A 121,974-nucleotide genomic window follows, 5' to 3' on the forward strand; every position below is an offset into this window, starting at 1 on the left:
CAAATGAGAGTGCCTTTATGAAAACAAACACCAACCCAGATGGTTTTAAAGAGTATTTCAACATAATACAAATGTATACAAATGTTTTTCATTATATATTTTACTGATTTATTTCTTGCTTTACAGAAATGTGATAAAGCTAAGATGAGAGTTAAAGTGAGACGTAACAGCATTTACAGCTTGTACTGAAGTGTACAATAGCTGACACAATGAATACCCTACCAGGTGCGATGACTTTAAAGGACTCTACAGCTGGGATTGCTAAATTCTGCTGAAGCTGTCCCAATTTTGCGAGTTGGGAAAACATTTGATTTTATTATAGGCAAAGTGTCAATGTTACCAAATAAAGCAATTATAAATGCATGCAGGAAATAAATCTGAGTCTGAACATAAGAATTGAAAGGCCAAATAAACAAAAATGTATTTATTAAAACATACCATCTTATGGCTTTGGAAAGCCTTTAAAAATGTATCAATATGTACTTCAAGGTCTCAATAGAGAAGAAGACACCGATTGAACGCTATAATTGGACACCGCTAACTAGCTAGCCATTTCACATCGGTTACACTCACCCCTCTGACCTCCACCTTCTCCGCAGCAATCCCAGCAGCTGGGGAAGCCAGAGAGGAAAAGGCGAAGAGAAAGGATTTACTCCGCCCAAAATCTGTCCTCATGAGATAAGCCATTTTTTGTATGGAGGTCTATGAGAGTGTCAAATGACATGAGGCTTATTTGATCTAATAGAAGTTTAGCAAATGTGGGCCTCCTTGAGTGGCGCAGAGGTCTAAGTCACTGTATCGTGGTGCTTGAGGTGTCACTATAGACCCGGGTTCTACCCTGGGTTGTGTCGGCACAGAATTGGCCCAGCATCGTCTGGGTTAGGGGAGGGTTTGGCCGTGGAGGCTTTACTTGGCTCATCACACTTTTGTGGTGGGCTGGGCGCCTGCAGGCTAACTTTGGTTGTCAGTTGAACAGTGTTTCCTTTCGATACATTGGTGAGGCTGGCTTTCGGGTTAAGCGGGCAGGTGTTTAGGAGTGTGTTTTGAAGGACGCATGAACCCATAGGGGAGTTGCAGCGATGAGACAGGATCTCAATTGGGGAGAAAAAGGGGGTAAAGAAACAAAATAAAATATGTTTAGTAATGTTTAGGCTGTTACAAATGTACTGATATAAGTGGATGCATGTGGCATTGTGGCAACTTTGAGAAAAATGACTTAGTTGTGCCTGTTGTTCACATGCGTATCTGCCCTCTCATTGGTTAGAATGGTCCCACTTGATCTCGCCTGCCTTTAAATCATAGAGCCCTACAGTGGAAGAGTCATAGTACCCATAAAACCTAGCGTTCAAATAGGGAAATGGTTCCAGTCGTTTTTCCACCATTAATTTTTCCCAAAGTGGATTTTAGAAACACTTAAAATAAGGGCTCAGTTTTGTGTAGGCTTACCCTGGCGTGACATTTTGATAACGATATAAATCTCTCTTGGAAAAGGTTACTTTTATTAATATATTCAGCTCTATTTACTCTCAGATTCAAAAATGCTAATTAGCACCAAAGTACACATCGTGCAAAACTACACATCCCTGCAAGTCATCTCTAGCTGATACCTTCGCTAACAGTTATTGTGTCAATTTAAAACTTGCACTAGACAGAATTGTGCATTTAAAGAAATGTAGCCAATTTATTAATTACTACATTTAGCTAACATTAGATAGTTAATCCAGAGATTCTTAACTTTGCCTAGATTTGGCAGTCTCGTCCAGATCATCATGGCATTTGTAGTTCGTTATGATAGCCACATTAGCAGCTAATTAGCATTTCATTATGGTGGGGTAAATACAGACGAATATATTGATAAAAGTCACCTTGTCCTAGAGAACTGTACATGGTTATCAAAATGTCACTCCGGGGAAAGCCTACACGAAACGCAGCCCTTATTTTAAGTTCTTCTAAAATCCCCTATGGGGGAAAATGAATGGTGGACAAATTATTGGAACCATTTCCGTTTGACCGCTAGGCTTCATGGGTATTATGACTCATACTGTGGACATGTATTTCCATTGTTAGAGTGGTCACTGGGTTATCTTGTCAATATAATAGATCATTTTTGGCAGAGCCCAACTAATTTATCCTGATCAACAGCATCAATATACATATTTGCTTCCATTCCTCAACCTGACCTCGAACCAGGAACCCTCGAAACACACAGATATCGGTCACCCACGAAGCATAGCTACCTCTCGCTTTACAAAAGCCAAGGCCCGTACGGAATTAAGGAAAACAACTACTTCAGTCTCAGAGCGAGTGACGTCGCCGATTAAACGCTACTAGCGTACACCGCTAACTAGCTAGACATTTCACATCGGTTATATTATGTAATTTCAACTAAAGGTTAAGCCAAATTTGTCAAATAAATGAGCTCATGCGCAGAGCATGAATTCCATTGCAGTAGGTGGTGATAGGTGGCTGGATGTTGAGGTTTAGAGTAGTGTTGTCAACAGCGTAGAAGGACTGGAAGAAACCGAGAACGCTCGCTCGAGCTCTTGCAAAAATAATGAATAGATAGCGGAAGAGAATCGAGGAGGAATTCTCAACTCATCAGGGTTGAAAAAGAGTAGATTAACGTTACATTCGTGCAGAATTTACTATAACTCACAAACAATGGCGACTAAAAGGACGGTAATAGTGACAGGTAAGTGATTTATGTAGCCTATACTGTCTTAGTTTGCTGTCAGTTCTCTATAAACTTTTGATTAAAATGAGTTGCCTAACTATTAAAGATTGGAATTACTTGTATATTGTGTCATCTTGAAAACGACATTGTTGCTCAACTACTATACAACTACTGACCGTCTACTGTACAGTATTGTGCATCTTCATCTTACATTCACAAAGCCTGTCTGTCAGGTTGAAATGTATGAATTGTAATGTTGAGGCAGACCAACCTATTACAGACAGGTCAAGTCAGAGGCGATAATGTAGCCATTTATGGATCGTTGTAGCCATTCAGCCATGTATGGGTACATGTTTGCCTTGTCGTGATACTATTGAGAATGATGCTGGCTAAATTCGTGCTGACAAGAAGCATATTAAACTTAATCTCCTCTTCTCCCCCGATATAACTTAAATGGAAATTGTAGTATAGTGTCATCTCATCTATAAAACCCATGCATTCATTTGCATATATTGTGTTACAATTGATTATAGATGTCAGCTGCTGTAATAGATAATATTTAACTTGAGATGTCCGTTAGACTTTCGAACTAAGATTATTGTGACTTTCATTTAGATAGGGGTAGAGTGATAAGCAGCTATAAAAATGTAATGTGGCATTGGTGTATACTGGTGTTACTAGGCGAGGACTTAAAAGGCTATCAATATCATCTATATTTTTTTAGGGTTTGAACCTTTTGGCGATCACACCGTGAATGCTAGCTGGGTGGCAGTGCAGGTAAGTGAGTTTGTTGCGTGTTCTGTATGGTGCATTATTAAGAGGTCTATTCTTATTGGCAACACCTTACATTGATTTCCACATGAGTAGTAACACAAAATTGTATCACATTACATGACATTTAAGAATAATTACTTCATTGCATAATAGGGACTAATGGATATAAGTGTTTCATGTTAATACACAAGTGGAAAAAGGAATGATCTGCTTTAGCACTTCTGTCTTAACGACAAATGCTTAATGACTTAATAATGAATAAGTAATCACTTTTCACTATTTATCAATGTATGAATGCAATGTTGTTACTGTAGTAATTAGTGTTATCACAACAGGTGTAAAGGCAACTGATTTTTACAACCTTGAGGCACAAACAAATGCCTCAAAAGGAACAATAAAGCTTTATCTAATTAAATAGGGTTTGTGGTTCCTTACACACTTCCTGTTTCCTCTGTGTACAGGAACTGGAGCGGTTGGGCTTGGGTCAGAGTGTGGACCTATATGTCTGTGAGGTGCCAGTGGAGTACCAGGCAGTTCAGAGTCTACTGCCATCTCTATGGAAACAGCATCAGCCACAGGTAGCCACAGGAAGTCACAGCAAATGTCAAGTGTTGTTCCTCACAATATATTTTTTTACTGCATGGTAAAAGGCATTAGTAATAGTGTTCGACAGGTGCACCCTTACTGTATGACATTTAGGCTACAGTTTGAAATATGATGTAGAGTCTCTATTGGTATAACAGTGGCTACATTTAACACACATTCTCTTCTCCGTGGGTCAACAGTTGGTGGTCCATGTCGGGGTCTCTGGGATAGCCACCACAGTCACCCTGGAGAAATGTGGCCACAACCACGGCTACAAGCGGGTGGACAACTGCAGCTTCTGTCCAGACTCTCAGTGTTGCATGGACGGTGGTCCTGACTGCATCGATTCAGTCATAGACATGGACCTAGTCTGCAAGAGGGTCAACTCCTCAAGGCTTGGCGTGGCAGTGTCAGTATCAAAGGATGCAGGCCGGTGAGTGATGTGCTTGACTCTACTCTCATTCAACCAGTCACATGCCACTATTTATGATCTCATACTTTTTTAAATGAAACTACATTAAAGGGAAAGTTCACACAAATTACAAATGTATCCTATCTATGATCTTTAATTGTAGCATACTTTCTAGGTAGTGATAAGATGTTATATAATAATGTGGGTGGTCTGCCCCTTTGTAATCTGAAGTTGCCACTTCAGAAATCTCATTTACCTAAATGGCAAATCCATTGATTCTGATAAAAGCTAATGTCTTCTGTTGTCTCTTTAACCCTAACTTAACCTTTGATCCGGTCAGATACCTGTGTGACTACACCTACTACACGTCGCTGTACCTGGGGAAGGGCAGGTCAGCGTTTGTGCACGTTCCTCCACTAGAGAAGCCGTACAGTGCCCAGGACCTAGGCAGAGCCTTGCAGGCCGTAGTGGGGGAGATGCTGGAGCTTGTGGGTCAGTCTGAGGATGATGACCATGACCACCACCACTGCAGCCACCAGCACCATCAGCATGCTCACTAAAGAATTACTTCCAGTGACCTCTGTCCTCAACTCACTGCTCCTGTCCCCAATGGACAGATAAAGCACTTAAAGCTGGAATCCTTAATTGAAACAATAACAAAGTTGTGACCCTGCCTCTGTTTTGGTCAAAACATGAGGGATGGGCCTGAAGAAATGTAACCACTTTCAAATTCATAGACAGAGCTATATTCACGGACTGACCATCCATGTTTTCAAAATGATAGTTTTAACCATGTTTTGAGGCTATACAGTGTTTGTTTACATTTAGTTTGCTTACAAACATTGGAGTACAACAAGCTTATATTATGGGTTCTGATGGGGTATGAAATTTGAACTAAGCTCATGAGGCATTCATACGTTATATTCGTCAAGAATTAATGGTTATATAGCACAAGTCCCAAAATTGATGTAGCATCTAAGGATTCTAACTTTAAGGACAGATACAACTGATACCCCACTAAGCAGTAGCTGAAGAGAGGGCTATCAGCACTCCCCCTGAACTAGAGAAAGGGAGAGTATATGAATGAGAATAGGCAGAGCAATGGATGTATTCATCCGGGTAGGCTGGTGGGAGGAGCTATAGGAGGACAGGCTCATTTTCATGGTTGGAATGGAATCAATTGAATGGTATCAAACACATCAAACACTTGGAAACAGCGTGTTTGACTCGTTCCATTGATTCCATTCCAGCCACTACAATGAGCCCATCCTCCTATGGCTCCTCACACCAGCCTCCTCTGGTATACACGTATATTATACCAATCACTCTGGGTATTGTTATTTGACTGTATTTCACAAAGAAACTGTTCAAAATTGTATTTAATCTTTATTTAACAAGGAAAGTCAGTTAAGAACAAATTGTTATTTACAATGACAGCCTACCAAATGACCTCCTGCGGAGAGGGGGATGGAATTAAAAATAAAATATAGGACAAAACACACATCACGTCAACGCTACATAAAAGAGAGGCCTAAAACAACAACATAGCATAGCAGCAACACAAGACGACACACTGTAATGGTCCAATAAATGATGCTGTAGATGAGAGAACCATTGGCTACGTTTTAAACTCATAAAAGACACACCCTAGTCCACTATCCTCACTTTATGCAATGCCCTTGGAGTAATCCCTGCGGCCATTTTGGTCGTCGGTCGAAATGATTAGCCAAAGTATGGGAAATTCGCAACGTAAATCCCTCAGCCCTCGTTTTGATAAGATTTTGCGAGTGTACAATTATGTTCACTTCGGGGCTTGAAACGCCCCATAATTCAATTCGCGTCACGTAAAAGTAATTATGTTTTTGTTTGGATAGCTTTTTGGAAATTGTATAAATAAAACATGTTCCAGCTAGGCAGGCTAACGTTAGTAAGCTAATTAATTTGCTAGCTATCATACAGTAAGCGTATATTAATAACTATATAGTTAATATAAGTAGACATGCAATCATAATTGACTGTAGAGCATATAAAGCACCCACAAGCTACCGGTGGCTAAAAACACAATATTCGTGGGACGAACGAGTGACAAATTTCGGGGCAAGGGCAGTCCATTTAAAATTCCTTCCTCCCTTGCCCTACAAGTGTAAACTCGTCAGACGTCATGGCACGTCATCAGAAGTTTGAGGGGAGAGGGTGTGTCTTTTAAGTGTTTGGAATGCAGCCATTTTTGGATATTCAGTACTTTTAAGCCACATCGTCCTGACAGCTGTATGACTGACTGCCTGCTTCTTTCTCACTATTTTAAATAGTTCCCTTTTTAGTTCCTTATTCCCCTCACAAATCACTCTCGCTTTGATATAATGGTCAACGTAGCGTGCCATTTATTTTACCATCTCTAGCCCCCCTCATCATGTGTTTAATATTTGTTGTGAAATTGTACAATATCAGTATATTGTATAGTGTACAATATAAGGACACAAACATTTTTTTGGATTAATGTACACATTTTTTTTGATTAATGTACTTCAACCATGTGTTATTATCTCAGGTAATTTATTGCATATACAATCAAATATTTGTAATGTGATGAATAATGATATGGAAATTTTTATTTTGTCTTTGGTATCTGTATTCTCTACTTCAGAATATGGTCTAATGCTGTGATTAAACCACTTAAAGAAACATTTAAGCCAATAAGCTTAAGCCATACCAAGTAAAATAACTATTGGTAAACCTGTAGTAGTATGTGGTCTTCTTCCTATGAATTCATCATGTACATCTATTGCAATTGGAAAGAATTTTAATGAATGTCATCTTACTTACATAATATTACCAGGAAAGGGTAAGCGGTTAAGAGTGTTGTGTTATTAACCAAAAGGTTGCTGGTTTGATTCCCTTAGCCAACGAGGTTAAAACAATCTGTCAGTGTGCCCCTTGAGCAAGGCATTCAACCCTACAGTAACTGCTCCTGTAAATTGCTCTGGATAACAGCATCTTCTAAATTACTGTACATGATAAACACATTCTGACTCTAGGCCTAATCAAGGATTGTGAAAAATATTCCCCTTTTGTGTGAACGTTATGCCAGGGACACTTTGAATGTGGTTATGGCTAGAAGGGATCCAGCTTTTGTCAAATTTGACGACCTTTGATGTGTTCTTTGCATTTTGTGCTGTGTGCAAGGTGTTACGTCATTACTTCGAGTGGGAGTTGAGGCTCACGAGACGGTGTGTTCTCAGTTTATTCATGTGCTTAGGTATTTCGATATTTGTTTAAGTTTAATTTTGGCAGGGATATCTACACTTTGTTTAGTTAGCGATTGAATTTAAAATATCATTCTGAAATATCACTGTTGGTGGAGAAAATGAGTGTTGAGGCGTACGGGCCGAGCTCGCAGACTCTCACGTTCCTGGACACTGAGGAAGCGGAGTTGCTTGGAGCAGATACCCAGGGTTCGGAGTATGAGTTCACGGATTTTACCCTGCCGAGCCAGACTCAAACAGGCCAAACGCAGAGTCAGTTGGAAAATCAGGTTCGTGTAATTGTTGTTGCCTGTATGGTTTCAAACTAGCAAATAAAAACTCGCTAACAAGCTAAAGGGTATTGTACATACGGAACCTTGGAGATAGCTAGCCAGTGTGCTAACTATATTAGCACAGCTAGCACGCTGGTAGCTAGCCGTATAGTTACAAAGAAAACACATGCATCTGTCTCAGAGGCCATGTAGCTGGCTAACCAGTTAACTTAGCCAGCATGTTTACATATAATTTAGCATGCTAGTATTAGCTAATTTGCTTGTACGCGTTGTGGGATGGACACCAAGATTGTCAAGCAGCCTGTCATTTTCTTGATAACGCCATGGCACTGAGTATAGCATTACTAAATTCATTATCTGCCCGCGTTACATAGCAGGCATGCTAGCTAACGGCTGTGAGCTTGCTACAAGTGCATTTGATAGCTAACTAACGTTAACGTTAGTTTACTAACTGTCTGTTGCACTTGTAGTTAAAACGTTATCTATGGTGGTGTCCAATTCCAGGTTATTTACATTATTTTGCCAGCCGCTATTGAAATGAAATTTCCATGTTTTCTCCAGGTGAATGGGCCTGATGGAGTACAGCAGAATGGGGATGACCCTGTTGTGAAAGCAAGTCAACTTCTTGCAGAGTTGAACTTTGAAGAAGACGAGGAAGACAGCTATTATACTAAAGACCTCCCAGTCCATGCATGCAGGTAATGTTCAGAAATATCTTTTGATTGATCTTTTGGTGCCGTCTTGCAGAGTTCATAATAAATATTTGTTTTCCTCCCTGTAAAGTTTTTACGGTTGTGACATTATCCTTGTTTTGCTTTCCCAAGTTACTGTGGCATTCACGATCCTGCTTGTGTGGTGTATTGCAACACCAGCAAGAAGTGGTTTTGCAATGGACGTGGCAATACATCTGGCAGGTAAGCTCCAAAGAACAACCAACTTAGCTAAATGTATTTGGCCTCTATGTGGAAGACTATACACACACACAAAGTAGAATGTGAGGCACATGAGTCCCAAAGGACATTTTATAAATGTCTATCAGAAATGTTGCTAAATCTGTTCATATTTTCCTCTCTCAGCCACATTGTGAACCACCTGGTTAGAGCCAAGTCCAAGGAGGTGACTCTGCACAAGGATGGTCCTTTGGGGGAGACGGTGCTGGAGTGCTACAACTGTGGCTGTCGCAACGTCTTCCTTCTGGGGTTCATCCCTGCCAAGGCAGACTCTGTGGTGGTACTGCTTTGCAGGTAAAGCCGGTCTATGGTGTTTACTAACCATTTTTGTTTCACAATGATCAGATGTCCTATTTTTCAAAATGTTCTTGGCCCTTTTTGGACCCATAATCCAATAGCTCTTATCATTGAATCAAAGTGATTTTGTAGTGGAGTGCATTGATGGACGTATTGTTTGTTTTTGGTAATACAGGCAGCCATGTGCCAGTCAGAGCAGTCTGAAAGACATCAACTGGGACAGCTCCCAGTGGCAGCCGCTGATCCAGGACCGCTGCTTCCTGTCCTGGCTGGTTAAGATCCCCTCTGAGCAGGAGCAGCTGCGGGCCCGCCAGATCACCGCCCAGCAGATAAACAAGCTTGAGGAGCTCTGGAAGGTTCATAAACTACCTTATGGTCCTGTGTGGCTCAGTTGATAGAGCATGGTGCTAGCAACGCCAGGGCTGTAGGTTCGATTCCCACGGGGGACCAGTACCGAAAAATATGAAAATATATGCACTCACTACTGTAAGTGGCTCTGGATAAGAGCGTCAGCTAAATTACATAAATGTAAATTTAGCGAGAGTTAACCCAGTGGTTTACTGTAGGCCAGTGGCCTTTTACTTTGGTCATGGAGAGCTACTGGCTTCTATTATGAATTTTATTTCTCAAATAAAGTAAGCAGCGCTCTTTTTCTGTGGCTGTTTGACTGGGTGTCTTCAGGAAAACCCCACAGCCACTCTGGAGGACCTGGAGAAGCCCGGCGTGGACGAGGAGCCTCAACACGTGTTGCTGCGCTACGAGGATGCCTACCAGTACCAGAACATCTTTGGCCCCCTGGTCAAACTGGAGGCTGACTACGATAAGAAACTCAAAGAGTCCCAGGTAAGTTCTACTGTTTTCTGCTGGAGTTTTCAGGCTAGCTCCTCCTGCTTTTGGATGTCACGGTAAAGACCGTTTGGTTTTAGATGGTTAATTAATTGCCGTCTCGTCTGTTTGTTTCACAGACCCAAGACAATATTACTGTCAGGTGGGACTTGGGACTCAATAAAAAGCGGATTGCTTATTTCAGCCTTCCCAAGACGGACTCAGGTGGTAATTCATTTTTTGTTCATCAACGTCAGTGTTCACGAGTGTTCCATGTCCATTCCATTCCGGCCACAACCTCCCTCACATTCTCACTGATGAGCATGCCGGAGTGTCTTCTAGTCTTGAGTCTTGTGTGTGTGTGTGTGTGTGTACGATTCTATGTTTGTATGACTAATGTCCTAAAGTCTATGGATTCTAAATTGTGCTTTTCATCAGCCAATTCCCTTGTCCTTGCTGTCCTTTTTCTACTATTCACTGTATTTCTGAAGACATGCGCCTGATGCAGGGAGATGAGATTTGCCTGAGGTACAAGGGAGACCTTGCCCCACTCTGGAAAGGCATTGGACATGTCATCAAAGTCCCAGACAGTATCCTTTGTTAAAAATCATTATGCTCTTATGTTACATTTGACTCTTCGTTACTAATTTGATTCAAATTCAAAAATTAGTTTGGGAATGATTGTCTCTCTGGCCACATGGATAGCATTAGTCTCTGGAAGGAATAGGTGTTATGTGGAGTGTAGTCCTTAATCCTGTGATAATAGACTATGGCGATGAGATAGCCATTGAGCTGAGGAGCAGTGCTGGGGCCCCCGTGGAAGTACCACACAACTTCCAGGTTGACTTTGTGTGGAAGTCCACCTCCTTTGACCGGTAGGAACCTCCTGACACCAATCCATATGAAACGCAACAAATGGGTTGAGCTAGGCCTCCTTTTGGCAATGGACTTAATATTACACATGGTTTCAAACTTTCCTCCAGGATGCAAAGTGCCCTGAAGACCTTTGCCGTGGACGAGACCTCTGTGTCCGGGTACATCTACCACAAGCTGCTGGGTCACGAGGTGGAGGATGTGGTCATCAAGTGTCAGCTGCCCAAACGCTTCACCGCCCAGGGCCTGCCTGACCTCAACCACTCACAGGTGGGTATTACGATATGCAGAAGTTATGAGTAGATTTGAGTTATCCCTTCTCAAATGATACTTGCTGACAGTTTGGCATTTTAAAATGTCATCACATAGGTATATGCTGTGAAGACTGTGCTGCAGCGTCCTCTCAGTCTCATCCAGGGGCCCCCTGGCACGGGGAAAACTGTCACCTCTGCCACGGTAGTGTACCACCTGGCCAGACAGGGCAACGGGTAAGATGTGTTCACTTAACCATATACAGTACTTATAAGTAAATAACTTTCACTATAAGAGTAACTACTCTTATAGTCTATCTAGTCTTGGCAGAGATCATATCATTGCAAAATATTTTTTTTTCTAAATTGACCAACCTAAAGGTTTTATAAGCGCACTTGTCCATCCCTAACACCAGTTGTGTGTGTCCTCAGGCCTGTGCTGGTGTGTGCTCCCAGTAACATTGCGGTGGACCAGCTGACTGAGAAGATCCACATGTCAGGTCTGAAGGTGGTGAGGCTGTCTGCCAAGAGCAGAGAGGCCATCGACTCCCCTGTGTCCTTCCTGGCTCTGCACAACCAGATCCGCAACATGGACAGGTAACCTGGGACTGCTATCGAGAGAGGAATATGGTGTCTTCATCTTATCAGGTGTCCTGCTAACTCAGGAGACAAAGGATCAATTCCACTTTTATTTTATTTTATTTGACTAGGCAAGTCAGTTAAGAACACATTCTTATTTACAATGACAGAAAGATAGAACCTTGTCAGCCCGGGAATTCTCCACACTAAAGAGTACTGGTTTCTCAGTTTGTGTTTTTTTTGTATCTGTATGCAGTATACCAGAGCTTCAGAAGCTCCAGCAGCTGAAGGACGAGACTGGGGAGCTGTCCTCCTCGGACGAGAAGCGATACAGGGCCCTGAAGCGCACCGCCGAGAGGGAACTACTTATGGTAACACCTTTTCCACACACTCCCTTAAAACAAAGTCCTAAAATGGCATAATTCCACTACTCCCTGAGGTTGATTATCACTGACCACGTCTCCCATCTCTGCTCCACAGAATGCTGATGTGATCTGCTGTACCTGTGTGGGGGCAGGAGACCCCCGCCTGGCCAAGATGCAGTTCCGCTCCATCCTCATTGATGAGAGCACCCAGGCCACTGAGCCAGAGTGTATGGTGCCTGTCATACTGGGGGCCAAGCAGGTATGTCTCAGGGCAATCTCTACGATAAATTATGTCCAGTCAGTTAGCTCCATGACAGGTCCCAACTTCTCTCTCGTTCTTATACAGAATCTTTATCCAAGGTTGTTGCTGAGGGAAAAGTGCAGTTACATTTACCACCTTTCTCCGGATGTTTGTGCTTGGTTGAATTTGACACTGAGACAGGCATTACTTTCTCTGAGTTGTGATATTTGTTTTTATTTCACCTTTATTTAACCAGGTAGGCTAGTTGAGAACAAGTTCTCATTTGCAACTGCGACCTGGCCAAGATAAAGCAAAGCAGTTCGACACATACAACACAGAGTTACACATGGAATAAACAAACATACAGTAGGAAAATCTATATAGAGCATGTGCAAATGAGGTAGGATAAGAGAGGTAAGGCAATAAATAGGTCATGGTGGCGAAGTAATTACAATATAGCAAATAAACACATGCAAATGCTATGCCCAATACTAGTTCCTACACCACACAACAATGGATTTGAATTGGAATAGCCTTTCTATTTGTACTAAATCTATGATTTCTCTCTAGCTGATCCTGGTGGGAGACCACTGCCAGCTGGGTCCAGTAGTGATGTGTAAGAAGGCTGCCAAGGCGGGCCTGTCCCAGTCCCTGTTTGAGCGTCTTGTGGTGCTGGGCATCAGGCCCATCCGTCTGCAGGTGCAGTACCGTATGCACCCGGCCCTCAGCGCTTTCCCCTCCAACATCTTCTACGAGGGCTCCCTGCAGAACGGAGTCACCGCAGGTAAGTTTGTGAGGAATGGAACTGGGCCAGTGTGTACACGGGTTGGTTGTTTAGCAACAAAACCGAGGCGTGCGCAACTATGGCGCAGAACAGACTGGGTTGGCATAGACTGTTGTAAACTATATTTAGTCTCCAAATGGTTATTGAAAACGTAAATGCATTTGCACAACGAGCACTTGTCTCTCAAATACATTGTTACAGTTGCAGGTTAGCTAACTAGTGAACCATACTAGCATAGACATGACATGAGTCAAGACATGGTATCGATAACAAGATCCAACGAGCTGACACGGGCCAACTATGATTTCTCACATGGCAAGCTATCTAACCGTTCAAAATCACCACACTGCCTACGCGCATCGTTTTTGGACGTTGTCAGCCATCCCGTCTATAGAATTCTCTTAAACATAGGTGAGGGTTAGCTTGTCCTCCTGATGTGCTTGTCCAGCAAGAGGGGAATGGGCTCCCTGTTGTCTACAAACTGGTTGGGTAGTTTAGATCATGTCTCTAAGGAACAAGAAAACAACAGAACAATCATGAATTGCCTTATAACAGCCATATTTACTCAGCTTGCACCAGATGTAAAACACCCATATAAAAAGGTAATACACGACATTGGCTTAATTTACACTTAAATCTGGATTAACCTAAATGTACATTTTATTAACTCCTTTTCTTGACCCATTTTTATTTGACTTACACAGCTGACCGCATCAAGAAAGGCTTTGACTTCCAGTGGCCACAACCAGACAAGCCCATGTTCTTCTATGTGACCCTGGGCCAGGAAGAAATTGCAAGCTCTGGAACCTCCTATCTTAACAGGTATTTGACAAACTGAAGCATTTGTCATTCCAGTGCTTTCGTACACTGACCATTTATGACTCCAGTCATAAAAAGGGTATGTTTTGTGAATAAGGTTTTCTTCACTCTCTCCCGCTGTACAGAACTGAGGCTTCCAACGTGGAGAAGATCACCACCAGGCTGCTAAAGGCTGGTGCCAAGCCTGACCAGATAGGCATCATCACCCCCTACGAGGGCCAGAGGTCCTACCTGGTGCAGTACATGCAGTTCAGTGGCTCCCTCCACACCAAGCTCTACCAGGTACAAAACACAGGCTTGGCTCTACAATATGTGACCAATCTTGTCCGCTGCAGCACTCCAGTCTGTCAGTCATATTCTCACTATAATGTAGCAGGTTTGAAATATAGTTATTGCTTGAAATGGGAGTGCATAAATCTAAATAAATCAGTTTACATTGGTTTAGTAATGTGCTCATGGAATCATTCATCCAGTTTGGCCTTCACTTAAAACATTCAAATGGATGGTGGAATGGTGCGTCTATGTTAGCTTATCTTTATTTTTTTTTATTTTATTTTATTTTTTTACCCCTTTTCTCCCGAATTTTGTGGTATCCAATTGTTGTAGTAGCTACTATCTTGTCTCATCGCTACAACTCCTGTACGGGCTCGGGAGAGACGAAGGTTGAAAGTCATGCGTCCTCCGATACACAACCCAACCAGCCGCACTGCTTCTTAACACTGCGCACATCCAACCCGGAAGCCAGCCGCACCAATGTGCCGGAAACCTTGGTTAGCGCGCACTGCGCCCGTCCTGCCACAGGAGTCGCTGGTGCGCGATGAGACAAGGGCATCCCTACCGACCAAGCCCTCCCTAACCCGGACGACGCTAGGCCAATTGTGCGTCGCCCCACGGACATCCCGTTCGCGGCCGGTTACGACAGAGCCTGGGCGCGAACCCAGAGTCTCTGATGGCACAGCTGGCGCTGCAGTACAGCGCCCTTAACCACTGCGCCACCTGGGATGCCCTATGTTAGCTTATCTAATTGCTTTCCTGTCGCTTGGCTGTCCTCAGGAGGTGGAGATAGCCAGCGTTGATGCGTTCCAGGGCAGAGAGAAGGACTTCATCATCCTGTCCTGTGTCAGAGCCAACGAGCACCAGGGCATTGGCTTCCTCAACGACCCACGCCGTCTCAACGTGGCTCTCACCAGGGCCAGGTAAACAACACATGAACCATTCTCTGTCTCCTGATGGTCAACAGATAACAAGAAAATCGTAGCATTATCCTGTCTTTCAAGTTTTGCAAGACTATTTTAATATTTGTATTTGGGATTATGTCAACAATTTCTAAGTCCTCAGAGCAAAATGTCATTACTCGGGCTGAAACACTGTCACACTGCAAAGAGAAATTATTTACATCATATTATTTTCTATATCTGTGAAGGAAGTGTTTGAAAGGAACTATGTCCTATTTGTGTGTGTGTATAGGTATGGGGTTATCATCGTGGGCAACCCCAAGGCCCTGTCCAAGCAGCCTCTGTGGAACCACCTGCTCAACTACTATAAGGAGCAGAAGGTTCTGGTGGAGGGACCACTCAACAACCTGAGGGAGAGCCTCATGCAGTTCAGCAAGCCCCGCAAACTGGTCAACGCCATCAACCCTGTGAGTCCCCCCCCCCCTAAACCCACGTGTGTTGGATTATGTACAACTTTATGTAGTGCGTGGTGTTTACTTTCATGATATTACTTTGCCAGTAGACCATTATAAAAATATGTGCATAGGCTACTGTGTGTGTGTGTGTGTGTGTTAGACTTACTGAAATGTTTGTTTCATGTGTGGGTTCTTCAGGGGGGCCGTTTCATGAGCACAGCCATGTATGATGCAAGGGAGGCTCTTATTCCTGGATCTGTGTATGACCGCAGCAGCACTGGTGAGAGACTATGTCAAACTGTAAACTTGTGTCAATTTACTTGTTTTGCCGTTGTTCAATATGTTTTCTTTTCTTCTAGGACGTTCATCCAACATGTACTTCCAGACCCACGACCAGATCGGCATGATTGGTCCGGGCCCCATGGCCTCCATGAACATTCCCTTCAACCTGGTCATGCCCCCCATGCCGCCGCCAGGCTACCTGGGCCAGGTCCACTGCCCGCCAGCAGGCCGTGGTGGAGGTATGAAGGGTAAGGCGGGCGGCGGAGGGGTGCGAGGTGGGCGCCAGCGGAGCCGTGGCATGGGGAACCACGGCGGAGGCAGCGGGCAGCACGGCCTCATGAGTGGCAGCCAGGCCAGCCAGGACCTGGGCTCCCAGCCCTTCTCCCAGGGACCCCTCACACAGGGCTACATCACCATGAGCCAGCCTTCCCAGATGAGCCAGCCTGGCCTCTCCCAGCCTGAGCTCTCTCAGGTAAAGCAGAAGAACATTTACATTTGTTTCTCATAGCAGACGTTCTTGCTCTGACAGACATGTACATGCAGGCTAAAAGCTTCTCCTTTGTTGTTTTTCTTACAGGACAGCTACCTTGGCGATGAGTTCAAGTCCCAGATTGACGTGGCCCTCTCCCAAGACTCCACCTACCAAGGGGAAAGAGCTTATCAACATGGTGTGACTGGACTGTCCCAGTACTAGAGTGTAAGAGACTACATTGGAACTTTTTGCTCTATATTCTATGAGCTAAGCCAACTGTTGCTGTAGTAATATCAGGTGGAGTAAATAGGATACCAGAAGCTGTTTTATATCTCGTCTTTGTCAGGGTATAAAAGTAATCTGTGTTTTATTTGACTCTTAGGTTGTGGGAAAAGGAGCTAGGCCTGTGCTGAGCTTAGTTCGTCGCCATTTTAATCTGGGTAATATCAAAAAAAGAACATATGGATACCCGTTTTCCACTGCTACAACTGAAGCACCACTGTGTGAAAGCAACAGGAGAGAGACCGAGAGAAACCAACCAATCACAAGAGTGAGAGCAAAATGGGGGTAGAGCTGGACAAGACAAGAGCGAGGAGGAGGGAGAGAGAGAAGGCGCTGCTCGCACACGGAGAAAAGGAGAAGCAGCATACGTTGGGGTAGCAGCGTCGGAGCGACAAGCCTTTTGATGATGAGTCGAGGGGTGAAAGGTCATGGATCCTCAATGGGGTCACAGGAGTCACATCCCTGCCACCTCTTCTCCCCCAGGGACCACAAGTTAGTTGGCTGAGGACATTGTTCTCGGAGCAGAGAGACTGAGAAGAGTTCTCACATAACCCTCCAACCTCACTCTACAAAACCGTCTCCTGCCAGCTAGAGGGGAAAAGGGGACGAAACTCTTGAAGCAGTCAGTCGATTTGGGAAAATTTTTAACCTCAAAGTTGATCCGTGCTCATGCTCTGCATTTGAACATGTTTGAGCGAGAGGCGAGAGGTTTTGGGCAGACCAAGAATGGTCTTGTTGAACGTCTCAAACGGAATCAAATGGTGCAGGAGTCGGGAGAATACTGACCATTTATCTTTTTCAACTTTGAGTTGGAAAGTTTTCTACATGAGATCTGTTGTTGCAGAGGTTTTGAAAGCTGGTGAATTTCACTGGCTTTCCACTCTGGTCTTTCTGAAGGATAAGTGGTGGAATGGCTCTTGAAACAAGTAAAGGAAACATTATTGTCTCGAGATCTGAAGTGGTGGACTTGAAAGATCTGTAGTTTGCGAGACAGGTTTTTGTTTTTTTCTTAAGTCTATCTGTAGTACAAAAAGGAGAGTAAAAAGAATACCATAACCAACTTATTGTAATCGAAAAAGCAGTCATCACTTGCTCTTTTAAAATGACCTCCAAATTATTACTTTAAAATTAGTCACAGCTTCACAGACATGAAATGCCACAAAGAAAGCACTTGTAGAATGCACATATCATTTGCATGGCTACATGGCTAATTCGTTAATCCACATTAAGCAGAGAAGTTATCCCTAGAGACCCAAGTTTAAACATGAAATTATGTATTAAATCATGTTTTACTTTGTTGTTCAACAACTCATAAGAGGTGTTGCAAGGGAACAAGAATTTATGTTCAGAGAGGTTATAGTAATGAAGTGTGTGAATACTACTGGGATAAGACTCCGCAGTATGCACAAGTGGAAGTCTGGACCTGACTACTGAGGAAGGTTAGAAGCCTCAGGCAACTGCTAATTGTAGGTATTCAGTACTGGCTGTCATTGGCCCATGTGAAAATGATAACTGAATGAAGGTTATGAACTCACTTAAAAATATAAATACATAATTTCTGACCATACCTTGATGAGTTTGTTGACCGAAGGGAGGCATTTCTGTCAGTATGTGGCAGAGGATGAGAATAAATATTTGTATATTGGTGTTGTAGACACAGTAGGTACTTTTATATTTAGTGCCCATGAAAGGTTATGGTGTAGATTTGTGTAGCCCCCACCACAGATCTAGTCTCAAACCTGACTCTAGGCAAACCAGTGGGTGCGTTCCTTTTCTGATGCAGGCCAGATCGTTATAGATATAGATATATATATAGATATAGATAGATATATAGATATATAGATAGCAATCTGGTCCCAGACGACATAGTCGAGGACGTGCCATGCAACCAATGGTTGATGCATGCAATGTCTGAGCAGGGGAACATGACTAGGGTCTGGTTTCAATGCTCGTGTTCCCCTGGTCAGACATTGCACGCATCAATCAGTGGTTGCGTGCCCTGTCATCAACTATGTCATTAACTGACAGATTGCTATAACATATGTGGTTAGCTGATACTTTAAATGCCATCAACGCCTGGGCACAGGAACGCCCCCAATGATGGACTCTTTTAGCATAGAGGAACTGTCACTACCAACACTATATTTCCAGCAGTATGTGGACACCGATTCAAATGAGTGGATTCGGCTATTTCAGACCCATCTGTTACTGATGGGTATATACAAGCGAGTACACAGCCATGCAATGTCCATAGACAAACATTGACAATAGAATGACCTTACTGAAATGCTAAGTGACTTTCAATGTGGCACTGTCATAGGATGCCACCTTTCCAACAAGTCAGTTTGTCAAATTCCTGCCCTGCTAGAGCTTCCCCAGTCAATTGTAAATGCTGTTATTGTGAAGTGGAAAAGTCTAGGAGCAACAACGGCTCAGCCGCAAAGTGGTAGGCCACACAAGCTCAAAGAACGGGACTGCTGAGTGCTGAAGGGCGTAGCTTGTAAAATTAGTCTGTCCTCGGTTGCAACACATAGTTCCAAACTACCCCTGGAAGCAACATCAGCACAAGAACTGTTCGTCGGGAGCTTAATGAAATGAGTTCCATGGCCGAGCAACCGCTCACAAGCCTAAGATCACCATGTGCAATGCCAAGCATTGGCTGGAGTGGTGTAAAGCTCGCCGTCATTGGACTCTGGAATGATGAATCACGCTTCACCATCTGGCAGTCCGACGGAAGAATCTGGGTTTGGCGAATGCCAGGAGAAAGCTACCTGCCCCAATGCATAGTGCCAACTGTAAAGTTTGGTAGAGGAAAAATAATGGTTGGGCTGTTTTTCATGGTTTCGACTAGGCCCCTTCGTTCCAGTGAAGGGAAATCTTAATGTTATGACATTCTAGATGATTCTGGACTTCCAACTTCATGGCAACGGCATGACAATTCCCCCGTGCACAAAGCGAGGTCCATTCAGAAATAGTTTGTCGATCAGTGTGGAAGAACTTGACTGGCCTGCACAGAGGCCTGACCTCAACCCCATCGAACACCTTTGGGATGGATTGGAACGCCAACTGCGAGCCAGGCCTAAACGCCCAACATCAGTGCCGGGCCTCACTATGCTGTTGTGGCTGAATGGAAGCAAGACCTCGCCCGCAGTAATGTTCCAAGGAAACCTTTCCAGAAGAGAGGAGGCGGTTATAGCAGCAAAGGGGGGGACCAACTCCATATTAATGCCCATGATTTTTGGAATGATGAGCAGGTGTCCACATACATTTGGTAATGTAGTGTAAGGGGGAAATATTTTCCAGGGACTCCCAACAAACAACGAGGCAGACATGCCAGAACGTTGCGATTCTAAACTAAAGTTTGTAGGCAAAACTTTTGCAGGGGTTTTATTGAAGGTAGTTTATGCAAACTAGCCACTTGCTAAATGCACTCATTAAAAATAACTTCTGTGATCTCTAGCTACTTTTTTGTATTTTATTTAAGCGGATAAAGTATTGACGTTGTTCCATTATGCCAAGAGTCCATACTTTAAACCAGACCCTAGTCACTGTGTTGCCTAGGGTTGTGTTTTCAAGCCTACCACACACCCCCACCCAGCCCGTTGGAGAAGAAAAAATGTATTTGGTAGATTGCGAGAATCCTTTTTTCCGGTTGAAGTTGAAATTTTACTTTCCCCTTTTGAATGTCCTTTTAATTTTCTAACTACCAATACATAAATCTTCAAACATGTAGTAGACCTACCCTGTCACACGGAGAATCATTGATGCACAGGGCCTTCAGAAGGTATTCACACCTCTCATTCCATTTTGTTGTATTTCTATTGTATTTATTTAGGATCCCCATCAGTTCCTGCCAAGGGAGAGGCTATTCTTCGTGGGGTCCAGAAACATTAAGGCAGTAATATACAATTTAAAATAGTACATAATACTTTTCACAACACATTAAGTGTGTGCCCTCAGGCCGCTACTCTACCATATATCTACAATACAACATCCATGTGTACAGTCCCCACTGTTCCATAAGGTGTATTTTTCTGTTTTTTAATATCTGATTCTACCGCTTGCATCAGTTACCTGATGTGGAATAGAGTTCCATGTAGTCATGGCTCTATGTAGTACTGTGGAATAGAGTTCCATGTAGTCATGGCTCTATGTAGTACTGTGGAATAGAGTTCCATGTAGTCATGGCTCTATGTAGTACTGTGGAATAGAGTTCCATGTAGTCATGGCTCTATGTAGTACTGTGGAATAGAGTTCCATGTAGTCATGGCTCTATGTAGTACTGTTGTGGTCTGTTCTGGATTTTGGGATTGTGAAGAGACATCTGGTTGCATGTCTTGTGGGATATGCATGGGTGTGCATTCAGCATGTCAATACTTCTTACAAAAACAAATATTGATTTAGTCAATCTTTCCAACTGCATGAGAGATAGACATGCATATTATTGTTAGCTCTCTGTGTACATTTAAGGGCCACCCATGCTGCGCTGTTTTGAGACAATTGTAAATCCTTCTTTGTGGCAGCTGACCACACGACTTGACAGTAGTCCAGGTGAGACACAACTAGGGTCTGTAGGACCTGCCTTGTTGATAGTTAAGAAGACAGACCTCTCCCCATCTTAGGTACCATTGCATCAACGTGTTTTGACCATGACAGTTTACCGTCCAGGGTTACTCCAAGCAGTTTAGTCTCCTCAACTTGCTAAAATTCCACATTATTCATTACAAGATTTAGTTGATGTTTAGTGTCCCAAATACAATGTTTTTAGTTTTAGAAATATTTAGGACTATCTTGAATTGTACAATATTTGTACATTTAAAATTCTCAACCTCTAGCAATGATCAACAACCAACTTGACAGACAGCCATTTTCAAGTCTTGCCATAGATTGTTAAGCTGAAGTCAAACATTCAATGTAATCTTGGTAAGCAAACCCCCGTGTATATTTGGCCTTGTATTTTAGGTTATTGTCCTGCTGAAAGGTGAATTAGACTCCCAGTGTCTGGTGTAAAGAAGACTGATCCAGGTTTTCCTCTTTGATTTTGCATGTTCTTAACTATATTGTAAATTATCCCCCCAAAAACTTCCCTAATCTTTGCTGATGACAAGCATACCCATAACATAATGCAGCCACCACCATGCTTGAACATATGGAGAGTGGTACTCAGTAATGTGTTGTATTGGATTTGCCCCAAACACAACGCTTTGTATTTGGGACAAAGTTAATTTCTTTAACACTTTTTTTTAACACACTTTGGTGCCTTATTGCAAACAGGAAGCATGTTTTGTGATTTTTAATTCTGTACAGGTAAAAAAAAAAATCACTGTCATTTAGGTTAGTATTGTGTGTAACTACAATGTTGAACTGAGGATGGATTTCACAGCCATTAAACTCTTAACTGTTTTAAAGTCACCATTGGTCTCACGTTGAAATCCCTGAATGGTTTCCTTCCTCTCCGGCATCTGAGTTCGGAAGGTCGCCTGCATCTTTGTAGTGACTGGGTGTATTGATACACCATCCAAAGCGTGTAATTATTAACTTCACCATGCTCAAATGGATATTCTATTTCTACTTATTACATTTTTTGACCCATCTACCAATAGTTGCCCTTTGCGAGGCATTGGAAAACCTCCCCTGATCTTTATGGTTGAATCGGCGCTTGAAATTCACTGCTCGACTGAGAGCCCTTACAATGACCTGTATGTGTGGGGTACAGAGATGATAAACACTATTATTGCACACAAAGATTTTTACTCCTGAACTTATTTAGTCTTGCCATAAAAAAAGGGTTGAATACTTATTTACTGAAGATATTTCAGCTTTTCATTTTTTATTATTTTTTTATTTAAAAAAAATGAAAAGTAAATCCACTTTGACATTATGGGGAATTGTATGTAGGCCAGTGGCACAATCTCAATTTTAATATATTTTCGATTCAGGCTCTAACACAACAAAATGTGGAAAAAGGCAAGCAGTGTGATTACTTTCTGAAGGCACTGTAATTTATATCATTGATGGTAAAATTTCTCACGTGTAAAGTAGTATTTTGTGATAATCCTACTTGTCACTTCCCTGCTGTGTTGAGGTCTGAAATCTTTCGTTCTGTAATTCTGAATTGTATGTAACCATCACTCATGATTCATTACGGTACTCTCCATTCCATGTGTGATAGTGTCATCTGACAAGTTTTGTCATTTTGCTGAGTCGTGTTAGGCTATGATTTTCAGAAGTCATTGTCATATGCTAATGTGGTTAAACATTTTCTGTTATGAACACCTGTGGAAAGACATTTTAAGATGTTACCCATTTCTGACTAAATGTGTTTGTACCTATCCATATCTTCTAGACATTAACCACATCCCTCCAAATACATTTTGAAAATGTGTTATTTCTGACAGCGTTCCCTATTTGACAACCTGTGCATGTGCTGTTCAATAGTACACCTCAATTATCAGGTTTCATCACTAAACATTCATGTATCTTTATGAAATTAGCCTGTTGTTTCAAAGGGGCAACTCCTGAAGAGAAAATAAACTGCTGCTGCAATACAACTAAATGGTTAGGGTATGAAATGAGTTCAAGTAGATTACATATTGGTCCACTACAAATGGTAACTGATCTTTGCTCATCTTCAAATACCGTTCAAACAAAACACCACTCTTGAGTGTCTCATGGGTTACAGGGATTTTTGAATGCCAAGAAACTTCAATTAGGACACAAAATAGTCTAGATGTGTCCTCTTTCTCCCCCCATAGCTGGTGTCATCCTAGTATCATTTATTTTCATTATTTGCTTCTGCAGGGTTTTACTTTGGAGTGAAGTGATGTTTCTTTCTTCTTGGAAATTGCTTGATTATGATTATCTAGTTATTTGGTCATCTGTTATTCTCTCACTGAAATGTCATCCTTGTAACATCTGAAAAAAATAAAGGTTTCTTTTCACTCATTTTAAGTGATGGACAATTGAACTTGTTTTTGATAAATGACAGGAATTATGATTAACTCGACTACTAGCACTGAGCTCAGACTTCACATCTGGGCTAGGCGGCCCTAATCTCATGTTTACATGGGGCTGCAGTATTGTGTCCTTGTGAGCCCAAGGAATTTGTTTTAATGTGAGGTATGTGAAAATTAAATACAGGTTAGTTAGTGTTTATTACGCCTAATCTATTTGCTAATGGTCAACCGTGAAGTAGACTCTAAACTACGGTAGTGAGTTTTATCGGTGTTAGATTTAAAGTAATTTGACCCACTACCAAACGGTAACCAGCAGGTGGTGGTGTATGTAGACGGGTTGAAACCCCAACGGTAGCAAATTGTAGCCATAGAGCGCTGCACCGCGCGCAGCTGGTGTTGTCTGGATATGAAATGTAACCAATAAAAAAAGTATCTCTTGCCAAGCGATACTTGGTAACCAGAGTAGAAGACTGCACGCTTTTCACTCACATATTGCACCTCAAGAGGAATACAACCTGAGCGTCGCGAGGAACTGCGTTACAACAAGGTTACTGAAGTGCAGTCAGAAAGAAAAACTGAGAAATCTACACACGATGGACTGCCGGACTGTGGCTAATGATACACATTGCTCCAGTTTCGTGGTGGCATCGATGTCCGACGTCGTGGCAAGCTTTTTCAAGTGAAGGGACAGAGCGCATATAATTTTATTGACAGCGAATGTCCACAGTATTCATAGCCAATTCTTGCCCTTTGCAGTGCAATTCCGGTGGTATACGGAAGCATCCCTATACTGACACAAATAAGAGGAAGGATTACAGCTCCAGTGTTCAACATAAAGGAGCCCACATTGCAGCTCGACCAATAGATCTTATTCATCTTTTACAACGAAATGGGGTGAGTGTCTCCAGTAACTCCATTCAACTCTCAGTGACTCATTGCATTGGACGCTGGTAAATGACTGTTGCTATGAGAGAGAAAAGTTGAGACTATTATTCTGCAGTCAGTCGGGACCATATCTCAAAAGGTCAGGACAATGCTTTTTAATATTGGGGTACCTTGTTCTTGAGGTAGGGTACCTGTACATTTCTGATGATACATTTAAAAGCAGCGAGGGCACCCTGAACACTTGGATCTATCGTAATTGTTATTTTCTAGTCCAGTTGTGTATTAATGTTAAAACATTTTTTTTGTATGAAAACATCTTGATGTATGCAGTCAGTGTGTGCTAATTTCTTTCTTCCATAGAAAGGATACCTTTGCTGCCTTATAAGATGTATCCTCAACATCGAGAAAGGTGAGTTGCTGTTATATTACACCCTGAGCACCTACTCAACAGCCCCTTCTATCTGTGTCCTTGTTTCAGTTGTGGCATATTGACCCAAAGCACCTACTTAATAGCCCCTTCTGTCTGTGTCCTTGTTTCAGTTGAGGCATATTGACTACATAGTCCAAATTAAGAGATCCATCCCAACATTTGACAGTTGGCAGTAAAAATCTTTGTGTAATGACCTTGGGATGCAAACAGGACCTCTTCTTTTACAGGACAAGAGACAGAATAAAAATGTGTGTGTGGGGAGGTTATATCTGTCCAATGGAAATGGACATATGGCCAATGGAAATGTTTTTTTTTCTGTTACATATCCCAACTCTCCCTGAGACACCCGCAAGGAGTGGGGTCACATCCAGTGTCACCATTGTCCAGGTCCCCTGGAGAAATTGAGGTTAATTTCTCAAGGGCACAGCAACAGGTTTTCACCTTTTCGGACGCAGGATTTGAACCAGCGACCTTTCAGTTACTGGCCCAATGTTCTAACCTCAAGACTATATTGGCCACCACATTCTTGACAGTAGTCTCTTGAGTCCTATGGATTGTTAGTGTAATAATAGTGTGTGGATGTTTGATCATTAAAGCAAGTACAGTTGAAGTCGGAAGTTTACATACCCCTAGCGAAATACATTTAAACCCAATTTTTCACAATTCCTGACATTTCATCCTTGTAAAAATTCCCTGTCTTAGGTCAGTTAGGATCACCACTTTATTTAAAAATTTGAAATGTCAGAATAATTGTACTAAGAATGATTTATTTCAGCTTTTATTTCTTTCTTCACATTCCCAGTGGGTCAGAAGTTTACATACACTCAATTAGTGTTGGGTAGCATTGCATTTAAATTGTTTAACTTGGATCAATTGTTTTGGGTAGCCTTCCATAAGCTTCCCACAATAAGTTGGATGGATTTTGGCACATTCCTCCTGACAGAGCTGGTGTAACTGAGTCAGGTTTGTAGGCCTCCTTCCTCGCACACACTTTTTTAGTTCTGCCCACACACGTTCTATAGGATTGAGGTCAGGGCTTTGTGATGGCCACTCCAATACCTTGACTTTGTTGTCCTTATGCCATTTTTCCACAACTTTGGAACTATGCTTGGGGTCATTGTCCATTTGGAAGACCCATTTGCGACCAAGCTTTAACTTCCTGACTGATGCCGTGAGCTGTTGCTTCAATATATCCACATAATTTTTCTCCCTCGTGATGCCATCTATTTTGTGAAGTGCACCAGTCCCTCCTGCAGCAAAGCATCCCCACAACATGATGCTGCCACCCCTGTGCTTCACGGTTGGGTTGGTGTTCTTCGGCTTGCAAGCCTCCCCCTTTTTCCTCCAAACAAAACAATGGTCATTATGGCCAAACAGTTACATTTTTGTTTCATCAGACCAGAGGACATTTCTCCAAAAAGTACGATCTTTGTGCCCATGTGCAGTTGCAAACTGTAGTCTGGCTTTTTTATGCCGGTTTTGGAGCAGTGGCTTCTTCCTTGCTAAACCGCCATTCAGGTTATGTCGATATAGGACTCGTTTTACTGTGGATATAGACCCTTTTGTACCTGTTTCCTCCAGCATCTTCACAAGGTCCTTTGCTGTTGTTCTGGGATTGATGTGCACTTTTCGCACCAAAGTACGCTCATCTCTAGGAGACAGAACGCTTCTCCTTCCTGAGCAGTATGACGGCTGCGTGATCCCATGATGTTTATACTTGCGTACTATTGCTTGTACAGATGAACATGATACCTTCAGGCGTTTGGAAATTGCTCTTAAGGGTGAGCCAGACTTGTGGAGGTCTACAATTTTTTTTCTGAGGTCTTGGCTGATTTCTTTTGATTTTTCCATGATGTCAAGCAAAGAGGCACTGAGTTTGAAGGTAGGCCTTGAAATACATCCACAGATACACCTCCAATTGACTCAAATGATGTCAATTAGCCTATCAGAAGCTTCTAAAGCCATGACATAATTTTCTGGAATTTTCCAAGCTGTTTAAAGGCACAGTCAACTTAGTGTATGTAAACTTCTGACCCACTGGAATTGTGATGCAGTAAATTATAAGTGAAATAATCTGTCTGTAAACAATTGTCGGAAAAATGACTTGTGTCACGCACAATGTAGATGTCCTGACCGACTTGCCAAAACTATAGTTTGTTAACAAGAAATGTGTGGAGTGGTTGAAAAAAGCGTTTTAATGACTCCAACCTAAGTGTAATTAAATATCCGACTGCATGTAGTAATGCTCTGGAGCTACATATCAATGTTTTGGAGTGATGTTGATTTGCATCTAATAACATTATCACACTAGCTATATTGTTTATTGATCTTATATTGATATTAAGTGGCTTCAAACTTGATTTTCAAAGTAAATCAGTTAGTTTTTGTGCTGTTCATCTGTTTATCCCACATGATGTTAGTGGTACTGCAGAGACCACAACTACCTTATTTGAGCAGTACATTTCTGAAATAACTCTGAGGCCCTGACCTATTATTGCTGTACTAAATCAAGGAGTGACGTTCTCCCAGCGCTGTGTGCCCCAGAATATCCTCTAGAAGAGCATCCATGTCAATTATTCTGTTTACAGCGTGTAGAACAATAAACTGTAATAACCCGTTAGAAATAGATAGTGTGAGTGATAACACTTCTACAATAGGGGTACATTAATTAACATGAATTAAAGCAGTTGTAAACCGTAATAGATTATTAGGTAATGCATTTATCGATAAAGCAGTGTTGTGGAATTTCCATTGCCAGAATATGTAGTAATTGACTTATCTGGAATGGGATCTTCTCGCTATGTCCTATCAAGGTGGAGTTCTGCGCACCTATTTAACTGCTGGAGCATTTACAGTATAATTAAACCAATCAATATTTTCAAACTGTGTGCAGGGTTAAAATTAGAGAGGCTGGGCACCCCATAACAAGGCCCTCTTATAATAATTGAAATATCAATGTGAGCCCCCCCCCCGCAAAATGGTCAAATATTTTCGACACCCCAAGAGTGGATGTATAATTGGAACCTGATCGTGTGTAGTATATGTACACACAACACCACATCCTACTAAGCCATGTCCATCTGTTTAACATGTTAACATGATCCGTTATCCTGTTAGCTTCCACAGAAAGACAATCATCTAAAACATGACACATTTCCTCAGGTCTCTCATGGCCTTTCTCTTTGAGGCCATACATGCCACTGTGTTTTGTTCCTATGAGAGGACATTCTGCGCTTTTCAATGATATCACGTAGTGGTGTGACCTGGATAACTTTTTCTAAACGGCTGCCAACATAATTAGCACATTTTACGGTAGGAGGTAAGTGTATAGTTGTGTATTCATAATTTGTGTGAGTTTCATCGTTCCATGATGAAAATAGCTTTACTGTAGAGAGAGGCATTTTAGTTTAACCTAACAATGTCAGTCAATTGCATCATATGTAAGCTAATGATTTGGGAAGCATTGGTGCCAAGTACCAACATGGTAGCTTTTACATTTTCATGTCTCAACTTGAGTCTGCCAAACTCTGTAGCCTATCTTGCTGACTCTGTTCCACAGTACTGCTCCCGTCCCCTGTCTGGCCAACCCTCTGTTCCACAGTACTGGTCCCGTCCCCTGTCTGGCCAACCCTCTGTTCCACAGTACTGGTCCCGTCCCCTGTCTGGCCAACCCTCTGTTCAACAGTACTGGTCCCGTCCCCTGTCTGGCCAACCCTCTGTTCCACAGTACTGCTCCCGTCCCCTGTCTGGCCAACCCTCTGTTCCACAGTACTGCTCCCGTCCCCTGTCTGGCCAACCCTCTGTTCCACAGTACTGCTCCCGTCCCCTGTCTGGCCAACCCTCTGTTCCACAGTACTGGTCCCGTCCCCTGTCTGGCCAACCCTCTGTTCAACAGTACTGCTCCCGTCCCCTGTCTGGCCAACCCTCTGTTCCACAGTACTGCTCCCGTCCCCTGTCTGGCCAACCCTCTGTTCCACAGTACTGCTCCCGTCCCCTGTCTGGCCAACCCTCTGTTCCACAGTACTGGTCCCGTCCCCTGTCTGGCCAACCCTCTGTTCCACAGTACTGTTCCAGTCCCCTGTCTGGCCAACCCTCTGTTCCACAGTACTGCTCCAGTCCCCTGTCTGGCCAACCCTCTGTTCCACAGTAATGCTCCCGTCCCCTGTCTGGCCAACCCTCTGTTCCACAGTACTGCTCCCGTCCCCTGTCTGGCCAACCCTGTGTTCCACAGTACTGCTCCCGTCCCCTGTCTGGCCAACCCTCTGTTCCACAGTACTGCTCCCGTCCCCTGTCTGGCCAACCCTCTGTTCCACAGTACTGCTCCGGTCCCCTGTCTGGCCAACCCTCTGTTCCACAGTACTGGTCCCGTCCCCTGTCTGGCCAACCCTCTGTTCAACAGTACTGCTCCCGTCCCCTGTCTGGCCAACCCTCTGTTCCACAGTACTGCTCCCGTCCCCTGTCTGGCCAACCCTCTGTTCCACAGTACTGCTCCCGTCCCCTGTCTGGCCAACCCTCTGTTCCACAGTACTGCTCCCGTCCCCTGTCTGGCCAACCCTCTGTTCCACAGTACTGCTCCCGTCCCCTGTCTGGCCAACCCTCTGTTCCACAGTACTGCTCCCGTCCCCTGTCTGGCCAACCCTTTGTTCCACAGTACTGGTCCCGTCCCCTGTCTGGCCAACCCTCTGTTCAACAGTACTGCTCCCGTCCCCTGTCTGGCCAACCCTCTGTTCCACAGTACTGCTCCCGTCCCCTGTCTGGCCAACCCTCTGTTCCACAGTACTGCTCGCATCCCCTGTCTGGCCAACCCTCTGTTCCACAGTACTGCTCGCGTCCCCTGTCTGGCCAACCCTGTGTTCCACAGTACTGCTCGCGTCCCCTGTCTGGCCAACCCTCTGTTCCACAGTACTGCTCGCGTCCCCTGTCTGGCCAACCTTCTGATCAGTGTCTGTCTGAGCCTGGGGGTTACTGCTTGCCATATAGAAGCTGGTTATTAAGCATGAGATCAGCTGACAAAAGGGGGATTACCATGTGATGAGACAGAAAATTCTGCTGTCTCCTTCAAGCCCATCGTGTGTTTGAGAGAGAGAGTGTGTCTGTGAGTCTTTGATGGTGATAGTTGTTATTTGCAGTTGGGTTAAAGTGACAAAGTCTTGACATGGAAGGTAAAAACACAGACTAGCTGGCAACCAATAGTTGTCATTGTAAACAAATTCTTGCAGTTAAAATGGTATACCAAAACTCCTGAGATTTAGAGATCCTGGCATATAGAATCAGAACAAGGATTAAATCCAATTAATTTAAATCCATCCTTCGAAGATATTGTATGATCGTGTGTGTGCTTACCTCCATCACTGGATTTGTGTGTCACTGAAGAGGTCAGAGTTGAGTTTCATTTGGATACAGCTTAATGTGCACTGTGACCTGGTATTTGCCATGTCATAAATCATCCATCAATGTTCTACTTGATTTTTGTGATAGATTTATTTGACTTATTAGCTTTCATCAGCCAATGAAATGGATAGGATCGTCACTACCATATGTTGTTATAATCATCCACTACTGCTAATCCATACGTAGTAAGCAGTCAGACACCTAAGACCATGTCATGTTGCTATGACATTTAGTGGGTTTCTTTATACCAACAACCCTCTAACTGCAGTGGATTTTCTGTCCTGCATAGCTTCTACAGATTTGAATTGAATATGATGAGGGTGAAAAGGGCAACAATCAATCTGTAGCATCAAGGTATAATCCTTTTGACTTTACTGTGTACGTAATCCAATGGCTTTTTGAATGACATTTTTTTATTTTACAGGTTACACTTAGGTAGGTTATGATCTATTGTCTGCTCCGTACAGTCACTGGACTTTAACTCTCCCTCTGTGTGAGGTCTTTCCACTGTTGTCATACGGATTTGGTTGGGTTGAAATTTTCCATGCCACAGTTGCCAAACCATACTAGAACACCATCTAGGATACTTAGCATGGTCACACTGGCAGAAGAAGGGATGGGGAGGGGACTTGGACAAAGGTTCAGAGCTTTTTAGTCAACAGTCTTATGCTAACCACAACCACGGGAAAATTAGGGTTGGATTGAGAGAGCTGCCAAAGGTGACACCAACATCTGTAGCATTATGGCAGCCAGTCGGGTATGGGAGCTGTGTCCCATTATGGGAGGATTAGGAGGTTGTTGTTCCTCCCCAAAAGCACAAAGAAATTGCAAATATTTCTTATTCATCAGAACATGAACAGTAAGTCTTGATTAGAATATAATGCGTTTGTACGAAAGTATGAATTGTCAATTTGTTTAGTGAACAGTGTTCAATATTTTAAACAATGGTAGAAATGTGTCAGTCTTCCACTGTACTAATAATAAAATAATTATTCAGAAAAATATTTATTTGTGAGTCAGAAACAAAGTTGTCTTTTCGTTAGTCTTCACATACTCGAATTTGCAGGGCTTTGTAGGGAATAGGAAACTCTTGGCCACCATTTGTCTTCACATGCTTAGCTCCATGTCCACACCTTTCCCCAGGGAGCAGCCAATCTTCAGCGCCAGGGCCCATGTGTTCCAGATCGACCCAAACACCAAGAGGAACTGGATCCCCGCCAGCAAGCATGCCGTCACCGTCTCCTTCTTCTACGACGGCAACAGGAACGTGTACCGCATCATCAGCGTGGGTGGTACGAAGGTGAGCCATGCAGCTGTACTGTGGTCGTCACTAGGTACCACAGCCACCTCACCTATTTTTACAATTTCTCTTCTTAAAATGTGATTGTAACGGCTCATAATAATGTCCAGAACGGCGCAAATGGAATGGCATCAAACACCTGGAAACCATGTGTTTGACGTATTTGATACCATTCCACTGATTCCTCTCCAGTCATTAACCACGAGCCCGTTCTCCCCAATTAAGTGTCACTAACTCAACCTTAACCCTAAACTTTTAACCACACAGCTAACCTTAAAATTAAGACCAAAAAACACATTTTCATTTTGATGAACTTTTACGATATAGACAATTTTGACTTTGTGTCTGCGGCAACTAGTGGAAACCCTGTACTGTGTAGTGGGTTGACTCTGGAACATGAATGCATGCCACGGTTGGATTGTGTGAATGTGTCTTGTTGAAAACTGTGATTTAAGGGAAAACATCTTTTTTGAGGGATTTTCACAGGATTGAGTGTGTTGGTTAAGAATATGGTCTCAAGTTCACAATTTTCTTCTTCTAGACAATATAACATAGTCCAGCTTGGATAAAGAGTAGCTAAATATGAGTCTGGAATATGTAACAGGTCAGCCTGGACCTGTTTAAGATTGTTTCTGTTCACTCTTACTTTCCCCTGTAAAGTTATTTATCCTTCCAGACCTTAGTTGTTTACGATGCTAGACAATTAAAGCAGTGGTTCTACACGTTTTATTAATTTAAAACCAATTAATCCATTGTTAAGTCAAGAAGAACTGGAATGTGAACAGAAAATCAATGTCACCTAACAGCTTTCACAAGATCAAGGCTCGTCTTCCTCACAAGCTTTGGATTTGGATCAACTCCCCATGCCACCCTGGAATCTATCTGATCTCCCCTTAACACCTCTGACCTGACCCACATTCCCCACTCCCTGCAGACCTTGTGATCAGCAGCCCAATTCCCCTTGTCTTGTGTCTGGCAACGTGGTAATCTTTTGTACCATGTCATGTGAAACATGTTGGCCCAGACTCTCGTAATCGTTTGTTAAAAAACCTCCTCTTCTTTAAGCTGCCCTTGCCCTCTGATTCTGGGTGTTTAAGTCAGTTATATTGTAGTAATTCTGTGGCTGACGCAAAAGGTTATAAATAGGTCTGCTTAATGTTTTTTCTCATGTGACCTGAAACAAAATGAGGGGCTGTAGCCATGTCTACGGCTGCCTGATGCAATGCTTGTTAATCTGTTGAAAGGGTAGGTCAGTCAAAGAAAGAGTCATTTCTGGGTTACATCTGAAAAATAATGCAAACTATAGATTGCCAATGCACCCACGGTCCAATCTGAAATATGGGTATGTCACATTATCACGTTATTAGGCTCAAAAGACCTTTCCAAAGGAGTTTTTTTAGACTCCAGATTTGTTTAAGTCATTTAGGTGCATTTGCAACCATCCGTTGGGATATTCTGAAAATACAAGCAAATGCTCCCGTAATGAGCCCAAATGTTTTACTTATTTTCTGAGAAAACAAGTCCTTGCTTTGGCATAAACATGAATCATTATTTGTATAGCATGATAGCTATTGATTTTCATCAGCTGAGGTGAGTAACTGCTACTGCAGTAGGTCATGATTTTGTCTGGAAAAATGCTGAAATTGTCCCTGACGCAACTCAAACATATCTAGCTACGACCTGGTCTGCTCTGAGAACAGTCTTGGTTTCCACTATTGCGATTCTGCTCTATCCGCAGGCCATCATCAACTGCACCATCACACCGAGCATGACGTTCACCAGGACCTCACAGAAGTTCGGCCAGTGGGCGGACAGCAGGGCCAACACGGTCTACGGCCTGGGCTTCGCTACAGAGCAGCAGCTGCACCAGGTGAAGATGTCAATTCACTCCACATTAAGGGTCTGGTGTCCTAAAATAATGTAGTTAATTATGGACAAGCATTTATCTCTTGTCCCTCCTCAGTTTTCTGAGCGGTTTAAGGAGGTGAAAGAGGCTGCCCGACTTGCACGTGAAAAGTCCCAGGATAAGATGGAGTTGGTCAACACTGCTCTCAGCATCGCTGCCCCACAGGTGAGCTCTGACATAAGCACAGTGCTTCAGTGCTAAAACGCCAGAGGTCTTTTAGAAACATTGGGGATATTGTTCAAAGTATAGTGCCCAGTTATTCCATGACTATTTAAACTGCTTTTAAGAGAAAAGCCACTGAGGAATCTTTTTGAGACAACCATGTCTGTGGAACGTTTGAGAGTCTGTGGAACTCCTGCTATCTGCTATCTCCCAGGTCTTTTTGCAGGCTGGGAAAGAGATGGGAAGGAAGCCGTAAGAAGGATGAACTGGGTCATTTGTCTCTAAAAGTGAAAGGAAAACTAGGGCGATGGTGAAATGATCCAATGCAGCCCAGTGCTCTGCCTGGCTGGCTGTGTCTGCTCACTGCAGAAGCCCCTGAAATGTTGAAAATGTAGTCTTGCTCGGGTCAATTGATCAATAGAGAACAATTATCCATCTGCCTGATCATGAGAAACTTGCCTAACCCTCCTCAATTTTGTGGCTGAGTCATTTTCAAGTGGTGTCTCTCATTCCTCATCCAGCTTAGTTAGTGTTGTAATGGCGATATTGAAAAACCAAACCCCTGGAAAGTTGTGAACTCGTCATTTAGATGTATTTCTACTATTTAGCACTCTCTTAAACATTTTAATTTCATTGATCACTAGACTATTATGTTTATGGCAGTCAGAGGTTAACAAAATGTTTTATATAAGCTGGGTGGTTCGAGCACTGAATGATGATTGCCCGACAGTTGTGGTATATCAGACCGTATACCACGGGTATGACAAAATGCTTATTTTTACTGCTCTAATTACATTGGTAACCAGTTTATAATAGCAATAAGGCACCTCTAGGGTTCGTGGAATATGGCCAATATACCACAGCTAAGGGCTGTGTCCAGGCACTCCTCGTTGCGATGTGCTTAAGAACAGCTCTTAGCCTTAGTATATTGGCCATATACCACACCTCCTCTGGCCTTATTGCTTTCAATACAGTGTGTTAAATTTATATTGGTGTGTTCTTTACTCTCTTGCTATCGGATGACTTGGGGTTTCTCCTCCAGTTCTCACAGGTGGGTCTCATGTTTGTTTGATAGCCATTTACGTCTAAGAATGGCCAATTGTGGTACCATTACTCTATGACAAAGAATAGTCCAGCAAATCAAACAAATCCAGGGTCTTTGTCTTCGTGAGGTTGAGTTTCTCAGAGTATGATGAACATTGCAGTAGAATGGACAATCCTCAAGACTTGGCATGCTGCTAAAATGAATGTCCTTGAAATACCTTCTGGTGACATCAGGCTCTCTGACACTCCTGTTGTGACAGAGGGCTACAGTGCCTGGGAAGGTGTCCACAGCGTGGACGCTCAGAGGAAAACAAGCTGTTCTTTATCTCAAAACAGCAAACACCTTCTCCGTCCTGACAGGGTAGATGTAATTCACTCCCCATGGCAAAACTAAACTACAGAGAAATTGAAATAGGTGATGTAAATAGTGATGTAACTGTGAAAGGATGACGTACTGTATAAACCACGACAGGTAGGGAATATTTTGCTAGATAGCGCCAGACTACAATAGTATGTTACTCATACTTTTCCCATCAAGGATGGTAAAGTCAGGACATTATATATATATTTTTTACCATCCTGTAGTGCCTTGTTCAGGGGCAGAACGACAGATTTGTACCTTGTCAGCTTGGGGATTTGAACTTGCAACCTTTCAGTTACTAGTCCAACACTCTAACCACTAGGCTACCCTATATAGTATTCAGACCCCTTCACTTTTTCCACATTGTGTTGTTACAGCATTATTTTTTTGTAAATCCCTCGTCAATCTACGTGCAATAACCCATAATGACAAAGCAAAAAAAGGTTTTTAGAAATGGCTAATTAAACAAAAAAAACGATCACATTTACATAAGTATTCAGACCCTTTACTCAGTGCTTTGTTGAAGCACCTTTGGCAGCAATTACAGCCTCAAGTCTTCTTGGGTATGATGCTACAAGCTTAGCACAGCTGTATTTGGGGAGTTTCTCCCATTCTTCTCTGCAGATCCTCTCAAGCTCTGTCAGGTTGAATGGAGGGCGTCGCTGCACAGCTATTTTCAAGTCTCTCCAGAGATGTTCAATCGGCTTCAAGTCTGGTCTCGAGCTGGGCTACTCAAGGACATTCAGAGACTTGTTCTGAAGCCACTCCTGCGTTGTTTTGGCTGTGTGCTTAAGGTCGTTGTCCTGTTGGAAGGTGAACCTTCGCCCCAGTCTGAGGCCCTGAGGGCTCTGGAGCAGGTTTTCATCAAGGATCTCTGATGATGCTTTCAACACCATTTTAAAAAAATGTAACCTTAATTTAACTAGGCAAGTCAGTTATGAACAAATTCTTCTTTACAATGACGGCCGGCAGGTAGCCTAGCGGTTAGAGAGTTGGGCGAGTAACCGAAAGGTTGCTAGATCGAATCCCCGAGCTGACAAGGTAAACATCTGTCGTTCTGCCCCTGAACAAGGCAGGTAACCCACTGCCCCAAGGCTAGTTAAATAAAATAAATAAATACCCCGGCCAAACCCGGACGACACTGGGCCAATTGTGCGCCGCCCTATGGTACTCCCAATCACAGCCGGATGTGATACAGACTGGATTCGAACCAGGGACTGTAGTGATGCCTCTTGCATTGAGATGCAGTGCCTAAGACCACTGCTCCACTCGGGACCATGCTTCACTGTAGGGATAGTGTCAGGTTTCCTCCATATGTGATGCTTGGGATTCAGACCAGAGAACCTTGTTTCTCATGGCCTGAGTCATTTAGGTGCCTTTTGGCAAACTCCAAGTAGGCTGTCATGTGCCTTTTACTGAGGAGTGGCTTCCGTCTGGCCTCTCCACCATAAAGGCCTGATTGGTGGTGCTACAGAGATGGTTGTCCTTCTGGATAATTCTCTCATCTCCACAGAGCTCTGGAGCTCTGTCAGAGTGACCATCGGGTTCTTGGTCACCTCCCTGACTCCCCACCTCCCCAATTTCTCAGCCGGGCGGCCAGCTATAAGGAAGAGTCTTGGTAGTTCCAAACTTCTTCCATTTAAGAATTTGTTTATTTTATTTATTTATTTTGTGAATTTCACCCCTTTTTCTCCCCAATTTCGTGGTATCCAATTGTTTTAGTAGCTACTATCTTCTCTCATCGCTACAACTCCCGTACGGGCTCGGGAGAGACGAAGGTTGAAAGTCATGCGTCCTCCGATACACAACCCAACCAAGCCGCACTGCTTCTTAACACAGCGCCATCCAACCCGGAAGCCAGCCGCACCAATGTAGGAGGAAACACCGTGCACCTGGCAACCTTGGTTAGCGCTCACTGCGCCCGGCCCGCCACAGGAGTCGCTGACAAGGATTTCCCTACCGGCCAAACCCCCCCTAACCCGGACAACGCTAGGCCAATTGTGCATCGCCCCACGGACCTCCCGTTCGCGGCCGGTTACGACAGAGCTTGGGCGCAAACCCAGAGTCTCTGGTGGTGCAGCTGGCGCAGCTGGCGCTGCAGTACAGCACTCTTAACCACTGCGCCACCCGGGAGAAGAATTTGTTTATTAACCTTTATTTAACTAGGCCATTTAAGAATGATGGAGGCCACTGTATTCTTGGGGACCTTCAATGCTGCATACAGTTTTTGGTACCTATCCCCAGATCTGTGCCTCGACACAATCCTGTGTTGGAGCTCTACGGTCAAATCCTTCAACCTCATGGCTTGGTTCTTGCTCTGACATGCACTGTCAACTGCGGGACTTTATATAGACAGGTTTGTGCCTTTCCAAATCATGCCCAATCAATTGAATGTACCAAAGGTGGACTAGAAACATCTTAAGGATGATCAATGGCAACAGAGCTCAATTTCGAATCTCATAGCATTTTAGAATAAGGCTGTAACGTAACAAAATGTGCAAAAAGTGAAGGTCTGAATACTTTTCGAATGCACTGCATGCAGCATCAGCTGGTCTTCTTCCTTTTCCTTTTACCTGTTACTCATTTCAACCTGGGAAACCAGGTGAAGTGACCTGGATCAGCCAATCAGGTACCTAAAGAATTAACAAAAACCAAAAGACACTGCACCCCTGGGCTTCTTTGGTATTGCTTTAAAGGGGAAATCTGCAGTTGCTACACACATCTTTGGTCTCGTAAATTAGTGATATGTATGTACCCATTGATTCTTGAAGAATATACAGTGCCTTGCAAACGTATTCACCCCTTTGGCGTTTTTCCTATTTTGTTGCATTACATACAACCTGTCATTTAAATGGATTTTTATTTGGATTTCATGTAATGGACATTACAAAAAAGTCCAAACTGGTGGAGGGAAATGAAAAAAATACCTTGTTTCATAAAATATATATATATATTTTTTTAAATGGAGAAGTGGTGCGTGCATATGTATTCACCCCCTTTGCTATGAAGGCCCTAAATAAGATCTGACACAACCAATTACCTTCAGAAGTGACATAATTAGTTAAATAAGGTCTGCCTGTGTGCAATCTAAGTGTCACATGATCTCAGTATATACACTGCTCAAAAAATAAAGGGAACACTAAAATAACACATCATAGATCTGAATGAATGAAATATTATTTTTAAATACTTTTTTCTTTACATAGTTGAATGTGCTGACAACAAAATCACACAAAAATTATCAATGGAAATCAAATTTATCAACCCATGGAGGTCTGGATTTGGAGTCACACTCAAAATTAAAGTGGAAAACCACACTACAGGCTGATCCAACTTTGATGTAATGTCCTTAAAACAAGTCAAAATGAGGCTCAGTAGTGTGTGTGGCCTCCACGTGCCTGTATGACCTCCCTACAATGCCTGGGCATGCTCCTGATGAGGTAGCGGATGGTCTCCTGAGGGATCTCCTCCCAGAGGAGGACTAAAGCATCCGCCAACTCCTGGGCAGTCTGTGGTGCAATGTGGCGTTGATGGATGGAGCGAGACATGATGTCCCAGATGTGCTCAATTGGATTCAGGTCTGGGGAACGGGCGGGCCAGTCCATAGCATCAATGCTTTCCTCTTGCAGGAACTGCTGACACACTCCAGCCACATGAGGTCTAGCATTGTCTTGCATTAGGAGGAACCCAGGGCCAACCGAACCAGCATATGGTCTCACAAGGGGTCTGAGGATCTCATCTCGGTACCTAATGGCAGTCAGGCTACCTCTGGCGAGCATATGGAGGGCTGTGTGGCCCCCCAAAGAAATGCCACCCCACACCATGACTGACCCACCGCCAAACCGGTCATGCTGGAGGATGTTGCAGGCAGCAGAACATTCTCCACGGCGTCACGTGCTCAGTGTGAACCTGCTTTCATCTGTGAAGAGCACAGGGGGCGTGAGTGGCGAATTTGCCAATCTTGGTGTTCTCTGGCAAATGCCAAACGTCCTGCACGGTGTTGGGCTGTAAGCACAACCCCCACCAGTGGACATTGGGCCCTCATACCACCCTCATGGAGTCTGTTTCTGACCGTTTGAGCAGACACATGCACATTTGTGGCCTGCTGGAGGTCATTTTGCAGGGCTCTGGCAGTGCTCCTCCTGCTGCTGGGTTGTTGGCCTCCTCCACGTCTCCTGATGTACTGGCCTTTCTCCTGGTAGCGCCTCCATGCTCTGGACACTACACTGACAGACACAGCAAACCTTCTTGCCACAGCTCTCATTGATGTGCCATCCTGGATGAGCTGCACTACCTGAGCCACTTGTGTGGGTTGTAGACTCCGTCTCATGCTACCACTAGAGTGAAAGCACCGCCAGCATTCAAAAGTGACCAAAACATCAGCCAGGAAGCATAGGAACTGAGAAGTGGTCTGTGGTCACCACCTGCAGAACCACTCCTTTATTGGGGGTGTCTTGCTAATTGCCTATAATTTCCAACTGTTGTCTATTCTATTTGCACAACAGCATGTGAAATGTATTGTCAATCTGTATTGCTTTCTAAGTGGGCAGTTTGATTTCACAGAAGTGTGATTGACTTGGAGTTACATTGTGTTGTTTAAGTGTTCCCTTTATTTTTTTGAGCAGAGTATAACCTTGTTCTGAAAGGCCCCAGAGTCTGCAACACTAAGCAAGGGTCACCACCAAGCAAGCAGCACTACGAAGACCAAGGAGCTCGCCAAACAGGTCAGGGACAAAGTTGTGGAGAAGTACATATCAGGGTTGGTTATAAAAAAATATCAGAACCTTTGAACATCCCATGGAGCACCATCAAATCCATTATTAAAAAATGGAAAGAATGTGGCACCACAACAAACCTGCCAAGAGAGGGCCGCCCACCAAAACTGACGGACCAGGCAAGGAGGGTATTAATCAGAGAGGCAACAAAGAGAGCAAAGATAACCCTGAAGGAGCTGCAAAGCTCCACAGCGGAGATTGGAGTATCTGTCCATAGGACCACTCCAGAGATCTGGGCTTTATGGAAGAGTGGCTAGAAAAAAAATAAGCAAACATATTTATTGTTTGCCAAAAGGCTTGTGTGAGACTCCCCAAACATATGGAAGAAGGAACTCTGGTCAGATGAGACTAAAATGTAGCTTTTTGGCCATCAAGGAAAACGCTATGTCTGGCACAAATCCAACACCTCTCATCACCCTCATCATGGTGGCAGCATTATGCTGTGGGGATGTTTTTCATTGGCAGGGACTGGGAAACTGGTCAGAATTGAAGGAATGATGGATGATGCTAAATACAGGGAAATTATCGAGGGAAACCTGTTTCAGTCTTCCAGAGATTTGAGACTGGGACGGAGGTTCACCTTCCAGCACATAAGCAAACTGCAAAATCAAAACCCGGGTGGTTTAAGGGGAAACATTTAAATGTCTTGGAATGGCCTAGTCAAAGCCCAGACCTTAATCGAATTGAGAATCTGTGGTATGACTTAAAGATTGCAGTACATCAGTGGAACCCATCCAACTTGAAGGAGCTGGAGCAGTTTTGCCTTGAAGAATGGGCAAAAATCCCAGTGGCTAGATGTGCCAAGCTTGTAGAGACATACCCCAAGAGACTTGCAGCTGTGATTGATGCAAAAGGTGGCTCTACAAAGTATTGACTTTGGGGGGGTGGGGGGTAAATCAAATGATACAAAGCCCCAAAAAATCAATTTTAATTCCAGGTTGTAAGGCAATAAAATAAACACTATTTAGCCTCAAAACATGGTTAAAACTATACTTTTTATATCATGGATGGTCATTCCTTGCATCCATAGCTCAGTCTATTAATTTGAGAGTGGTTACATTTCTCCAGACACTTTCCTCAGCTTTTTACCAAAACAGTGTTTTGTTATTGTTTCAACTGCAGATTGCCCCTTTTAAAGTGTATTATTTGTGTTGTGTTTTAGGACCTCGGTGACGAGCTCCAGTCTCCGCCGGTGATGTGTGTGAACGGTCCTGAGGACAAGATGTTCCGCAGCCAAAGCGCAGACATCGCACTGTCTTCTGAGAAGGAGCGTATTAAAAAGATGCTTTCTGAAGGGTAACCCACTTATTCACGCTCTTGTCCTCAACGTTTCACTCAAGCCAGGGCTTTTTCATTGTCTGAAAGTACACTGAATGTTTTGTAGAAATGTTCTTGGTTTTAAACTCAAGTATTCCATATTATCTCCAAGGTTCAGACAGAAAAACATCATTTAGGCAAAGAGGATTTTCTTGAAGTAAGCCAGAGCTGGGGCATTCAAATCAAATCAAATTGTATTGGTCGCGTACAAATATTTTGCAGATTTTATCGCAGATCCAGCGAAATGCTTATGTTTCTAGCTCGAACAGTGCTGTAATATCTAACAATCAAAAAATAATACACACAAATTCCAAAAATGTAAATAAAGATATTAAGAAAATTAGAACAAGCAATGTCAGAGTTTGGAATATACAGGTATATATATAATGGTATGTATTGATAGTATATCAATAGGAAAGGTGTTTACAGCAGTAGTTATATAGGATGAGCCTTGACTACAATACAGTATAAACTAGGTAGAACAGTATGTAAACATTATTAAACTGACCAGTGTTCATATGTACATAGGGCAGCAGTCTATAAGATGCAGGTAGAGCTGGCTAATAACAGTGACTAGGGCCTCCCGAGTGGCGCAGTGGTCTAAGGCACTGCATCGCAGTGACTAAGTTCAGAGCTGGGTACTGGGCGGAGGCCGGCTCGTGGTGACTATTTAACAGTCTGATGACCTGGAGACAGCTGTTTTTCAGTCTCCCAGCTTAGATGCACCTGTACTGTCTCCGCCTTCTACATGGTAGCAGGGTGAAGAGGCTGTGGCTTGGGTGGCTGAGGTCCTTGATGATCTTCTTGGCTTTCCTGTGCTGTAGATCTCTTGGAGGGCAGTGTGCCCCCGGTGATGTGTTGGGCTGACCACACCACCCTCCGGATAGCCCTGTGGATGGTGCAATTGCCATACCAGGCAGTGATACAGCCTAATAGGATGCTCTCAATGGTGCATCTGTGGAAGATAGTGAGGGTTTTAGGGGCCAAGACAAATTTCTTCAGCCTCCTGAGGTTGAAGAGGCGTTGTTGTGCCTTCTTCACCACACTGTCTGTGTGTGGATGGACCATTTTAGGTTGTCAGTGATGTGCACGCCGAGGAACTTGAAGCTTTTTACCCTCTCGACTGTGGCCCTGTCAATGTGGATTTGGGCGTGCTGTCTCCTGAAGTCCACAATCAGCTCCTTTGTTTTGTTGATGGAGAAGTCATTTTCCTGGCACCACTGTGCCAGTGCCCTCACCTCCTCCCTGTAGGGAGGTTCTAATCATTGTTGGTAATCAGCCCTACTATTGTTGCGTCATCAGCTAACTTCAGGATCGAGTTGGAGACGTGTGTGGCCACGCAGTCATGGGTGAACAGGGAGTGCAAGAGGGGGCTGAGCACGCACCCTTGTGGGGCCCCCATGTTGAGGATCAGCGTGGTGGAGGTGTCACCCCTAGGTGTCACCACCTAGGGTCTGCCCGTAAGGAAGTCCAGGACCCAGTTGCACAGGGCGAGGTTCAGACCCAGGGCCCTGAGCTTAGTGATGAGCTTGGAGGGAACTATGGTGGGCTGTGTCAGCGGCTCAATATTTTCCTAGAAGAGTGCGAAGATGGTGTTTAGCTTTTCCGGGAGTGAGGCAGCGGTGTCTGCGACGTGGCTGACTTTCCCTTTATAATCATTGATTGTCTGGAGTCCCTACTACATACGTCTCGTGTCTGAGCCATTGAATTGCGACTCCACTTTGTCCCTGTACAATCGTTTTGCTTCTCTGATTGCGTTACGGAGTGCATAGCTGGTCTGTTTGTACACGTTTCCAGTCACCTTGCCATGGTTAAATGTGGTGGTTCGCACTTTCAGTTTAAGTTTCTGCCTATAGGAGGGGAGGAGCAAAATGGAACCTTGATCTGATTTGTTGAAGGGAGGGCGGGGTGGGCCTTGTAGCTGTCCCAGAAGGGGGAGTAGTAATGTTCAAGACTGCTCAATGCGTGATTAGCACATGAGATGTGTTGATAGAACTTCGGTAGCATTTTTTCTCAGATTTCCTTTATTAAAGTCCCCAGGTACAATAAATACAGCCTCAGGATATGCGGTTTATAGTTTGCTCCTCTTCTCCGGTGATGTCGTTCATGGAATTACCTCGAGGGAGTTCAAACAAAGGATCCAATTTTGGAAAGTCAAATTTCTGGTCGAAATGCTGGTGAATGACAGCCAATCTAATATTCAAAAGTTACTTTCGGCTGTAGGTAATAATGCAAAAACCATTCTGAGCAAATAATATAAGAAATAACACAAAAAAAACTAAATACTGCAAAATTGACTAGGAGCTAAGAACAGGGTGACCATGTCTGTCGGTGCCACCTTGCTTTAGTTATGATTGTTTTGATTAAGTTTTTCCCATTGAATAAACATGTTAACGGGAAACAGGGTCCAGACAAGAGAAAGGGGAGTGGGGCAAAGATAATGTGGTGACTCACACACAGAGGGAGAAGGTTACCCACATGCATGTAAGTCACTATTGGAAAACACTGCTGTAAGTCGCTCTGGATAAGAGAGTCTGCTAAATGACTAAAATGTGAATATTTCCCTGCCATTCAGTCACTCATTCTACTCTGCTTTTGTCCCTGTTGTCCATTATTACTACACAAGGCTTATTCTATCGTTGCTATGGTGAGTTGCTATGATTGGATAACCTTAAGCTTTCTAATCGTAGAATAACATGGCATCTAAGAACATGGAACAGGAACATATTTAATGGACCAATTGCACAAATTATACCCCAGAGTTGAACAAATATGGACACTTGATTGCCAGTCTTTACCATTAAGCCTCTCTCCAACATGTAGTCCCCTCATTCTTTTCCATTCCAGAGTGGCCAGAGAATGTTTGTCTGAGGTTTTTGCTGATGTCTTTCAGGTCTATCTGCGAGATGAACCTGGAGGCAGAGCTCTTCACCCTGCAGGACAGCAACTCCAAGCTGGTGTCAGCGTTGCATGAAGCTAATAACAACGTGCAGCAGTGGAAGAAGCAGCTAGCTGCCTACCAGGAAGAGACGGAGAGGCTACGAGACCAGGTGAGTGTTGTCATCCCTTTACTTTCTTTAGCATAGAACTATGGACGCCATGTCAGATCCGTTTCCACAGATGTTGAGTGGACCAAGTCTCAGTGGAATGCTTGGTAAATGTTAAAGTTCAATGTATTTATGCAAGTGCATGCAACCACTCAAGAAAACAGAATTATGAAAAATACATTTGAAGAAATGTAAAGATATGTTACATTCCTAGTTGTGCAATGGAAAGTACAATTAAAAGCATTACCATAGAGCACCATGAAGATTTGAAGTTATTTTCAGCCTCATGTTACCTTCGCTCACTCCATAAATATCTCCACGCTGTGACCTGGAGGTAAGATGTTGATAGTTAAGGTCACATCTAATTATCAATGCTGGTGCTGTAAAACACTGCAGTCCGAGTGGAGAGAGAAGGCGGTGGGCCACTGTAGCAGTAAAGTCTTGTTCAAACGTGATCGGTTGATGAGTCACTGCCACTGACAACCTTTGAAAGTCTCCGGCGTGCCGGTTCTCTGCCGGGGGGAGGTCATGAGGGTTTTGATTGGGTCATCGTTTTCGTGCAATATTTTTTTTTTTTGTCTTGTGAAAGTCTTTGGAGAAAAGTGGAAGGACACATCAGTTGGTAGTTCCCTTTATCATCCACTGACAACACTGTCCTTGTCATGCTGCAGGCTTTTCCCCTGAAGATTTATTCAAGGTGTGTCAGTTGGTTTGGATTACTGGGCAGTATAAACATGCTCTTTGCAAGCTTGCACTATCACATCTATTTCTCTACGGCGTCATTAGTCTGAATGCAGAGAATGTCATCCATCTGTGGCTTGGAGTACACATGGAATCCCATTTACCTCCCATCCCTGAGATATACATGTGATACATAGGATTACTAGACAAGTGGATGATGAGACATTCTCCATTGCGTCAATGCTAAATGGGTCCAGTCAATTAAGTGTTTTGTCTGTTTTTTACACTTCTATGTCATCAATATAATGTCTTTTTAGGGTTGCTGGCTGCTTAGAACTTATGTAATTTGCTGGCTCTGAGCCTTTTATTAAAAACCTTTGGATTCAAATACTTCAATGGTTTGAGTGGTCTGGGCTTATGATGTCTTGTCTAACCCGATACAATTGATCTCCTTTATTATTCTACCATTTCATGCAATGTTTCTGTCGTTGTTTAACTGTACTGTGAATATATATCAGTCGTCCCAGAAGATTTGTATCCTCCGCGTCTTTACATTAAACCTCCTCTAAAAAGACAAGCCACCCAGGGCCCAATAAAACCTACATTTACGAGTGATTTAACGATGAATTTGTCCTACAACAGACGAAGATGGAACATGCATTTACCAAAACACCATGCGGAGAGAACGGTTTATAAGTGTGTCATTGGAGCATGAGTCGATAGTGATTGGATCGAAAGAAAGGAAGGGCTGCGCTCAGATCAGCTTTCTCCATTCAAATCTTACCTTAACATTATAATTATTTCACAATACAGGCGATGGATCAGCTCTTACAAGCTCAAGTGCAACGTTAATAACAATGGTTTGGGAAACATGTCAGAGATTTAACGATGCTACTATGAACGTTCTAATTATATAAAAATGCACTAAATCACTGATTTGGCACATCATTGCCCACATTAGGCTGAACATCATGAAATACATTGAGACAAATTACAGACAGTAGCCTACAAGTAGCAAAATATAACATAATTGATTAAGCATATGATTGAAATAGGTTTATAGCTGACTGTTTATATTGTAATGCAGTCATCTCGGTTTTCATTTGAAGTATATTTTCATATGTCGCTTGTTTGTATCAATTGCATAGACATTGACAACTTTGTATTTGTAGCTGTAGTGGAAAAAGTACCCAATTGTCATACTTGAGTAATAGTTAAGATACCTTAATAGAAAATGACTCAGGTAAAAGTGAAAGTCACCCAGTAAAAGATCACTTGAGTAAAACTATTTGGTTTTAAATATACTTAAGTATCAAAAGTAATCGTATTAATTATTTCAAATTACTTAAATTATCCAAACAGTTTTTTACATGTATTTTTATTTAATGATAGCCAGGAGGAAACTCTCAGACATCATTTACAAATTAAGCATTTGTGTTTAGTGAGTCCACCAGATCAGAGGCAGAAGAGTTGACCAGGCTTGTTCTCTTGATAAGTGTGTGAGTTGGACTAACTTCCTGTCCTGCTGGGCATTCAAAATGCAATGAGTACTTTTGGCTGTCAGGGAAAATGTATGGAGTAAAAAGTACATTATTTTCTTTAGGAATGCAGTGAAGTAAAAGTAGTCAATAATACAACTAATAAAGTACAGTTTCCCCAAAAACTATTTAAGTATTTTTACTTAAGTACTTTAATTACACCACTGGTTTGTAGTCAACTTTGTTCTGTAGTTATCAGCAATCACAGAGAAGGATAAACCATGTGATTATATGTTTAGTAGAGATATGTGTATAAAGTGATGCGGGAGGGCCGATACACGTAGCTGTTATATGAGTGGTCTGAGGCAGGCGTTAGATTCAGTAGCTGTTATATGAGTGGTCTGAGGCAGGCGTTAGATTCAGTAGCTGTTCTATGAGTGGTCTGAGGCAGGCGTTAGATTCAGTAGCTGTTATATGAGTGGTCTGAGGCAGGCGTTAGATTCAGTAGCTGTTATATGAGTGGTCTGAGGCAGGCGTTAGATTCAGTAGCTGTTCTATGAGTGGTCTGGGGCAGGCGTTAGATTCAGTAGCTGTTATATGAGTGGTCTGAGGCAGGCGTTAGATTCAGTAGCTGTTATATGAGTGGTCTGAGGCAGGCGTTAGATTCAGTAGCTGTTCTATGAGTGGTCTGAGAGAGGCGTTAGATTCAGTAGCTGTTCTATGAGTGGTCTGAGGCAGGCGTTAGATTCAGTAGCTGTTATATGAGTGGTCTGAGGCAGGCGTTAGATTCAGTAGCTGTTCTATGAGTGGTCTGAGGCAGGCGTTAGATTCAGTAGCTGTTCTATGAGTGGTCTGAGGCAGGCGTTAGATTCAGTAGCTGTTCTATGAGTGGTCTGAGGCAGGCGTTAGATTCAGTAGCTGTTATATGAGTGGTCTGAGGCAGGCGTTAGATTCAGTAGCTGTTCTATGAGTGGTCTGATGCAGGCATTAGATTCAGAGTGTTTAAGTGCAACGTTAATGACGATGGTTTTGTGAAACAGTTCAGAGATTTAACGATGCTCCTACGAAGGTTCTAATGATGCTTTTGGGAAACCGGGCCCTGGTCTGGTGGACCAAGTTCTCTTTCTCTCGATCTGAAGTGGGCGACCAAGTGGCTGAAAATGGTTCACATCTCTGAAAATGGTTCACATCTCCAGGGGGTGAAAGAGAGAGAGGTTTGTAGGACAGCAATATCCTACTTTCAATGCCCTAGTTAGGAGAAAAATGAAAAATAACCAGAGGAAGCTGGCAGCTTCTCATTTAGTTCTCCCTTCCTACCACACACGGATAAAAATAATCCAGCCTCTCTCAAGACTCTCCAAGAAGCAGAGACCTTTTTAAAGGTCTCCTTTTAGTTTTGCTCGTATTTTGCAGTCTGAGTTGACACAGCAGTGAGGTTTCAATTCTCAGTTACCTGATAATGGTGGTGTCTCCGTCCTTGGCTTGGTCATTGGAAGGCAGCAGCCTTGGCCATGGTAAAGGAGGATCAAGGGGAGGGTGTATGTTGTGTGTATCATTGAGATCTCAATGTCTGATAGGGAGACATTATGCCTTTATCATCCAATGACAGATAATTACTTTGTTATTTACTCTGTACTACAGTTTTGTTGCTTGGCAGTTTGTGCATTGGGGGGGTTGTATATTAATTCCTCACTGTTGTTATTTGTTTAGTTTATGACTTGTTTGGTTAGTAGGAGATACTGCTGTTTTGCATGTATAGGAACAGCATTCTCAGGGGCACTGCTGTTACTGAATTGGGTTGAAGCGGGATAAAGAGGTGGGAGGTGTGTATCATGCGGGAATGATCCAGGTTCCAAGATGGCAGACTCCCTGACTGACTTTTCAGTCATTTAGCAGACGCTCTTATCCAGGGCGACTTATAGTTAGTGCATTAATCTTAAGACACAGCTAGGTGGGACAACCCCATCACAGGCATCGAAAGTACCATTTTCCTCAATAACGTAGCTATCAGTAGAGTCAGAGCTGGGGAGGAGGATCGAGTGCTGGTTTAGTGTTATCTATACTGTACAGTACCAGTCAAAAGTTTGGATACACCTACTCATTCAAGGGTTTTTCTTAATTTAGAAGATGTTCTACATTGTAGAATAATACTGAACACGTCAAAATGATGAAATAGCACATATGGAATCATGTAGTAACCCAACAAAAATCTTCAAAGTAGCCACCCTTTGCCTTGATGACAGCTTTGCACACTCTTGACATTCTCTCAACCAGCTTCCAAGCTTTTCCAACAGCTATCACATAGTACAATACTGGTAGAATTGACATCGCCATTGTCACGTTCTGACCTTTATTTCCGCTGTTTTGTCATTATTTAGTATGGTCAGGGCGTGAGTTGGGGTGGGCAGTCTATGTTTGTTTTTCTATGATTTTGGGATTTGGATGTTTCAGCCTAGTATGGTTCTCAATCAGAGGCAGGTGTCATTAGTGTTCTCTGATTGAGAATCATACTTAGGTAGCCTGGGTTTCACTGTTTGTTTGTGGGTGATTGTCTATGTTGATTGCTTGTGCCAGCACATTTCTCATTAGCTTCACAGTCGTTATTTCGTTTATTGTTTTTGTATAGTGTGTTTCAGTGTTCAGTGTTTTCTTTATTAAATATCAAGATGAACACAAACCACGCCGCATTTTGGTCCTCCGATCCTTCTCGCCTCTCCTCTTCAGATGAAGAGGAGGAAGACCGTGACAGCCACTAAGGATAACAGCGAGTTGCAGTAGTCCAGCCAACAGTGAGTTGCAGTAGTCCAGCCAACAGTGAGTTGCAGTAGTCCAGCCAACAGTGAGTTGTAGTAGTCCAGCCAACAGTGAGTTGCAGTAGTCCAGCCAACAGTGAGTTGCAGTAGTCCAGCCAACAGCGAGTTGCAGTAGTCCAGCCAACAGCGAGTTGCAGTAGTCCAGTCAACAGTGAGTTGTAGTAGTCCAGCCAACAGTGAGTTGCAGTAGTCCAGCCAACAGTGAGTTGCAGTAGTCCAGCCAACAGTGAGTTGCAGTAGTCCAGCCAACAGTGAGTTGCAGTAGTCCAGCCAACAGCGAGTTGCAGTAGTCCAGCCAACAGTGAGTTGCAGTAGTCCAGCCAACAGCGAGTTGCAGTAGTCCAGACGGGAGAGGATAAGTGCCTGGATTAGGACCTGCACTGCTTCCTGTGTGAGGTAGGGTTGTACTCTACGGATGTTGTAGAGCATCAACCTGCAGGAGCGGTTCACTGCTTTGATGTTTGCAGAGAACAACAGGGTGTTGTCCAGGGTCACGCCAAGGTTATTTGCACTCTCGGAGGGCGACACTGTGGAGTTGTCAACCGTGATGGAGAGGTCTTTGAGCGGGCAGGCCTTCCCCGGGAGGAAGAGCAGTTCCGTCTTGTTGAGCTTGAGGTGATGGGCCGACATCCAATCTGAGATATCTGCCAGGCACGCAGAGATGTGTGACGAGACCTGTGTGTCAGAAGGGGGGGAAGGAGAAAAGTAGGACATTTTTTATCCGGAGCCAGGGAAAAGGGATTTGGATTTTCCTTTACCTGCAGTGTGGTACTGCTATATTATATTATATATGATGCATTTTGTGTGAGGAGCAGTTGTGAATTGAGTTGATGAAGAAAGGCCTGGAGAACAACAGACCCATTGCTCATTGCGGTTGGTCTTGCCGGACAATTAGAAAGGCTGATTAAAAAGAGATTCTGACGGATTTAAATGACCACAACTGGGTATACACTGTTAACATTTAGGAAAATGTATATAACATTTAATGGCAGGGGCAAGCTGTAAAGGCAAGGTATCATTCCTTTCTGGACCAGCACCTGTCCCAATTATAGTACCATTCAGGAGTGCATAGCAAGTAGAGGCTCAATCTAGTTTCAACAAGGGTCCTGGCAAACACGTCCCAATAACGTTCACATTCCCTCTAGAGATCTGACAAGAACTGCAGAACAGTCAAGTATATACTGATTTATCCTGGGGTATATTCATTACGTCTTGCAACGGAAACTGTTTACCATGTAAGAACCAAAAGGAAGCAAACAGAAGGAAATTGGACCTTCCTGAATTTGTCCAATAGAAACCTTGTTTTCATTGCAAACCGTTTTCCATTTGGAGTGAACGGTTTCTGTTGCAAAATGTTTTGCAACAGGAAAACGTTTTGCAACATAATCGCCGTGATGAATACACCCCTGGTCTTGACTGAAACGTATTGTCTTTTGGCAGGTGGCTGATCTGGAAGCACATGGCGGCCACGGTCCTAGTGACATGCTAAAGGACGAGCTGACTCGGTCTCTGGAGGAACTGGAGGCCCTGCTCAAGGCTAAAGACGAGGTCAGAGGGCAAGAGACATACAGGGGAAACGAGAGGTATTGTAGGTACATCACAGAGGAGGCTGGTGGGAGGAGCTATAGGAAGATGGGCTCATTGTAATGGCTGGAATGGAATTAATGGAACGTCAAACACAAACATATAGAAACCACATTTGACTCTGTTCCATTAATTCCATTCTAGTCATTACAATGAGCCTGTCCTAGCTCCTCCCACCAGCCTCCTCTGGTACAGCTGTTTGCCCTTTGCAACTTATGCATAAGATGAGGTTAGGGGGAGACGTTTCTAGTTACCAAGATCAAAAGTAGCTGGAGTTGAAATGGAATTGTATGCAATTATAGATGGAGAACTGTCTTATCACAAAGATAGCTTAAGCAGGCAACTGATCTCAAATCAGTTGTGGTCTTTAAACAAAATAAATAAAGGCCTGATGTGAAAACCTGTAACTTCCTTTGTTTTGTGTTGCTGATCGCAAAGGTCCTAATGTGCGATTGATAATGTTGTTTTTTTTATCCCAGGAAATCCACATTCTGCAGAACAAGAAATCCGAATACCATGAGATGGAGCAGGAGAGAGAAGAAGCCATACATAGATTACAGGTAGAACTGCACACTGAAGAAATACTTGCTGAAACATTGCAGGAACAAGCAGCAAGTAGGATGCACTCAGGGTGAATTAAGACGGGTGAAAATGTCTTCCCTTTTCCCCCCGTGTTTCTTCAGGAGATGGAGATGCGTAACCTGGAGCTGGAGCGGCGGGTGCAGAATGCCGAGCAGAACCTGGCCGCCTCCCTAGAGGAGCGGGACCGCACAGAGAGTGAGGTGCAGAGGGCCATCGAGATCCTGGACATCAAGCTCTTTGACCTGAACGACCTCCGGCAGAGCCTTGTCAAGCTGATTGACAAATGATGCTAAAGAGGAAGGGTCTGTTGGGGACGGCCAATGCAAAGAGAGGAAGAAAGAGATGGAGCTGGTCCTCTCCTGCTGTAAAGCACAACACCGCCTCTGCTGTGGGAAGATTACTGCATCGCTGTACTGTACTTTCCAGCTTGTTAAGCAATATGTTGTGGTGTTACCGAGGCAGTGTTTCCCAACCCAGGTCCTCCATTGTACATTTTTATTGTAACCTGGACAAGCACACCTGATTCAACTTGTCAACTAATCATCAAGCCCTCACTTAGTTGAATTAGGTGTGTTTGTCAAGGGCTACAACAAAACTGTGTCCTGTTGGGGATACTGGAGAACCAGGGTTGGGAAACACTGACCAAGGCAGTGTATCTGCTGTGTCCGGTGTTGTGCTGCGCTTCATGTTGCTTTCTTAAGCAACATTCAAGGCAATAGTCTTAAGTGCTAGGCTGTTTATTTGCGATTAAGAATATTGTCAAGAATGAGAACAATGACATCATTAGGTGCTTGTAGAGTTTGAATTCAACTGATTTTATACAAATTTGGTAATATAATGGTATAATGAGCAATGTGGATTATCTATTTTAATTTTCCAGTGAGGAGTTTATTTTTTGGGGGGAGAGATCTCAGTGCAACCATGTATGTGGAAAGGAGCATTACATGACGCAAATGAACATTTTTTTTTAAATGTGGCTGACAGAATTCACATCAAATTATCATACAACTCAAGATAATTGGTATTCAATAACAAGAAAGTAAAGAATTAGCCTTATCAAAATATTCAGTTTTTTATACATCTGAGCAAAGTTAGTGTCACAGAGACCAAAAGATATGCCTCTGTAATAATCTCGAGACATCAATATGATTAACGTAGTGAGGGCTCGATTCAATCCGTAACACTGAAGATCTGCGCTGTAGCGCCATTGAAATGTACTTCTCCTTTCAATTTCTATTGCGCTCGTAGCGCAGATCTTCAGCACTACAGATTGTTAGTCTTTATTTAACCTGTGATATGTTAACAACTCATGTCTGATAACTGTATACTTAAAAAAAAAAAATGCATGTGAAGTGCTCTGAGCGATAAACAATCTGTAAAGAAACATGTTTATTGACAGAAACGTCAGATGTGTCCGTGTTACGGGTACCAGTTGTAAATATATAACTTTATTGGTACTATGGCATGCTGGTAATAGTGTGATGTATGAGGCATGGGAGGGTAACTTGTGAATATGTTCCAATAAGAACTAAAAGGCACCAAAGAGAGTTGAGTTCTCAAAGTAAGAGCTTTCAAAAGCTTGACTCAACAGATTCTCATTTGTGTTTATAGAATGTTAAATTAGCGCTAGATTAGTCCTGATAATTAGGTAGATGATTTAGATGAGCGATAAGATTTAAGACATTTAAGTTTGCTCTTGCAATAAGTCAATGTTAAATTAAGACTTCTCAAAGAGCCATTGTCTCTAGCCAGATTGTCTAATAATTGATATAAAAATATAATCCGTTCAATCCATAGCACTGAAAATCTGCGCTATAACGCTGTATGTCGGCACAATCGGAAATTACCTTCAAAATTTAAATCATAAATGCTAAAGCGCTACGGATTGAACTGAGCTCTTCATTCATGAGGTTTACGTAAATATAACTATCTTTGAGACTTGAATGAATGCATTTGATCAGCTCTTATTTCCCTCCAGCATATGTAATCATTAAGAGCAGTAGAAGGGGCTTGATGTTCATCTTATAGGAGACAATGCTATAGGCCTTGTAAGTGGTTGTATGTATTTGCATTTACTGTAAAAAAAAAAAGATCTGTGATGAAATTGCAAGTTTCATTGCACAAATGATATTTAGATTAAGGCACTCCAGTGAAGTGGAGCAAAATGTTATTTTTCATGAACCTTTGTTCAACAGAAACTGTCTAAAAATAAAAGGGCATAGAATAATGTGATCAAAACAGCCTTGTGCTATGTAGTAAGTCAAGGTTTGTGACAGCAAGAATGAGCCTTTCCTTTTTTTCCATTTTATTTTATTGAAAACCTTGACAAAAGATTGTAAGGATGCAAGTTTACTTCAGCTTCTTCTTGGGGCGCAGGTTGCTGGTATGCCCACACTTCTTTTTGCGGCAGTTGACTGCACGGGGGTGAAGACGTGCATAGCATCTGTAATACAGAGAGTGCACCAACATCATTAAGTCCACAGACCTGGGTCAGTAGATGTCTGTAATTCTACACTGAACAAAAATAAAACGCAACATGTGAAGTGTTGATCCCATGTTTCATGAGCTAAAATAATAAAATCCCAGAAATGTTCCATATTCACCAAAAACGTTAAAATTGTGCACAAATTTGTTTACATCCCTGTTAGTGAGCATTTGCCAAGATTATCCATCCACCTGAAAGGTGCGACATATCAAGAAGCCGATTAAACAGCATGATCATTACACAGGTGCACCTTGTGCTGGGTGACTATAACAGGCCACTAAAATGTGCAGTTCTCACGCCAGAGCTGTTGCAAGAAAATGTTATGTTCAATTCTCTACCATAAGCCACTCCAAACGTTGTTTTAGATAATTTGGCAGGCCTCATGTAACCATGGCAGCTCAGGACCTCCACATCCAGCTTCTTCACCTGCAGGATCATCTGAGACCAGCCACCTGGACAGCTGACGAAATTAAAGAATTTCTGCACAAACTGCCAGAAACCGTCTCAGGGAAGCTCATCTGTGTGCTTGTCGTTCTCACCAGGGTCTTGACCTGACTGCAGTTCGGCGTCGTAGCCAACTTCAGTGGGCAAATGCTCACCTTCAAATGGCCACTGGCACGCTGGATGAATCCTGGTTTTAACTGTACCGGGCAGACAGCGTGTGTGAGAGATTTGCTAATGTCAACGTTGTGAACATAGTGACCAATGTTGGCAGTGGGGTTATAGTATGGGCAGACATGAGCTATGGACAACGAACACAACTGCATTTTATCTATGGCAATGTGAATGCACAGAGATACTTTGACGAGATACTAGGGCTAATTGTCGTGCCATTCATCCACAGCAATCACCTCATGTTTCAGCATGACTATGCTCTGCCCCATGTCGCAAGGATCTGTACACAATTCCTGGAAGCTGAAAATGTCCCAGTTCTTCCCTGGCCTGCATACTCACCAGACATGTCACCCATTGAGCTTATTTGGGATGCTCTAGATCGACGCATACAACAGCGTGTTCCAGTTCCCGCTAATATCCAGCAACTTCACACAGCCATTGAAGAGGAGTGGGACAACATTCCTCATGCCACAATCAACAGCCTGATCAACGCTATGCAAAGGAGATATGTTGCGTGGCAAATGGTGGTCATATCAGATACTGACTGGTATTCTGATCCACACCCTTACTTTTTTTTCAGGTATTGTGACCAACAGATGCACATCTGTATTCCCAGTCATGTGAAATCCATAAATTAGAGCCTAATTTATTTATTTCAGTTGACTGAATTCCTTAAATGAACTGCAACTCAGTAAAGCCTTTGAAATTGTTGCATGCTGCGTTTATATTTTTGTTCAGTGTATTTTGTGTTCAGTTAATGAAAGCAGACATACTTGCGGCAGATCATTTTGTCACAGTTGTATTTCTGTGCCAGCTGTCTCAGGGAAGGCTCGATGATACCTCCTCTCAGACGCAGGACGAGATGTAGAGTGGACTCTGGGAAGCAAAGTAGTGACACATTAACAAATTACACGTCAACAAGATTACACAGTAGAATTTATTTAATTGTATTTATTTAACCAGGATAGTCCACTAAGTAACACATGCCACTGTTTTCCAGGTAGTATCACAAATTGTATTTCTAAGAGTTGAAAATATGCACTGACATTTTTATATAAACATTTGTATTTTTGTTAGGGCCTTATATAAAATAAATTGTTTGTTAGGGCCTTATATATATATATTTTGTTATATAAACTATTATTTTTGTTTAGGGCCAGGGGCATTAACTGCTAATATGTGATGCATAATATTTCACATTTTAGTAATTTAGCTGACGCTCTTATCCAGAGCTATTCACAGGAGCAATTAGGGTTAAGTGCCTTGCTCAAGGGCACATCAGTAGATTTTCCACTTAGTCATCTTGGGGATTTTGAACCAACAACCTTTTATTTACTGGTTCAACACTCTTAACCGCTAGGTTACCTGCCGCACATCAGACAGACTGCTCACGTTCCCATGGACTAAGATGTGATATAAGCCTCAATGCCATGACAGATTAGTGTAAACACTGAAGACTTGTCTGAACAAACAGTATTATCTCCATCATTGGATTAGTCAAGAAGTACCTTTCTGAATGTTGTAGTCTGACAATGTGCGGCCATCCTCCAACTGTTTGCCAGCGAAGATGAGTCGCTGTTGGTCAGGAGGAATACCTGAAAGGGAAGGCAGCAAACTAAGTATGTTTGCCATCAAACCATCCACATCACACCAACTGGAGTAGTTGCCCATATACACATATCTTATGTCGATTTTCGGTTCTCAGGTGGAAGGTAAACTAATCCTAGATCTGTGCCCAGCAATTTTTACTGTTGCTGAGATTGAGTGTTACCTTCTTTGTCTTGAATCTTGGCCTTCACATTCTCGATGGTGTCACTGGGTTCCACCTCAAGGGTGATGGTTTTACCCGTCAACGTTTTCACAAAGATCTGCATCTTTGTTGGCTGTTGAAACAAGGCGGGTAAACATTATAGGCCAGTTTCCTGGACACAGATTTAAGTGTGGTCCTGGAGTGAAATGCATGCTCAACGGAGAATATGTTACTAGTTAGCTTTAAAAATCAGCAGGCTACTAAATTACTAGTTTCATACACCTAGCACGTTAGTTAGCTACCGTTAATCAAACGGGCAATACTTGTACGTTGTGGGCTGTTTAGTAAGTTAATGATGTCTGAATAACGTTAGTCAATTATTTCACCAGCCACGTGTCATCTGACAATTACAGTACTGGATAACATGTTTGTAATGCTTTAGCTACACACTAGTAATACGGCTGTAGTTAACGTTATGCGTTGAGCTAACCCATTTGGAAATGGCACATGGCACACAGGGCCACGGTTGTTAGCAAGCTAACGTTAGCTACCGTCTAATGTCACACAGCTAGCTATTAGTCCCGTTTCTCACACACTGATGAACAGTCAGTCGTCAATTAATGTCAGATATCTAGACATAAAACAGTCGCTGATAGTCAATCCTCAAAATATATCCATAATGTTGAAGATACGCTTAGCTGGTTAAACAACACTCACCGTCAGACAACTGCTTCTGGAGAACAGGAAAGCAGGAACTTGATGGTTTTCATCATTCTACCTTCGGCTAAAGGTTGCCAGGTCTAGCTAAAATTTCGAGGCCCTGACCTCTGAAAACCCGCAGCAAGGCAGACAACTAGGTCTTTAATGTTCTGGGGTTTTTTTGTAGCAAGAGAGGAGTTGCCACGAAACCCTTAGTCTATAATATATCGAGCGAATTAAGAATTATTATTTTTTCTTAATTTTTAACGACATAGGCTAGGAAGCAAAATTCGGTTTTCCATCAATATAATCATTCTTGCAAGTTTAAGAATATGTCACAAGAGAAAAGATAAATCACCCGTATTAAACTCTCCAGATCAATTTAACTTATTTTGACAGCTATGATTAAGTTATACGGCCCAAGGAGGCGTGGTATATGGCCAATATACCACAGCTAAGGGCTATTCTAAGGACATAGCCCTCAACTGTGGTATATTGGTCATATACCACAAACCCCTGAGGTGCCTTATTGCTATTATAAACTGGTTAACAACCTAATTAGAATAGCAAAAAGTATTTTTTGGTAATTCCCGTGATACACAGTCTGCTATACCATGGCTTTAAACCAATTGGAATTCAGGGCTCAAACCACCTTGTTAATAATTGGAAATAAATCCTGCCTGCACATGTGCATAACTATAGATAAATCCAACAGGAGAGTTTGAGTGATGAAAGTTGGACAGAGGATCTCAATCTCTGTGCAAGAAACACTTGGACGAACTTCAAAAAACAAATGTTGCACTATTTTCTGGAAATTGTGCTGTTATTATACTGAGGCAGAGATTGTCGAGCGTAGGTCTTTCGGAGCATGCAGTTGCATGGTTTGCTAACTATCTGTCTGATAGAACTCAGTGCACTCAATTTGATGGGCTCATGTCTGTTAAATTGTCTGTCTGTAATGGTGTGCCCCAGGGCTCTGTACTTGGTCCCTTCTTATTCACTATTTCTATAAATAATTTAGACAAACATTTGCAAAATGCACGACTTCACTTTTATGCTGTTGATACTGTTATTTATTGTTGTGCCTCGTCTCTTACAAAAGCTTTCCAGAACTTGCAAACGGCTTTTTATACTGTTCAACATACCTTGTGTCAATTGAAGCTTATCCTCAATACCGACAAAACTAAACTAATGGTGTTTTCTAAAGCAATAAATAGACCTCTGAACATTTCACTTATTATTAACTGTTGGGGCAATGAGATTGAGACTGTAACCTCATAAATATCTTGGAATTTTAATTGATGACAGCTTCTTTTAAATGACAAAAATGGAAGCTGAAGTTGGGATTTTATTTTAGGAATAAGGCCTGTTTTTCTATTGAAGCCAGAAGGAGGCTAGTATAAGCTACATTTATGCCTTTACAACACTATGGGGATATTTTATATATGAATGCTTCCACTCAGTGTTTAAGATCAATTGACACCCTTTACCATGGAGCATTGAGATTTATTTTAAACTGCAAAACCATTACGCAACACTGCACTTTATATACAAGGGTTGGCTGGCTTTCTCTTGTCAATTGTAGGCTCAGTCACTGGTATACGTTTACTTACAAAGCCATTTTGGGTTTACTACCATTTTATTTGGGCATTTTTATTGTTCAGAAATGTGGTGGGTACTCTCTTCGTTCGCAGGACTTTATCCTGCTAACTGTTGCAAATGTCTGAACTGAATTTGGTAAAGGGGCTTTTATGTACTCTGTGTCATTGGCTTTGAATACCTTACAAAATACTTTTAAACTGGAAGAACTTGTCCAGAGTGTTTTTAAATTATTGATGAAGGATTTTGAGGCTGATTCCCTGACCTGTCAATGTTTTTTTATGATTATGATGTTATATTATGTGAATTCTATGTTTTTCTTTTACTAGATTACCTATAGTTTTTCATGTTGTCTGTCTGTAATTGTGTAATGACTTGTTGCTGCCTATCTTGGCCAGGAGCTCTTGATGGTTAAATAAAGATTCAATCAAAATAAATAAATATTGTGTGTCAGATGTTAAGACTACAAACTATTATAAATGATCTATTTGCGAGATTGACTTGTTATTTCAATAGGCATGGGCTAATGACTAAAATCTGGGTTTATAATTGCAATTCAAATTTGCCATGGTTTGCCTAGCTAGATGCATATAGCCACTAAAAGGCCAACATGTCATTTCAGGGAATGTCCACAATGCATCTGAGTAAGACCCTTCGCTTGATATGGTTATCCATGAGAAAAGTCGACATTACAATACAGTTTACTCACCTCTGATCGAATTTATCTAAAGCACTCTAGTATGCCTAAAGTTATTTTCCAATGCGTTGTCGCCGTTATATCAGTTCTAGCGCGTTAATATGCTTTATGGAAAAAGTGTCTCCATAATGACCAATCTAAATAGCCTACATACAACTGCTAAAACCGCTTCTCAGTCTCCGTGACTCAGCCTGCAGCACACACTCAGTACTCTCAGTGCTCTCCCCAATTCAATTAAAATGGCTTTATTGGCATGGGAAACATATGTTTACATTGCCAAAGCAAGTGAAATAGATAATAAACAAAAGTGAATTAAACAAAAAAATAAACAGTAAACATTACACTCACAAAAGTTCAGTCACTCACTCAATCAGCAGCAGGTCACAAAAAATGCCATGGCGGCCGCAGTGCAATTTAGAAGTACACCAAAAACGCGACACCCACGAACAATACATTTTCACCCGCAACATAGTTTTCAATGTTGCCCAATTTTCGGAAAACCTCGACCATGGCAACCCTGCTGGGCTCCCAAACTCACACGTCACGCATCACGTTACCGCCATCTACTTGTCTGGAGGCTTCTTGGCGGAGTTGGCGCGTTGACCACCAGAAAAAAAACGATTTCTTTAATAGCTACCTCTCCTGCGGTAAACACGGATAGGATTGCAAGTCATGCCATGCAAGAGGAAGATAATTGTCTACATCCGTTTACAAATGCTCTCCCGGGCTTTGTTTTTAAAAATCTGTGTTGCTTTTGGAAAGCAATCCTGCAAGTAGATGTCATATGTGTTGCAATGTCTCCCCTTTGCGGTTTCCGTAAGATTGACACTCACCAACAACAGATCGATAGATTACCACAGTATGATCCATGACACCCCAAAAACTGGTGGTCAAACAAGGAAATTGTTCCAGTCGTTTTTCCACCATTCATTTTTCCCATAGGGGATATTAGAAAACACTTACAACACTGTATTTCATGTTACCCTGGTGTGACATTTTGATAACTGTGTAAATCTCTCTAGGACAAGGTGAAGTTTATCAAAATAAAATGCTAATTAGCTGCTAATGTGGCTAACATAAAGAACTACAAATGCCTCGATGATCTGGACGAGACTGCCAAATTGAGGCAAAGGTAAGAATTTCTGGATTGGCTAAATTCAGTAATTAATATTTTGGCAACATTTATTTGAATTGACAATTCTGTGAACTGTCTTGAGCAAGTTTTAAATTGACACAATAACTTTTAGCAAAGGAGTCAGCTAGAGATTACATGCAGGTGCTTGCAGGGAAGGATTTTTTAATATATTTTTATTTAACCTTTATTTAAGGGAAAGGGGATACCTAGTCAGTTGCACAACTAAATGCATTCAACTGAAATGGGTCTTCCACATTTAACCCAACTCCTCAGAATCAGTGAGGTGCGGAGGACTGCCTTAATCGACATTGGCGCCCAGGGAACAGTGGGTTAACTGCCTTGCTCATGGGGCAGAACAACATATTAGTACATTGTCAGCTCGGGGATTCGATCTAGCAACCTTTCTGATTTGTAGTCTTGCATGTCTACTTTGATGCTAATTAGCATTTTAGAATCTGAGAGTAAATAGAGCCAAATATATTGATACAAGTCACGTTGTCTGAGAGAGATTTAGATGGTTATTAAGACGTCACACCAGGGTAAGCCTACACGAAACACAGCCCTCATTTTAAGTGTTTTCTAAAATCCCCTATGGGAAAAATGAACGGTGTAAAAACGATTGGAACCATTTTCCTGTTTGACCGCTAGGTTTTATGGGTATTTTGACACCACTGTGGGAATCTATAGCCTTTGCTTTCAGCGCTAACTCACCTGGTGGTGTAGGTGTGAGTATGGCCGCCAGCCGAGGGTGGCGATGCGGCTCAGGTCAAGTTTAGCTTCTTCAGTCAAAGGTAAAGTTCTGCTTCTTGAGTCGTACATAAAATATGGATAAAGACTGACATTTAATACCACTTCATCCAAATATAATCACGTTAGGCTAGTCAAATTCACACAGTTTAAATACCTTGTTCCTCTAAAGTGAACCCCGAAGGCAGGAAAACCCATAGCCTAGTAAAAAAAAGTATGCCTAGTCTGTGGGACCATACAAACACACATGTATGAGTTATCCTTAGTTCTATAACATGCTAAAATGAATACATTGCATTGCATATGATTCAAAGTTTCACCCCTAAAATGACGGAAGTCACTGAAGGCATTAATTTCCAAAATTATGTTTATTCGGCCAAGCATTTGGTATGACCCAATAACCTGCACCCCTCTCCCAAAGGTCAATTGAATAAATTAAATACACAAGGTCATTAAACATCGGAAACTCAAAGCATTAGCATATCAGTATATCAGCCTTAGTATAAATTGGTCACATCAAAAGAACACCAATTACACTCTGTGATAGAAGATTGTAGGTCTCGTTATAGGCTAGCTAGGCTATGTTTTTTCTGCAATTACATTACATAAATTATAGCCATATTATGAACAACAGTGTAGCCTACTCTAACAGACCATTTATCCCTGACAAGTCATACAATACTTTACAAGCTCCTTGTAGTGTCTGGAATGGAATCAATGGAAAGGAGTCCAACAGGTGGTTTCCATATGTTTGTGTGTTTGATACCTACCATTAATTCCATTCCAGCCATCACAATGAGCCCATCCTCCTCTTTTTAAAAACTACATTTAGAATGACAAAACATGACATTTACAAAAACTGTCACTCAAAACAATTCTTACAGCGATATCAAGCCTTTCTTTGAGATACATTCAGTATACTGAAGTATCAATTTCTTAATTCAACAAGTAATCTGTATTCAAAAAGGGTAAAGCAATCTCTTTCATACACTCTGCCAGTCCTAAAAAAACGGAAATAGGCAGGCCCATTGTTATCAAGTAGACTATGCTGAGAGGAATAGTGGCCAAGGAACCCATCGATGGAGGAAAAAATGTATTTGAAATGATAAAAATACATGGGGTACTTCCTATTCACATTTTATACAGTAGGACAATTAATGGGCATATGTGACTGGAGTTACAGCTGTATTGTGCTTAGATGGTTATGGTTAACTCTATCCCGTATTTAAAGCCTTTAATCTTCGTTGAACTCTGTCTAGGTTCACAGTTCTACTGCACATTGCGTATCTTTCTCACAACAGCATCTCTGTGATTTGTTAGGTTGTTTAAGACACAGCTATTGGTCAGCATTTTCAGTTTGGCGTTTAGACCATCTTTACTTCTCTCCCAACATTACTCCTTCTCCTCGTCTTCCTCCTTCCCGTCTCCCTTGTCATCCTCACTCTCTTCATCACTGAGTTCATCTTTATCCAGCTGAAGACATAAACATATACACATCATTAACACTCATGGAACATGTGTTAGACTACTTGTATTTTGGTCATTTTGTGACACTATATACTCACCTTGCTCAAGAAGAGAAACCTGTAGGCCATCTGTAGGATTAACACAGCCCAGAAGACATGAAGTGCTTGTAGCACCATCAGAAGAACATTTAAAAAATTGTATCTAGTGAAGGGTTCAAATACTTCCATGGACAGCATAAGGGTTGTGTGGATTATTCTAGAAATCAAGGCAGGGAGGGGAGGGGAAGAGGAAGGAATTCATGCAATGATTAGACGTCAATTCAAAGCATAATAATATTAATTCATAATACATGCCATGCTAAATTGAACATTCTGTTCCTCATTGACCCTCAATAACAACATTACAATTCACAAGTGAAACCAATGTCAGACAAGTGCTAACCTGTTGCAAGTGTAGTTCACCAGTTCCAACTGAAATGCATGATTTACACATTTCTTAGGATATAGCTACAAAATGACATTAGTGGGGAGATTGGCTGGATGGTGATCCAGCTCTAACCTCTAGGAAGAAGTCAGAGGAGTCGTGAAGCAGCATCACCAGAGTGCCTATCCGTACCTAGTTGGAACAGTAAAAACCAAGCATGATGATTATGTCTGTATGTATAAATCCTACAAAGGAACTTTGAAAGTTGACAAATCAGGGCAGCCAATCTCCCAAACTAGTTTTTCATTCAGAAAGTTGGGCCAAAACTTTGACGTCAAAATACTGCCCCCTTTGGATGAATTGCCCCATCCCAAAGAAATCCAGCTATTGATCTGGGAACAGTTTCTATGTCTTCCAAAACCGAGAATGTCTTCTGTATCAGTAGAGCCAATTTAATTCAGAAAGTGCAAATCCGCCCCCCCTTCCCAACCAGCTTTGACCCTTTCTATGTCTTCCAGGCAAAATTGTTTAATTGGTGTCGGTGTCGAGAAAATAGATGCGCATTCGGGCGCGAATTGTACACAGTCATTCCTCTGTTCCAGATTGTCTGAGAGGAATTGCTTTTGTCCGGTTGAATCGGCAATTGTTTTGTACGTTAATAACATCCTAAAGCTTGATTCTGCACTTAGTTTGTCCAGTTTAGTCGACATATAATATGTAATTTTGAAGTTTTGATGCGCAACTGTTCGGGACCAGAAGTAATTTTGGATGCATTTCAGATGGAACTTGTCGCATATGCTAATAATAATAATATAATAATATATCCCAGAGACACTTTTGTCCAAAGCGACTTGAAACCAAACAATGTTTTGGCCACACAGGACCACCAGCTAATACAAAGACACACGACTTGAAACCAAACAATGTTTTGGGTACTCCTTCCACTACATTCTGATCGAAGACCATCAAAGGTAAGGGAATATTTATGTTGTAATTTTGTGTTTCTGTTGACTCCAACATAGCGGAGAAATATTGCTTATGTCTGAGCGCTGTCTCAGATTATTGAATAGTAAACGATTTCTGTAACGTTAAAGAGAAATGTGACAAAGCGATTGCATTAAGAAGCAGTGTATCTTTCTAACTATATGTAGAACATGTATATTTAGTCAAAGTTTATGATGTGTATTGCTGTTATCTGGCAGAGTTATCTATAATTTCTCTGGACATTTTTTAGCATTTTCTGAACATGGCGTCAATGTAAACGGAGATTTATGGATATAAATGGCATATTATTGAAAAAAACATAAATGTACTGTGTAACATGTCCTATTACTGTCATCTGATGAAGATTTTCAAAAGGTTAGTGAATTATTTTTCATTTAATCCTGCGTTTGTGATTGCATCTTTTGTTCGACAAAATGGCTACATATCATCTGTGTCTTTGTGGTGGTTTGACATATATCTGTGCTATGTTTTCGCCGTAAAACATTTTAGAAATCTGACTCACTGGGTAGATGAACAAGGTGTTTATCTTTCATTTGAGCTATTGGACTTGTTAATGTGTGGAGGTCAAATATTTCTAAGAATATTTTTGCATTCTGTGCGCCACTTTTTGAGTTGAGGGGGGTGCCCTTGGGGAACGTGTAGCGTGAACACGTTATTAATTCACTGAAAGACCATATTGACCCTTCATTTGTCTGAGGAAGAAATGTGAGCTTTGAAGTAGATTATGCATTCATTCACCCTACAGGTCTTTGAGTCAATTTTTAACCAAGACCCAAGTAAAGTAGAGCTGATCATGTATAAAATAACATCGTACCCTGATCCTTGCCATTCTCTATTAGTAAGTGATGGGTTATAAATGGGGACTGCTTGTTATGGTCCCACCCTCAGCGGGGTCTTTAGAAACCAGAAGAATACTGTTTTCAGGGGAACAACAGAGAGGAGAGGTGAAGCCTGAAAACCGGATGCTTCCGGTTTCTCCCAAGCCCACTCAGGTGTTTATTTTATGCCTGCTATGTAAGGTTATCATGGTACTGGCAGGACGTGAATAGCAGGTAGATGAGGGGATTTACTTTCCTCGACGTCCACAGAGACAAGGAGAAGCAGAGAGACGTAGAAGCCCAACTTCAGCTGGTAGTACCAGATGTGGGCCCTATCAATGGGCTGCAAACCCAGGACCTCTGTTTTGCTAGCATGCGTGACCGTCCTACCGAAGCGTCTTACCAGTCGTGCCACACAAAAAGCTAGCTATTCTGCAGCACAAGTGGGGACAGTTTAGGCTGAGGAGTACGTTTCATACATCCCTGTGTGCTGCATTAGCCTACTGGATTACTATGATTGGCTATAACATATACACACATCCAATGGCTTTGTACCAGTGCCGAATATCAAAGAAAAATATGTTTCTTAAAGGCAAAACTAAGATTCACAACCATAACAGGAAAGGATAGTCCCAGTAGTGTAGTGGAAAGGAAACTCTCAGAAATACCATTTCCACACCTTATTTACTTTGCGCCAGGGTTAACCCACGGTTTTACTATACTTACTGCGAACAGCATTTACCAACCTATTTTTTAACCACCACATCACTGTATAGTCCTATATACAGTTGAAGTCTGAAGTTTACATACACTTAGTTAGGAGTCATTAAAACTAGTTTTTCAACCACTCCACAAATTTCTTGTTAACAAACTATAGTTTTGGCAAGTTGGTTAGGACATCTACTTAGTGATGACACAAGCAATTTTTCCAACAATTGTTTACAGATAGATTATTTCACTTATAATTCACTGTATCACAATTCCAGTGGGTCAGAAGTTTACATACACTAAGATGACTGTGCCTTTAAACAGCTTGGAAAATTCCAGAAAAGGATGCCATGGCTTTAGAAGCATCTGATAGGCTAATTGACATAATTTGAGTAAATTGGAGGTGTACCTGTGGATGTATTTCAAGGCCTACCTTCAAACTCAGTGCCTCTTTGCTTGACATCATGGGAAATCAAAATAAATCAGCCAAGACCTCCTCAAGTATGGTTCATCCTTGGAAGCAATTTCCAAAAGCATGAAGGTACCACGTTCATCTGTACAAACAATAGGACGCAAGTATAAACACCATGGGACCACGCAGCTGTCATACCTCTCAGGAAGGAGACGCATTCTGTCTCCTAGAGATGAACGTACTTTGGTACGAAAGGTGCAAATCAATCCCAGAACAACAGCAAAGGACCTTGTGAAGATGCTGGAGGAAACAGGTACAAAAGTATCTATATTCAGTAGTAAAATGGGTCCTATATCGACATAACCTGAAAGGCCGCTCAGCAAGGAAGACTACGGTTTGCAACTGCACATGGGGACAAAGATCGTACTTTTTGGAGAAATGTCCTCTGGTCTGATGAAACAAAAATAGAACTGTTTGCCCATAATGTCCATGATTATGTTTGGAAGAAAAAGGGGGAGGCTTGCAAGCCGAAGAATACCATCCCAACCGTGAAGCACGGGGGTGGCAGCATCATGTTGTGGGGGTGCTTTGCTGCAGGACGGACTGGTACACTTCACAAAATAGATGGCATCATGAGGTAGTAAAATTATGTGGATATATTGAAGCAACATCTCAAGACATCAGTGAGGAAGTTAAAGCTTGGTCGCAAATGGATCTTCCAAATGGACAATGACCCCAATCATACTTCCAAAGTTGTGGCAAAATGGCTTAAGGACAAAAAAGTCAAGGTATTGGAGTGACCATCACAAAGCCCTGACCTCAATTCTATAGAAAATCTGTGGGCAGAACTTAAAAAGTGCATGCGAGCAAGGAGGCCTACAAACCTGACTCAGTTACCCAATTTATTGTGGGAAGCTTGTGGAAGGCTACCTGAAACGTTTGACCCAAGTTAAACAATTTAAAGGCAATGCTACCAAATACTAATTGAGTGTATGTAAACTTCTGACCCACTGGGAATGTGATGAAAGAAATAAAAGCTGAATCATTCTCTCTACTATTATTCTGATATTTCACATTCTTAAAATAAAGTGGTGATCCTAACTGACCTAAAGACAGGGAATTTTTTACAAGGATGAAATGTCAGTAATTGTGAAAAACTGAGTGTAAGTGTATTTGGCTAAGGTGTATGTAAACTTCCGACTTCAACTGTACACTACAAGACCAAAAGTATGTGGACACCTGCTCGTCGAACATCTCATTCCAAAATCATGGGCATTAATATGGAATTGGTCCCCCATTTGCTTCTATAACAGCCTCCACTCTTCTGGGAAGGCTTTCCACTACATGTTGGAACATTGCTGCAGGGTCTTGCTTCCATTCAGCCACAAGAGCATTAGTGAGATTCGGACACTGATGTTGGGAGATGAGGCCTGGCTCGCAGTCGGAGTTCCACTTCATCCCAAAGGTGTCCGATGGGGTGGAGGTCAGGGCTCTGTGTAGGTCAGTCAAGTTCTTTCACAACGATCTTAATAAACCATTTCTGTATGGACCTCGCTTTGTGCACATGGGCATTGTCATGCTGAAACAGGAAAGGGGCTTCCACAAACTGTTGGAAGCACAGATCGGCCGAGAATGTCAGTGTATGATGTAGCAGTTATCTACTGCTGGTCTTTAATTAGGGAAGGGAAAACAGATCATGTGAGCTCACTTGTTGTGGATATCCTATCCAGCATTCCCTCTGATCCCAAAACCAGGACTTCTGTAGGGCAAGGAGATGGAATAAACAAGTTGCAAATTAATCACGTGACCTAAAGATGAGCAATAAGTAAGGGCTAGATTCAATTCCTATCGCCAAAGTGTGCAACGTTTGCCGTGAATGCAGTCTCCGCAACCACGGGAACATTGCCTTTAATTGTCAATCGTGCTAAAAGCGGATCTTCAGCTCTACGGATCGAATAGAGCTCTATGACTTAAAAAACAGTAAGCCTCCTTACAAAAGTATCACTTAACTTTCGACCAGTAGCTGACGATTCAGTCATTGTTATTTTAGCATTGATACATAAGGAAAATAAGTCCATAGTCCTACAATTCAATGCTGTCCCAAACTAGTCCCAAAATGTCAATACTGGTTCATACTAATACTTACATTGATCAAAGTTCGGAGTCCAGCTAGGAACGCTATGAGGTAGAAGAAAAACCTTCAACTGCAAAATGGATTTGGTTTTAGAGTTACAGTATACGGTCTTACAACTAGAGCTGCATTGGCAACATGTGAACATGGAATGACTTATTAAGTATTATTGAATTTCACAGGACTTTTCCCGATGACCAAGGTGCCTTTGTAAATCAATAAGAATTTATTCTTAAAGCTGCAATATGTAACTCCAACTTGATTTGGTTTTAGAGTTACAGTATACGGTCTTAAACTAATTTACATAGAAATACATATTATAGATATGTTATTCTCATTTAAAGCAAGTCTAAGAAGTGGAATATCTGTTCTATATGTGCTATTTCTATGCTTCCCGTTCTTAACACCAGCTTCAAACAACTGAAAGTACAATATTTTTGGTTATGGAAAATACATTTCAAAGCGGTTTAGATGGCACATTGATTCACTGTACTTGCTTGTTTAGCCACAAACTGAAATTTGGCAAAATATTCTAATTTCAGCAACTAGGAAATGGTGGAGCGATTTCTGCATATCTTTAACTGACTTGCCTGGTTAAACAAAGGTAAAACATTTTTTTTAAGTGGTTATACAAGTGATTGAAGCTATAGGAAAGGACTTACGAAGCCTTGCAGAACCTCTTGGTGTGGCTCGGCCTGTCTTGATTTCTGCAGTGATGGAACCAGGTCTCAATTTGTCTCTGGGTTTTGTCACATTGTGCCATTAGACTGACCATCTCACTCTAAATATGAAGGGATATAGAGAGAACATTATTACAGCTATAAATGTAATAAATCACGGTAAAAAAAGGTTGTTTTTACATTTACATTTAAGTCATTTAGCAGACGCTCTTATTTTTACGGTAAGTTACTGTAAAAAAAAATACAGTATGTAACTGTAAATTCCAGTAATGTACTGTTAACCAAAGTACTGTTAAATTTTACAGTGCACAGCTCCCGCTAAATGTTATTATATATTAGTCCAATATGTCCAAACTTATTAGTTTTCCTATGTAATCGCTATTCCAATGTAGGTACACAGTAACTTTATTCTAAGTGGTATCACCTGCACCAATATTTTCCAGGAACTCGTAGACTAGGATGCTTATGCAGCATCTATTTCACCACCTTAGCAGGCATGCCCACATCACCGTTCCATTCCCACAGCGCCAACACTTCCAGTAGCTATGTTGATGTAAGAGATCAAGACTGGCATATATCATTATCAGAGTTTGATGTTTCTGACACTAACCTGAGATGGTTGTCAATTTTGTTGGGTGTAGAAGGACTCAAGCTTTGGAGAAGGAGTGGCAGCCATGTGAAATCTGTTCTGCAACCCCACATATCTGTCCAAGGGGGGAGCCACAACCCTGGCAGTGAGGAAAACATAAACACAGTTATTGATCTCCTTGACAAGAGGTGAAATATTACAATATGACAATAGGTGTGTGTCTCTATAGCTCTTTGTTAATCTATACATGACGTGTTTGTGTGTGTGTGTATGTGTGTACCGGTGTGTGCATGTGTGCGCTCACACCATGTGTCTGTATACAGAAAATATGTGCTTGTGTCTGTGTTGCTGTAATACCCTCTTTTAAGCCATTTATTAGGCCAGAGAAAGCTTCTTAGGTTACCGTAGGAAACAGCTACTGTAGCAACAGAGCCCATCCTCTCTCCACTCTACCTGCTGCTGTTCTCTCATTTAGCAAACCGCTCACACCTGTTCTCTCTACTATTCCCAGCTGACCTGAGCTACCAATAACAATACCCTCCAGAGCACCTGTAGGCATTACAGATGTCGGATCTTAATTTGATGCCCCTGTTGCAGAGAACAGTGTAGTGTGTTTTAGGTTTAGAGGCTCCTGAAGTTGGATATTTCAATGCACTTTCACATTTCAGACTTGATTTTCCCTTACAAAAAAATGTATCAACCAAAACAAAAATATCCATTAATCATAATCCACATAATAATTCATATTTCGGCCTCTCAGGTGGCACAGTGGTTAAGGGTGCTGTACTGCAATGCCAGCTGTACCACCAGAGACTCCAATGAGGATGTAGAGCTCATGAAGGGGCATGACAAGATTTCAATCAAACCTTTGACAGTCATACTGCGGAAAAATCATGCTATTATTCAACTATAAAAATGCTAGATACCGTGTGCCATTACTCAAACATATTCACTGGGTGAAAGTAAACAAAATTAGGGTAATCTTGATGTCAATGAAGGGTGCAGTTTTGCAGTGTACAATCAGATTGCTCCTCTGTGTGAGTTGAATTGGTAACACTTTTTTGGTTAGTCCATCTGTAGATGCTTAGTAACATTTCAACTAACTATCTACTGACTCTGGCCCTAACCTTAATCCTTATCCTAACCCTTAATTTAACCCTAACCATAATCCTTATTCTAAACCTAACGCTAACCCTAACCGTAAACTTAGCAAGCAGTTGCTTATCAACAGATAGTATGACGATCTCCAGAGCATCTACTATCAGGATTATCCAAATAAGGTTTGACTGAATCTTCCCCTTTTTAAAACCACTGGCTCATATTTCAGACACGCATTCCTTTGTTCATTACATTTTTTTTAAATAACCATAGTAGTGAGTGCATACACTTTCATACTGGTCCCTCATGGGAATCAAACCCACAACCCTGGCATTTACAAGTTGTAACGGTTTTCTTTTGGTGAAGGAGAGGCTGACCAAAACGCATCGGGGTTATATTGATTCATGTTTAATGAAAAAAAGATACACCAGAACACTACAAAACAATAAACGTGGAAAACCAAAAACAGCCCTATCTGGTGCAAACACAGAGACAGGAACAATCACCCACAAAACACAACACCAAACAGGCTACCTAAATATGGTTCCCAATCAGAGACAATGACTAACACCTGCCTCTGAGAACCATATCAGGCCAGACATAGAAATAGACAAACAAGACATCCAACATAGAATGCCCACTCATATCACACCCTGACCAAACAAAACATAGAAACATACAAAGCAAACTATGGTCAGGGTGTGACACAAGTGCCATGCTCTACCAACTGACCCCTACAAGACCACAGCCAAAGTATTGTTGCAAACCCACATGAAGGTATCCAAGATGGGAGTCCATACTGTTGTTTTTAAAAAGTTACCTGTCATATACATAGCGGAGGGCAATGAACCCCAGAGCCAGAGGCAAGGCAAACAGCAGGTCACAGGGTGGCGGATACTCCTCATCTGCTCCATGTCTCTCCAGGTGACCCCAGGAGGCAGCCAGTACTCATCCACAGATCAGGCAAGAGGTCCATGCTGGATGGAGACAGGAAGAGGGATAAGTGGCTTTTAATTATATATAATTGATTACTGCTGAATGAGTTGGAGCAGAATAAACTTCAGTATCCCAGGGCCATTTTCTTTGTGTGCGTGTGTGTGTGCGTGTGTGCGTGTGTGTGTGTGTGAGTGCTTGCGTACTTGTATTCATGGCTTTGTGATTATTTTAGTTATGCAAGAATTTAGCTTGATGCTCAGTACTTTGACATTTAATCAAATACTGAATCATGTGACTATGCTATGGTTTGCAGGGGTCATTGATTTAACAATTAAAAACCCATCATGTGATCATGAGAAGCAATCATTTTTGTTAAAACAAAGGTAATTAACGAGATCAATCCATGTTGTTATTATAGTGGAGTCAAATATGCAACTGTGTCTGTCCTGGTTGGCCTATATGAAAGATATATTATTCATGTTTGTTAAATTTGTTGACTGGTGATTCTATGAATAACTATATTTATATTGAGAACTAATATTTCAGGTGAAAACAGTTGCAACAAGAACAGTTATTACGACGGCCTACCTGTCAGAGAGTTGATGCAGTAATTGAGGATTGCGTTGCCAAAGAGAAAGACGAATCACCGATGAATCAATATAACTGGACGTTTTTCCTCTCTGGTGATCAATAGCAGATTAACAACTGTGCTGTGAATGTTTGATTCCACTGTTGCCCAAGCGGCAACAAAAGGGGCGTGTTCAGTTAATGCAGCCTATTTAGGAATGAGGACAAGAGGGAGAAAAGGGGAAAAAACAGACATGGTTGTAACAACTCTTAATCAGCAAGGAAAAATGAGTCTATCTGTCAGTAATTGCAAAATGTGAATGAAATTTGCAATAATAGAATATTGATTGTTATTGGGTTATCCACAACAACTTGTTTGAGGATAACACTGTCCAACCTTGAAACCAGGCCGAAGGTTATGTCAAGTGGGCCGGCGCTAGCCTTTTGTAGAATGGTCGAATACCCACCAGGCACGCAGGGCCGGCACTAGCCTTTTGTAGGGCCGGTACGCAGAGCCGGCGGTAGCCTTTAGTATGTAGGTATGGCCGGCAATAGCCTTTTGTAGTATGGTCGAATACCCACCAGGTACGCAGAGCCGGCGCTAGCCTTTTGTAGTATGGTCGAATACCCACCAGGTACTCAGAGCCGGCGCTAGCCTTTTGTAGTATGTTCGAATACCCACCAGGTACGCAGAGCCGGCGCTAGCCTTTTGTAGTATGGTCGAATATCCACCAGGCATGCAGAGCCGACGTTAGCCTTTTGTAGTATGGTCGAATACCCACCAGGTACGCAGAGCCGGCACTAGCCTTTTGTAGTACGGTCGAATACCCACCAGGTACGCAGAGCCGGCGCTAGCCTTTTGTAGTATGGTCGAATATCCACCAGGCACGCAGAGCCGGCGCTAGCCTTTTGTAGTATGGTCGAATACCCACTAAGCACGCAGAGCCGGCGCTAGCCTTTTGCACTATGTTTTCTGTCAATATACCTTGCAAAAAGAATGGTTAATAAACTACTCTAAGGGGGGCCCTATACATCTGTGATTCCCCCCCCCCCCCAGAATACTGTTTTATAGTTTCCCATATTCTCTTTTCTCAGTTTTATTTTTCCTGGTTTTAGATTTGTTTTGTTTTTCACTCTCAAAATTACAATTGTTCAAAGAGAAACAACGAAATTGGATGTTCTGAGTGAATGTCAATGCTTAAATCACATTCGAAGAGACATTATTTTTTTAGGCCTGGTAGAAAACGAATATAAATGTAGATTTCTTTGTGTAATTCCCCTTTAATTGCGCATCTGGCCTTTAATTGTGCATCTATTGAGTGAGGAATGTGCCGGTCTAACGATGGTTCTGTCTGATGCTGCACATTTCATGGGAAAGTTAGCAAACCACAAATAATAGATACAAATGATGTACTTATAATATACTTCTGCCAGGTAAGACTACTTGGTAGTTAAAATGTAATTGATAAGGTTTTAGGGAAAGTATTTCTGTTTCCCACGACATTTATCCCATCAACATCACCACGAAGTGATAGATAAACACGCGCACCACACAGGCAGACAGGAGCAGTAGTGCTAGAAATTAATTAATTAATTAGATTTAGCATTTTAAGCTAGTAGTGTCTAACTAGGGGTGGGATAATGTCAATGTTGCGTTGATTAAATAGTTGTTATGCACATATTTTCACTTATTTTTTATAGGGAATACATACTGAAATATGTATTTTCTAAGCATGTCAGCCATGCAAAATGTTTCAAGATTCTGTATTATTTTATACAGTGTGACAATGCTTTGGTCTGCGCTAGTGAATGAAGAGCCCCATTGGCGTTGTGCCTACCAGGTTACTACATTGTGTGAACCCACTGTGGCACAATCTGCATCGGTAATTGCTTGCCTAATGAGATGAGAGGTGTGGCTGTTATTCAGAGCATCCTATTGGGCTCCCTTCAACTGGAAGCAATTAGCATGCAATTTTAATTTGGTTATAACTATTTTTCATATTACAATAGCAGCATGTCACTGGTAACACGCCATTCATTTACATTGTTTAAGGTGTAATTACAAAGGGCCAATGGATATACCTTCACAGAGGCCCATTGTTGATTGTTGTAGGTCAGTCACTCACTAGGAGGTGGAATTGCAGGATAGATATTCGAATTACGTTCCTGGTGTTTGCAGTGTGTACACCAATTTACCTGATAATTGTACTGGAAATGTCATGAGTCAGGGCAGAGAGTTTTCCTGGTAACGTCACATGGTGTTTATATGCTAACGTCATCATCACATTGTAATGAGTTCATGGGTTTCTGTTTGTCTGTTTGCATTCCCACAAAACAATGCTGGAGATGCCACAAACTACGAAGGACTGGCACAGAATGGAGCTGTAAGTACCCCAGATTACCAGAAGAGGTCCTCGGTTAGCAGAAATAGAACTCATTGTCCACCTCTAGAAATTGTCCTGACTTGACACAAGAGGATAAAACAAGACTAATGCTTGCTACTAAGCAAGTTAATATCATTCATATTGGGACCAATTTATTAAGATCAAATACATAACATCTAACAATCAAGCTGTTCACAAATCATGAAGGTAGAGGCTGCTTACAAGCATCAGTTCCATAAAGTATCTTATCTGAGGGTGATCTGTCTCTCTGGGAGTGCTGATCCTCTGGAATTAGCTTTATGAGGCACCTATAGATTATTCAATAGATTATATTTGCTTTAAATCTCACTGCTACTGATAAAGAACAACAGAGGGGACAACCTGTTCTAAAAGGAAATCAGAAATGTCAGGGAGGCTTGGTGTGTGTGTGTGTGTGTGCAAAGAGGATTCAATAAAAATGACTGTAAAATGACAGGTTTTATATAATTATAGGAATGTTTATTGAGAAAACAACAGTAGGAACAACATCTACTCTTCAAGCAAACATAAATGGTACATAATGCCAAGTCTATATGACAATCAGTATCAAGATGATGTAACTTCCAACTATCTGGCAACTTAGATGACAACAGTGTATTGAAAAAAATACTACAGAAAAAGCCTAGTGTTCTGAAAGACAATGCTGGTCACTATATAGTTCACCAAGGCTAGGCTAAACAAAGAGGTAGAGGATGACGAGTGATGACGTTGATTGACATGACATTTCATGAACACAATAACCAATAGGCATACAGAACATGCTGTCATAAAGCCCCCACTTACAGACAGTATAACCTATGGTTTAACGGTACAGGGGAAATAAAAAAACGAATCTCAATGTTCACAGATTGGCACGGTAACAACACATTGGATGACATCAATAGTAGTCCGTGTATCAGTTCCTGTGAACCATGTATTAACCGGAGGAACAGCGAATGTTTGTGGAATGTAAATGGAATAGTTGCATCTATTTTCTTGATATGCAAGGAGATAGACAGGCCATACACCACAAGGGCCCAGATTAAAAACGAAACCGCGCTAAAGCACGCTTCACATTTAAAGGTCATTTCCAATTAAGCCGACATTGCAACATTTATGGGATCTCCACAAATGCGGTAACACTTCCCTTAAAAGCCAGGGGTTTAACAAACGAGTAACAAGCAGTGAAATCTCTGCTTTTTTCTTAGTATCCTCTCTCTGGGTGACTTTCATGTCCAACATGGCTACAGACTACCGTTGTCCATCAGCTGACTAAACTCATTTCACTGAATTTTATTCCATCAAAGATTTCCCTCTCAGAAATAAGGTTCACTGTTTCTCGGAGTCCTGCAATCCATAAATGACTGATGCCAGGGGACATAATTAGATGGATCAAGGAGTGGACAGATGTTCTGCTCTTTCCTGTCCCAGGCTACATCCCAAATGGCACCCTATTCACGGTATAGTGTTGTCGCTCTAGACCAGTGGTTCTCAACCAGGGCTACCAGGACTCAAGGGGGTACTTGAAAAGACTCATGAGACCATAGGCCTACTGGTAAAATGCACGTGAGGGGATACTCCGGGCAGAATCCACTTGGTGGTACAGTAACCGGGAAAAGGTTGGGAACCAGACAGGTTGTCTCACGTAATGTTTCAATGTTCAATCTTGCGCCTCACGTCCACCACATGCATCAAACTATTTGCATTCCGGAGGAAGTCATTAATTGTCAAAGGATCAGTCCGCAACACTGTGTTGGGGGTTCCGCACTACGCTGCACATGTTCAATATTTTCCACTTGTGCGTCACCATGCGGTGATACAAACTGAAGTACACACACAGACTCCAACTAACTACAGTAGCTTTTAGCTAGTTGAAAAGCGAAGTACATTTGCGTCAAGTACAGAAAATGCGGGCTACACAGCCAGTAAAACTAAACAAATATGCATCTGGCGGACATTGGGCTTTAAAGCCTAAATCATAGTCCACAGACGCTGAGACTCGATAGTCCAGCGCCCAATTATGACAGACCTACACACCTCTGAATCATCCACGGGAGACGCACAGTTCCTCCCTACAATTTCCGACCAATGCGGCTCCGCGTATGCATCCTTTATTCATTTGAATGTGTTGACAGTTGGAGAAATTGCTTGAGAATTTGAAAAGTATGAAAGCCAAAGGTCCAATACTGTACAACACTGCCTGCGCATTCATGTTTTGGACTATGATAGACGCTTAACACATCTGTATGAAATAAGGTACAGCATAGAGGAACTACATCCCTGCCTGCATCTCTGGTTGCATCACTGTCTACATCACTGCCTGCATCTCTGGTTGCATCACTGCCTACATCACTGCCTGCATCTCTGGTTGCATCACTGTCTACATCACTGCCTGCATCTCTGGTTGCATCACTGCCTACATCACTGCCTGCATCTCTGGTTGCATCACTGCCTACATCACTGCCTACATCTCTGGTTGCATCACTGCCTTCACTGCCTACATCACTGCCTATGTCACTGTCTACATCACTGCCTACATCACTGCCTACGTCACTGCCTATGTCACTGCCTACATCACTGACTATGTCACTGCCTATGTCACTGCCTACATCTCTGGTTGCATCACTGCCTACGTCACTGCCTACATCTCTGGTTGCATCACTGCCTACATCTCTGGTTGCATCACTGTCTACATCACTGCCTACATCACTGCCTATGTCACTGCCTACATCACTGCCTATGTCACTGCCTACATCACTGCCTACGTCACTGCCTACGTCACTGCCTACATCACTGCCTACGCCTACATCACTGCCTATGTCACTGCCTACGTCACTGCCTACGTCACTGCCTACGTCACTGCATACATCACTGCCTATGTCACTGCCTATGTCACTGCCTACATCACTGCCTACATCACTGCCTATGTCACTGCCTACATCACTGCCTATGTCGCTGCCTATGTCACTGCCTACATCACTGCCTATGTCACTGCCTACATCACTGCCTATGTCACTGCCTACATCTCTGGTTGCATCACTGCCTACATCTCTGGTTGCATCACTGCCTATGTCACTGCCTGCATCACTGCCTACATCACTGCCTACATCTCTGGTTGCATCACTGCCTACATCTCTGGTTGCATCACTGCCTACATCACTGCCTACATCTCTGGTTGCATCACTGCCTACATCACTGCCTACATCTCTGGTTGCATCACTGCCTACATCTCTGGTTGCATCACTGCCTACATCACTGCCTACATCACTGCCTACATCTCTGGTTGCATCACTGCCTACGTCACTGCCTACGTCACTGCCTGCATCACTGCCTACATCACTGCCTGCATCACTGCCTACATCACTGCCTACATCACTGCCTACATCACTGCCTACATCACTGCCTACGTCACTGCCTGCATCACTGCCTACATCACTGCCTACATCTCTGGTTGCATCACTGCCTACATCACTGCCTACATCACTGCCTACATCTCTGCCTGCATCACTGCCTACATCACTGCCTACATCACTGCCTACATCACTGCCTACATCACTGCCTATCACTGCCTACATCACTGTCTACATCTCTGGTTGCATCACTGCCTACATCTCTGGTTGCATCACTGCCTACATCACTGCCTACATCACTGCCTATGTCACTGCCTACGTCACTGCCTATGTCACTGCCTACATCACTGCCTATGTCACTGCCTACATCACTGCCTATGTCACTGCCTACATCACTGCCTACGTCACTGCCTACATCACTGCCTACATCACTGCCTACATCACTGCCTACATCTCTGGTTGCATCACTGCCTACATCACTGCCTACATCTCTGGTTGCATCACTGCCTACGTCACTGCCTGCATCACTGCCTACATCACTGCCTACATCTCTGGTTGCATCACTGCCTACATCACTGTCTACATCTCTGGTTGCATCACTGCCTACATCTCTGGTTGCATCACTGCCTACATCACTGCCTACATCACTGCCTACGTCACTGCCTACATCACTGCCTATGTCACTGCCTACATCACTGCCTACATCACTGCCTACATCACTGCCTACATCACTGCCTACATCACTGCCTATGTCGCTGCCTACATCACTGCCTATGTCACTGCCTACATCTCTGGTTGCATCACTGCCTACATCTCTGGTTGCATCACTGCCTATGTCACTGCCTACATCACTGCCTGCATCACTGCCTACATCACTGCCTGGCCTGCATCACTGCCTACATCTCTGGTTGCATCACTGCCTACATCACTGTCTACATCTCTGGTTGCATCACTGCCTACACTGCCTACATCTCTGGTTGCATCACTGCCTACATCACTGCCTACATCCTGGCCTACATGCCTACATCACTGCCTACATCACTGCCTACGCCTGCCTACATCACTGCCTACAGTACATCACTGCCTACACTGCCTGCATCACTGCCTGCATCACTGCCTACATCACTGCCTACATCACTGCCTACATCACTGCCTACATCACTGCGTCACTGCCTACAGTACATCACTGCCTACATCACTGTCTACATCTCTGGTTGCATCACTGCCTACATCTCTGGTTGCATCACTGCCTACATCACTGCCTACAGTACATCACTGCCTACAGTACATCACTGCCTACAGTACATCACTGCCTACATCACTGCCTACAGTACATCACTGCCTGCGTCACTGCCTACAGTACATCACTGCCTGCGTCACTGCCTACATCTCTGGTTGCATCACTGCCTACATCACTGCCTACATCACTGCCTACAGTACATCACTGCCTACAGTACATCACTGCCTATGTCACTGCCTACATCACTGCCTACAGTACATCACTGCCTACAGTACATCACTGCCTACGTCACTGCCTACATCACTGGTTGCATCACTGCCTACATCACTGCCTACATCACTGCCTACAGTACATCACTGCCTACAGTACATCACTGCCTACATTACTGCCTCATCTGCTTCTTGGCCACATCCCCTGGCATAATAAGTAGCTAGCAAGATGGAGATCAGAGGTTATTTTGAAAGAGTGCAGATCACACTCTTTAAAAACCACTGCAAAGGTTTTGCCTGCAAACTTTGGTTTTGAGTTGCGACTTCTGGCACGTCTACCTCGTGATTTGTTGGGAGAGTTGTCTGTCTGAAGATGACCCATCCCTTATCAAAGTTACCAAGAGAGTCATATCTACCAGACCCTAGTTACTGTTGTCGCCTAGGGTCAAATCTACCAGACCCTAGTTACTGTTGTCAGCTAGGGTCATATCTACCAGACCCTAGGTACTGTTGTCACCTAGGGTCAAATCTACCAGACCCTAGTTACTGTTGTCACCTAGGGTCATATCTACCAGATCCTAGTCACTGTTATCACTTAGGGTCACATCTACCAGACCCTAGTCACTACTGTTGTCACCTAGGGTTACATCTACCAGGCCATAGTCACTGTTGTCACCTAGGGTCACATCTACCAGACCCTAGCTACTGTTGTCACCTAGGGTTACATCTACCAGACCCTAGTCACTGTTGTCACCTAGGTTCATATCTACCAGACCCTAGGTACTGTTGTCACCTAGGGTCATATCTACCAGACCCTAGTCACTACCCTAGCCTATATTGGAAATCGGATTCCATTGATTTGAGACTCAGTCCTTCCCACAAGCTGCTTCACGAAAGTCCACTTCTTCTTCCCAAACCATCTGAGCCAGAGAGCTCCGAAACCTTGGAATGGTCTGCCAGAGGAGTGCAGGCTTGCAGATTCTGCGCTTGCTGATAAAATGACTGCTGAAAAAACACGTTCATAAAGATGTTTTTAATGTAGGATCATAATGTATGATTTTAATAGGCTGTCTTAAGTCATTCTCCTTCCTCTGGTCTTTGTTTCTTTGTTAGTACTTTTATTTAATTTTATTATTTGTGACCTGTATTGAAAAGCGCTATACAAATAAAGTTATTATTATTATTATGAAGCAGACTATCTAATACTGCATTCAAATAGGCTACTCATGATGACAGGACCAAACCGGATGTAATTGTTTTCAATGAGACAGGGACAGCAAATTCCATCCACGTGTTCTCCTTCTCTAGCTACAGATGTAGGATCTTAATTTGACCCAGTTTGCTGCAGCAGGAAAATAATCCTGCAGCAACAGAAAATGTGAATTATTATGTGGATTATAATTAATATTTTTCTAGGGGTTGATACATTTTTCGTAAGGGAAACTTCAGAAGCCTTTTTAAACCTCAAATACACTACAAGTTCTCATGCAACAGGGTGATCAAATTAAGATCCTACATATGTAGCTACTTTTTTTGGTCTCATCCAAGTCCGTCCAAAGGTTAGGGCAACATCCCCCTTGAACCTGCTTCAGGATCCCAAAACTCTCCACATCCCTCTTCTTCTCCCAAACCCTCCTACACCAGGGCATAGTCAATCTGACCCCTCTCCAACGGGTCCCTGGGGTCGTTGGTCCAGGAGGTGGCAGTCATACTGTTGTAGGGGTCCAGCAGGATGCGGATGCAGCGTACTATTAGGAAGAGCAGGAGGAGCAGCAGGAGGCCCACGAAGCACAGGGCCGTACCCTGTTCCACGTGGCCTGCTACGGGCAGCAGCCCCGTGCCTGAGGGGCCCCTGGGGAAACTTGCTGGGGTCGGGGACAACAGTTCATAGTGTTCATAGTGCAGCCAGGAGGGCACATCACTCATCTTGGAGTTGGAGTGTCAGAAATGTGACCTACACTGAAAAATGTAATTTGCTGTTAAGATTCTTTTGTTTTGTTTTCGAATTAAGGTAGAAAACAGAGTTTGGGCATGAAAAACAGTTTGGGTATCGGTCATCATCTAAAAGGTGCCTTTGTGTGGAGTGGATGGGGGTATTTGGGGGTCAATTCAGTTCACCCTTTGGCCGCATAGGCAACAACAGTGATAGAAGCCAAACAGGGATGACATGATGATAAGCAGTCCTATGGATTCATGAACACTTCAGTAAACCAATAACAGACAAGTTGGAACAGGCTCACTGGGGCTTAATTCATATTCAAGGACTTGTCGTGTTCTGGTGTCCATGTCGGATTGTAACAGCCAAGGGACACAGACCTGTACAGTACATACAAGCTGAATGGGACAGTTGTACCAAAGTCCTCCCCGCATACCACTTGCACTGGCAACTGTAGAGTCTCTAACCTGTCAAAGCGACTTCTTTAAGCAATGGTCCAACTATGGGGGCCTTGTGAATAATTAGAAACGGGGTGGGGCGAGGGGGATGCATCTAACTGAGTGGTTGAAGAGGAATTGTGGATCAATGACCTAGTATATAGTGCTTGTATGTTCAAAGGTTCACAGCTTAATAAGCTTCAGGTCAGGGTAAGTGGAGTGAGAGATTTTCATAAGAAGCTTGGCTCTGTGGGCCAATATGACAAGAGAGAGTATTTCTTATCCCCAAACTAATAATAACATTATAATCGACTCATAAAGTCCATTGATATTTCTGACTGGGCTCACCAATAAGTTATAAGTACTGTAACACAGGAAATGTCTGTATTGTATTGCTATGAATTCTTATCCTTGGGTCAGTAGTTAAAACGCCTGGTTGGTTATTGCCAGAAAGATGATTGAAGAGTGATTGCAAGGTCTAATTGACAGGTCAGCTTGAACAGGAATAGAGTAGTCAGAGACATCTCTTCACTGTTGGGCTGAATAATTGCTCCTCTCTGTTGGGGATGCCATGGTCATTCATCATTCGTTCCAACGATGCTGTGTGTCTCCATTTGGGACTCTTCAGCGGACAACCTGAAAGAAAAAGCAACCGAGTCAAACAAAACACTACAGTCAATCAGTGCCCAGCATGAAGTGAACAACTTGAGGAGCTCGGTTTATTCTACTGTATGAAGGCATGATTTAAAGTAATGTTCAGACTTCAGATAACACAAACAAACGTCTGCAAGTCCAACACTTCTGTGTATTTCATCTCAGAGGATGAACTCAAACATTTGTCTCAAACACTTCAGACTGGCATAAGAAAGTCAGCAACACAATGTGCATAGGACTAAACACTGATCCCAGGGAAATCCTTGTGATGCCAAGAACTCAGTCTTGTTCAGAAAAGCCAATCCATTTTAATGGGTGATGTAAGCTTAGCAGGAGCAGCTCACTGCAGTCTGCTATGTCTATTCCATGAGGCTTCTCCTCCTCTCCAGCTCATCACAAAGCCTGTCCTGTGCATGGGCTCAGGACAGGCTGAAAGCTTTAATGGAGACTGGATAAAATAAGGAGATGATACCCTGGTCCTGTCATTTATAAAATAGCTCCAGCTATTGGGTTGGACAGTTGAGAAAACCAAAATAAAACGATTGATCAACGTTGAGTGCATGTCAACGTGTCAGACTCCGTGGTGAATGACTATAGGGCAAAGAAAGGGTGATAGGAAATCTCAATCCTGCACAGTAATGGGCCAGTTCTATTTTATCTTTATTTAACTAGGCACGTCAGTTAAGAACAAATTCTTATTTTCAATGACGGCCTAGGAACAGTGGGTTAACTGCCTGTTCAGGAGCAGAATGACAGATTTGTACCTTGTCAGCTCGGGGATTTGAACTTGCAACCTTCCGCTCTAACCACTAGGCTACCCTGCCACCCTGACTGCTATTAACTTGAAAACAGGACTGAAAAGTAAGGAAAATATTAAGAAAAATATGTAAGGAAATATTCATGCAAAAAAAAAATGTAAGCACAGGGGTGTGATGAAAACAGAACAGAGCACAACCATGAATGTTTGGAATAACCACATTAAAGTGATTGTCTTGAAAAGCAAACAAATACAGCTTCCGTCTTCTTCTGGTTCCTAAGCATTAGATCAATCACTTAGGTGGCTGTCCAGATGTGCACTTGAACACACCAAGACTCAGAGCCATGGTCACAGCAGCATCACAGAGCCATGGTCACAGCAGCATCACAGAGCCATGGTCACAGCAGCATCACAGAGCCATGGTCACAGCAGCATCACAGAGCCATGGTCACAGCAGCATCACAGAGCCATGGTCACAGCAGCATCACAGAGCCATGGTCACAGCAGCATCACAGAGCCATGGTCACAGCAGCATCACAGAGCCATGGTCACAGCAGCATCACAGAGCCATGGTCACAGCAGCATCACAGAGCCATGGTCACAGCCATGCCATGGTCACACATCACAGAGCCATGGTCACAGTAGCATCACAGAGCCATGGTCACAGCAGCATCACAGAGCCATGGTCACAGCAGCATCACAGAGCCATGGTTACAGCAGCATTACAGAGCCATGGTCATGAATACAGATGACAGAAGGCTACAAATCCACTAAACTGATCCTGGGCCAGACTAGGACCAGAAATCGGCCCTGGCATTTCTAACACACAGGCCCAATTTTCCCCCTGAGCCCCCCATTATTAGCCCAATTATGATAATTTAGCCCCCCAAAAAACAAACAAGTTAGATGGGATCGCTGTGCTAATAATGGACCAGCCCATCTAACATTTGCCCGAAATGCCAGATGACCAGTCTGCCCCTGAGCTCTGATCTCTAAGTTATTACATGTGCTGATGTGCATCCCATACTGTAAAAACACTTGACGTCAGTGGCTTTGGCCTCAGCTTTACATTTCCTCATATTTAAATTACATTGGCAGTGGCAGCTATATGTTTTTTTTGTCTGAACCAAAATGTTTATATTGTATGGTAGTTTACAGAATTTTGACCTAAATTAAATAGTAGCCTAAACGAAATATAACTTATAAAAGATTAGTTGGCCCGAAAACTCGTGGACATTTACAACTTGAAAAATGTGTTTTCAGCCATAGACACCCGTTATTTGCATGCAAAACGAATCAAAGTATTCAATGCAATTTCTTCCCTATATCGTCGGCATCTGCATTTTATTAAACGTCTATAAAGTGGACAAAATCTCTCAGAACCCTGAATAACTGACGACAATTGAACTGTTGAATTGATTGACTTACTTCGGTTTCGTGAAGTCTCTTGGTCGCGGCGGATGCGCAAGTCTTCTGGTCCACTTGACTGGAATCCCTTGTGAAGTCGTGTATTCAGCACCACGGTCAGCGCTCCGTTTATCACCGCTCTTGCTCGCGGTGTCCTATATGTTTGAGCGCAGCCTATCCAAGGGCCAGCCTCTCCAAGCGTTCAACCCCTACCCCACTCATTCCCTCCCATCTCATCCACTTTCTCAACAGCGAGTACATAGGTACATAAGTGAAGGTAGACTCTTATGTACAGATGCGCTTAATTTAATATGACCTTGATTCTCACAGCAGGAAAATAATCCTGCAGCAACAGGACAAGTTAATTATTATGTGGATTATAATTAGTGGACATTTTTGTCGGGGTTGAGATCAAAGGGTTGGTGGAGATCATTGTTCATATTATTGCATAAAGTGCCCCGGGCTAAAAGGCCATCTCTTATGTAACATGAATGACCAGACCTATGAGTGACACTCAACCGCCAGCAGGGCCCCTCTCGCACCAATGCTCTGCCAGTATAGCCTACCACACGAGAAGTTACAATTCAGGAAGCACTTACATAAGTGCTTTACTTGACATGTAGCACAATGAAGTGCTTTACTTGAAATGTAGCACAATGAAGTGCTTTACTTGAAATGTAGCATAATGAAAGATGCCAAATCCCCATGATTTTGATTTTAAAGATCTAGAAACATTCAAAAGCTCAACTGTACTTTTTAGTATATGTACTAAAAATGTCCCTTATTATTCCCTCACCTTTCAAACTTCTGTTAAGCCTATTTGATATTTGAGGGACAACTTGGTTGATCAGAAAGTACATATTTTGTTAAGTTACAGTCTTATTCTAAAATGGATTAAATAAACAAAAATACCCATCAATCTACACACAATACCCCATAATGACGAAGTGAAAACATTTTTTTTTTGCAAATGTATAAAAAATAAAATACTTATTTACGTAACTATTCATTCAGACCCTTCGCTTTGAGACTCCAAATTGGGCTCAGGTGCATCCTGTTTCCATTGATCATCCTTGAGACGTTTCTACAACTTGATTGGAGTCCATCTGTGGTAAACTCAATTGATTGGACATGATTTGGAAAGGTACACACCTGTTTATATAAGGTCAACTGACAGTGCATGTCAGAGCAAAAACCAAGCAATGAGGTTGAAGGATTTGTCCGTAGAGCTCAGACAGGATTGTGTTGAAGGCACAGATTGATGGAAGAACCATCAAGAATCTTCCTAGATCTGGCTGCCCGGGAGGTGACCAAGAACCCGATGGTCACTCTGACAGAGCTCCAGAGTTCCTCTGTGGGGATGGGAGAACCTTCCAGAAGGACAACCATCTCTGCAGCGCTCCACCAATCAGGCCTTTATGGTAGAGTGGCCAGACGGAAGCCACTCTTCAGTAAAGGCACATGACAGTCTAAAGGACTCTCAGACCATGAGAAACAAGATTATCTGGTCTGATGAAACCAAGATCGTACTCTTAGGCCTGAATCTCAAGAGTCACGTCTGGAAAAACCTGGCACCATCCCTATGGTGAAGCATGGTGGTGGCGGCATCATGCTGTGGGGATGTTTTCCAGCAGCAGGGACTGGGAGACTAGTCAGGATCGAGGGAAAGATGAACAGAGCAAAGTACAGAGAGGTCCTTGTTAAAAACCTGCTCCAGAGTGCACAGGATCTCAGACTGCGGCGAAGGTTCACCTTCCAACAGGACAAAGACCCTAAGTACACAGGAGTGGCTTCGGGACAAGTCTTTGAATGTCCTTGAGTGGCCCAGCCAGAGTCCGGACTTGAACCCGATTGAACATCTCTGGAGAGACCTGAAAATAGCTGTACAGCGACGCTCCCCATCCAACCTGACAGAGCTTGAGAGGTTCTGCAGAGAAGAATGGGAGAAACTACCCAAATACAGGTGTGCCAAGCTTGTAGCATCAAACCCGAGAAGACTCAATGCTGTAATCGCTGCCAAAGGTGCTTCAACAAAGCACTGATTAAAGGGTCTGAATACTTATGTAAATATGATATTTAATTTTAATATTTTTTTTATAAATTAGCGAACATTTCTACAAACTTATTTTTGCTTTGTAATTATAGGGTATTGTATGTAGATTGATGAAAAAAACAAAAAAAAAACGATTTAATCAATATTAGAACGAGGCTGTATTGTAAAAAAATGTGGAAAAGTCAAGGGGTCTGAATACTTTCTGTATGACCTATGAAGAACTCATAACTGGAAGAAAGATTGTACAGCACAAGGATCTCTGGGTGCTCTCGCTTCCAATTAATTAATGAATCCTCAGTTAAATTAATTACTACTTAACAATAACAGCCTATTATTGATTCAAAAACACTATGGGTCCTTAAAAGTTGTGTCTCAGATCTCTATGGGGTCTCCCTATAGGTTTAATGAATGGTCCCTGGTTCATTACAGACAGTTTAATGATAGGAGATAATCTTGGGCGTGCAAAATTATTCAGCCCCCTTAAGTTAATACTTTGTAGCACCACCTTTTGCTGCGATTACAGCTGTAAGTCGCTTGGGGTATGTCTCTATCAGTTTTGCACATCGAGAGACTGACATTTTTTCCCATTCCTCCTTGCAAAACAGCTTGAGCTCAGTTTGATTGGAGTTTTTGGTCTTTCCACAGATTCTCGATTGGATTCATGTCTGGACTTTGACTTGGCCATTCTAACACCTGGATATGTTTATTTTTGAACCATTCCATTGTAGATTTTGCTTTATGTTTTGGATCATTGTCTTGTTGGAAGACAAATCTCCGTTCCAGTCTTCAGGTCTTTTGCAGACTCCATCAGGTTTTCTTCCAGAATGGTCCTGTATTTGACTCCATCCATTTCCCATCAATTTTAACCATCTTCCCTGTCCCTGCTGAAGAAAAGCAGGCCCAAACCATGATGCTGCCACCATCATGTTTGACAGTGGGTATGGTAGTTCAGGGTGATGAGCTGTGTTGCTTTTACACCAAACATAACATTTTGCATTGTTGCCAAAAAGTTCAATTTTGGTTTCATCTGACCAGAGCACCTTCTTCCACATGTTTGGTGTCTCCCAGGTGGCTTGTGGCAAACTTTAAACGACACTTTTTATGGATATCTTTAAGAAATGGCTTTCTTCTTGCCACTCTTCCATAAAGGCCAGATTTGTGCAATATACGAATGATTGTTGTCCTATGGACAGAGTCTCCCACCTCAGCTGTAGATCTCTGCAGTTCATCCAGAGTGATCATGGGCCTCTTGGCTGCATCTCTGATCAGTCTTCTCCTTGTATGAGCTGAAAGTTTAGAGGGATGGCCAGGTCTTGGTCGATTTGCAGTGGTCTGATACTCCTTCCATTTCAATATTATCGCTTGCACAGTGCTCCTTGAGATGTTTAAAGCTTGGGAAATCTTTTTGTATCCAAATCCGGCTTTAAACTTCTTCACAACAGTATCTCGGACCTGCCTGGTGTGTTCCTTGTTCTTCATGATGCTCTCTGCGCTTTTAACGGACCTCTGAGACTATCACAGTGCAGGTGCATTTATACGGAGACTTGATTACACACAGGTGGATTGTATTTATCATCATTAGTCATTTAGGTCAACATTGGATCATTCAGAGATCCTCACTGAACTTCTGGAGAGAGTTTGCTGCACTGAAAGTAAAGGGGCGGAATAATTTTGCACGCCCAATTTTTCAGTTTTTGATTTGTTAAAAAAGTTTGAAATATCCAATAAATGTCATTCCACTTCATGATTGTGTCCCACTTGTTGTTGATTCTTCACAAAAAAACAGTTTTATATCTTTATGTTTGAAGCCTGAAATGTGGCAAAAGGTCGAAGTTCAAGGGGGCCGAATACTTTCGCAAGGCACTGTACCCCTAAAGACTGAACTTTGTGAATGACGGCTAATGAAAAACAGGGACAAAGCTTCAGCATCATACAGCTGTTACATCTTTATTCATGGCAGAAGGAAAACACATTGTTTTGTGTCATTGTTAAAAACCAACAACAACAAAAATGGGAAAAATACAAACATTTATTTTGGTCGACACAAATTAAGTGGATGGATGTAAACAAATGTGATCCTCTCGCAGTTGAATCCTAACTTGAGATCCACGCGTGTACCTCAATTTCCACAAATCTCCCATCAACATGAATTCATGTTTGCATTAGCCAGAGTTGAGCATGAGTGTCTCAAGTTAGGATTCAACCAAGAGTGGAATCAGGTGATTTTACACTAAAAAAACCATCTTCTTAGATATACTGTATAGTATGAGGTTTCTGCCACTACAAAGGCTGATCACTTCAACTTCCTGTGAGCTTCGAGGAGTTGCCCCAACCCCTGTTCCAGGATCAGATATATTTATACCACATAAATGTTACATATAGGATTGGGTATAGGGAAATCTGATTCTAGGCCTTCAAATTGACCTTATCTGTCAACAACTAAACCAGAAAAATCTAGTTAATATAGTTAGAAACAGAACTATATTCAGTTAGAAACTGACCTTGTGTCAACACATTCATGGTCCAAGTTGTTCCATAAAAACTCCAGGTCGTATATCCTTTCATTTACAAGCCATATTTAACCTTACTTTATACAATGTGGTCATCGTTTTGTAGAACAGTCCATCTCAGAGTATTACATGTACGTGTTATTTATATAGATGGCTGAAATACGATTGTCCATTTCTAAATGCTTTCTTCATGCTCGAACCAACCAACTCTTCACATCATAATGATGGTCATTGTTCTGCAACGTTAAACGCAATGAATGAAACACTGAAATCAGTTAGCTACAACCAACCACCACTTCAGAAATATCCATTTGAGTTCGGATTATGGATAACAAAAATAATAATTTCAATTACCAGTATTCTGGTTTCCCGATGTGAAAACCTTGTAATAGTCAGACAAACGTATGTCATAAATTTAAAAAAATCTCAAAAACAACCATAAAAAGTAGGAATGTAGCTGTAGCTGGCAGCCATCTTCTGTACTGTACCCTATACGTACATGTGGAGGTATTGACAACATAAGTGCAAAAGGTGAAATGGAAATTATTCAGCTGAAGTAGTAGTGGCCTTATGACAAGCCTGACTGTGGTCCCAGCCTAGCTTGCTATATTCATTTAAAATACGCTAAGTTTCTTCTTGTTGAAGACACATGACAAGATGGAGCTTTAACCATAAATAGGCTTAAATATGACTATTCGAAGGATCTCTCTGCTCCAAAACAGGCAACCAGCATGAAAGAGCATGGACTCTTCCACTGGGAGAGATGGAGAGAGGAAAAAAGAGAGAGAGAGAGAGGGGGCACAGGCGCTTTGTTTTTAGAGTCACTTGGTGAAAACAAACTGTCCTTTTACATTGAGACCTCCTCCTCTGTCCGTAATACACACTGTTCTGTTCCTAGGACCACACACTCCAGTGTGCTTCTTTAGAGTGGCATGCTGCCACATCCTGTGTGTCCTCCTGACGGGCTGTGTGATGTTGCAGTGTATACTGGGTTGTGTGTGTATACTGGATTGTGTGTGTGTGTGTGTATACTGGATTGTGTGTGTGTGTTTATGTACTGGGTTGTGTCAGTGAGTGTGTGTATGTACTGGGTTGTGTGTGTGTGTGTACTAGGTTGAGTGTGTGTGTGGGTTGAGTGTGTGTACTGGGTTGAGTGTGTGTACTGGGTTGAGTGTGTGTACTGGGTTGAGTGTGTGTGTGTGTGTACTGGGTTGAGTGTGTGTACTGGGTTGAGTGTGGGTTGTGTGTGTGCGTGTGTGTGTGTGTGTGTGTGTACTGGGTGTGAGTGTGTGTGTACTGGGTTGTGTGTGTGTGTGTGTACTGGGTTGACTGGGTTGTGTGTGTGTGTGTGTGTACTGGGTTGAGTGTGTGTGTGTGTGTACTGGGTTGAGTGTGTGTGTGTGTGTGTGTACTGGGTTGAGTGTGTGTGTGTGTGTGTGTGTATGTATACTGGGTTGAGTGTGTGTGTGTGTGTGGGTTGAGTGTGCGTACTGTGTGTGTACTGGGTTGGGTTGAGTGTGTGTGTGTGTGTGTACTGTATGTGTGTGTGTTCTGGGTTGAGTGTGTGTGTGTGTGTTCTGGGTTGAGTGTGTGTACGTACTGGGTTGAGTGTGTGTGTGTGTGTACTGGGTTGAGTGTGTGTACGTACTGGGTTGAGTGTGTGTGTGTGTGTGTACTGGGTTGAGTGTGTGTGTGTGTGTACGTACTGGGTTGAGTGTGTGTGTGTGTGTGTGTGTGTACTGGGTTGAGTGTGTGTGTGTGTGTACTGGGTTGAGTGTGTGTGTGTGTGGGTTGAGTGTGTGTGTGTGTACTGGGTTGAGTGTGTGTGTGTGTGTACGTACTGGGCTGGGTTGAGTGTGTGTGTGTGTGTGTGTGTGTACTGGGTTGAGTGTGTGTGTGTGTGTGTGTGTACTGGGTTGAGTGTGTGTGTGTGTGTGTGTGTGTGTGTGTGTACTGGGTTGAGTGTGTGTGTGTGTGTGTGTGTACTGGGTTGAGTGTGTGTGTGTGTGTACTGGGTTGAGTGTGTGGGTTGTGTGTGTGTGTGTGGGTTGAGTGTGTGTGTGTGTGTGTACGTACTGGGTTGAGTGTGTGTGTGTGTACTGGGTTGAGTGTGTGAGTGTGTGTGTACTGGGTTGAGTGTGTGAGTGTGTGTGTACTGGGTTGAGTGTGTGAGTGTGTGTGTACTGGGTTGAGTGTGTGAGTGTGTGTGTACTGGGTTGAGTGTGTGTGTGTGTACTGTGTGTGTGACTGTGTGTGTACGTGTGAGTGTGTGTGTACTGGGTTGAGTGTGTGTGTGTGTGTGTACTGGGTTGAGTGTGTGTGTGTGTGTGTACTGGGTTGAGTGTGTGTGTGTGTGTGTGTGTACTGGGTTGAGTGTGTGTGTGTGTGTGTACTGGGTTGAGTGTGTGTGTGTGTGTGTACTGGGTTGAGTGTGTGTGTGTGTGTGTGTTGAGTGTGTGTGTGTGTGTGTACTGGGTTGAGTGTGTGTGTGTGTGTGTGTGTACTGGGTTGAGTGTGTGTGTGTGTGGGTTGAGTGTGTGAGTGTGTGTACTGGGTTGAGTGTGTGTGTGTGTGTGTGTACTGGGTTGAGGTGTGGGTTGAGTGTGTGTGTGTGTGTACGTACTGGGTTGAGTGTGTGTGTGTGTGTGTACTGGGTTGAGTGTGTGTGTGTGTGTGGGTTGAGTGTGTGTGTGTGTGTACTGGGTTGAGTGTGTGTGTGTGTGTGTGTACTGGGTTGAGTGTGTGTGTGTACGTACTGGGTTGAGTGTGTGTGTGTGTACTGGGTTGAGTGTGTGTGTGTGTACTGGGTTGAGTGTGTGTGTGTGTGTACTGGGTTGAGTGTGTGTGTGTGTGTTGGTGTGTGTGTGTGTGTGTACTGGGTTGAGTGTGTGTGTGTGTGTACTGGGTTGAGTGTGTGTGTGTGTGTGTGTGTGTACTGGGTTGAGTGTGTGAGTGTGTGTGTGTACTGGGTTGAGTGTGTGAGTGTGTGTGTACTGGGTTGACTGGGTTGAGTGTGTGTGTGTGTGTGTGGGTTGAGTGTGTGTGTGTGTGTGTGTACTGGGTTGAGTACTGGGTTGAGTGTGTGTGTGTGTGTGTGTGTGTGTGTACTGGGTTGAGTGTGTGTGTGTGTGTGTGTACTGGGTTGAGTGTGTGTGTGTGTGTGTGTGTACTGGGTTGAGTGTGTGTGTGTGTACTGGGTTGAGTGTGTGTGTGTGTACTGGGTTGAGTGTGTACTGGGTTGAGTGTGTGTACTGGGTTGAGTGTGTGAGTGTGTGTACTGGGTTGAGTGTGTGTGTGTGTGTACTGTACTGGGTTGAGTGTGTGTACTGGGTTGAGTGTGTGTACTGGGTTGAGTGTGTGTACTGGGTTGAGTGTGTGTACTGGGTTGAGTGTGTGTACTGGGTTGAGTGTGTGTACTGGGTTGAGTGTGAGTGTGTGTGTGTATACTGGGTTGAGTGTGTGTGTCCTAAGAGTGTCCCTCTGTCTCTTCTCCTTCCCTGGTCTCTCAGAGAGCCTGCTCAGTGCTGGAGGCAGAGATGTCCAGTAGTCTCCAGGCTGCGTTGGGGTTGAGCTCTTCCTGGTCCCGACACAGAGCCCACACGTACATCATCCTCAACACCTTCTCCTGGGAGGGGGAGTTAGGAGAGAGAACGAAAGGTTGGAAGAACAAGAGATATCACCAAGAGTCGGCAAGAGGAAAAAGAGAAAGAAGACAGGACAATGGTTAGAAGAATGGGAAAAAATATATAAAGGTTAATGAATGGGAAGCAGGAATGGGCTAGAAGAAACAGGGCTAGAAGAAAACAGGGCTAGAAAGAGGTCTAGGGAAGTAGGACAAAAGATACCATCTGTATAAAAGCCTGTTAGATTTAGATTTAAAATCCTGTGAAATTTAATTTGAGATTCTGGTAAACTCTGTTTCATTTCATGTGTCCTTATCAATTATTATTATTTGATTATTCTCCATGGCAACCTTTTGATTAAAAAAAACAAATTAAAAGTTATTTCTCAGTTTTCAGTTGGCTTTTGTGGAGACCAGGGATATTTGTGCGTTTTTGACCAAATGTAAGTGGTAACAAATACTTATTAAAATGGGGCTAGCCTAGTGGTTAGAGTGTTGGACCCTATTCAAACCCCGAGCTGACAAGGTACAAATCTGTCGTTCTGCCCCTGAACAGGCAGTTAACCCACTGTTCCCAGGCCGTCATTGAAAATAAGAATTTGTTCTTAACTGACTTGCCTGGTTAAATAAAGGTAAAAAAATAAAAAATCTCTATTGTTATATGTAAATACAAGTAATGTGTATGTAGAGAGGTAACTTTCTTCACCAGTTTGTTTTTACCATGTTGTAATATGTGATTAGCTTACCAGTTGGTGTAACTGTAATGTTCATTCTCCTGAGAGGAATTACAGTGTTATTTTTCTCTTATTGTAAATTGTGTATAGAGACTGCTGACATGACTGTTTACTGTAATAGTCTTTGACCAGAGTGCAGTCCGGTATCCGTCTACTCCCAGTGGCTTACCACACATTAGAGAGTATCAGACCTCATATTACCATCAAAGGCTAGAGAGATGGACAGGTTTAGGAGCCAAATGACCCATGATAGAGAGAGATGGGTAGAATAGATAAGAGGTTGTAACCATGGTAACTCACTGGATCCCCTTCCACCAGGTCTCCCTTGGGACTACGAATCACCATGACCACCTGGGCCTGGAACGTGATGATCAGCACAGGGCCTTGATCCATGAGCTTCCCCATCGCCAACTGAGAGAGAGAATAATAGAAGGAATGAAGAAATGGCAGTGAGTGAGCTGGGGAAGGAAATGTTTAACCTGAAATAATGACAATCAGCTGGCTACCAAAATGTTGGTGACCGACTTGTATATGTATGGCCTGGTTGGGCCTGACAGACACATTCATGTACTTACATCTATGTTGTCTATATCTAGGACCTTGGACTGGAACATTAGACCCAGGGCCCTGGCCTGTTGGATAGGGTGGGCCAGCTGACTGTATGTCTGAGGACAGAGAGAGACGAGGGTCAAAAGGAAGGAAGAACGCTATTCGAAAGTATTTTGAATAAAAAAACGATATTTCTGAGAAAAGAAAGCATGCCAAGTAAACGCTTTTGTACAGAAATGAGTTGTTACAGACATCAGTAAACATAGAAAAGAGGAATAGAGTGCAGCCTGTATAAAACTACTTACAGCTTCATAACACCAGTCCTTCAGGACCTCCAGCTCTCCACGGATCATAGCCTGCACAACAGAGCCACATAGGTGCATTCCTAAACATTAGTTACTGCAGAGCTGTACAGTTCTCTTATAACAAAGCTAACCAACATATATTCAATTCCAGTGATATATGGATTACACTTCTGGTGAGCATTTCAAAAGCTCCAAGTGCTCATGACTAACGATTCAAAACAACAAAAACATTGATTTAAATAAAAAAGTGCTTGAAAGTGTTAGTGCCCTTACCTCTAGGATGTTGGGGATGATGTCCTTCTCACACTGTTTGAGAAAGGAGTCCTTGTCAAAGCTGGGGTCTGCCTTTAAGATCTCGGTCAGCACCTGAGACATCTCAGTCTTCGAGAAGAGACCACCTGCCAACCAAATAACAAGGATTTGATGTAAAAATAGTGGAAACCCATGTAGTCCAACCATCCATCAGAACATCTGAAGGAAAAGAGGGTAGTCACTTTGTGGCTCTTGACACACCAGACAATATAACAGAGAAACTATTGTGCACACCCAGTAATCCCCTCAGAGTGATAGAATGATTAAACCGGGACGTCATTTTAAAGAGAGGTTGTTTACCTAGTAGATCGGTGACTCTGTCGGTCACGGCTCGAGATGCTCTGACAAGGGCGTTGTCACTCTCATCATATTTCATTTTCATTTCAAAGAACCCTGAGGAGTGAGAAGAGGTAATATAGGAAATGCTGAACTGCAAATATCACAAAGACTTCTAAGACTCTGGGACCCTCCACAGGAAATCAAATAAGATACAATGTAAGAGAAAGTGTTTCTTGATCAGGAAGAATCCCATCTCTGAAAGTCTTGACATGGAGATATAAGTACAACACCGACAATGTTACCTCCACTTTGTCCATATAATGAATATAGTGCCACCTGTTGACTAGCCAGTGAAGTGCACACAACCATGAATGTGACCTATGATTACATCACTCCCATGTTATCTGATGAAATACAGTAACATTCTCTTACTGTTGAAAACCATATTGTTGTCCTTGAAGTCCTTCCACTGTGCGTACCACTTAGAATCCTTGTGCAGAACAACACCCATGTCCTCTCTGTAAATCAAAATAGACCATTTATATCAATTGGTTGTATTTCCTAATAGTTTCAAGCATGGCTGAATGGATACGCATAGCATTGTTGGCGAATGGCAAAATGTACCATGCCATGGTTATGAACAAGTAAAAAGGGACATACTCATTGGCCTCAAAGACACGGTTGTCACTCTCCCCTCCCTTGAAGGAGAATTCACTTCTTTTCCTGAGTTGAGAAGGAGCCCTATAGGTACCATCGTCTACCACATCAATCTCTCTCTTCACTGACTCCATCCCCTGTACACACACAGAGGGAAGGGGAAAAGGAGATCAGTATATCAGTAAAATTATTCCATAGAATTCATGAAGTTTGACTCATTTTCAGCCTCCATTTGATGCTTCAATGTTTCTTAAAAAGTCCTTCACCAGCTGCTATTTACCCCCAAACAACTGGTTACATTCTTATGCTTATTTAAAATCATTCAACACAATTAATGATATAAGTAAACCCATTTTTAAGCAGGAACTGGGTAAATAGCAGACAAAATAATAAAATAATAAAGCGTAACCAATTTCCTTCAATGGAGAGTTGTGTTGCTTATTTGAAATGGCAGTCTCTGACCTGTGAGATGGCCCTGAAGGCGCTGGTCGCTCCCAGCTTCTCTCCTCCCTTGGACACAGACTCAGCAGAGTGCCTGGCCGTCTTGGCTGCCTCCTCCACCCCCTCCTTGATCTTCTTCCCCAGGTCTGTACGGGTCACTTCCTCAAAGCCCTGGACAGACAGACATGGACCACAACAAGTTATAATGACTTTACTTCAGGCAGATTAGCGGCAAGCTACTATAAATAACAGTTCCACATGAATGTCATCTTTGGGTTAGCACTGATATAGAAGTGAAGTTTAACTCATAAGCTGTCCAATACCTCAGCTGAAATAAACATTTTATAAAAGGAATCTAAAAACATATTTACACCACTGATGCGCTAAAAGGAGTACATAACAAGGATTAAACATGTAGGATTCATTCTGAGGGTTGACTTCAACTGATAATGTCAATGACCGCTGTTCCATGCATCATTTTCAAGAGTGTTACAATGACTCACCTCTTTCACAGTCTCAGACAGAGTCCCCAGGGTCTTCTTGAACACCTCAGAGGTCTTTACCGTCTCTGATTCAATTGTTTTCTGGCAGAAAGAAATGGATGACATGGATGAGATGGATTAGTCAAGCATCAAGTGTGCATGACATCACAAGTGTTTGTTCGGAACACAGATGAAAGTCAACTTGTCACCAATCCTAGTTCTGGGCAGCATGTCATCAAGACCTTCACTAGTTGAAGGTTAGTACTGGGCTGAAACAAGTCTGCACAACCAAGGTGAGTGACCATGGGCTTAAAGGGACATTACACTCCAAAACCAAATTAGAGCTTACAAATTTCCTCCGAGCCTGTTGCAGGGCATCCGACTCCTCCAGCTTCTTGGCCTCCTCTCTAAACTTCTTGATATTCTCCTTCATCTCCTTGTCCTTCCCAAACTCCTGCCTCAGGTTCTCCACAAACTCCCCGAAGAAGCCTTTACGACTAGGTCGTTCTGACGCATACCGCACCTGAGAGAAAGAGGGCACTTAAAATATAAGTGAATGACAGAATATTAACAGTTAGTGTATTGGCTAGTTAGCTACCACCAGATCCATCACTATTTGAAAGTCAACAAGGATAATGCGTTGTAAAATGCATAACTACCTGCACAGGGACAGCCGGAGACCAACATATCCTGTAGGCATCTCCTCTACTGAATGAAGAGACGACAGCACGGGATGGCAGGAGTAGAAGACGTCTTCCGACCAGCTGAAGAGAATTACATGGGCTATAACCAAACATTCCTATTGAAGCTATAACAATACATGTCTACCTATTCTAGTGTTATGGTGTAAAATATAGAAATAATAGGCTATGAAGAATGCCTGATATGTTCAGCTAGCTAGAATGTTCATGAACACCGACCGGGGGGGAGAGGGGGGGGCATGGCCCATTTCATAACTGTCATAATGACATAATAAAATGTCACGTTATTCAAGAAATATCGTCGAATGTTAAATACTGAGCTGTAAAACAAATCAGTCAATATCCATCGATTGCCAGTGCAAGCAAGGGGGAGTTATACTAAAACAAATCTCACCTCATAGCACCGACACACGGAGGCTGCCATCTTGATCTTGAATGCATGGGGCATTGGGCAATGAATGGAGGAACGTCTAACGCCCCACCCCGCAGACTGTCGACCAATCACGCTCAGGTTGTTATGCTGCGTCACGCAGTTGCTAAAACGAATCGTCACGCAATCCCTTTTTAAAGTCAGGGTATGAATCAGGAAACGTGCCTATTTTCCTCGAAAGTACGTAATGTCACGATTCAAAAGCTATACAATATTACAGATAGCAAGTTAATTATATAACATCATGGAAACTATTTGTAATGTTGTACTTCTTGTTGACGAAATTCATGCTAATGTTGGGTTTTTGAGCTAGCGCACAATTGACTCCTATTCACTTCTTGAAGGAGCTGGGTCAACTAACACAATGGGCATAAATACGATTCCAATGGAGTTTCCCATCTCCTTAAAAGTGTCTCTGATGGAGCACGTGCGACTACGCTGCAGCTGACCTCCTGACGGATCCAATGGGTGGAGACTAACTTGAGGAGGTGAGTGTGTGTCCTGCTGTCAAGTGCCTTCCCTAGCATCAGTAAGGAAGGTCTGCAACCTGGTCTCTGAGCATTTCGTATTTCTGTATGATATGTTACGTTTTGTATTAATCTGTGGATGTCCATCATCCATTTCGTATGATATGTTACAAATTGCAATTTGTACAATATGTTATGAATTTGCCAAATTTTCATTTATTTATTTAACCAGGTAAGTTGACTGAGAACACATTTACACCAACAGAATGGGGAATAGTTACAGGGGAGAGAAGGGATGAATGAGACCATTGTAAACTGGGGATGATTTGGTGGCCATGATGGTATGAAGGCCAGATTGGGAATTTAGCTAGGACACCGGGGTTAACACCACTACTCTTAAGATAAGTGCCATGGGATCTTTAGTGACCACAGAGAGCCAGGACACCTGTTTAAGGTCTCATCCGAAAGACAGCACCTTACACAGGGCAATGTCCCCAATCACTTCCCTGGGGCATTGGGATATTTCTTTTAGACCAAAGGAAAGGGTTCCTCCTACTGGCCCTCCAACACCACTTCCAGCAGCATCTGGTCTCCCATCCAGGGACTGACCAAGACTAATCCTGCTTAGCAAGCCAGCCATGGGATGCAGGGTGGTATGCTGTGGTATGGTACGAATTTGCAAAATGTATTATGTTTGAATTCCAATTTGTTGTGGCTAATGTTAGCTAGCTCTAGGGGTTAGGCATTAGGTTAAAGGGTTAGCTAACATAGTTACAAAGTAGCTAAAAAGTTGTAAATAGTTGCAAAATGCTAAAGTTGTCTGTGATGAGATTCAAACACACAACCTTTGGGTTGCTAATGATTATATCAGCGGGAGGAGGGGTTTAGGGTAATTAAATATTGTGTGGCTGAAGGGCGGGTTGGTGTAGGGCAGGTTGAAAATCCATGAATGGATCATTCTTGGGTAATTTATATAGGATACATTGAGGTTTCTCTTTCATTATTTTAGGCTATCTGGTATTAGTGCATAAGCCTAAGCTTTAGGGCTTAACTGTACGCACGCCAAAAAGCCTACAAAGCCAATCTCCAAATAATGCTTTGGGAATGGGCAAAAAAATTAACCGAGGCAAAAAGGACATTGTCAAAGTTAAATTCTATAAGACAAAAGCTGTGAAAGGAGAGTTGAAAATAAAGGTGAGCAAGTGCCAGAAAAGTAAAGTTTGGCAGTGATATGTGTGGCAATTGTGAGGCAATATACACATTCGACAGTCACAAAACAGGACTTCAAATAGGCCTATGGCATGTCAAGGGACTTACAACCGGTTACAACCGGTTACAAACTGATGTAATTTGGACATTTTGCACAGAAAATCTTTCCCTTTGTTTGTGCGTTATTGTATTTTCCCCCGGTCCCTAATCGTCTTTGCTCCGGTAAAGATGACAGAAAATGTAATCAATGTCAACGAGACTGAAGATTCATTCTATCGATCTATTACATTATTCTGTTGAGCAAAGGTTTATTTAGTCTTCTAGGGCAACGTATGATGACAGAAGAGAAAGTTGACAAACAAATAGCCTACCAAAATGTCGGAAATTATAAGAAGAAACATATCTCTGTCAAAAATCGTTCTGTCATATTTGACTGTAGCCTAAAGCGCATTTTATATATTCGCGGGCTAGGGTTGGTTGCGGGCCTCAGATTTTCACTTTATCACATATAGTCTGCCGGTTGTTCATGGCGTATGAGTTATTAACAAGTGCGGGTGAAGAAACAGCTAACCTGCGCACCACTAGTTCGCGTTATACCCTCCTTTAGTTTTTGCCTTAACTGAAGTAACTATTTTATGTAACCATACCAAACGTAACTTATCATCATTTCAGTGTCCCGGAATTACATTTACTATGTTATGTCATACTATGAGACCAGTCTGCCATTTCGAGACAGAACTTTGATTCAAAAATCTAAATATCTTTGGCATTGACGTCTATGCTAAAAAATTGTAAATACATGTTCATATTATGGGCATTGAATATATCACATGGCTTTTTCTTTCCAACTCTTCACTGTTGAGTTGAGACTGGTGTTTTGAGGGTACTATTTAATGAAGCTCACAAGTCCTCAACTGGCAGCTTCATTAAATAGCACTTGCAAAACACAAGTCTCAACGTCAACAGTGAAGACACGACTCTGGGATGCTGGCCTTCCAGGCAGAGTTGCAAAGAAAAAGCCATATCTTGGTCTGGCTGATTAAAAGATTCAGATTTGCAAAAGAACAGACACTGTACAGAGGAACTCTGCCTAGAAGGCCAGAATCCCAGAGTCACCTCTTCACTGTTGACATTGAGACTACTGTTTTGAGGGTACTATTTAATGAAACTGCCAGTTGAAGACTTGTGAGGCATCTGTTTCTGAAACTGGACACTAATGTACTCCTCTTTCTATTCTGGTTAAAGCCAGTTTGTGGTGTTCTGTGAAGGGAGTAGTACACAGCGTGTACGAGATCTTACGTTTCTTGGCAATTTCTCGCATGGAATAGCCTTCATTTGTCAGAACAACGAGTTTCAGAAGAAAGGTCTTTGTTTCTGGCCATTTTGATCCTGTAATCGAACCCACAAAAGCTGATGCTCCAGATACTCAACTAGTCTAAAGAAGCCCAGTTGTATTGCTTCTTTAATCAGAACAACAGTTTCCAGGTGTGTTAACATAATTACAAAAAGGCTTTCTAATGATCAATCGGCCTTTTAAAAATGATAAACTTGGATTAGCTAACAACTTGCCATTGGAACACAGTAGTGATGGTTGCTGATAATGGGCCTCTGTTCGCCTATGTAGATATTCCATTAAAAATCTGCCGTTTCCAGCTTCAGTTGTCATTTACAACATTAACAATGTCTACACTTTCTGATCAATTTGATGTTATTTTAATGAACAAAAAAGTGCTTTTCTTTCAAAAACAATGATATTTCTAAGTGACCCCAAACTTTTGAACAGTAGTGTATATATTAAAATACAAAAACAGTCATAGGAAGCACAAATAAAACATGACAAATCACCCAGAAAAACCACAAGTCTTCCACAAATAAGTCCCCAATCAATACTTTAAATTGCCCAAATGGCACTAGGACATCAAGATTAAATGTATTTAGAATGTTGTTCCTGCAATACGGTGCATTAAAACTAAAATAAGATTTACCTAGCTCGGCAGAGACCCTAGGAACCTCAAAAGTTAACCAATCCTGTGAATGGGTTAGGTAACTACAGTGTCTATACTTCAACAGCAAAGTTAGATAAAACGGCATTTATGAAGTAGCTCGTTGTAAACAAAAAGGGAGTAATGTAGAGATCTACAGGTCATTAGCGAAGTCCAGCCTACCTTTTGATACAGGATGCAGTGATGAGTATCAAAACTGTCCCCTGTTACAAAACCAAGGACACCATGGTAAACTGAGTCCAAAGGTGTAAGAGTAGTAGCAGCTGCACTTTGATAAATAATATCACCATAATCAAGAAGTATGAAAATGTATCCACTCACTACTGTAAGTTGCTCTGGATAAGAACGTCTGCTAAATGAATAAAATGTAAAAAGGTCGACTGAATGACATAATAGCCGCCTGTTCAAGACCTCACTTCTCAACCTGACTTTCTCAACTTGATGAGGAGAGAGACTATACCTGAATATTATTAGTATGCAATTAATATTGATTTGTTTTAGAGTGATGTAAATATTGATCAACCATATGCACAAGGGCCCACTGCTAATTTAGGACATGAACTACAAGGATGAAGAGTTGTGTGATAAACAAACTGAGCATCTAACACTCTTTCAATGGCCCTCAGCAGGGATAGGTTGTGCTGTTTGTTTCCTATTAGTATGACAGCCAGCAGCGCCACCGTGTGGAAGGTATGGAAACAGGGACTCCTCCCCAGTGCAGAGTTCTGAGATCTCTCTTCCTGCGGTCAGCCTTGTTTGACAGACAACATTGGCGCATTGTTTCACACATTTATAAATACAATTATCCCGTACATAGCGATAATTCAGAGGCATACAATTTTGCACATTATTTTCGGGAACAAGCGCTGGAGAGGCCTCGTCTAGAATGGGGAACAGAGACGATGAATACGATTTCTTGTTCAAAGGTAAATTTTGATGACTGCATTCGCCCGTTCATAGGACCTTCAATAATTCTATCATTGTTGCGTTCTGTCCAATGACAAATCAGACATCAGTGTGAACGAATAATAACAAATAGTCTGGATAAATGTTTTAGAAATAAACATTGTATGCGTCTCTTTGGTGGAGAACGTTTGCTACTATGGCTACATAAATGCTGTCATTGTAACACTGTAACAACGCCCACAGCTATATTTTTAGGTAAGGTGCAACACCCTATCTGCGGTTGCTTCTTTGACTTTATCAACACTGATGAAACCATAAAAGAGGAACTGTTTATCAATAGGTTACTGACAAGAATGCTGTTTTCCAATTTATGGTTAAAAGAGCTATAAGAAGTTCGATTTTTTTTATTGTGAATTTGTGGCGTCCCATATCCCATATATATATATATATATATATATATATATATATATATTATTTCATATTTTATTTAATGTGGGACTGTTGATTATGCAAATGTTGAATTCATGTAAATTTTTGATAGAATTAGTGAAAGGAAATGTACAACTTGGCAATGTAGACCCGTGTCCAAGGACCATATAACACTGTGACTACTATGTTCAATCAAGAAATCCCCCTTTGAGCTATTCTAGAATGTCATCCTTTGATTTCCATTGAGCTCGCCAGCGACACCCTGTATAGAGGTCTATTTATGAAGTGATACAGAGTATCTTCTGTGGAGTAGACATCAGCCGATAAAGGGTTCTCCTCGTCCTCCCTCACCATCATTTAGAAACCCTGTTGAAACAGGAAAGCCAAAAGTGGCCCAAAACGGTCGATTTAGGTTTGACGGAGCTTGTTATCAGCTTCCTGCAGCAGCAGTGATACCACAGGGACAAGGTTCAGCTGTATTTACTGTACTGTGAGAATACAAAAGGGCTCCACCTCGACAGCCCCTGCCAGGCCTACTCCTGTCACCTCAATGTTTTACTGTCGGCTAAATACAGTAGAATAGGCCGTTTGTCAGCCTGTTATTGTAGTAAAATAAATAATAATAATAATATTATTAATGGTAAATTTGTATCATTGAGTTCCGTGTTTCTCAGCAGTGCTCTTAAGGGGCCCAACTTTGTACATGCTAGAATTTCACTCAAACTGAGCATCAATTAGACACTAACTACTTTGTCTCCTTGGTTAAGGGGTAGCCAATTAAACAAAATACCCATAAGCTCTGAGAAATATTTACAGAAGTATATAAAGACATATACCACTTCAAATAGGTCGATTTCAGCCATCCACTTATTCAAGTGGCGGCAGGGAGCCTAGTGGTTAGAGCGTTGGACTAGTAACCGAATCCCCGAACAAGGTAAAAATCTGTCATTCTGTCCCTGAACAAGGCAGTTAATCCACTGTTCCTAGGCTGTCATTGAAAATAAGAATTTGTTCTTAACTGACTTGCCTAGTTAAATAAAGGTCAAATAAAAAAAAAATATTGTCAATGGATGTGATTGGAAATGACAACCTGCATTATGTAACAGTTGTAGGTGGGAGGGCCAAGTCACATGATGATGAAGAATGCAGGCATTGATCCAAGGTCTAACCCAGGATCCTGGATCCTAGTACATCTATGACATATGTTGACTAGGCTAGCTCATCTGACAGTTCGGCTGTAAGAATTGAATCATTTCTGTCTCTCATTCTCTCCATCTCTTTCTGTCTCATTATCAAGTTGTGCTAATTGGGGACTCTGGTGTCGGGAAGAGTAACTTGCTCTCTCGGTTCACACGGAATGAGTTCAACCTTGAGAGTAAGAGCACCATCGGGGTGGAGTTTGCCACCCGCAGCATCCAGGTGGATGGGAAGACGATAAAGGCCCAGATATGGGACACGGCTGGACAGGAACGTTACAGAGCCATCACCTCCGCGTAAGTCGGGTGGGATTCCTCATGGCTGCCTCTTGAAAAGAAAATGATTGTCAACAAGGATAACAGAAAACAATAATCTAGTGGTCTCAGATCTTAGTCCCAGAGAGGTACATTGGTGACTCAACTAATCAATGAACTGCTCGTTTCCTTGATGACTAAAATCAGGTGTTTTAGTGCTGGGTTGAAGTGTGGAACATAAACCTACACACCCTATAGCAGGTTAGCGTTTTCGTCATGAATCTTGTTCTGGAAGTAGCTCTGCAGAGTGGTCACTAGCTGGTACAGCCACTAAGTCATACAATCTTATTTGAAACTTAACCCTAACCTCACTGCTAAACCTAATGCCTAACCCTTAAACACACTGCTAAACCTAATGCCTAACCCTTAACCACACTGCTAACCCTAATGCCTAACCCTTAACCACACTGCTAACCCTAATGCCTAACCCTTAACCACACTGCTAAACCTAATGCCTAACCCTTAACCACACTGCTAAACCTAATGCATAACCCTTAACCACACTGCTAAACCTAATGCCTAACCCTTAACCACACTGCTAACCCTAATGCCTAACCCTTAACCACACTGCTAACCCTAATGCCTAACCCTTAACCACACTGCTAACCCTAATGCCTAACCTCACTGCTAACCCTAATGCCTAACCCTAACCTCACTGCTAAACCTAATGTCTAACCCTAACCTCACTGCTAACCCTAATGCCCAACCGAACCTTAACCACACTGCTAACCCTAATGCCTAACCACACTGCTAACCCTAATGCCTAACCCTAACCTCACTGCTAACCCTAACCTCACTGCTAAACCTAACTGCTAACCCTAACCTCACTGCTAACCGTAATGCCAAACCTCACTGCTATCCCTAATGCCTAACCTTAACCTCACTGCTAACCCTAATGCCTAACCTTAACCTCACTGCTAACCCTAATGCCTAACCTCACTGCTAACCCTAATGCCTAACCCTAACCTCACTGCAAACCCTAATGCTTAACCTCACTGCTAACCCTAATGCCTAACCATAACCTCACTGCTAACCCTAATGCCTAACCCCACTGCTAACCCTAATGCCTAACCCTAACCTCACTGCTAACCCCAACCTCACTGCTAACCCTAATCTCACTGCTAACCCTAATGCCTAACCCTAACCTCACTGTAAACCTAATGCCTAACCCTAACCTCACTGCTAAACATAATGCCTAATCTAACCCTAACCTCACTGCTAAACCTAATGCCTAATCTAACCCTAACCTCACTGCTAAACCTAATGCCTAACCCTAACCTCACTGCTAACCCTAATGCCTAACCTCACTGCAAACCCTAATGCCTAACCCTAACCTCACTGCTAACCCTAATGCCTAGCCCTAACCTCACTGCTAACCCTAATGCCTAACCCTAACCTCACTGCTAAACCCAATGCCTAATCTAACCCTAACTGCTAACCCTAACATCACTGCTAACCCTAATGCCTAAGTTCACTGCTAACCCTAATGCCTAAGTTCACTGCTAACCCTAATGCCTAACCTTAACCTCACTGCTAACCCTAATGACTAACCTTAACCTCACTGCTCACCCTAATGCCTAATCTTAACCTCACTGCTCACCCTAATGCCTAATCTTAACCTCACTGCTAACCCTAATGCCTAACCTTAACCTCACTGCTAACCCTAATGCCTAACCTTAACCTCACTGCTAACCCTAATGCCTAACCTCACTGCTAACCCTAATGCCTAACCTCACTGTTAACCTTAATGCCTAACCCTAACCTCACTGCAAACCCTAATGCTTAACCTCACTGCTAACCCTAATGCCTAACCCTAACCTCACTGCTAAACCTAATGCCTAATCTAACCCTAACCTCACTGCTAACCCCACTGCCTACCCTAATGCCTAACCCTAACCTCACTGCTAACCCCAACCTCACTGCTAACCCTAATGCCTAACCCTAACCTCACTGCTAACCCTAATGCCTAACCTCACTGCTAACCCTAATGCCTAACCTTAAACTCACTGCTAACCCTAATGCCTAACCTTAACCTCACTGCTAACCCTAATGCCTAACCCTAACCTCACTGCTAACCCTAATGCCTAACCTCACTGCTAACCCTAATGCCTAACCCTAACCGCACTGCTAACCCTAATGCCTAACCTTAACCTCACTGCTAACCCTAATGCCTAACCCTAAGCTCACTGCTAACCTTAATGCCTAACCTCACTGCAAACCCTAATGCCTAACCCTAACCTCACTGCAAACCCTAATGCCTAACCGCACTGCTAACCCTAATGCTTAACCTAACCCTCACTGCTAACCCTAATGCTTAACCCTAACCTCACTGCTAACCCTAACCTCACTGCTAACCCTAATGCCTGACCCTAACCACACTGCTAACCCTAATGCCTGACCCTAACCTCATTGCTAACCCTAATGCCTAACCTTAACTACACTGCTAACCCTAGTACCTAACCTCACTGCTAACCCTAATGCCTAACCTTAACCACACTGCTAGCCCGAATGCCTAACCTCACTGACAACCCTTATGCCTAACCCTAAATTAAGACAATTTTTGTTTTCATGAATTTTTACAATATAGCCAATTTTGACTTTGCAGCTGACCCATCTATCGGAAATCACTCCACAATTGTTTCGGAAATCACTCCACAATGCCGCCAGGGCAAGAATCATGACAATAAATATATCTCTCCAGGATCAGGTTTGGCGAGCACTAGCCGATCACGAGCCTCATCACCAATCAGAGTGTCTGACTTGGAGCCTCACTGGAGCCCCATACATTGTCTGTTTGTGCATTGAGATTGATAAGCAGTCTTTCCTACAGCTATTACAGAGGGGCAGTGGGTGCTCTCCTAGTGTATGACATCGCCAAGCACCTGACCTATGAAAACGTGGAGCGCTGGTTGAAGGAACTGAGGGATCATGCAGACAACAACATCGTCATCATGCTGGTGGGCAACAAGAGCGACCTGCGCCACCTCAGGGCCGTGCCCATGGATGAGGCCCGGGCTTTTGCAGGTACTATGGTCTTTTGGCGTGGGGAACATGGCCTGGTCCCAGATTTATTTGTGCTGTCTTGCCAACTCCTATGGTCATTGCCATGACAATGACCATAGGAGTTGGCAAGACAGCACAAACTAATATAGGACCAGGCTAAGGGGTACATAATCTTGGAACAGCCTTCTTGTCTTAATTAAGTGGTCCTAAGGGAACACTGATTTTGAAGAGATGGATAGAAGGACAGTAAAATGAGAGCAACTGCATATAGTTGCTTTCACCTATCTGGAACTTTTATATCAGTGATCATCACAAGGGAATGGGAGGAGGGTATTGTATTGGGACAGTATTGCTATATTTAGCAGCCTAAATGTGTAATGCAAATGGTATTGAGGCAGCTTTGATGTGAAATGTGGCAGCAGGTAGCCTAGCAGTTAAGAGCGTTGGGCCAGTAACTGAAAGGTTGCTGGTTCGAATCCCCTAGGTGACTGGGTGAAAAACCTGTCTGTGCCCTTGATCAAGACACTTAACCCTAATTGGTTCTGGAAAACAGTGTCTGCTAAATCCCTAAAATGTAAATAGTTGTTTTTTAATGATTGTGTGACTCACTTTCCCCTTTCTCTAAACCTGCAGAGAAGAACACTCTATCCTTTATTGAAACTTCAGCCTTAGATTCAACAAATGTAGAGGAAGCTTTCAAGAATATCCTTACAGGTACAGTATAACAGCAAAATGACTGTCTGGAAAGCCAATTGCTTTGACTTAGTGAAGATGAAGTAAACTAGAAAATCCTCTTTAAGTATTGAGATGCAGTACAACAGTCTAGTCTACTCTCCACAGAAATCTATCGCATCGTATCGCAGAAGCAGATCGCTGAGCGGTCCGCCCATGACGAGTCCCCTGGAAACAATGTGGTGGACATAAGTGTTCCGCCCACCACGGACCAGAAAGGGAACAAACTGCAGTGCTGTCAGAACCTGTAACCCATGATGACGCTTCCCTTCCCCTTTGTCATCTCAATGTTGTGGCGCAAACATTCTTCATTTTGTGTAATATACTTTTGTTTTTGATAGCTTGTCAACTCACATTAATGCCATAAAATAAAATTTTACAATATTACAGTAGTTGAGTGGATCTCTCATGTTACTTGTATGCTCCTACATTCTGGACCACTTGCAAGGAGTGTAGTCCCTTAAATGTCCACTAGATGGTGGTATGTTTGGTGCATTCAACTGTATCAAGTGATCATTACCGATCTAATACTCCTGTATCAGTAACTCAAGAGATTCAGCACACATGCATTCCAGATGTGCCGACTGCAAAGACCAAGAGTCCCTTATGTTTTATTGCACAATGACCCAGCTTACTCAAGGGAGTGCAACATAAAATGATTTAGCATACCCTGAATACATTGACTGACACTCCAAAGCCCACTCCAAAACATTGCAGTTTGTTCCCTTCTCTCTCCCACTTCTACCAACTTCCAAAGGGCAAAGAGTTAACAGAAAACATCATTTTGACTTGGTTGTTCACGTGGTCATTGTTCTGAAAGAGTAAATTCATAGGGCTATTGGATGCCAGTTTTCCAAAAACAGCTAAATACATTGTGAAAGGGGGGGGGTAGTATGTTTCAGATATACTGTATTAACATGTTACATCCTGCTACAGTAGCTGTGTCCTGATTTTCCAGGCCAGTGTTCATAATCCAGCGATGACATCAGTGACACTTCATTCCACGAGTCCAACACGTCCCAAAACCACTGGTTATAGTTCATATCTGGGCTCAAGTGTTTCAAATAATAGAGATTGAGAAATAATCCCCAGAATGGTCCACAAGTGCAGAAGTTCAAGATAATACACTTTTTTAAGTGAGACCACAGCGCTCATACGATGGTCTCATCAGTCATTTTCTTGGTCGACTTGGTCGGGACACAATGTTGGGTAGAGTGCGCTCCTTTAATTTCAGGCATGAGCAGGCGCACTTTCTGATTGGTCCTCCTCCACTCCGAGTATAACTGACAGTGATAGCGGAACGATACCTGAGGTGCACGGAGACAGACGTCAACAAAACTCTCAGACGGTTTCTGCACTGCAGATTCATTAACTATACCGTTGCTATATCGCAGGCACGCAACATACAAAGTTAGACATATTGCATGACAAATTTGTATTTAGTCTGCAAAATAGTTCCGCTTCATTTGATTGTGTAACTATTGTAAGCTTTTTTTTCAGAGTACAAACAAACAATTCTTGTTGCAGACAAAAAAAGATGTTGGCACATTACTTGTCTCCCCTGAATATAAAATGGGAAAGGCACAAAATACCATAGACAAGAAAACAAAACAAACGATGCGCCACAAATGTCTAATTTGTCTCACAATTGTAATAATCGCGATTGTAAAGCACACATTTACACTCCAAAAATATGCTGTCAATTAACAAAGGTGGAGTAAAGTAATCCATGGTAATGGTGATAAGGGGGTGTGTGTTAGTTACCAGTGTCCAGAGGACGTAGATGGTAAAGAGAGCAATGATGAGGGCGATGAGGCCCACAGCCCCCAGCCGGCTGTTGAGGGTCAGGTGGTCCTGGGCTCCCCTCAGACACAGCCAGCCAGATATGGCCGCCAGTGGCGTGATGAGCATGAAGCAGGCCATGTCGCACAGAAGCGTGCGCTTCTCACTGTGAGGGCCTGGGTCACGCAACCACTGGGAGGATGCAAGGAAAGGTTCATTATTAATATGCTAATTATTCTGTCATTACTATGGTGATGGAGGACTTAAACAGGATTACCCATCAACCTGTCACTCATTCACACACTGCCATTTTACCTGTGTGAGGGGCTGGGGTCGCCGTTCGACGGTGAACTCGGTGTGGCAGAGCTCACAGTAGCTGGTGTCGGAGGAGGACAGCCACTTCTCCAGGCAGCTCTTGTGCACCTTACCCAGGGTCCCTGTGCAACTGCAAGGGGTGAGCAGCATCTCACCACCAGCCCCCTCGTGGCAGATCCGACACATGCCTTCATTACTAGACAAATAGGGGAAGAAATTGTGCCTGGTGACCACTCGTTTCAAAACAAATTACACATTAAATGCACTATAAACAAAAATACATTATTTTCATCAAAATACAACATTTTTTAAATCAGATCTGCTGAATCTGAAAATGAGTATGTTGCCCTCTCCTATAAGCTATGAGATCTATTTGTCCATCGTTTATCTCCATTCAGGGAATTGTTTATTTATCAGATTGAAGCCAAGGGTCACATTCCCAGTCATCCATATTTACAAAGAAAGATAAGAACCTCCTTACCTCTGTGAGCCCATAGCCTTGACAACAGTGGAGAGTGGGCGGCCATCTTTGGCCGTAACCTTAGCGACGTACTGGGCCTGGCCGGCATCTGGCTCCTCTACCTCCTTGGGCAGGTCGGCAGCGCTGCCTGAGTAGTCACACAGGGAGCCAGGCAGGTGGCAGCAGCCTGGTGTAGTCATGGCGCCCTGGTGTGGGTGACACGCCTCTCCTCCCACTGCTGTGGGCAAATGTTTGGACTGAGTGACAATGTAAGAATGTAATATTGTTACAAGTTACTTGTGATGGTTCATGACATGTGAGCTGATCAGTCCATAGAAATAGAATCCATATTCTGTTGATCATCCTTTTATCATGACAAAAACCTTTGGCAAAGGCTTTGCTGACAATGTCAAAACAGGATTTGACACAAGGAACTATGTAATAAAGAGGATTCGAATTAAAGGGGACATTCTTTATAGCCAGGTGCATACTTCATTTTGACAAGCTTATGTGGTGGTGGTCATCAACATCAAAGATACAACTGACTGTCAGCAACTATAGACAAAGCTCGGCTCCAGTGAATCAATAAATGACCAACAGACACAGCCAGACTGGATAAATGGTTGGCTGTCTAGTTACTGTAGCTAACTAACTACGTTACTGTTAAGCATTCATGTTTTCACATCCTCTCTACGTTAACGTTAGCTTGTTAACTAGTGGAAATCTCGTAGCTAGCTATCTAAATAAATCAATACAATGCAATGAAAAGCTCTGTATGATGAACAGTTATCTAGATAGCGTTTCTAAACAAGGGATAACGTACCGTCGACACCCAGCTCCCCCTGGCCTTAGCTAGCTATTTGGCTAGCAAGAGACGAGAATGACATTGAGACAGAAAACGATGCTTTGGGAGGAATACAATATATGATGGCAAGTCGTGTATCTGCTGCATTGGCTGGATAATTTATTCGTTCGTAACCATCTCCCCGTCTTCTTGCAGAAACGGTGTATTGTTCACAGATTTATGACAGTCAGCTGACTTGCTCGCATCTCTCTCAGCTGTGCAGTGACTGTATCGTTATGGTCACGTGATCACCGTGTCTGGTGACGCATCACTATTACCGCCATACAAGGGTAGCATGATTATTCATATGGTACCAATTATTATACAAATTAGGCTAATATGTGAACACCCTGAAGTGGCAGGAGCCACTGTCTTAAGACACTATTGGCAAGAGAAAACAATGCAAGACAAGATGGTATACAAAAAGTGTGTTTTATATATATATATATATATATATATATATAGCCGCTAGGTGACACCACTATTGTCAAATATTTCATATCTCAGTTTTATGTTTGGACATTGTAGGAATACTGTTACTTGTTTATGAGGTTCTTAGGTTGAGATTCATACGTTGAAGCAGAAAAGATTTTATTTATACTTTTACTTTTAATACTCAATTACATTTACTTTTGATGCTTAAGTATATTTTAAACCAAATACTTTTAGACTTTTACTCAAGTAGTATGTTACTAGGTGACTTACTTTTACTTGGGTAACTTTCTATTAAGGTATCTATACTTTTACTCAAGTATGACAATTGGGTACTTTTTCCACAACTGTCTACGGAAACACGGGTAACAACTCGGGGTAGAGTCTCGAGGAGCTGCAGTACTAAGGGGTCCTGAGGGTGGATACATGTGATGAGGTGGAGGTCAAGGTGCCAGTAGACATTGACTGACTCCTCGACAGCGCTGGACCAGATAGCCTCCTTGAGGAATCTTCAGGAGGAGATGAACAGACTGCTGGACATGGACACTTTGGATTGTCTCTCGAGAACAATTCGCTTTGAACGTAGCCTAATTCATGAGAGGAGTGGAAGCGCAAAGATATATTGCAGTGGTGTACGCACGGCCACCGCCTTCAAAACCATAAGATTTTTTTTTTTACCCATCCTGTGACATGCCTATGCTTTTCTCATTCTTACTTTAATTTGAAATGTGAAAGTTGAAAACAAGTCCTAGATTTATATATGTTATCTGAATAAACCAAATGTGGTTGTCTAGTGTAGATCCCTTACATCTATTGACGCAACACGGGGCTGAAAAGAAGGTGGAGGTCAAGGTGCTCTATATCGACTTCGCTTCATTCACCCTGAACCGGATTTCCTTCTCCAGTACTCTTCAGGAGAACGACAGAGTGCTGGACAAGGACAAGGTGAATTGTCGCTCCCTGTTTTTACATGTTTTTATTTATTTAACTCGGCAAGTCAGTTAAGAACAAATTCTTATTTACAATGACGGCCTACACTGGCCAAACCCTAACGACGCTGGGCCAATTGTGCACAGGCCTAATGTCGAGAACAGTTCACCTTGAAACCAGACCAATTCCCGAGAGGAATGGAAGCGCAAAGACTTATTGCAGTAGTGTACGGTCGCCAGTCAAGATTGTAAGTTAATTTTGTTTGATTACGTTATTCATTCCATTCTTGAAAACAGGCCCTAAACAGATCAATGACAGTCACTTATCTGATAGTCAGAGTTTTGTTTCAAAACGCACTATCCACACACTCATGTGTTTTATCGCCTTTGTGTGTAAAATATTACTATATTATTCTCAGATTTTTAATGAGATTTTGGCTTTAAAACGTGTTTAGTTGCAAAGCGGTATATATCCAATGTTTAACAAATACATACACCCTATAAGTGTAGCATACCCAGCTGAATGGTCACCTCTCATACTGATGGTTCATGAGTTTAATGCGGTACCATTTCCATACACACCATTAGAGCTGGAGAGTAACAAACCAAAATGCTCGTACAATATGAACAATACAGTCCACAAACAATACTTGTGTACGCAACTTTACATTAGCGTGATTCATACATCAAATGCATCCATATGCGTGAGAATTTCTACCCAAATAGTTGATTACATGCTAACAGCTTGCTAATGTGGCGAAAGTATACAAATATCCATTCAGTACACGTTCAAAATAATTAGAAAGATTTCTGAAACAAGACCAATATTGAAACACAGTAAATTCATTGTTCTCTTTCCAACTAGATGCTAAGATTGACGTTGTTTCTTGGACGCTTGAACAACTAAGTTATTTTCCCTTTTCTCTCGCGCCCGTTTCCCATATACCATTTGCGCGTAAAACAGATGGCAAAAAACCTGCTGTCAACATAAATGTCACACTAAACTGTCAAATATACAGTGACGACTGAAAGCTTGTACAAAGTAAATAAAAGCCTGAAATTAAGAAAATTGGTGCAAATTGTAAGAGGAGATTTTACCACCCCAGTTTTGTGACTGTATTTTAATACTGATTAATATGGCTTTTTGGAATGAAACTATTTGTATGTTCCCAACAATGTTCTTCATAGTCTTTTGCATATTCCTTGTCTCCACTGAGGCACATGATCAGTTTGCATACAGCTCGGGCAAATAAGTGAGCCTCCGAATCCTGATTGACTCTCCGGAGGAGCTTTTTGGTATCACTCAGGATGTGATCTATACACAGATGTCCAGGATAGAGTGATTGAAGTGCTACAGGACATCTACTTGGCGGCTAACCAGCTAGAGCAACAGCTATTCCAGAGTGCCTCTGACAGGCAAGCTAGAGCCATTGTAAAGGCGGTAGTGCAGCAGATCAATGCCGCCCTGTCCAGGGCTCTCCAACAAACCCAATTACTTGCTATAGTGGGATCTGCAAAAATGGGCTGGCAGCGGTTGTCACAGATCCCTCCGGAACTTTCATTATGCACATCTGCCTATTCCCACTGATTAGTACTTGTATAAGTGTGCCCTTTGTAACAATAATGGACCACCCAATGGAAACCCATGTGCGCGTGAGTACCTGTGCTGTGTGTTTTGGGGTTTCGTGCCCTTGTGGATTGCGCAGATGATTACAGGTCTCGTCCCTTGTGTTAATCATTGTGCGCGTGTTATTTATTCTAGGTACTCCTCACTCTTTTTGTTTGGGTTTCAACCCTGTGTTTTTGTTACGTGTCTGTTTGGTCTTCGTTCCCGTGCCTTTACATGTCACGCTGTAATTTGGGTTTAATAAAAAAACTATTACGCATTCCTGCGTCTGTCTTCCAATCCTTCCTACCAACGTGACAGTGGTTGAGGGCCAAGGAGTTCCTTTGATCACCCCCTCAGCAGATGGAGACGGGGATGGCAATGAGGAAGGAAACGATATTTTGTAAAAAATATAATTTGATCTGAGAAATAAAGCTAATTGATTACACCCGAATTGGCCATTTTAATTTATAGGGTTCTATAATATTCAATAATTATAGTACGTAAAATCTTGCCTGACGACTCAAACTGAATTCTTCTGCTGCTCAATGTTTGCGACATACTTCAGTCTGAGTGCCATCGCTGAAGTCATTTGTGGTGACGTCAAAACAAAGTAATTAGCGATTGGATCATCTCTAACCAATCAGAGTATTAAAGTCAATGACAATTTTCCAAATGCTGCATACCCTCGTGTGTTCTGGCTCTGGCACAACCAATCGGTTTCTGGGACCAATCAGAACGGTTAGATTGTGTTTGCGTTCTAGAAATTGTCAGGGCAGTACTCGGATCCAGACTCATTGCGGAGAAGAAACTAACATCCGTGGGCGTGGCATAGCATTTGGCCAGAGGACGGAGTCTGGGTAGCTAGGCAACCGGACATCCAATTTGGACATTTTTCTAACAATGAGTAAGACATGAGGAATCCAAAGACGTGTTCAAAAGCCATCCACGGACTCCCCACACCCATGTCAATCTCACTCCAACAGTTCTTGTTGTCCCATCCTACAGCCTGTTACCAGGTTCTGACCACTAGATGGTGCTATTAGGTGATATACATATATTTTATATATATATATATATATTATATACCCCCCCCCATGTTTGGCAACTCAGAGGATCTTCCCTCCTACTCAATGAGGGAGGAGAGAGCCAAGAATGTTTTAATTTGTCAACCAGTCCTTTCAACTCTTTCAAAACTGTCATTCCAAAACTCTCCTTTATCTATTTGTTTCCATTACGAAGCTTCCGAAGATCTTTATCAACAAAACTGTAAGTGGATTTTAGGCAATTCCGGGTGAGACCACCAAGGATCCTCCGCATGCCCTTTTGATCATCCAGAGTGAGACGTAAAACACAGGTAGTTCTGTGTATGATCGGTTTTTGCTATAATGTTTTTTTAAACACCACTTCCTCTTGTTCATAGTGTCTACACCACCACCAGAGGAGGAACTTGCATCCTTCTCTCCAATGAGGAAGGAGATGCCCATGAAGCGTCCTTTCACTTCAATAATAAACTGCCACTTCATGCATTTATAAGTGCTTTAGTGAAATTTAAAAAAGTAGTCAAGAGATTGAGACAAAACAAGGAAATTCATAGGCATTCAAAGAAATCCTTCATAGCATTCTATGACAATTAATGAGACTCCAGCGGTCGAGTTAAGCACTATGTAGGCCTTGCTGCCAAGCCTGTAAATTCTATTCTAGTCTAGTCACCCCTTTGGACTCAAATATTGAGAAAGACCCTGGCAATCAGGTTCACGTGTGACACGAATGGTCTGACAAGAATATTGGCTGAGTAGAACACCACAGCAAACCTTGATGCAAGCTGACAATCTCCAATAAATAAGATGTCCGTCAACATTGTTACTGTTTAAAATGCTGTCCATAATTTGTGATCCTATGTTCAATCACACATTTGTTTGTAACAGAAGATATATGTGAAGTAGCGGCCTTCACTGTAATTCAGGGTTTCCTAAACTTGGTCCTGGGGACCCCAAGGGGTGCATGTTTTGGTTTTTACCCTAGCTCTACATGGATTATTTAAAATAATTAACTAATCATCAAGCTTTGATCATTTGAACAACATTTATATAGCCCTTCTTACATCCGCTGATCTCAAAGTGCTGTACAGAAACCTAGCCTAAAACCCCCAAAATCAAGCAATGCAGGTGTAGAAGCACAGTGGCTAGGAAAAACTCCCTAGAAAAGGCCAAAACCTAGGAAGAAACCTAGAGGAACCAGGCTATGAGGGGTGGCCAGTCCTCTTCTGGCTGTGTCGGGTGGAGATTATAACAGAACATGGCCAAGATGTTCAAATGTTCATAAATGACCAGCATGGTCGAATAATAATAATCACAGTAGTTGTCGAGGGTGCAACAGGTCAGCACCTCAGGAGTAAATGTCAGTTGGCTTTTCATAGCCGATCATTGAGAGTAGCTCTACCGCTCCTGCTGTCTCTAGAGAGTTGAAAACAGCAGGTCTGGGACAGGTAGCATGTCCGGTGGACAGGTCAGGGTTCCATAGCCGCAGGCAGAACAGTTGAAACTGGAGCAGCAGCACGGCCAGGTGGACTGGGGACAGCAAGGAGTCATCATGCCAGGTATTCCTGAGGCATGATCTCAGGGCTCAGATCCTCAGAGAGAAAGAAAAAGAGACTATACTTAAATTCACACAGGACACCGGATAAGACTGGCGAAATACTCCAGATATAACAGACTGACCCTAGCCCCCCGACACAAAAGCCCTGCCTCCAGCTGTTTGCTTAGAAATTCTAGGGACAATTAGGAGGCCTGCGTCTTGTGACCGGAGCGTATGTACGGCAGGACCAAATCGGAAAGATCGGTAGGAGCAAGCCCTTTGTCGGTTAGCAGTAAAACCTTGAAATCAGCCCTTGCCTTAACAGGAAGCCAGTGTAGGGAGGCTAGCACTGGAGTAATATGATCAAATATTTTGGTTCTCGTCAGGATTCGAGCAGCAGTGTTTAGCACTAACTGAAGTTTATTTAGTGCTTTATCCGGGTAGCCAGAAAGTAGAGCATTGCAGTAGTCTAACCTAGAAGTGACAAAAGCATGGATACATTTTTCTGCATCATTTTTGGACAGAAAAGTTTTGATTTTTTGCAATGTTACAAAGATGGAAAAAAGCCGTCCTTAGAACAGTCTTGATATGTTCGTAAAAAGAGAGATCAGGGTCCAGAGTAACGCAGAGGTCATTCACAGTTTTATTTGAGACGACTGTACACAACCATCAAGATTAATTGTCAGATTCAACAGAAGATCTCTTTGTTTCTTGGGACCTAGAACAAGCAGCTCTGTTTTGTCTGAGATTAAAAGTAGAACATTTGCAGCCATCTACTTCCTTATGTCTGAAACACAGCCTTCCAGGGAGGGCAATTTTAGGGCTTCACCATGTTTCATCAAAATGTACAGCTGTGTGTCATCCGCATAGCAGTGACAGTTAACATGATGTTTTCGAATGACATCCCCCAAGAGGTAAAATATATAGTGAAAACAATAGTGGTCCTAAAACGGAACCTTGAGGAACACCGAAATTTACAGTTGATTTGTCAGAGGACAACGGTCCACAGAGACAAACTGATATCTTTCCGACAGATAAGATCTAAACCAGGCCCGAACTTGTCTGTGTAGACCAATTTGGGTTTCCAATCGCTCCAAAAGAATGTGGTGATCAATGGTATCAAAAGCAGCACTAAGGTCTAAGAGCACCGTGACCGATGCAGAGCCTTGATCTGACGCCATGAAAAGGTAATTTACCATCTTCACAAGTGCAGTCTCAGTGCTATGATGGGGTCTAAAACCAGACTGAAACATTTCATATACATTGTCTTCAGGAAGGCAGTGAGTTGCTGCACAACAGTTTTTTCTAACATTTTTGAGAGGAATGGGAGATTCGATATAGGCCCGATAGTTTTTATATTTTCTGGGTCAAGGTTGGGCTTTTTCAAGAGAGGCTTTATTACTGCCACTTTTAGTGAGTTTGGTACACATCCGGTGGAGAGTCATTTATTATGTTCAACATAAGGGCCAAGCACAGGAAGCAGCTCTTTCAGTAGTTTAGTTGGAATAGGGTCCAGTATGCAGCTTGAAGGTTGAGGCCATGATGATTTTCATCATTGTGTCGATATAGTACTTAAACACTTGTCTCCCTTGATCTTAGGTCCTGGCAGAGTTGTACAGACTCAGGACAACTGAGCTTAGGAGGAATACACAGATTTAAAGAAGAGTCTGTAATTTGCTTTAATGATCATGATCTTTTCCTCAAAGAAGTTCATGAATTTATCACTGCTGAAGTGAAAGCCATCCTCTTGAGGAATGCTGCTTTTATAGTTAGCTTTGCGACAGTATCAAAAATACATTTTGGATTGTTCTTATTTTCCCCAATTAAGTTGGAAAAATAGGATGATTAAGCAGCAGTGAGGGCTCTTCGATAATGCACGGTACTAACTTTCCAAGCTCGTCGGAAGACTTCCAGTTTGGTGTGGTGCCATTTCCATTCCAATTTTCTGGAAGCTTGCTTCAGAGCTTGGGTATTTTCTGTATACCAGGGGGCTAGTGTCTTATGACAAATGTTTTTAGTTTTTAGGGGTGCGACTGCATCTAGGGTATTGCGCAAGGTTAAATTGAGTTCCTCAGTTAGGTGGTTAACTGATTTTTGTCCTCTGCCTACATCCTTGGGTAGGCAGAGGGAGTCTGGAAGGGCATTTGGGTTGTCTGAGCAGATTATTTGTTGCGATTGCAAACGTAATAAACTGGTGGTCCGATAGTCCAGGATTATGAGGGAAAACATTAAGATCCACAACATTTATTCCACGGGACTAAATTAGGTCCAGAGTGACTGTGACAGTGAGTAGGTCCAGAGACATGTTGGACAAAACCCACTGAGTCGATGATGGCTCCGAAAGCCTTTTGGAGTGGGTCAGTGGACTTTTCCATGTGAATATTAAAGTCACAAAAAAATAGAATATTAGCTGCTATGACTACAAGGTCCGATAGGAATTCAGGGAACTCCGTGAGGAACACTGTATATGGCCCAGGAGGCCTGTAAACAGTAGCTATAAAAAGTGATTGAGTAGGCTGTATATTGTATTGTTTGTTTACATTTCTACAATCCTAAAATGTCCATTTATTATCACATGCAAATCCAGTTAATTGATATTTTCCAATCAGTACAAATCAAACTTTGTCAAATGCACCGAATACAACAATGCAGTTCAAGAAAGAGTTAACAAAAGATTTACCAAATAAACAAAAGTAAAACATTTTTTAAATGAACAATAACAAGGCTATAACGAGGCCCCTGAGCAAGGCAGTTAACCCACTGTTCAATGGGCGCCAAAGACGTGGATGTCGATTAAGGCAGCCCCCCGCACCTCTCTGATTCAGAGGGGTTGGGTTAAATGCATTGTACACCTGAATGCCTTCAACTGAAATGTGTCTAACTGTCTAGGTATCTATACAGGGGGTACCGGTACTGACTGAGTTTGGGAAGGTACTGACTGAGTTTGGGAAACGCTGCTGTAATTTGTGTAGTGTGTTTTATATTTCTAGGATCCTAAAATGTCAAATAAACTAAAGTAATCAGTTCAAATCACATGTGCCGAATACAACAAGTGAAATGTTTACAAGGCCTTAACCAACAATGCAGAAAATATTTACAAAATGAAAGTAAAAAAATATAAAAAGTAACAATAACGAGGCTATATACAGGGGGTACCACTACCGAGTCAATGGGCGGGGGTACAGGTTAGTCAAGGTAATTTGTACATGTAGGTATGGGTAAAGTGACAATGCATAGATAAAACAGCGAGTAGCAGCAGTGTAAAAACAAATTTGGGGGTGGAGGTTCAATGTAAATAGTCCAGGTGGCCATTTGTTTAATTGTAAAGCAGTCTTATGGCTTGGGGGTAGAAGCTCAGATCAAATTGTATTGGTCACATACACTTATTTAGCAGATGTTATTGCGGTTGTAGCGAAATGCTTTTGTTCCAAGCTCCAACTCTGCAGTAGCACTGTTTTTCAGTATCTCAGTCCCAGCTTTGATGCACCTGTACTGACCTCGCCTTCTGGATGATAGCGGGGTGAACAGGCTGTGGCGGTTGATGTCCTTTGATCTTTTTGGTTTTCCTGTGACATCTGGTGCTCAAGGTGTCCTGGAGGGCAGGCAGTGTGCCCCCGGTGATGTGATGGGCAGACCGCACCACCCTCTGGAGAGCCTTGCGGTTGCGGGCGGTGCAGTTGCCATACCAGGCGGTGATACAGCCCAACAGGATGCTCTCAATTGTGCATCTGTAAAAGTTTGAGGTGCTGTTGCGCCTTCTTCACCACACTGTCTGTGTGGGTGGACCATTTCAGATTGTCCGTGATGTGTATGCCGAGGAACTTGAAGCTTTCCACCTTCTCCACTGCGGTTCTGTCAATGTGGATAGGGGTGTGCTCCTGCTGCTTTTTCCTGAAGTCCACAACTAGCTTCTTCATTTTGTTGACGTTGAGGTTATTTTCCTGGCACTCCGACAGGACCCTCACCTCCTCCCTGTAGGCTGTCTCATCAATGTTGGCACACCCTTGTGGAGCCCCTGTGTTGAGGATCAGCAAAATGGAGGTGTTATTTCCTATCTTCCCCACCTGGGGGCAGCCCGTCAGGAAGTCCAGGACCCAGTTGCACAGGGCGGGGTTCAGACCCAGGGCCCTGAGCTTGATGATGAGCTTGGAGGGCACTATGGTGTTGAAGGATGAGCTATAGTCAATGAACAGCATTCTTACAGGTATTCCTCTTGTCCAGGTGGGACAGGGCAGTGTGCAGTCCAATGGCGATTGCATCATCTGTGGATCTATTGGGGCGTAAGCAAATTGAAGCAAATGGGTCTAGAGTCAGTTAAGGTTGCGGTGATATGAGCCTTAACTAGCCTCTCAAAGAACTTTGTGATGACAGAAGTGAGTGCTATGGGGCGGAAGTATTTCAGTTCAGTTACCTTTGCTTTCTTGGGTACAGGAACAATGGTGGGCATCTTGAAGCAAGCGGGGACAGCAGACTGGGATAGGGAGAGATTGAATATGTCCGTAAACACTCCAGCCAGCTGGTCTGCGGACGCGGCTGGGGATGCCGTCTGGGCCGGCAGCTTTGCGAGGGTTAACACGCTTAAATGTCTTACTCACGTTGGTCACGGAGAAGGAGAGCCCACAGTCCTTGGGAGTGGGCCATGTCGATGGCACTGTGTTATCTTTAAAGCGTACAAAGAAGGTGTTTAGCTTGTCTGGGCCATTGAATTTGTGTCTGAGCTGTTGAATTGCGACTCCACTTTGTCTCTGGCACGAATTACCGATGGTGTCTCCCCTTCTGGTTCAGGTGGCGCTCGGCGGTTGTCATCGCCGGTCTACTAGCTGCCACCGATCCTTTGTTCTGTGTTCGTTTGGTTTTGTCTAATTGGTTTCACCTGTTCCTTGTTTAGTTGTTAAGGTGGGGTTATTTAAGTTCATTTAGCCCGCTTCTGTTTGTGCGTGCTTGTTCATTCTGTATGTGTTAGAGTGGTTAATGTTTTCAATGGGTTTCTCGCTGTCCTTATATTTCACGTTAGGGTACATTTTTGTTTTTGTAGTTATACCAGGTTTGGGTATACTATTTTCTTCCTGTGATTATTTTGGACATTAAAGCGTGTTTTTCCCGCATCCTTTGCTCTCTGCGCCTGACTCCACACCTATTCACTCATTGATCGTTACAGTCTCTGTGGTAAACTGTGGGGTGTTGGGTTGAGTGTGCAGAGATTAACACAGAGACAAAGAGGTTTTAGTCCGCAAACACAACTTTACTAGGCCATAAAATAAACAAAGAAAATCACGTAGGTTTGGCTCGGTCCTTCTTCTCATTTTGGTTCTGTGTCTCTCCCAGTTCTCTCTCTTGCAGTGTGCCACAGTGCTCCTTTTATGTGGCCTCCACGGCTGGTTGGGACGTTTCCCATAATT

At 42.6% G+C, this 121,974-nt stretch overlaps 8 protein-coding genes and 1 pseudogene across 11 annotated transcripts; 4 read left to right on the forward strand and 5 right to left on the reverse strand.

Moving 5' to 3' along the window:
- Positions 1-2,054: 2,054 nt before the first annotated feature.
- Positions 2,055-7,178, forward strand: LOC135558531 (pyroglutamyl-peptidase 1-like). Its single transcript, XM_064992398.1, has 5 exons — positions 2,055-2,692; positions 3,399-3,451; positions 3,910-4,026; positions 4,234-4,466; positions 4,786-7,178. Exons 1-5 carry the CDS (start codon positions 2,662-2,664, stop codon positions 5,003-5,005), a joined length of 654 nt encoding a protein of 217 aa, XP_064848470.1. The 5' UTR covers positions 2,055-2,661; the 3' UTR covers positions 5,006-7,178.
- Positions 7,179-7,636: 458 nt separating this feature from the next.
- On the forward strand, positions 7,637-23,576 carry LOC135558532 (regulator of nonsense transcripts 1-like). 2 transcript variants are annotated; one of them, XM_064992399.1, is made up of 23 exons: positions 7,637-7,977; positions 8,542-8,678; positions 8,805-8,894; positions 9,057-9,224; positions 9,403-9,583; positions 9,909-10,070; positions 10,193-10,280; positions 10,544-10,642; positions 10,819-10,927; positions 11,036-11,195; positions 11,295-11,413; positions 11,609-11,773; positions 12,012-12,126; positions 12,236-12,379; positions 12,932-13,145; positions 13,850-13,967; positions 14,090-14,246; positions 15,018-15,160; positions 15,432-15,606; positions 15,793-15,874; positions 15,954-16,348; positions 16,454-16,573; positions 16,731-23,576. In XM_064992399.1, the coding sequence occupies exons 1-22, from the start codon at positions 7,810-7,812 to the stop codon at positions 16,568-16,570; spliced, it is 3,306 nt and encodes a 1,101-aa protein (XP_064848471.1). In that variant the 5' UTR covers positions 7,637-7,809; the 3' UTR covers positions 16,571-16,573; positions 16,731-23,576. The 2 variants fall into 2 exon arrangements, with proteins under 2 accessions (XP_064848471.1, XP_064848472.1); XM_064992400.1 differs by having other exon boundaries at positions 10,193-10,277.
- A 413-nt stretch (positions 23,577-23,989) lies between these two features.
- LOC135558533 (homer protein homolog 3-like) lies at positions 23,990-53,551 on the forward strand. Of its 2 annotated transcripts, none has more exons than XM_064992402.1 (10): positions 23,990-24,480; positions 24,832-24,880; positions 31,436-31,592; positions 33,331-33,462; positions 33,556-33,663; positions 41,003-41,136; positions 44,051-44,207; positions 50,617-50,724; positions 51,240-51,320; positions 51,444-53,551. In XM_064992402.1, the coding sequence occupies exons 2-10, from the start codon at positions 24,858-24,860 to the stop codon at positions 51,627-51,629; spliced, it is 1,086 nt and encodes a 361-aa protein (XP_064848474.1). In that variant the 5' UTR covers positions 23,990-24,480; positions 24,832-24,857; the 3' UTR covers positions 51,630-53,551. The 2 variants fall into 2 exon arrangements, with proteins under 2 accessions (XP_064848474.1, XP_064848475.1); XM_064992403.1 differs by having other exon boundaries at positions 50,617-50,759; positions 51,444-51,598.
- Positions 53,552-53,630: 79 nt separating this feature from the next.
- On the reverse strand, positions 53,631-57,005 carry LOC135558534 (ubiquitin-ribosomal protein eL40 fusion protein-like). The gene is made up of 5 exons (XM_064992404.1): positions 56,910-57,005; positions 56,214-56,325; positions 55,951-56,037; positions 55,216-55,318; positions 53,631-53,785 (listed from the first exon to the last, which is right to left on the reverse strand). Exons 2-5 carry the CDS (start codon positions 56,314-56,316, stop codon positions 53,692-53,694), a joined length of 387 nt encoding a protein of 128 aa, XP_064848476.1. The 5' UTR covers positions 56,317-56,325; positions 56,910-57,005; the 3' UTR covers positions 53,631-53,691.
- Positions 57,006-62,461: 5,456 nt separating this feature from the next.
- On the reverse strand, positions 62,462-71,376 carry LOC135558112 (ceramide synthase 4-like; annotated as a pseudogene).
- Positions 71,377-80,739: 9,363 nt separating this feature from the next.
- On the reverse strand, positions 80,740-81,030 carry LOC135558161 (cortexin-1-like). Its single transcript, XM_064991893.1, has one exon. The coding sequence runs from the start codon at positions 81,028-81,030 to the stop codon at positions 80,740-80,742; it is 291 nt and encodes a 96-aa protein (XP_064847965.1).
- Positions 81,031-92,087: 11,057 nt separating this feature from the next.
- On the reverse strand, positions 92,088-97,404 carry LOC135558162 (mitochondrial import inner membrane translocase subunit TIM44-like). The gene is made up of 13 exons (XM_064991894.1): positions 97,335-97,404; positions 96,899-97,003; positions 96,589-96,762; positions 96,261-96,341; positions 95,779-95,928; positions 95,320-95,453; positions 95,092-95,177; positions 94,681-94,773; positions 94,342-94,466; positions 94,069-94,119; positions 93,790-93,879; positions 93,515-93,625; positions 92,088-92,483 (listed from the first exon to the last, which is right to left on the reverse strand). The coding sequence occupies exons 1-13, from the start codon at positions 97,386-97,388 to the stop codon at positions 92,364-92,366; spliced, it is 1,374 nt and encodes a 457-aa protein (XP_064847966.1). The 5' UTR covers positions 97,389-97,404; the 3' UTR covers positions 92,088-92,363.
- Positions 97,405-101,727: 4,323 nt separating this feature from the next.
- Positions 101,728-108,022, forward strand: LOC135558536 (ras-related protein Rab-11B-like). Its single transcript, XM_064992407.1, has 5 exons — positions 101,728-101,975; positions 103,682-103,877; positions 106,726-106,919; positions 107,532-107,612; positions 107,739-108,022. The coding sequence occupies exons 1-5, from the start codon at positions 101,936-101,938 to the stop codon at positions 107,879-107,881; spliced, it is 654 nt and encodes a 217-aa protein (XP_064848479.1). The 5' UTR covers positions 101,728-101,935; the 3' UTR covers positions 107,882-108,022.
- Positions 108,023-108,208: 186 nt separating this feature from the next.
- LOC135558535 (E3 ubiquitin-protein ligase MARCHF2-like) lies at positions 108,209-111,258 on the reverse strand. 2 transcript variants are annotated; one of them, XM_064992405.1, is made up of 5 exons: positions 111,011-111,258; positions 110,209-110,425; positions 109,728-109,923; positions 109,395-109,604; positions 108,209-108,937 (listed from the first exon to the last, which is right to left on the reverse strand). In XM_064992405.1, exons 2-5 carry the CDS (start codon positions 110,385-110,387, stop codon positions 108,782-108,784), a joined length of 741 nt encoding a protein of 246 aa, XP_064848477.1. In that variant the 5' UTR covers positions 110,388-110,425; positions 111,011-111,258; the 3' UTR covers positions 108,209-108,781. The 2 variants fall into 2 exon arrangements, with proteins under 2 accessions (XP_064848477.1, XP_064848478.1); XM_064992406.1 differs by having other exon boundaries at positions 110,209-110,444.
- Between the last annotated feature and the right edge of the window lie 10,716 nt (positions 111,259-121,974).

The sequence above is a fragment of the Oncorhynchus masou genome, chromosome 17 (genome assembly GCF_036934945.1).
Source record: "Oncorhynchus masou masou isolate Uvic2021 chromosome 17, UVic_Omas_1.1, whole genome shotgun sequence".
Taxonomy (NCBI): Eukaryota; Metazoa; Chordata; class Actinopteri; order Salmoniformes; family Salmonidae; genus Oncorhynchus; species Oncorhynchus masou.

Excerpts from the sequence above, each read along its gene's own strand:
- LOC135558531 (XM_064992398.1), top strand. The coding sequence starts at position 2,662 with ATGGCGACTAAAAGGACGGTAATAGTGACAG. Across the intron at positions 4,027-4,233 it reads GGAAACAGCATCAGCCACAG|TTGGTGGTCCATGTCGGGGT; the intron begins GTAGCCACAGGA and ends GTGGGTCAACAG. Across the intron at positions 4,467-4,785 it reads GTATCAAAGGATGCAGGCCG|ATACCTGTGTGACTACACCT; the intron begins GTGAGTGATGTG and ends TGATCCGGTCAG.
- LOC135558532 (XM_064992399.1), top strand. The coding sequence starts at position 7,810 with ATGAGTGTTGAGGCGTACGGGCCGAGCTCGCAGACTCTCACGTTCCTG. Across the intron at positions 9,225-9,402 it reads GTGGTGGTACTGCTTTGCAG|GCAGCCATGTGCCAGTCAGA; the intron begins GTAAAGCCGGTC and ends TTGGTAATACAG. Across the intron at positions 15,607-15,792 it reads TGGTCAACGCCATCAACCCT|GGGGGCCGTTTCATGAGCAC; the intron begins GTGAGTCCCCCC and ends TGGGTTCTTCAG.
- LOC135558533 (XM_064992402.1), top strand. The coding sequence starts at position 24,858 with ATGTATCCTCAACATCGAGAAAG. Across the intron at positions 24,881-31,435 it reads TATCCTCAACATCGAGAAAG|GGAGCAGCCAATCTTCAGCG; the intron begins GTGAGTTGCTGT and ends ACCTTTCCCCAG. Across the intron at positions 50,725-51,239 it reads TGCTCAAGGCTAAAGACGAG|GAAATCCACATTCTGCAGAA; the intron begins GTCAGAGGGCAA and ends TTTTTATCCCAG.
- LOC135558534 (XM_064992404.1), bottom strand. The coding sequence starts at position 56,316 with ATGCAGATCTTTGTGAAAACGTTGACGGGTAAAACCATCACCCTTGAG. Across the intron at positions 56,038-56,213 it reads CAAGATTCAAGACAAAGAAG|GTATTCCTCCTGACCAACAG; the intron begins GTAACACTCAAT and ends CTTCCCTTTCAG. Across the intron at positions 53,786-55,215 it reads GACAAAATGATCTGCCGCAA|ATGCTATGCACGTCTTCACC; the intron begins GTATGTCTGCTT and ends TCTGTATTACAG.
- LOC135558161 (XM_064991893.1), bottom strand. The coding sequence starts at position 81,030 with ATGAGTGATGTGCCCTCCTGGCTGCACTATGAACACTATGAACTGTTG.
- LOC135558162 (XM_064991894.1), bottom strand. The coding sequence starts at position 97,388 with ATGCCCCATGCATTCAAGATCAAGATGGCAGCCTCCGTGTGTCGGTGC. Across the intron at positions 95,454-95,778 it reads CCTTCAGGGCCATCTCACAG|GGGATGGAGTCAGTGAAGAG; the intron begins GTCAGAGACTGC and ends GTGTGTGTACAG. Across the intron at positions 94,774-95,091 it reads CAACAATATGGTTTTCAACA|GGTTCTTTGAAATGAAAATG; the intron begins GTAAGAGAATGT and ends CTCACTCCTCAG.
- LOC135558536 (XM_064992407.1), top strand. The coding sequence starts at position 101,936 with ATGGGGAACAGAGACGATGAATACGATTTCTTGTTCAAAG. Across the intron at positions 101,976-103,681 it reads ATACGATTTCTTGTTCAAAG|TTGTGCTAATTGGGGACTCT; the intron begins GTAAATTTTGAT and ends CTCATTATCAAG. Across the intron at positions 107,613-107,738 it reads TTTCAAGAATATCCTTACAG|AAATCTATCGCATCGTATCG; the intron begins GTACAGTATAAC and ends TACTCTCCACAG.
- LOC135558535 (XM_064992405.1), bottom strand. The coding sequence starts at position 110,387 with ATGACTACACCAGGCTGCTGCCACCTGCCTGGCTCCCTGTGTGACTAC. Across the intron at positions 109,924-110,208 it reads AAGGCTATGGGCTCACAGAG|TAATGAAGGCATGTGTCGGA; the intron begins GTAAGGAGGTTC and ends CTATTTGTCTAG. Across the intron at positions 108,938-109,394 it reads TCTACGTCCTCTGGACACTG|GTATCGTTCCGCTATCACTG; the intron begins GTAACTAACACA and ends CGTGCACCTCAG.